The following is a 144,179-nucleotide window of genomic DNA, read 5'->3' on the forward strand; positions in this document are numbered from 1 at the left end:
TCCTTAAATCGTGATTATTTTCATTATTAATTTAAGAATTATTAAAATTAATGTTGTGCTTTAGAATTAACAAATAACTTCAAAAGAAATAAACAATCATTAAATCTATAAATAATTTAAATATAGAAATAATTAAATTTTTAAAATATTATGCTTTCGGGTTCATGCGATTGTTGCAATAATGTTGATTAAAAGCTTTATGCAAGTAAATTTATTATTGTTTTCAGCACTAATTGTTTTCATTTCATTGCAATAACATGGTTTTAGTTTATTAATTTTTCAATTATTATTTATAATTTAATTAAGTATAATAGAATTTTTCTATATGTACACCCAATTTAATGGTTATTGTTCTCAATTTTTTTTTTTTTCAATTGAATACTTCATTGTAATAAATTTCTAATAACCATTTAAGAAAAAAAACTATATAAAATAATAAAATTAAAATAATTTTTCATTTGAAATAAGAATTTTTTTTTCTCTTTAAACACCTCTAGGCTTTAAAATATTCTTAAGAATTAATAAAAATTGTAAAAAGTCTGCACAATACAAAGTTTCCTTCAAGTTTTAATATGTGTTACGTTCCATTTAAGAGTGTATAACACTATAAATCTAAAAATACTTCAACTGTATAACACTCCTATCAATAAATTACGCTAAACTTATATACATAAGTAGATGAAAGAAATCGCAACGCACATTTGTTTCTATAGATGGCTTTTATACATATTTTTGTAAACAAGGAAAAATTAACGTCATATTTAAATATTTAAATTAGTTGTTTGGATGAATAGACGCTGGGTTTGTGCTATTACGGATGTCTTCACGGAGCACTGCCCAGTGAGGTGTCACTTGGAAATCGGACTCCTTCGTAAGCAGATTGTGTGGGGGGCGATGGCAAAACCTCCGTACACATCCTTTGCAACTGTCCGATACTGGTTGTCCGGCATCGCAATTGTTTTGGACAGCATTTCCTAAGCGTTCGGGAACTAGAGCTTTATACTTGGGACGAGGATATTATAAGTGGGAGGTTATAATAAGTCAAAAATGGCTGCGGTGACTCGGAGGGTCCTCCTGCCTTACTCGGTTCCCTTAAAATATACGAATTTACAAAATATTTAAATTTATATAACACAATTCTCCCAATCATTTCGCAAGAGTTTGAATAAAACGCGAGTATTAACTCAATCTTAAACCTTGAATATGATTTGAAAATTTTTTTCATTACATTGAAATTATATACATTGTTGTTAAATTCATGACATGCACATTTTTCTTTCTATGCATATCTTTGACTTACACAAATTAATGTTCGTTATAACTAACTAAAATTATTACTAATAATTTTATAATTTATTATAACAATCATTTAAGTTTTATAAAATAAAATTTTCATGTATAAAAAAAATAAATGAAAAAATCAATTGCTCATAGGAATTGTGTAAAAAAAAATATCATATAAAATAACTTCTGCTCATAGCAATTAATTTGCATAAAATAAAATAAATCTGCCAACAGACTAGAACAAAAACAACAAGTCAAGCAATCAACTTGTATAAAAGAAAAGTAAAGAAAAAAAAATTAACGTTTTCAGACAAAAATCGTGAATTCTTTTCAAATATTTCGTAAACTTTATTGACACACAATATAAAATGGTAACTGCATTGTCTAATCTTATAATAGCAATTCGTTACAGAGAGAGAGAGAAAGAGAAAAAAAACTTAACCTCAAAGTAAAAAAAACTTTTTAGAGGACAAAAATAAAATTTCAAATTTACAAATGAAATGAATTTTTCAGTATAGAATAACGTTATAAACCATTAAGTACGACATGTTAACTAAAATGTCTTAAAATATTAGAGACACACTAAATGACTAAAACTATATACAAATTTGTACAAAGCTATATTGAGATAATTGATATGAAAATTTTATTTTAGGAATCATTGACAAAAATGTGACACTTAATTTAGTGTTCTAAAAGTAGGACAACATAGTTGGATAAGTTTTTTTTTTTACAAATTGTCTGTTTTTTTATGAAATATTTTCTAATTTATTGCATGGTTTCATGTTCACATTTTCAAATTTAAGGAATATAATAGTGATCTTTCGATTATAGTTTGTCTTACAAAAAATAATTAGTGTGTCTTATGTGATACAGGTGCTTTACAAGTGCTATAAGAAAACAGGTGCTTTGGTTTAAATTATTCTTGGTCATGTTGATGTCCTTGTATTTGACAATATAAAATTTTTTTAAAATACATTAAATAAAGATTTCAACAAATTGAATAGCTTACTTGGTCGTTTAGTTATCCAGTTGTTAAGCTTTGCTGGCTGGGTTAAATTTAAACAAATAATAACAACATAAATAATTTCTGGAATGCAGAAATGGTGACGAGTAGTTAAAGTATAGTGCATTATTCTCTAAAGCCTTTTCTTTTGCAAAAAGTTGCAAATAGGGTCTAAAGCTGAAGGAAATTTAAAAAATTTTATGGGTCTTTTGAAAAGGAGTGTGGGAGCTAGCAGATTGTTTCTGAGATTTGAAATGTAATTTGCAGTCAATTGCTGCAATGCGTATATAACGTACTGTCTTGATTTTACGATAATTATTTGAGTATTCACTAGAAATTGTCTCATGGGTTTTTTGAAAAAAATGTTCAAAGTGATGATTCTGTCTGAAAGGCGAAAGGTGAAAGTGGTGAGGCGATTCAACATTTAGTATATGATTGCGGATTATTAGTGCAACCTTTCTTGAGGAAAATGTTCCATGAATATCAAATTTCCTTATATATAATTGTTGTGGTCTCTAATACCTATTTTGCTCCTTGTGAACGAGAAAATAAATTCATAATACTTATCACATTCAATAATATTAATAACAATCAACGTAATATTCGTTATTTTAAACTTTAACTTCAACATTAATTTTAATTTCACTTTATTTTTTTTTGCAGTTGCTTTAAATTAGTGTGGCACTATTGCACCCATAGCTTGTTGTCTTGTAAATATGTTTGCGATTTTAATGTGAATCTGAAAATATTTATAGTTTTTTATATAGTATTTGATTATATTTAGTATTAAAAGAGAAAAAAAAAATGTCAAATTAATTATTTGAAATTATTATGTAGTAAATTTGCATAATTTAAAACCGTTGTTGTTATAGAAGCTACTTACTTTTTCGCTCCTTTTTTTGCTCATTTAAGCGAAACAGTAAAATTTAATTATTTATATTTATTTGTAATTTGTAAATTCATTATTTCTAAGAATTTTTTCTGTGTACATTTTAAAATTTTATTTAGTATTGATGCAATCGTTGCATAAATGTTTAAATTTTGTTTTTTTCTTAGTTAATAAAATATTTGGGCGTAAAGTACTTGAGAGCTTTGAATAACAATTTATGCATAGCGTCTTTAGATCAGACAGAGAAATAATTTTTTTGAAAAGGGGTAAATTAGCAAAGTTCATGACGCTTATGCACTTGTATAGGACAAATTAGAAAGGCTTGTAAACGGATAATTAGCAATTCTTTCGCTTTATTCAGCAGTACAATTCTATATTTATTATACTTTCGGGGGCAATTTTAGTTACTGTATTTATAACATTATGGAATTTTAGTAGGTTTCACTAGGTGAATACTTTATTAAATAATTGCTTAATTGCAAGGATTTTATTCGTTTCGATGTCTTAGATTGGCTTAATTTCACTTTTCGGTATCTATTTTAAAAATTATCACCACCAGTTATTATTATTAAATAACATTTTCCATATTCAGTTGAAATTCATGATTTTTGTAGCTATTTGTAGTGCTCAACCCTGCAGCATCTATATTTACAACTTCAGTTCAATTGCGTTTAAGCTACTTAATTATCATGTTGTCATATAAAAATTCTAATATCAAATTTAAAATTTTATTTAATTTTTTTAATTTTAATTAAATTTTAAGAGCACAATTTTAAGACTTACATAAGAATTTAAGATATTTTTTTTCGCTGCTCTAAATTATTGCAATATTTTATTTTTACCTATGAATGCAGCGATATTTTTGCTCATATTGATTCTTGAGTGTAGCATAGTAATAAATTTTGATATTATAAAATTGTTGCAGCAAAAAAAAAACTTTTAAATGATGATAGGAATGAATATTGTTATGACTAACAAACACGCATCTATAAATTAATTAAGAAAAACTTGGATTTATTAGTGTATAACACACAAAAACTCATTTGTGATCTGATCACAATCAAAAATGAAAAAAAAAAACCAGTATTATAGTATGAATAGGAATAAAGCAAGTCACTTCGTTTTTTAGAACATTTGCAAAAAAAATTGGAACGAAGGTGCATATTTATTTCACTCTGTGTTGTCTCTCTGTCTGGCTGTTTCAAACGACATAGACAGACAAGTGTTTTAATGACAAAATATTTTTCGAGATTCAAAGGAATTTTCCGGTTATACTGTAAGTATTTGGAGTTTAAGATCTTCCCAGCACTTGGTGATTGTTTGATAGGAAGTCGGGAAAGCCTTTAACATGTTCTATATGGTTCAACTAAGATTTTTTCTATAAAAATATATTGGCCTTAAAGCAACTCTATAAAATATTCATAAAAGAATAAAAAATTCGATAGAAGGAAATTTAATTTAAAAGATTATGGCCATTTATTTTCCTTTTTCTTATATAAATCAAAAAATTTCTTAGTTATTGTAAAATTTTATAATATTGCGTAATCACTATGTGTGTGCGTATATTCGCGTATTTTATGTGTTAATATTCATCATATTTTATAACTGTAACCATATTTTCATACTATAAAATATGATAAATAAAAACAATATTCTTCAATTAGTTTTTGACATGTTAAATTACCTTTCTAACATGATTTCTTCTAATTATTTACCTCAGTTAATAATTGTTAGCTCAAAATATTCATACATTCATAGATGCATGTGCAGTAAAAATCAAATAGTGTTAATTGAAAATCTTGGAAATATTATATGTATAATAGATAAGATTTACATACTTCCTTAGGAGGTCCATGAATAAAATAGAATAAACCTGTTTAGAATATTATTATTATAGATTTATGACCAAGTTTTTTTTTTCTGATTATTAAAGTGATTGATTGAATAATTGAAAGATTTTTTTTTTCTCCTAGACTAATTCAATTATATGAGATTCTTATTAAGATTCTAGATTTTTAATTTTCTTTTCATGAAAATTTTTTTTATTTATTTCAAAGTTTTTAGTTGTGAAAGATATAATTATTGCAATACATATAATATATTCGTATTTAACAGGGAAACAGTTAAATGATGAGACTACAGATTAATAATAGTATTCGTATTTGAATATAGTAATTATTTTGAAGACCATATAAGTTATTTGGCAGCATATCAGTTGAAAATTCTTTAACGTAAACGAAACTTTATTAGAAAATCTGCGTAAATCGAATTGGCATAAACTTCAGTTATATATAATACTTGCATTTCATTTAAGAGCAACATCAGCTAATCCGATAACTCATCTAATTTACACATAATTAGCTACTCTTTGACCTCATATAAATTCAATTCAATGTTGGGTGCTTAAATTTTTAGCAAATTTTTTTTTTTGTTAAGGAAATTAATTGACCGCCCTGGAGCACTGAAGAAGTATTTCGGTTCTTTAACAAGAATCAGCTGAAAATTCTGATAGCGTTCTTGTCGAGTCACTGCAGAAATAAGAGGTACCTTAGTAAGCTGGGCCTGTGAAGTGGAGACATTTGCAGATTCTGTGGGGAGGATGGGGTTCCGGCTCGTAAATGGAAAATACTGATGTCCTTTACTCCGAACGCGGTAAAGTTGCGATCTTCCGGCCATCACAAGGTGCTCAAATTTATCAGGAGGTTGGGTTTTGAGCGTGTGTTGTACGGTATGCGCCACGCTCACAATAGATCCTTATACTTGGTCGCAGTGCACTGTTACCCCGATTGTACAATTCGCCAATCTATAACTTTTTTTATTAGTAAATTTTTATGCGAATGAGAAATTTATTAACAATCGTTTCTTAAGAAATTAATTGATTAATGAACATAATTTTTTCGAGAATTATAGTATAAACTTGGCCTTCACAAATCAGTCATAGTTCATCATACAAAAGCCAGAAGAACCTTTGTTGCTTGTGTTTTAAGTATAATACTCGTTTTTCAGTTGTAATATTACAATTTTGTATTTTTCAAAGATTTTGAGTAATATTTAAAGTTTTCTTTTTAAAGAAAGTGTTTATACTGAAAAACTCGGATGAACCCGATTGTTCGTTTGTACTGATTTCAAAACTCGATTAAATTAATGTACAAACGAACTTCTCATTACTTGAGTGTTTATCTATAATTCTAATAGAATGAAATAAATTGTTTGAATTCACCCTTCAATTGAGGAGTCAATTAGACAGGATTTCATATTTCATCATATGAAATTTTTATGAAAACTATATTTTCTAAATACCTAGATAAAAATAGAATATTTATCAAAGAATTCCGGCTGCGTCTAGATTTAAAAAAACTTATTATATTTCAAATAAAATTTTATCCGAAGAAAAACTTCAAAATGATTTTTGAATATAAATCTGTAATAAGTCACTCACTCACTCAAAAAATTAAAAAATATTTTTTCATTTTAGCCTTCATGTAATTAAAAATATTTTTTTTTCTTTTTTGTAGACTAAAGTCAGTCAAATCAATTAAAAAACTTCCTTAGATTTGATATTAAATCAGAATTTTCGCTTTGCAAATAAAATTTCTTGCTTTTGATAGAATTTTCTTCTCAATTAAAAAAAAAAAAGATAGGGCTTTGAAATAAGGAAGAAAAAATAAAAAAATAAACCCTTTTGGAAATTTTCCTTCTGTGTTTCGCTTTCGTTATCTATTTCAGAGAAGATTTTTTGATTTGAAATGAAAAATAATTTCTTTTCTGCCGTCTTTTTATTCTGCAATCATAAAACAAATTAAAAAATCTTTTTTATTTCCTATTTTTTTGTTGCGCGTTTTGTTTTTCTCAATTTTCACTTAAAAATTAATAAAATGAGCAAATAAAAGTGATGGAATAAAAACGCCTTCGTTGTAAATAAAGCCAAAAACAAAATGAAAAAAAAAATAAAAATTTAAGAGAAAGATTTTCTAGTGAAAATGAAAAAAAAAAAAACAATATTTGAACTTTCTTGTAATTTTCGTATTGTTGTTGTAAAAAAAAAAATACAAAAAAAAAACCCTGTAAACTTAAGGGTTAAATTATATTTAATAATCTGACAGCTGACAGTTTGTTTCTGTCCTAATTAAAACACTGTTTTTTTTTAGAGTTTTACTGCACAAAAAGTTTAACGTCCTTTAGTTATCAATTATTTTTTGGTTCGTTGTGTCCAATTGTTTTATCGCCTTGGCAGAAAACCAGCTAATAGATCCAGCTGTTTGTTCCATAAGTGCGCTTCTAATATTTATTAAACGTTATTATATAGGCACTTTTTCTCTGAGATAGTTAATAAACCCAGTTGATTTCTATAACCATGAATTTTTATTTGGCGGACAATGAAATTTACTATGTGGAAAATTTAAGACAAACACGCTGCTCCATTTCAGAAGATGGAAGATAGGGTTAAGTTATTTTTCTCTCCTTTTCATTTTTTATTGTTTAAGTACAAGAATTTCCGTTACTGTTGGTTGATTACTTTTGTGGGTTGAAGAAAAAAGAAAATATGCCAAATTTTATAAGATAACCTGTGAATTCCTTTAAAGGGAAATTCAAAAAAAAAAAAAAACAACAACAACGCTCCTTTCCAGTTGAATTTGTAATTAATAAGGAAGATAAAAATATTGTATTTTTTTTTCTCTTTATTACTCAAATATTTTCAAAAAGAAGGGAAAGAATTTTGAGATTTTTTTATCGGTTTCTTTTTTTTTTCAAATATTTTTGGCAAATAAAGTTCAATATGGCTCCGTCGGTTTAAGTGAATATTGTAAATGCAGTCACGTAGCATCTTGGTAAAATCTTGTTAGCTACGTAATATATGTTTTCATAATTGTTAACAGTCGGGCAGTTGACCCGTGATCTAAATTAATAAATCATAATTTAACTAATTGCAATTTTACTTAAAAATATCGGAGTACACATACTACGACCGGAGCTTGAATAGAACGAAAAATGGAATAACTGAACAAATATTTAAAATTTATTTTAATTCGATCTTATTCGAATTTCGGATATGACTAGCATTTTACTTTAGTGGATGGTTTAAAAACCTTGTATTAATAGCGCTAAATATTTGTGTTATTAAGGTTTATATGAGTCGGTCCTTCCGATTATTGCTGCCAACATCATTGTAGGCATAATTTTTTATTTTATTTTAATTAAATAAAGATTGGAAAACTTTTAAGAGTTGGAATGGAAATGAATTCTGTAATTTTCTGGTAAAGTAAATTTTTGCCTTATTTTTTTTTTCGGTTATGTTTTCCGAGTTTCATTTCTAAAAACTTTTTTTTTTCTTTAACAAGGAAAAAGAATTTAACCTTGAATAAAATTTTGTGGGATCTAAAAAAATTTTTTTTTTACTTCTCTCTCTCTCTCTCTTTTACTGGAGAAAAATTTATTTTCGTTTTTATAGCTATACAAAATATATTTTATTGTGTTTAGCTTAATAATGGCGGTTTTGATTTCAAAATGATGGTGATTAGAAAATGGTGGCAATAATAAAAAGAAATATGCTTGCCAAAGAAGTGTTAAAATAAAATAGGAGAGAAAGAAAGAAAACAAAAAAGGTTTTATGAGAAAAGAAATTTTGCAATCTTTTTCATTTAGCCTAAAAGCATTTTAAGGAAAAACAAATTTTTTTAAAGACCTCTTTTAGTGTTTTGTGAATAATGTCTGTTAAACAAAATTTTTAGGAGATAGAAAATGTTGGTAAAAATTAATAAAATAGATTAAAAGACACTGCCAGTTCCTTTTGATGATAAATATATGCTGGTCAATTTGAAGTTTTAAAAAGAAATATGAAATTCAAGACGAATTCGTAAATATTTCTTAGCACATTAAAGAATTAAAGAATAACAACAGGTCTACTCCGATTCAATTTCAGTGTAATTCAGATCTGTATTTAAAGCTATTCTGACACTCTGACTAACTAAAAATAATGAAAATAATTGACAATTAATTGCTAATGCATATACAAAATTATGATTTACTTACTTGTACTCTTGAGTTGCGTTACAATAATCGACGGAAATCGGTATAATAATTAATTATATGTACACATTTATATTAAGTCTAATCCAAGACAACACTAAAGACAGATCGGAAGTTACATTATATATTCGAAATTGTAAGAGTAGTAATAATTTGCTAAATAAAAGTATTTGGTAAATAAGTAAATATTCATTTGGGAGAAAAAATTCAGAACCATAAGTGTGGTATAGCTGAGGCTATATAGCAACTAAAATGTAATTAACGAGAGTGTATAAAAAAGAGTTTCAAAATGGGATATTCTATAATATGTTGTGGAATTTACGGATTGTTGGATAGCATTGTATTCTATGTAATCCATATAATCCATAAAATCGATCTGAAGACAAGGAATATGAGAGAATATGTATACGGAGCCTGTACAATGTATATTAAACTCAATAGAATTATAATATAAATTTACTAATAGAAAGTTTCTCTATCACCTTTAAGTAACAATAATTTCCAGATTTGAAATTTCTATACTCATTTCATAAGTAATTCATTAAATTTTAAAACTGTTTTGCATACAAAATTAATTTTAATAGGCGTACTTAAGACTGTTATAATTAATTTATATTTTTTTTTATATTAATAAAAATTATAACACAATTTAAATGTTTTATGTCATGCATATTTAAATAATAATATATATAGCCAATTTTAATTAAAATTATTCTAGTCTAGTGCCTTAAAAAATTATTTATTTTTATTTATACTATATTATATTACAACTTGTTACATAACTCAAAACGTTCAATGCTCCCAAAATGATAATAATATCCTTATTAAATATATATATTCATATTTTTTTTTCTCCGAATTTTTTGAACAAAGAATTATAATTATTATTAATAAAGGATAACAAGTAAAAAGTCCTGAAAATTATTTTTAAATTGTTGTTACTTTTGTTGTTGTTTTTTTCTACTACATAATATTTTCTTTTTTTGTTCTTGTGTTCAAAACCAAAAGCAAAAAGGACGCACAAAAAAATAAAAGAACAAAACAATATTCATAAATGAAACAAATCTAATAAAAAAAGGATCAAAGTTTTATCCATAAAAAGCTAAAGAAACAGGACGACTGCAACATTATTAAAAACATAAAATGTGAAAGTGGTAAGAAGAAAAATGGCAGCAAAAGTAATAATAACTGACAAGGGAGACAATAGTGTATTTTTATGTTCTGTCCCTTGTCGATTTTAAAAATAAAATAAAAAAAAAAACTTTGTAGTACGAAAGTGGATTTATTTACCTTCAATACAAAAGGATTAAAATTCCAATTCTCTTTTTTTGTGTACAGTTAGAAGTTAGCCATTTTGTCCAAAAAAAAAAAATCGTATTATTTGAATATTTATAAAGTGTTTTCATAAAAATTTTGCCCTTATTTTCAAAATGATAATTTCAGAAACTCTAGAATAACCAATTAATTACAACTCCATTTGCAATGCTTAGAAATAATGCGGTGGGAAATATATGTAGATGTCAGATATCGAATTTCGATTTAATTCAGTAATATTTCGGTGTGTTCCAATCAAAAACTAATTGAGCGAAAATTTCTTTCCAGTAACGCACTTACATTTATTTCAATTCTCTTCATAAAATTTCCTATTATTCTCTCTTAAAAAATATTTCCTTAAAATTACCATTTCGCATGAAATCGTACTGACTTGTCATTGTTGTAACTGTTTTTTTGTTTAACATTATTGTTGTCACGTTTTTTTTTTTTGTATTTTTCTCCTGATGTCTTTTAATTTTTGCTCAGTCATTTCTATGTCATTTTTATGTCATTCCATTTTAAAATGTACGTCTTAACTGCGAATGAAAGAAATGATTTTAATGTCAAAAACTCATTGCTTTTTGTTACCGTTAAATGAAGTAATTCGATAAAAACCTGGACGTTTGGACAATATTCGTTTTTTTCTATAGAATTTGTAATCAAAATTCTCAGACAGATAAGTTTTATTTTTGCAATATTTGAATATTTTAATATCCTTTTATTTTTATTCCCTTTTTTTGTAACCGCATTTTTCCAAACTGTTTCAATACTCAGCCAAATATGAAAACAAAAAAAAAAAGAACAAAGTTCAGCGTAATATTAAAGGGAGGAAAAACTTTTCTATGCATAATTTATTTATGGTGAAATATTTTTCTCGTTTTTACCGTTAAAATATAAAAATACACATACATATACGTTAGAAAAATATGAGAACCACAAAAAAAAAAATGAAATGGTGGTAGCGAATAACTTTAGACGTCATTTTGTATTCTTTTTATATCTTGTTTTGTTATGAAAATGAAAAAGGAATTTTTTTTTTTGGTGAATGAATAGAAAACCGAATTTTCCCGCCATTTATCTAGAACAGTTTCATTAAATTTATTTTCGCATGAGTTTTGAATTTTAGTTAAATTGAAAAATTTCTTAGATACCCGCAATTTATAGTTTCTCACTTGATTTTGCTTTGTTTTGTGTTAGTTATCGTATATGTGACATGTTTGGTTGAACTTTAATAGTTCTGAATACAAAATGTTAGATGATTTTTATGTCGAACATTATACACTTGTCTTGTTAACTTCTTCCCCACTCTTCTTTATTGGAAGCCTTCGGCTTTTAAGGATTTCATGTGATATTTTCAAATTCATGTAGGAAGTTTATCGTAATAGCTTATCGTATATTTTTGAAAAGTGCGTATCATTTTCTGAAAATAAGAATAAAACGTTCTTTCCGTGTAAAACTCTTTATAAGCACTATGATTTTTAGCATATTGTTATTGCTGCATATGAACTCTAGTAAATCCAAAAGTCCGATATTGTCAAATTTTTAGGACTAAGCATAATTTGTTCGTTTAAAATTTGCTTTTGTATTAATGCCTTTTCGTCTTTATTAATTAAACGAAACACAGTAAAATTTTTAAATTTTTTAATTTTAGAAACAAATTCAAAACATTTTTTTTATCAATTATTCTATTTTAATCACACTGTTATACAACAATCAAGAATTGTTTGAATTCATTTTTCAGACCTTTATAGCTTAATGCAGGTACGCGTAGTGCACGTAAATATGTTCGTGTATGTATGTGAATAAATTTGTACAATAGCCGACCTTTCAAATATTTTAAAATTTTCTCTTTTTTCTTTTTAATTTTTTTTTTACGATAATGGAATAAAAATTATTTTAGAGTGAAAACAAAAGAAGGAAGAAAAAATTTATGAAAATTAAACTGAGAAAAAAAATTGATTTTAACAAAGGAAGCGCATATATAATACATATTATATGTATATGTATGTATGTGGGAAAAAGTAACAGGAAACTAAAGTAAAAAAAGGAAAAACTTTTCTTAAATTCAAATTCCAAAAAATTTTAGTAAAAATTACATACATCGAAATTTTTATTTGATTGGCGGGAATGCTTAAACTTCTTTCATTGCGTACACTTGTTTGGGGCATGATGATTGACATATGGAAATAAAGTTAGTCGTTTCTCTAAACTTTAAGATTAAGCATAATAAAGACCATTTACCGCTTACCTTACAAGACTTTTGAAATTGCAAAAAATTTTAATATCTTATTCGATAATTTTCCTTAACCGTTAGGTAGGGCTCATATAAGTTTAATAAAAATGGCCTGTTTAGTTAAAAAATGTTGTCGAAAATGTTGTGCAGAAATATTTTCCAGTGATTAACAAGTGATCCAATTAAATAAATGAGTAATAAACTGGTCGAAAATGTAACGTTTTTTCATTTCTCAAATAATTATGTGATCTCTTTATTTGCCGTAAGGCTCTTACGGTACTATTACCTCAAGTTAATTTTGGTACATGAAGTCTATTCTATATTTTGGTACACAATTCATATGTAAAATATTTTGGAAAAAAACAACCATTTTGAAAATTAAACTATTGTTGTTTTTTTTAACCAGGCCTTGAATAAATTAATATACAAATTCCATGCAAGTTTCTAATTCAAAATTGATATTTGAAAAGTAGGAGGTTTAAAAACTGCAGAAAATTTTTGTTTAAAAATATTGTGTCCACGACATTGTGTACGCGTTCACAATACGATAACAGTCACCTTTTTTATAAAAATAATAATCTTTTTGTTTCTGTTTTGTATTTTCATTAAAATTGTTTTAACAGTTTTTACAATTTTAACTAGGTTATACAAATTATACATGCATAAATGTACACATATGAACACAAGTTATTTTGCGGTTTCACAGTTATGATGAATATTTTATAAGGGCGCAATTTTTTTTTTAATATTCATATATATGTTTGCCGTAAGGAATTTTCTTCAGTTGTTTATTGTTACATAATACATTCTTACATATAAAAATATGATTGGTTTTTTATTGTTTATGATGGTTAAGAATAAATAAATTCGCGGAAATTTAAAAGTCAACCCTTTTGCAAGTGTTTTTTACTTTTTAAATATGAAAAGCAAAAAAATTACTTTCGTGTAAACAAAAATTTATTTGTCAATGGAAAATAAAACATTGCCAATACTTTCCCTCACCTGAAAATTTGTTATTTTTGATTTGTTATTCATATTTACTTTTGTTCTCTTATTTCAAACTCTTCAAATTTTATGATGAGTTTTTGAATTTTTAATAAAACTGTATAGATCCTTTATACTCTTATGAAGTATCCATTTTTGTAGTCTCTTTAGTTATGAATAATTAAGAATGCAATTGAAATTCGGTTTGATTCAGTTTGATCACAGATTTTCCCGCCTTCGAAGCTGGTTAAACTCAAATAAGAATGTAACAAATTAAAAAAGTAAATTTTCTAACTACTTTTTATTATTTTCTAGCAAAGCTTTGTTCAGTCACCGAGGTAAAAGTAAACATACATACATACAAAATGTTGTTAATGTTTTTTTACCGTTATTCAAATAACATAAAATCCATTACAAACTTATCGGGAAAGTTTGGAAAACCCGACTTTTGTAGCGAAATGTTTATTTAGCATGATTTCTGATTATCGGGAAGTTGTTTTTCATTCGATTTTTCTGTATCTATACGTTGTTTGTTTTTTATATGAGCTGAATTATTTCTCTTATTTTTCCATTGGTCAATTGAATGAATTCGGAAGAATTCGGTGAAATAAAACTGCGCCCTTAAAAGAAAACAGTGATATATCCATGAATAATATTGTCAATCAAATATCTCGTCGATGGCTGTATACGATACACCGCAGCTTCATGCTCCTCCTAGGGGTGAAATAAGAAAAAACTTTCCGTAGAGAGAATTTCATCCATTCCGTCAAATCAAATGTTAGTTCTATTAAATTTAAACAATATCATTTTGGTATCTTATAATTGTTTGGAATAACTGTTCTAAATGTTTCGTGTTTGTGTATGATTGCTTTGTATATTTGTAAAATTTATTTTGGGAATAAACAATAAAATTAATTTAGCAGCCTATGGATATTTACTGAGCTATATAGAAACAAAACAGTGTTGAATTAGAAAAAATGAAATTACATGGCACGTTTTTATAAAAATTGGTTTATTTTGGGCTCAGTAGCAACACAAGAATTCAAGTATGAAATTTTTTTCATCAAAATACAAAATAAATTTCAAATTTTTGCATTTTTTTTTGTTCTTCCTTTTTTATTAATAAATTTTCCTTAGAAAATCAGGATGAAATTTCCTTTTTCCAAAAAAAAATGTTCCTTTTGTTTTTATTTTTGTTTTTTTTTTTTGGCTCTTTTCCGTGTGGTTTACAACAACGTTCTTTGCAATTACTGTTGTGGTATTTTTCTGTCGCGAAACCCTAACCATTGTCCCATATTATTGTCTGCAGAAAAAAAAAGAAAATCAAATCCAATTTTAAAATGGTCGCTCATTTTTTTATGTTATCGCAAACCAAAAAAAAAAAAGGACAATATTCCTGTTTTTAAATTAAATTGAATTTATGTATGTGACATGGTCAAAAAATATTGTTTTAAGTTGTAATTTCAAGTTAACTTGAGATTTCAAATTTTTACGCTTACGAAACTAGATTGTAGAATTCATTTCTGGTCTATGGATGGTGGTTTTTCAAAATTGTCAGAAAAGTTTTTAATTTATTTGACATGTAATGGAAAATTTCACAGGAAAAGGATAATACGAAATCATATGAGTGTCAGTATTTTGATTACAAATAAAATTTTATCCAAATCATGTAGCCATCATACAGAAGACAATGTTTTGCAATTTGTTTGCAACAAAAGTTTGACACTATTTGTTCCTTGCGAATGAAAATGGTGTCATTGATCAGAAAATTTTGTTTGGTTCATTATAGTGTTTTGAATTAAATTTTTGGTAATGACGACAAATTTTCTATAAATTTTGTTCCTAAAGCATCAGATATTTCCGTTTAACAGATAAAATATTAAATTATGGAATTGAATGTCAAGTGAGAGATTTTTGTAACTTTTTTTGAAGTTTCCGAAATTTTGATAAAACCATAATTATGCGAATTTCGAATATATGATCTTCGCAGCTGCTTATGTGGAAAGGTGTAGTGGAAACTCTCTATTTTTGAACTATCTTGTTAGGCATTACGTACTATGTCTAGTATGTCACGAATCATCCGAAAAACGTTGATCTCAATTGTGAAATGTGATATTTTGTTCACCAGTATAAGTCAATGAATTGTTGTAATCCCTAGCTTCACAGAATATAATTGGGCGCTGTTGTAGAAAAAGTCATTGATATTAGTGTGATTAGTCCTTGTTTGTGGTGCCCTACTATATGAGATATTTTTTCTAGCAATACAGCCATTGAAGCACGAACTACATCATTTAACATATGGCTTTTCGATAATTTTTGCCTATAATTTACACAAATCGACAACTAATTTTCACAATGTACTCTAAATTGATCACAAATAGAAGGCAAAATCTATTTCTATCCTCCCAAATTTTTCAATAAGAGGGGATTTTCAATAAGAGGGCATCCGATTTCTTCTAGTGCAATCTTTTTATAACTAACTTAAATTAATTGCAAATTTAATATGATTTCCATTTATGAACGATCCAGCTTTCTTCTATTTTAAAATTCCTCCATGATATAAAAAAACACATAATTCGAATTTAAGATGATTAAAATGACCCTAAGAGTTTCAAAACTGCTTTCTGATCAAAGATCTTTACATAATTTCATTATCATCTTCTTAAAAGCATTATCATATGTTTTACATTTTAACACTTTTTTTTTATTTAATAAAATAAAATATAATGAGACCGAATAGAATGTAAAAAGTAGTAGGATTTAAGTTAAATGTATATATACAATTTGTGGCTAGACAATCATTGGAATAAATTAATGTTAATGTGCTCTAAGGCTCCCTGAACCTTAAACATTTAAAAAAGAGAAAAAAAAAACATATTTTTTTTTCTTGTAGCCGGAGAAATCAAATTCAATTTCAGGCAAAAGTAGAGGATCAAAAGGATTGTATTTATTACTAACTTGTATATAAATGTTAGTACATACACTTGTGTATATATGTATATGTGTTTATTGCTGTCTATGTAAGGTGTTTATCCTTGTTGCAAAACTGAACACTTTTTCGAAATTTCTTTGTAAATTGAATTTTTCTCCATACATATATAAAATATGCTACCTTTTTCTTTACCTAAAGGCATTTTTACATATTGTTATAAACATACGTATGTACGCATATCTACGTATATATGTAGTGTAATACTTTTGGTAGTAACAAAGTAATAAACAATGAAAATATAAGAAAAAAAACAAATTTGTTACCAGACTTTTTTAATTTTTATATTAAAAGAAAAATGAGAAAATGGAGAAAAAAGGATTTTTATTTTCCAATTTTCACATATAAAAAACATAGATTGAATCATATTTAACCGATGTTTATTGAATCCTATACAAATGAACAGGATGATAAAAAAGTCATGGAAACAACAATAAAGATTGTTTAACAGAGGTATTCGTCCTGATTTCAGGAACAAGCACAACCTTAGATGTGATTATAGCTAAAATTATTTCATAGTTTGGTGAATTATACTATGGGAACATTACTATAAAGCTCTTGTTCTAACGAATACCGATAGGAACATTTAGGTAGATATATGCTCACTGTAAATGATTAATAAACAAAATTCTAGCGCATTTCACCAAGATATCCGAAAGTGAATTCGTTAAAACGTATATAAATAAGTTAAATTTGAGCATAAAACTATTTGATAGGATTAACTGGTACTAAAAATTTAAATTAATTCCCAAAATTTCCAATGTATTCAAATATTCGATTGTCAAGAATCTTGTGCCACATTTTGTTTATTACACTCAAATATGCAGATTTTCAATATACCCTTACATTTAGGAATTAATTTCTACATTTGCTCCTATCTTATTCAATTGTAACTCTAGATTCTCTGTAGAACTATAGCATAGAATTATACTTCGATAAAATAGAAGTTGAACTATAATTGGAAACACCTTGTGCACACAATGGTTGCGTATAATGACTTGTAATACATTGTGTACTTATACAATGAATGAAAATCCTTTTTTTTTCACTTCGTTTTTATTTTATTTTTTTGTCAAATCGAAATTGTGGTTTAGGATATAAAAATTTTTTAATTTTCTTTTCTGTTAATTAGTGCAGTATAACGTAGAACCCTGTATCTAAAGCATGGTCTACTCTAAAATAACTAAATTGAAAACTTCTATGCTTTTTATTGTTTTTATGTGCAGAATATAAATTTATTTTAACATTTCATTAACTTTGTCTCGACTTACTAACATAGGAAATTAAGTATTTGCACCAGTGAATATTTTAATAGTGAAATTTAATGAGAAAGAAACAAAATGAAGGGGGTAAATTGCTCTTTTTTCTGTGAATAGAATTGTATAAATTATAATATGTATGGTACGTATATATTTATGCAGAAACTCTCATTTTGAGATTGTAATAAAGAGAAAAGTATTTGCGCTTTCTTCTCATTCTGTCTAAAGGAATTATTACTGATTTTGATTTTTCCTTGTTCCGTGGGACTTTAATAATTTTTGGCACTTTTAAAGGGAATTTATGAAAATCTAGAGTTTTGTTTTTATTTTTGAAACTTTTCAATATTTTAGGCGATTAAACGCATTTTTAATGCATCACAAGCAGTAAAATAACTTTTCAATTAAAACAAGACTGAGCGAAACTCTGAAAGTTGATGTTTTAAAAATTTTCTTATTTATTTGTAAAATTTGGAGTTTAGTACTTTTTAGACAAAATGCAAAATAAGAAAAATTTTATCGAAAAATTTTAAAAGTGGACCGATAAAATGATTGATTATTGTAAGAAAAAGAAATTTTAAACACATTTGTTGCTGCGATATGTTGATGCAACTGTCAAAAAAAGCACTTAAACCATATGTGATCTCCATATCCTCACTCTGGCATTCACATTTTTCAAATCTAAACTCGCAAATAGAAATGCGGCTCAAAGAACCTACACCTTGCTTGTGCCAAAGCTGGATATGAGCACTAAAGATGAGCCAGTGGCAAAAAAATAAAAATTTTTTGAAAATTTAAAATTTATTTAAAAATTATTTGAAATTTTGCACGACCTTGACAAAACCAACCTTCCCCATCTTGGCAAAAAAACAAAAAATTTTTTAAAATTTTTTAAAATTTTGCATGACTTCCTGTATTTTCGATGAGCCACTGTATTCTCGAGACAGCAGTTCCTGCAAAGATCGTTAATAGAGCGTTCCAGTTATTAACTGGAACGCTCTATGTCTCCCCTGTAACTGCTCCTATGTCTCCCCGAAAGAGGACATTAGATCCGATGTGCGACGTAGATCTATAGTTTAAGCTAAATTTTGCGAATACCGCAAATACTGACTTAATTATTTTATTTGGGCATGATATTTTCAAAATGTATATAGTTTTACTATCATCGCTGTTTCCAAAATTCACATAACACACATTTACTGCTAATAGAAAAATCAATTTAAATAATTTCGAAAATTTTTCTTAATTACCTTATACCTACTTACGTTATACTTATTAATTATCAATATTTTATTTCTCCGAGAAATTTATGTATCGTAAAAAAAATTTCCTAAAATATTTCTTACTGACATGGCAGTAATATTGGTATATATTCGTATAATTTACGTAATGGGTTAACAACAGTCACAATCTAAAATTGTAAAATTTTCATGTTCAGTCTGTTGATAATGAAAATTACCTTAAATGGTCATTTAAATGTAATTTTGCCACGCGCTTAAATTAGAAATATTTTGTTCTAAATGTACTTTGTATGCAATCAAAGAAAGTTTTGTAAAAATAAATTGTACAAAAAAAGAGATTTAAGAGTTCGTTCGCTATACGACAAAATCTTACATAAGAAAAAAAAAAAGGTCACTTAAATAAATGGTACATGTACCGAGAATATTGTAATTTCGTAATATGTAGCTATGTAAAACGGTATGTAATCAAAAGATAGTTATCAAAACGAGAGCTCATTAAAGATGTTAGAAGAATGTTTAATATTTTTTATTTCTAAATTTTATGTTCATTTTTTTTTTCGTGTGTTGAAAGTTCTAATTTTCAGTTTTGCCAGAATAAACCGGAATACAAGTATATTTTTGTTTATAACAAAACGAATGAAAAAAAAATTTTTTTGTAATAAGAATTTTTTTAGTATTTCCATTAGTGTTACGGCAAAAGACATGTTATTTTTTTTTTTCCTATAGGTTAAATGAACCATTATTATGTTTTATTTTAGTGTTAAACGTCAGAATATGTAACGATTGTGAATTGTGCAAATAAAAATAGAAAAATAGAAAATACTTTTTTTCTTCTACTGAAATTATTTAAGTAGAACAAGTTTTGAAATTATCTGTAATAGCAAAAACATATTTGTACGTACTTAAGTTTTTATTTTCTTTATGGAATATCTATGGAGTATAGGCATGGGTTTTGTTGTATATGATAATATAGAGCGCATATATATCATTGAGATAATTTGACTTTTTCCGATCATTTAATTCAGAACTTTGTAAAATTTTATATTAAAATTTAGCTGCTACACTGGAAAATATTGTTGCATAATGTCCTCACAAACCGACTTATTGACAAACATAATTTTCATCTTCTATTTGTGTATTTCAAAATTATTGTCACCCCATACATACTAAAACTATCCGACGAAGAAATAGAGAATTAACAATTAGAAGTTAGATAATATTAGGTATCATATTATGTCGCCGTATCTACAAATTTGGAAGTTGTATATGAAGTAAAATATTTTTTTAATTTGGGGGCCATATAACAGATTCAAAAGCTTCAGTAATTTCTATATATTTTGTTTTCGATTATTACATTGCCACATAACTTTCTAGGTATTGCAGTAGGTAATGACTAAACGTTTGATAGGAAATATAAGACTACCCTTTGATTTATTAATAGGCTATAATAATTAACTGGTAAATAAAGTAATTTGATCGATAGTGGCCCTTTTAGTTTCAGTTTTTTCAGATTATTGTTATTTTAAATTTTATCTTCAATTTAGTTATACGTCTAATATTTTTTGGAAAATTTTTTTAATTCACTTAAAATTTCGAAATAAATTCTGATTCTCACTATTCGATATTTATCGCATAATGAAAGTTCATCTTACTATACCTCACAAAGAGAGTAGTTTTAGTCATTTCTCTAACAGGGTCACACGGGCATTTTTAATTTGAAAATTGAAATGCAAATCTCTTCCTATACTTCAAGAACAGTTTAATACGCAACAAGGGTTTTTTAACAAGAGAGCAGAAGTATTTCGTGTCATTTTTATTACAAGTGAAGATAAATCCAAAAACCTGATTTTCTTTTGCTATCTCTTGCTTTAAAATTTCTTCTTAACAATTCTTTAATGCAAGTAAATTTTAATGTGAGAAGTTATGCAAGTCAGCATCTCTTCAATGTTTTGTAAAATCCAATAAAATTAGTTAAATTTTTAAATTCTTTTGTACCTTATTTAAGAATTTGAGTTACGTCACTGAATTTATTATTATTCAATAAACGTACAAAGTTTTTAAAAAAAAAAAAATTGTTATTAATTTTCAAAGATGTTATTTACTTATCTATTTTTGATACAATTTTAAGATATAAACTATCTACTTTGTAGATAAATAGAATATAATTTATTAGGTAGGTACCTGTACACACACATACGATTCACAAATGCAATCTAAAGGAAAATTGAAATTCGAATACTACACTTAATATACCAAGGTATATACACCAACGAAAATGTTTATAGAGAAAAGTAAATAGAGAAGAGCTAGGAAATTGGAAAATATAGTGGAAATTCAAGATTTGTAACTCAATTCTTAGCAATTTATTTTTTGTTTTTTACTTGTTTTTTTCGTAAAAAAAATACTTGGATAAATTATTTTATTTCCTTAATTTGATATCAATAAATATAGAAATGCGTTTGAATGTGTACAATCTCATATACAAATATATATATATATCTAATTCTATGAAGTATATACATAGTTTTGCAAATTGAAATGAAAGAAAATATAAAAATCGTGTAATTTAAAACTTTATTTTTTAAATAAATATGTTCATGTCATATATGTAACTGTAAAATAATGGTGATATATAAATATTTTAATGATAAGATTTAAAATTCTTAAAATTTAATTAAATAAAAATATTCTTATAAGTACTTTAAAATGCTTAATTAAATTTAATTCCAGGAATAAGAAAGTTGTTACATAATTAATAGAATTGATTATAAAATCAATTCTTGATAAATATTGTGTGTTTTATTTTATTTTTATTTTTTTTTTTTCAAAATAATTTAATTATTAAACATAACTTTTTTACTTTTAGTATAATGATTATGTAAGAGTTTATTAACAGGAATTTTCTATTTTAAATTCAAGCATACATGCAAGAAGTAATAGTGCATGCTATGCAAGGTGTCTGAGAGTCAACGATATTGGATGAATCCAAAACAAACTAAAAATAATAAGAGACATTTTGCTTTTATAGGAGTTTTTTTTGAAATATAGGAGTTCAAACTTGATTTACTTAAAAAACAAAAATTCTGGCTTTGACGAGCTGTTCCTCGAAGTCTATGACTCAAATAAAATTAATTGTGAGACCGAATCGAAAGAATAATCAATCGCCTGTAAAACAAGCTCCTAATGGTAACTTTATGTTGTATATGGCTCCGAAGTTATAAGTATTTATTGATATGAAGGAAAAGTCCGGTATCTTTTTTTTTCAACAGGCTGTAGTTCGAAAACAAGTATATCTTCATATCCCCCCTCCCTCCCCATACAATTTTTTTGCTGGAAATTGTTCAAGGAATCATCCCTGAAATTATTTGTCACCTTATATGAAACACCCTGTAAAAATCGATTAATATTTCGCCAAAATGTATGGAAGTAATGATGCGTCGTTAAAAGAGAAAATTTACGGTTTTAAAAATTACACGAATTCCAGAGTTGTAAGAAAAACTGTAAAAATTTCATCACTAAAACCATCATTAAAACTTTATAGCTCGAAAGTAATCATTTTTAAAGCTTCATAGCTGTTACGAGTATTTTCTCTTCATATATACACTCATTCGTATGGACAGGTGCGGAAGGTCTGTCAATTTTCGCACACCCTGTATATTTTTTTTTTTGTAGAATTTTTAATAGGAATTTATAAAATTAAAATATTTATTTTATTATTTATTTTAAGATTTTGTAATTTTTGTTTTAAGTTGGTACTCAACTTGTTTTGAGATAATTGAGACGTTTAAACTCATTTGTAGATTATTAAATTTTTTATAAGAAAAATTATAATTATAATTATCGTTATTATATGTAAAGTTCATGTTTATGTAAAATATTGTCAATTAAAATAAGAAAATATTTCATTAATTTTTTAATATTTTGATAAGAAAATATAATTTAGTTGTGTTTAAAATGAAATATTTTATTGCGATTAAATAATTTGATTGTAATTTCGAAAAATATTTCATTGCAAACTTTCATGTGATGATCGGTGACGAAAATCATCTAAAAGAACTTCTAATTCTGTCAACCTCTGAATGCATTAAAATTTTGCGCCTGAAAATTTTTAAATTGATGATCCACGTTTTTTGAAAATGTAGTTCTCCGTCAGCACTAAAATTTGCTAGAAAAGTGTGTGTTTCAAAAATCAATACTATTTTACCAATATTTTACTTAGGGTTAAAAATACTGCAACTTTTCAATTTTTTTTTGAATTGCTATGTAATCTTAAAATGAATTTTGCTTTGTTTACACATTTTTTTTACACCAGGGTTTCATCAAGTAATATCTCTGAATATCATTTTACATATTATTATATGCGCTTAGGGAATTTTATTTCAGCAATGGAGAGAGCAATTGAAGAGCTCTAAACGATTCTTCTTGGAAAAAAATCTGTAACGGATACAATGTATTCATAAGAGAATTTGTTACCAAGCACATTTAGAATCCCAATAAAATTAGTTATTAAAATATTTAAACTTTAAGAATTTAAAGTGAATTTAGTCTAAATTTTCCATCAAATTTCTGTAAAAACTTACACTAAGTACTTTAAAATATTGAAAATATTACAAAATAAATTCAATTTTCACAGGAAAAAAGAACCCCAAAAACGTTAATTATATTTTTTATTTAATGAGTTTCATTACGTATACGACGTTCTGGAATATTTTTATCTGTTTCCTTGAAAATTTGTACATTATGAGATCCGTATTTTGTGTATTTTTCTTTTGAATTTGCAAATACATAAATAAAAAATCAAAGAATCGCCATATAATTAAAATCACCTCATAAAAATTTTTAATATATTCCAAAAACCAAAGTAAAGAAAAAAAACAAATTCAGATCAATAAATTTCATTTCACCATCTTTGGTTTCCTTTCATTGAATTTTCCATTTTCTTTTTTTTTTTTTTTTTATTGAAAATTTGTACTTAAAATATTGGTGTTTTCCTTCCAAATGATTTTTTTTCTCTTATTTTATTTTACTTTTATTTTTACTAATAAATTTTTTTTTTATTATTTTTGTTACAGGAAACTCGTGATTGTGGAGCACCATGTCACGCAATGTTTTTCCCGGAAAATGAACGTGCTGTCCTCCGCTATTGGGTTGGATCTTGGGCGGCTGTTTGTGTTGCCAGCTGTTTATTTACGGTAAGTAATCAAAGACTAAAGACAAAAAAGAAAAAAAAAATTTTTATTATATTTCTTTTCTCTTATGTTTATAATTTGTGGTAAAGAATGAGGAGTCCATAAAAACAGAGCATCAACATAAAAACAAATTTATATTTGTGTTTATAGTGAATCTATATAAACATACTTACATATATATTTAATATAATGTATATATTTAAAGTACATACTTGACTCTTTTGATTCACTAATGAATAATTTTCATATTAATGAGAAAATTTATGTGTAGGGAGAGTAAAAGTAAAATGAACTAGGGAGCATGTATATATGTACATACAAGAGTACCACATGAATATTTTATATTTTATTATTACTAGAATCTAGATAAAGCTAATATTTTGTTATTCTTTACTATATATAAAGAATTCATTTTTATTGTTTTGCTACATTATTTCTGTACTCATCACATCGCATACATTTATATAACAAACAAACCATTGAATGAACACTTCATAAAAAAAAAACATTGTTTTTGTTTCGGTATATTTTCTTTGAAGGAAAACAGAAAACAAAGAATGCGAAAGATAGAGAAATTATTGGTTGTTGCCAGATTGCTACAATAATAATTTCTTTTTCCTTATTTTTCTCCGAAATTTTAATGATTTTGGAGAGACATTTTAGTTGTTATTTACGTTTTATATAATCAAAAAGTTTGAGAGCCCTGGGAATAATGTAGCTGCATCTGCTGACATTTTAACTTTTTTCAATATTTGACACTTAATTATATTAAGCGAGATATTTAAAAAATATCTCCTAACTCAATTTAAAACAGGATCGTATCTTAATATACTGCTGTAAAGATTTTATAATAATATCTTAAAATTTGAATTGCATTACCTTGTGAAGATTTTCTTCAATATTATTTTAAGTACATACTGCTAAACTCATGCGGTTGTTAGGAAAAATTGACTTCATGCACAAAATCAAGATTTCCGTGCGACAACCGGATTAGAATATGTATTCAATTTTGGCGTTTTATGCCAAAATAAATTGGTCATTATCACATAGAAAATTCGCTGTAATTCTGACAAAGCATCGAAATACCCCAAAATAAATATTTTTCTTCTGTAAACTGGTGAGGCGAAATCATTGAATTAATTAAGTAGTTCCAAATTTTCTAAACTTTAAATATTTTCATAAAAATGTCGATACAATCATATAATACCCACCATGATTTTTGAAATGTTCATTGGTAACACTGTATTTTTTGTTTTATTAAGAAAGAGTGCGTATTAATGTTACGCTTTTACTTTTATTGGCATATTGAAAGAGTTACGACAAAAAAAAAAATTTATTTATTTAAAAAAAAAAAAGTATTGTACACTTCTTCCTTTTCTACTTTTACAAAATTGTGGCGGTGCGTTGTACACCCTATAAAGAGAATGTGTTTATTTTAATGAGGAAACAAATTAATTTCAGTTGTTATAGAAAAATTCAAATTACTTGTTCTGCAATGTATGTAATCTACTATAGGAATTTTTCTACTTAAACGGCCTTATGATTATGAACAATATCTTTGTTATTTGTTACTGTAATTTTTTTCCATATAATTTTCAAATTAGGGAGTTTGTTACATAAAAACTTTGTATATATTGCAAAACCGAACGAGAAATAGGGGAAAAACAAACTTCAAAGAATATTTTTTTTATGCTCGTTCCCTTAAAGCAGAGAAAAATAAAGTTGGGTCAAACCAATGGTTTGTATTGTAGCACTTTTCCCTTAAACAAGTGAAAACACTGCTTTTAAAAACAGTGTATGTATATCCACCACACTATTAAAATTATTTTCATTTATAAACGAAACTATTTCTAGGATTGCATATATTTAGGATGAACGATTTATGCAGTCTTTGAAATAAAGCAAAATTTAATATAAACAGGGGTTAACATAATCCTCGATTTTAAGGGTTAATTGTGTGAGTTAAGAAAAATAATTATATTTTTTAATTTCATGGAATTTACTGTTAACTTTTTGCGTTTATAGAAATTTGAAAAAACTTGCGGTTTCAGAAATATAAGGTGTCAAAAATGCATATTTCACAAATTTCAAGAGGCCATAACTTGAGAGGGGGTGGAGATGGAAAAAAATTTTCTTCTAACGAAATGAACTACTTGTTAATGTCTAAAAGCCCCTAAAATTTCAAGCTTCTACAGGCTGAGGTCTAGAAGAAAAACGACATGAAAAATTTGGAAAAAAAGGACTTTAGATAACGGTAAATTTGAACGGCCATTTTGTTTTTCTAAAGTTTAACTATAGTATACCGCGGTAGGGGAAGCAAGTCACTGCCCTTCTGCGTTTGCAAAATTTCAAAAATGCTTATGGTTTCACTGCAACAAATAAATAAAATAGGCCATTTTTAGTGCTTTGGGGGGGTATAACTTCTAGAGGGGGGGAGATAGGTAAAAATTTTGTTCTACGAAAATAAGTTTCTAGTAAAGATCTATGTACGTATTAAATTTCAGCTTTCTATCTTTAAGAATGTAGAAGTTTTGTAAACAGACACACGGACAGACGGACGGACGGACGGACGGACAGACGGACGGACGGACGGACGGACGGACGGACGGACGGACGGACGGACGGACGGACGGACGGACGGACGGACGGACGGACGGACGGACGGACGGACAGAGTGAAACTAATAAGCACTTTTTTTCAAAAAATTTTTGGAAAAGTGCTAAAAACGATTGAATTTTATGATTTCTCTTGAAAGTAATAATTTTGTTTTTTTTTTTAAAGAGATTTTATCGAAATTTATTAATGGAGGGGGACTTAATCACTTCTCTGTTTTTCGAATTCACTATCATTATTTTTGTACACATCAAACTTTATGTAATAGATTTCACATTGCAAGATTAATTGAAATTTTCAATACAATTTTTTATTCAATAAACTTTTAACAAGTGTAGTGAATATTGTAATAGTTTAATTAATCAACCAGCGTTGAGTTCTTCTGTGAAAATTCTTTTATTCAGATCACTTGTTTCATGTCGAATTTTTCCTTAGGCTTTTGTTCAGTGTTGAGTTTTATTCATATAACTTGAATAAATTTATAGATCACTATAAAAGGGGTAAATGTGGTCCTACAATTTGGTCATCTTCGACTGACACCAGTAGTTGGATTACGATTGATCTTCGTAAACGATTATTTTTGCTATCTAAGCAACTAAAATTATATAAAAATTAAGATTTGTTCTATGAGGAAGGATGATAGAACCCTAACAATCATCCGGGTTTGAGATTAAAATTCCGGTAAATATTTAAGTTATTTATGAAAAATTAAGTTTTTGTATGATTCCATTCCTTTTTACAAACTTTTGATGCACTCTACCGTTTTTTTACCCGTACGAACGTATGTATGTTGGTATAATAGTCTGAAAGATAGATATACTCGTAAGTATATGTTTTTGATCAGCGTCGAATTTTGAGCTAATTTGACCATGTCCGTCCATTCTTCTAAACTGTAATTTAGAAACTAATAGAGCAAGGTTCACCAAATTTTCACATATGACTATTTAAATTGGATGTAATGGGGAGCAGTTGCTGCCTTATAACTTCAAAAGTATTCAACTATATCTCAGAATTTATTGGTGCTATAATATCGAAATTTCGTATAAGCGTAAATTATGGTTCTGCTATTTGCTAAAACTATTTGGAATGCCTTGACTTGCGGTCGTAGTTGCCATACAACTACGAAAGTCATTTTGTTGTATATTATAAAAACTATTGAAATTATACAGTCCTGAAATTTTGCACAAATGAATAAAAAACCAGGAGGGTCGAATGGAACAATGTGGCAATCAACACATAGCACTTAAAATCACTCATTCGTAAGGGTATCACAGAGTTTAAATTACGATTTTAATATTGATTTTAAAATCATTTAACTTGATACATAACGCGATTAAAAATTTTAATACGAAAAATAAAAATTTGATATTTTCAAGATTTTAGTAATTTAAAAACTCATAAATTAAAGTATAACTTAATTTAATTTGCTTTAGAATGAATTTTAAAGCATTTCAAAATAAGTTTGAAGGTTAATAAGGGATTTGAATCCATGTACTTATTTATATTATGGTCTAAAACTTACATTTTCTCCAATAAATTAAGATATTTTTCTACAAAAATACATAAAACTAATATAATGTGCAGTAACCTAAGAACAGTATTAGAACTACAACAAATTCAATCACCATCTATACATTTCTGTTAATAAGAAAATATTTTTCCAAACTAATTCATGACCCTGAATTTTAATATTCAATTGAGACGTGAAATCTGTTTTTCAAATAATACTAATATTGAATTTTTTATGCCCAATTCCTTTCAAATTAAAATATTAATGTTTATTAACATCCTTTATCTCATAGCACGTCCATCTCCGTATATATGAGCAAAATATAAAAAAACACTATAGGAAGGAAAAGATGAAGAAAAATATTAAAATTATATGAATATGATTTACAGAATCTTTTGTATGTTAATTGAAAAAAACAAAAGACCTGAAATTCAAAATGGCAACGCATTAAAATATTTATGAGTTTTTTTTTAATTATACTATTTTCCTATTAATTATTCTAATATATATACTTTTGATATGCTAATTATTGAAAAGGATACAAAAGGATCATAACGGAAATTATTAGTCAATATTTGTTTTTATGCTATTTTTATAAGCTGTGTAAGCTGCACACAGTTTTTCAGTTTACAGAACAACGTAGTAATTATTTTTTGAAATTTATTTTACATAGAATAATAATCAATTAATATTTAATGTATATTATGATAATTTATTTTGAATGAATAATTTATTATTACAAGGATATTGAAATTTTTTATTGATAATATGATAGGCTATTAATTAGCGAGAATTTATTGATTTTTATAATACTATAGAGAATTATTAGATAAAATTTCCATATATACTCGTAAATATATGTTTGAATAATAATCCTAATTTAAAGTTTGATTTTACAGTAGAATCTCTAATTTACGATCACATCAAAATCAATGTTTTTTCATGGCAAATGTACAAGTATCGTGATAAATATTTAATTTTGTTTGTAATTGACGCTATCGGAGATGATTCATTTTAGTTTTGAAATTCTATTACGTGTTCAGTTTCAATTTTATTCAAAAAATTAGACTGGTTGTTTTAATTATTGGAATTTACAATTTCTAGTACTTATTATTTAATATTTAAAATAATATCAGTCACTATGCTGCCAATTTCATGAGTATTTACAAATGCGTAGTAAATTAAAATTTAATTTTAGCATCCATTCAGACTCTCAATTTGTACTCGTATTTTAATTCTAGAATCTTGGTAAATCATTTTTCAAACCTGGATTTCAGATTGTACGGCTTTAACATTACTCACACAATATGTTGTTTTAATTTGATAAAAATTCAGTTACACTTTTCATACATTTTTTTATTCCCATCCAAGACTCATGTTTAATCGTCTAATACACCTAAATATATGCATTAGTTTTTAGAAAGATTTAGTGAAGAGAACTGATTATGCACATTAATTTCGATTTATACTCGTAACAACAATTTTGTACAAAATAGTCTTCAATTTACAAAACGGGTCCCAGTTACTTAATAAACAGTTAAAAATGAAAAAGCAAGTGTTCCGTTCAAAGATTTCAATTATTAAAGTATTTTAATAACTTAATGTGTTTATAATCCCAATTCCTCTTCAACGCCTATGTTTATGCAAAAAAAAAATTTTTTTCAATTTTTAAAAAAATTCAACTTAATTTTATTTTTTTTTTTAATATTGAAAATTAAATTGAAAATAATTGTTTTCCCCCACATTGTACAAGTGAATTTTTATAAAAAAAAATTCGAAAATTAAAAAAATTTTCTTATATTTAATTATAAATTAAAAATTATTCATAATTACTTCCATGGTTTGTGTTTTAAAACGGGGTGTTTTTTTTTTCTGAAAGGACTTAAAAATTTCTTCTTTCATTGCTACATTAACCATGTAATCATGGTTGCTCTGAAAAATTTTCTACAACATTTGAATACTTAAGAATTTCAATTCTCTTTCAAAAAAATACGATTCAGTTTTTCTGGTTTTTTCTTGTTGTTTTTTTGTTTTTTATCTTAAAAAAGTATTTTAATAAAATAATTTCCCTAATTTTCACAGCCATTTTTTTTTTCAGTTTCTTCACTTTTGTTTTTGCTTTTATCCTTTTATTTTTTTTTTACTTTGCATTACAATCATGTATTATTAAAACTCATAAAAGCCATTTTCAATTTTAAAAACTCATCATAATTGTCTCATCCTTTTTATTCCTTTAATTTTGCTGTTTTTTTGTGCATAATAAAAAAATAATCACAGTCACAAATGAATTCATAAATAAAACAAGAAAAACTTTGTGTTTTTTTTTTTGTATTCCTTTTTTTCAACTCTGTTGTATGTGCCGTAATTTCCACCAAAAAAAAACAAACATAAAAAATAAATGAAAATCCTTTTTGAAAATTTTTACTTATTTCGCTTTGTATTTCGCTCATACAACATTTCAAACAAGAACAATTTCAATTTTAATATATGAGAACAAGAGAAAAGCAAAAACAAACAACAAAATAAAAGGATCCAAACCAGCCCATACATAAATGCCGGATTTATGAATATTCATATATGGGTGCTCCTTTGAGTATATGTGAAATTTTCAATGAAATTTTCATTTACATTTTCAATTTACATCACAGTGTATGAGAATTGAGTGTAATTGTACAATTTTTTTTTTTTTATTAATCCTTATATTATGAAGTGTAAATGAGAAGGTATTTTTTGTTATATTACAACAATGTACAACAAGGATCCGTTAAAGGAAATCAAAATTCATAATACACAAGTTGTTAAATCATATTGAAAATTATAATACGAATGAATATGTAGTATATGGATGTGGACAATATATATAGAAAATAAAAGATGTCTCAAACCCATTTTAATGTTTTTGCTTTTTATATTGAAAAAGGATAATAACATGCTGCAATGTGTTTTTGTTGAACATCTATTATAAAATATAAAATAATTTTTATGTTTTTATATTTAAAACGTTTAGGAGGCTTTTCTTGTATATTGGGTATTGTAAAATGTATGAATGAATACAATGAATACAATGAATGCAACTTGATATTTTAAGTGGCGATGTTCATAATTATATAAGTACTTTTAGTTGGTATAAATGAATTAATTTTGAGTTTTATGTGGAATTTATTTTTGATTCCGCTCAATTAATTATTTCTGTTTTGTATGTAGCTCTGAAACTTTTGTAGCGTGATCTGCACACCAGCCTACTGAGCCTTATTGCACCATACGATCGACGCCTAGTTGATGATGTGCCAATCAATGGTTGCATATAGCCATAGTGCTTTTCTAGGACTGATGCTTCAGGAGATACATCACCTTCGTGAAGTAACCAATAAGTTAACCAAACAGAATTGAGCCCGTTTATTTATCCCTGCTTCTGCGTCTGAAAAATACTGAAAAAATTTTAGAGGAAAAGTGATAAACAAAGCTAAGTGCTCGAATAATGCCATTCAATTAATTCTTGTATTATGAAAGAAATAATTAAAATTAATTTGTACTTTATAAAACCATGAAGTTATATTTGAAGTATGAAATGGGAAAATAACTTTTAAATTAAAATACTTTCTTCTGCTTTGAGGCAATTAACTCTTTCTTTCTTTCTAAGTTTTTTACTATTATAACAATAATGTCTTTGTTTGAATTTGAATATAAGTACATTAATGTCCCTAATTTGTTGACTTGAATAACTTCATCATTCAATTTATTATTTCTGTTGATTTTTATAATACTTTATAGTTTCTGAAATCTCACATATAGTCAATACATAAATTTCTTTCCAAAAATTTTAATTTCAAACTTTAACGTGTTTGGGAGGAGGGGGGATAATTATATATAATTAATAATAAGATTTAAAAAAAAAAAAAGTTAATGAAGAAAATTCATTTTTATTTTGCCTAAGTTAAAAATGGAAAAAACTTTTCTTATTGTTTTTTATGATTTTCGCCTTAAGAAAACACACACCATAAATTTAATTATTAACTTTCCACTTTATGGAAAAAGGAAATTTTGTTTATTTTGGAAATATAAGAAATTATAAGGGTGCAAGAAGAAATGAATATAAAGATAATTTTTGAAAAATTTTCCTATCTTTTCTTATTATATATAAATAGAATGAAATATCCAACATCTGCGGGAGTATAGTCAGCACAATTGGCAATTTAATTTCAAATTTCCAAGGTGACAAAACTACTAAAACGAAAATTTTGGATAAATATTGAATTAATGCTTCGAAGGCCAATAAATTAAGGATCAATAATTAAGGGCGATATCACGATCTCTAACAGCAGACCCCGTAGATCAAATTAAATTAAATTTGATTATATTAAGTTGAATAAACAGTTACAGAAATTGATTTCAACTGAATTACATTAGAAAAATGAAGTTCGACCATTATAGACACAGTACAAACAACCGAAAATAGAAACAACTACCGTGGCAATCAGCACCTTATCAAGGAAATTTATCTTTATTAAGGAAAATTAACTAATTAAGCTTTATACTTAGCCTAATCTATCCTTACCTGCTCCATACAGAATGTTAGACAAGTGCATTAAAGCTACTCAATTTATAAACGTAACATAAAGGCCAATACAGAGTGTTATGAATATTTTTAACGGTATTAACCGTTGTTGTTCCAATAATAACCCTGTTAGGATGCAATTTCAAAGAGATAACTCATGAAAAAGTCAACTCAATATTTATGGTGATCACATGCAATGGCAAGTTAGACGAAAAAATGTTCAAAATATGATTTCTTTAGCATAAAAGTTTTGACATTTATCTCATAATTAAAAATGTTGTGTATATTTGACATTTGAAAAATTATTTATAAATTTATGTATTTTGTGTGTGTGTATTATTAAATATCTAAATATATATATTAAAATCCTTAGAATTTTGTAATAAAACAAAAGTCTTTTGTTTAGTCAAAATTCGAAATTATGATTTTCAACTTTTTTGTTCTTATTCTGTAAGAATTAGAGTGAAATACAAAGATTTATCGGAATTGTCTTACTTCTAAAATGAATGAATCTTTTATATTAAGAAACCGGTAAAATAAAATTTTTGTTTTATTTTCAAAAAACAAGAAAAATATTTTTAGAAAAACTAAAACTTCTTATGAGTTTTCATTACTTGAACTTTGGTGGGTGAAGATTAGATAAAGGCATAATTTTTCACTGTATGGCAGACACAGGATGAAATTTCTTTAATTAGAAAAAAAAGAGAAAAAATAAAAAAATTTTTTTTTGTCTTCAAACTTTTCAAAAAACAAAAGATTTTGTATACTTTTTTCATTTGTTCTTTTTTTTAATTTCATTATTAAAACTTTTGAACACTTTGACAAGTTAGAAGAGAGAAAAGAAAAACTTTTCCTCTCTTTTGCAATTCTTTTCTCTTTTTGATTGTTAAAAAGCAAAAAAATGACAATTATAAAAATACATTTTTTTCTTTGTTTGTGAAAGATGAGAGTGAGGGAGAACTGTCTGTCAAATTACGCATTTTTCTATGTCATGGTTGTATGTATGATTGTGTATATGAAACAGTTTAATCGTGTCAGATTTCAACTTTTTAGATAATATGAGTTTCTAATTTGTCTTTATTTTTTTGATGCGCTTGATATTTATCTTTTGGAAATGAAGGAAAGAAATGAGTTGAATTTTTTTTTTAATGTTAAAAAAATAAATAGGGAAATAATTAAATTTCTTTAAAGTTTTTCAAAATCATATTTTCTTTTTATACAAATAGTAGAAACCTACATATTCACATATTTTCAGAATATGCTCTAAAATTATATTAGACTTTTTATTATTTATTTTTGTTTTATATTTCAAATATATTTGAGGAAACAAACATACGTTCATGTTTTATGTTATTCGCTATGAGTGAAATAAATTTCAATTGGTTTAATTATTAAATATAATTTTTGAATAGTTATAAAGTTTTAATATAAAAAGAGAAAAAAATAGAGTTGACCTTGTCAACTCTGTGATACCCGTACGAATTTGTTATCCTATGTGCGAATAACTAATGTTCCATAACTAACTATGGGGCAGAATATGACTTTAAATTTTTATAGTTTCTGAGATATAGCCAAATAAATTTTGAAGTTGTATATCAGCTACCCGAACCGGTACCCCGATCATGTCCAATTTAAATAGGGTTCTGGCACTTACTACAATAAATCATTTGTGAAAATTTGGTGAACTTAGCTCAATTAGTTTTTGAGTTATCGTTCGGACAGACGGACGGACAGACAAAGCTAAATCAACTCAGAATTTGACGCTTATCAAAAACATACACTTGAGTCTATATCTAGCACCGTTATTTCTTAGCGTTACAAACGGTAAGGCAAATTTAGTATACCCTTCGAACATACGTTCGTACGGGTATAAATATACCAAGCTGGGCTTAGAAACTGAGGGTACTTCCAGATTTTTTTGGGAGTGTGTAAAGACCGAAGGGAATCTTCTGAGAGAGTGTGCGCATTTTATTCGAATGAAGAGGAAAATACCTCACTATTTGGTTTGTTGTTTGACGTGGTAAGTGCAGTAGGTCCACCGCAATCCCAATTAGCAAAAATTTGCTACCACTGATTTACTTAAGTCATCCGGTTGTCTTGAGGAATTTATCTATATTCTCGATACTAATCTTCGATATCTCGTTAAACCCGTCACACATGCTCTGTCCCACCTTTGATATTGCGAACTTTTGAATATCAAGGATTGCTTTAGCTGGAGATTGCAATAGTGAATTGCAGTTTTAAAAATAACTAAAAGTTATGCACTATACGGCATATGATATTCTTTGATTTATATTGATTTTGCTATAAAGAACTTAAATAAATTATTTCTCGTTTACAAAATTCGAATATAATTAGGTCAATAAAAAATTTTTTGTTCTAATATTTCAATTATAAATTATTATGCAATACTAATATACTCAATAAAAATTATATATGCAAATTATATATGCACAAAAAAGAAAGCGGCACATGAAATGGAATAGATTCCGAGATCGAACTTTAGTCTTTACAATAGTGAATGTGACTGTAAAATCAAAGATAACTTAGTTCGCTTCAGAAATCTTCTTTAACTCCAGACAGGTTTCAGCTCCACTTATTTGAATTGTTAACATATGATAGAGGACGAAAAATTCATTACTGAAATCGAATTTTAAAATAAAACTTAAGAGAGAATTCACATAAAATTTTACATAAGACTTAGTACGTAAGAGAGAATTCATATGCATCAGATGTGTGTGAGTTTCATGATTGACTTTCGAACCCAAATTATATGATAATATGCCCAAGTAGCAAAATATATTGCAAAAATCTTTCGAATTTAAAGCTACTAAATTTAAATTAATTAATTCAATATTAAAAAATTTCAAATTTAAGAAGATTTTCTTAAAAAAAAAGATTTTCTAAAATTTTTCATTCTACTAAAAAAATTTTCCACTCTTCTCTCTAATTATACCGATTATCCAAAAATTATTCATTAAGTGAAGAATAAATATTATGATTTAAGAGTAAATACTTGAAAATTCTTGAAATAAAGAAAGCATATACGTATAACATTAAAATACATACTTATACACAAAAATACATTAGTATGTTTATATATAATGTATAAACATACACGAATATATTTCCATGTAAAGACATGCATGTGACTTTTACTTTGTATATATAGCAAAGTAAGAAAATCCTTTTCTAACTCTTTGTCATTGTTTCTGTAAAAAGTTTTTTTTTTGTGTCATTTTAAATCCGTTCATAATCTGTAACATGAGAATTAAAATAATTTTCGTTCCTTGAAATGTGTTCAAAAACTTCAACCGCATTAAAATTCAAATTTTTATATTTTGCTGTTGTTTTCTTCCCTGTTGTTTTTCTTCTCTTATACGCGTATGTGTATGTAATATACGTCTGTCTATTCATTTTAAAAGTTGATTATAAAACATATCTTGTGATTTATGAACATCATGTTAGTATTAAAGTATTAGGCACCCACAGAGGTAGAACGACGTACTAAAACGAAAGATGTTGACATCTTGTTCCAAACTTTTAGAAAATATCTAGTATTTAGGCATTTAGTTTGAGTACCTGAAGCTTTTGAAGCATTTTTGTTCTCATTATATTCGAATACTTGCATTTTAAAAGGAAAATCTGATGTATTGCCTTCGAACTTTCAGTATTGTCTTTTATAGTTAAAATTCGGCCAAAATCGGGATTCCGAAATTATTGATAAAATTATTATCAACAAAAACAGTATTATTTATAAAAACATATTTAATTTTCGAAATTATTCCGGAATCCTATTTTCCTCACATTAACTTTCAATACATTGCAGTTCTTAAATTCGGATCACAAAAATATTCTTTTAAGGGTGCCAAACTTGAATATATGTAGACGCACTGCATATAGTGAAATTATAATCTTTACATTAGCAAAGAACAAACAAACAAAAAACAACATACTCTACTATCATTAGTCACTTTAATAGCTTATAAGTAGAATGTTGGATTCAATGTTTGGAGGGTGTACAAAAACAAAAAAAATAAGATTACTATGCCATGATGTTTTATTTTATATCTTGTGTTTTTTTCATTCTCAGCTCTATACACCTAATAATAAGGTGGCGTATCTGATAATAAATTTAAGTAAAAGAACAATGTTTGTATTTTTTGTTTTGTAAATTTATTAATAAATGTAAAGCTATTATTACGTTTTTATGTTGGGTGTCACATAACATTTTATGAAAAAGCAAAAAAATAATCTATACACATATGAAAAAATTACATCGTATTACAAATAGCTTAAAATGTGCCTATAATAAATTCTACAAATTAAAAATATTGTAATTAAGATAGAATAAAATGAGTTGCCTATAAAGAAATCTTACTTTTGAAAGTATTTTGCTAGTTACTAGTATAGTTGATTAATGTGATATTAATGTAGTAATTAAAAACCTTTCGATATAACGGAGTTTTCCTGTAGTTTTGGGTCATTAAATTGGTCTTGTATAGTGCAAAATCATAAAACGAAACTACGTTGATGAAGAAACCAAGAATTCAGTAGCATAGCGTCACACAGCGAAATCTTCTATGTTTCAAATATTTCTGAAGTTAGTCTACATATTTTCGTTAAAAAAATCAGAGAATAACTGATAATTTTTGATTTATTATATTTAGATTTCCAAAAATGCACCAATGCAACCAAAAGCTAACGGAATTAATTTGTTGAGCATAGCCGAAGCCGAACATAGCCGAACTGAGCGCAATTTTTTGAATGCATTCACCGTTACCGTTGTTTATTTTACTCCCTTAAAATAATGTACTTAAATTCATGTCGTTGAGATTGAAAAAAATTTAACGTATAATCAGATATACACATATACGCCCACGTATAGTAACTGTGTTTAGTAACACATGTTTTGTAAAAACAAAAAAAAAATTCTTAAAATTTCTATGTTGTAACAAATTTTCGTATAGCTTCTGTGTATTTCTTTTATTAATTGCTAAAATATTATTAAGTTTTTTTTTAATAAATATCAAAATGTGAACATTAACGGAAAATAGAAACGCTTTTGATGACGTAACGAATAACATCGTTTGTATGTGTTAGAAAATATTAATTAAAGAATGATGCGCTCTATGATTTGCGTTTCGGTGAAGTATATAGTGAATTTTAGTGAATGCGAGTGATATGCATTTTAATTACATATATAGCGAGTGTTCCATGATACTATCACATATTATCGCATTTATTTGATATTCCGTTCGTAACACATGAGTAAGGGAATGAAAGCCATATTTGAAGTTAACTCTTTCGCTGTTTTAAACAGATATATTGAGAAAAGGAGAGCGAATTAGAGTGAAAGAAATTGATTAAGAGATGGCGGGAAAGAGGATTGTCAAAATTACGTCTATACGTTGTATGATTTTAATTTTCCAAAAAAAAATATGAATTTCTTATTCTTGAGGAATTTTTAGTGCAAAAAGACTTTTTAGAATTTTAATAAATTTATTAGTTATCAACTTCTGCATAATGCCATTTTTACCTACTTTTATGTACATCAAAATTTTTAGCGAATTTTTTGCAAATGTTTTAGCGATAAATTGAAACTTATTTATTTTCCTTTTGGTTCTAATTTCTAATAAATTTGGAGTATATTATATGGTTTGGTATTAACAAGTTTGAAATTTCCAAATAATTATATTGAATTCAAGGTGTGTAAACAGATTTTACTATAATTATTAATACAGAAAGGAGCAGTGCCACATACAGTAAATTGGAGCAACTTTAAATCTAATAAAATATGGTTATATAATTTAACGATACAACGTAACTAGCTAGCTTCAGCCTACAAGTACTTTGTGTACAAAGACTAAAACACTTTTATAATTGCAACTCTCAACGGTTACTCCACTCCTATGCAAACAAATTCGTTTTACGTCTATGTGGCATTTTTATCATATTTTGTCATATTAAATTAGAATTTTTATAAAAATTTAAATTTTCTAAAACTAACCCTAAAATTAGCCTCACCAACTTTATTTTATGCATACATTCATACAGTGGTTTTCATATGAGAGCGTATCATTTCATAAAAACTGTATTATAATTAAGTTACACTCAGTTATTATAAAAGCGTACGCGAGATATTAAAAGTTATAGAAAATTAGAATAAAAATTTGTAAAAAAAAAAAAAAGAAACTATTTTTTAAATATTTTTTTTTATTATTTTTATTTTAATTAAGTTATTTTAATAATTTTTTGTATTAAATTTCATTAGCAGAAGCTTCATAAACTGCAGAGAGTATATGAATTGAAATAGATAGTTCAACTTTTACTTCATACATACATTCTGTAAATGCTTACATATACATACCTACTCACATATGGTATATAAAATTGATGTTAAATGTGTGTTACAACATAGATAATGTGCAAATGAATGTTATTACAGATTTAATTAACTTTACCATTTTTAATTGGATGAAATTTAATTAAGATGGTTTCGTTTTTTTTTTTGTTTTTGAAATATTTTGCATATATTAATTGTTTTTTTTTTTTTTAAAGAATTTTATAAAGTTATGTCATAATGTAATCTTATACTCAAAATAAATTATAATAAAGAGGAAGATTTAGATGAAAGAAAATTCTTTGATGCAAGTTGTTCTTTTACATGAATGTAGGTTATGTGCTCTTATTTAAAATTTATTGAAAAATTTCAGACATAAAATTGCTTTAGTAGAATTTTGAACTTAAATTTTGTTTTAAACTAAGTACGGGTGAGGTTCGTCACTTCGATAAATTATTGTTATATTATGAAGGTTTCCAAATTTTATGAAACATACAGATTATTTGTATATCTCGCTTTTTTTTTTCTCTCACTTTTTCTTAAATATTTCCAATATAGGATTACTAATTTTTTCAATTGAATTTTTGCATTGTTTCTGTCAAATTTTCAATTGAAGTTCTCAGCTTCAAAAACAAAATGAATAAATTTTGTATGTATTTTAGAAAAAGCGAGATACGCAATACCGAATAATTATTTTCTTCTCACTTGGGAAGTATAATAGCAAGATACACGATCACATCCATATTTAAGCGATACTGAAACCGATAATAAAAAGTTTTTGAAAATTTATTATTTTAGTTATATTTTAAAATATTAAAATCTTAATAAAATATTGTATTTTTAAGAGAAAATGTTTGCAGTTCCGTTGCAGTTGAACTTTATTCACAATATTGAAATAAATGTGCTTTTAAAATCTCTGTTATCTTTAAATTTTGAACAGCGATCAATATTAAATATCTATTTTGAAATATACATACAAATCCTCTTTTGAGGATTATCGCCCCCAATGGGTTAATATTGTGGAATAAAGTGTTCTATTGTACTGACGACATGTTGCTGCGAAAGTTTTACTTTAATGAGGTTTAACCAAATAAATATATTGCTTTATTTCTGCTGAGAAAGGTTTTATTCTAAGTGAAAACGATTTCATTCAACTAAAAAACTGTTATAAATGCGGTATTGCATAATATTAAATTTTATCACATCATATATTATAATCATAACTAAAAATCATATCATATTTTTAGCTTATTTTTAATAGATATTACTTTGCCGACTTCTTCCTGAAAGAATGTCCTGAGGTTTTAAAATCATATTTAATCTTGTACCTATCATTCAAAGGAATGGAGTTATACTTAAAATTTCAAAGACGAAAAAAAACGAGAAAAAAAGTAGAGTTGACTTTGTCAACTCTGTGATACCCGTACGAATTTGTTGTCCTATGTGCGAATAACTAATGTGCCATAACTAACTATGGGGCAGACTATGACTTTAAGTTGCCGTATTACCATATTAATTTATGCAAAATTTCAGTACTATGTGTTTTTCAAAATACTGGTTGTGCCAAACTACTATTGAAGTTGTATGGCAGCTACCAGAAAGAGCCAAGAAATTTTAGCGAATTTTATCAAGCACATCGGCCCTACTAATATATTCACTTGTGTGAAATCTCAATATCACAGCTTTTATAGTTTCTGAGATATAGCCAAATAACTTTTGAAGTTGTATGGCAGGTACCAGAAGGAGCCAAGTAATTTCAACGACTTTTATGAGACACATTTGCCCTACTAATATATTCGTTCGTGTGAAATTTCAATACCATAGCTTTAATAGTTTCTGAAATATAGTCAAATAACTTTTGAAGTTGTATGGCAGCTACCCGAACCGGTACCCCAATCACGTCCAATTTAAATAGGGTTCTGGCACTTACTACAATAAATCATTTGTGAAAATTTGGTGAACTTAGCTCAATTAGTTTTTGAGTTATCGTTCGGACGGACGGACGGACGGACAGACAAAGCTAAATCAACTCAGAATTTGACGCTGATCAAAAACATACACTTGAGTCTATATCTAACACCGTTATTTCTTAGCGTTACAAACGGTAAGACAAATTTAGTATACCCTTCGAACATACGTTCGTACGGGTATAAACACTTGAGATCGATTTTAAGCCCCTATGACCGGTAGCTATTGAGCTGTAAAAATTGTCTCCATCTAAAAGTTTTATTTACTCATAAATATTTATACAATGATACAGTCCTTTTGGATAAGAAATACCTTGAGATGTTGTATAAATTTGAATATGAATTATTTTATTCGAATCGATTTGCTTCTATAAAATTTCAAAAAGCATTATGGTGTACACATGAGGTGATTAATATTATTCACTAAGACCTTCAATTTGATAACTTTGTCTTTGATTTGCAAAATGAAAATTATATTTTAATTTAATATTTATAAGCAAATTCGAATTCGAAAGCTTGGAAGCCCACTTCTACAAATGAGTAGATTTTTTTTTTATTTAATAATTGAATTTCCAACACACATTTCTATAGAAAGTTCTATAGTTTCCTTAATATAATATTAAGTAAATTGAATTGAAATTCAAAGAAAATATTGTTACTTAATTTTAATTTCATATAACAAATAAGTTTAACAATAAAAAATATTAAAAATTTATGATCGTAAAAAAAATAATTATTTCTGCCGTGATTAAGTCAAAAACGTTCTATACAATGTATTCAAAATAATACACACACTCACTTATACTTTCATTTAAAAATTTTTTTACAATATTTTCTGATCATAAAATTTTTTTATAACTTTACAAATTACGATACAATGCTTTTTATAATAAAAATATTTTAAATATTACATGAACATTAAATTTTATAATCCTTTAATAAGTAGTTCTTCCTATTTAGTTTCCATAATTTCGAGACAAAAAAAGATATTTTACAAATCCACCTAAACTCCACAATTTAACTCTGTAAGGAAAAGCATTATTAAAAAATTTTGAATTGTTGACACTAAAAAATGTCATTATAATATTTCATAATTATTTATTTTGTTTTTTTATATATTTATGCATTATGTAATTGTATGTGTTTATATTAGATTTTTCTTCATCTCTACTTCATCGTTTTTTATGGTTTTATTGTGTACGTCTTGTATAAAGTAGAATGTACAAAAAAATGAAATTCCTCTTATCAATTGTCTTCTTGTATACAAAAGTTATTCGACTTGAAATACTATTTTAATATTTTCCACACTTCATTACCACTACATATAAAAACAGAAATACGAGTACTATATAGTATAAAAAGAAAACAAAATGTTATTTTTTCTCTATTTTAATAGTATATAAGTATAATATGGCTGGCTGGAAACACATGGCACTATATAAGAATAACATAAAAATTTTCCAAAAATTATTTAATATAATAAAAACTATTATGACGGCAGAGATAATTTATTGAATAAAATTGTACTTTTTAGTACATTTAGTTCTTCTTAGTCTCGAATTGGGTTTGTTAATCTTCCCGTCAATTAACCTGTAAGTCGTCTGTCGCTACATTTATATCTCGTTCTACTTCCATTTCGAAATTATATCACAAAATAAAAATTCAATTATATTTGGTATTTTGATATTTGTTCTCCTTCTAAATTTATGCAATAAGGAGAATAATAATGAAAAAAGAGAAAAATTATGTCAAGACAAAATTATTTATTATACCCGTACGAACGTATGTTCGAAGGTTATACCCGTACGAACGTATGTTCGAAGGGTATACTAAATTTGCCTTACCGTTTGTAACGCTAAGAAATAACGGTGTTAGATATAGACTCAAGTGTATGTTTTTGATCAGCGTCAAATTCTGAGTTGATTTAGCTTTGTCTGTCCGTCCGTCCGTCCGTCCGTCCGTCCGTCTGTCCGTCCGTCCGTCCGTCCGTCCGTCCGTCCGTCCGTCCGTCCGTCCGTCCGTCCGTCCGTCCGTCCGTCCGTCCGTCCGAACGATAACTCAAAAACTAATTGAGCTAAATTCACTAAACTTTCACAAATGATTTATTGTAGTAAGTGCCGGAACCCTATTTAAATTGGACGTAATCGGGGTACCGGTTCGGGTAGCTGCCATACAACTTCAAAATTTATTTGGCTATATCTCAAAAACTATAAGAGTTGTGGTATTGAAATTTCACACAAACGAATATATTAGTAGGGCCAATGTGTCTCATAAAAGTCGTTGAAATTGCTTGGCTCCTTCTGGTACCTGCCATACAACTTCAAAAGTTATTTGACTATATTTCAGAAACTATTAAAGCTATGGTATTGAAATTTCACACAAACGAATATATTAGTAGGGCCAATGTGTCTCATAAAAATCGTTGAAATTACTTGGCTCCTTTTGGTACCTGCCATACAATTTCAAAAGTTATTTGGCTATATCTCAGAAACTATAAAAGCTGTAATATTGATATTTTGCACAAACGAATATATTAATAGGGCCGATGTCCTTGATAAAATTGGCTAAAATTTCTTGGCTCTTTCTGGTAGCTGCCATACAACTTCAATAGTAGTTTGACACAACCAGTATTTTGAAAAACGCGTAATACTGAAATTTTGCATAAATTAATATGGTAATACGGCAACTTAAAGTCATAGTCTGACCCATAGTTAGTTATAACACATTAGTTATTCGCACATAGGATAACGAATTCGTACGGGTATCACAGAGTTGACAAGGTCAACTCTATTTTTTTTCTCGTTTTTTACTTTTATTTAATTGTCAAATAGAGTATATGCATAGTTTCCACAACTATGCTTGAGGGAAATGTGCTACTTTACGATACATTGAATTAGTTTGAATTTATTGGTTCCGAAATATGCAAATTCAATGATTTTTAATGGAAAATGGAAATATTTTAAAAATTTAATGAATCATCGCGCATTATTTATTCGGAAGAACGGCTTTGTAAATGATGTTTTGTAAAATTTATATTTCATTTATTTATCAGTTGTGTACAATATACTATGGACCTTACAGAATTGGGCATATCCATTGTATCCTGGAAGCTAAAAATTATCCCGGAAGCGGGAACTTTGCAGAAGTAACTGATTCGTTTAAGAATATTTTTTGTGCTACAGAATTAATTCCACATACTTGTAGTAATTTATTCGACCCATAATTGCAGAATTGGCTTCGTGACTTGGTTCCAAATTTGAAAATTGTAAAATGAAATTACTTTTATTGCAATTATTTTAGATTTTAACTATCGCTCAAAATATGGTTTCAATCAGTGTGTGTAGTTCATCTTTTGTATATAAGAAAATTGATGATCTAAAATATTTGTTTCATAGCCATTGTCATAGCAGCTTAAAATAAAGTCCTGTAATATATTTAATACAAACGTACTACATTATACTAGTTTTAATGTACTACAAGATACGTTATTATAAATCTCTGTTATTTGTGTTTATGTATAGAACATATTAACATAGTCCCCCAAGGGACAATTTTTGAGAGGCTAAAAGGATGAGCAAAATGAATGAATGAAATGATAAAATCTGTTCTTTTTTTTTTCTCTTTTCTTTTATATGATATCCAGTTGGTTGATTTTTATATTACCCCATAAACGAAAACTTATAAAAATAAATATACGCTCATATATTACATAATTTACAGTTGTGAACAAATATTTTATTTATTTTTTTTTTATGTATGTATATGTATGTAATATTACTTACATGTACGGTTTTTATTACATATTATTATTATATGACACAGAAGGAAAATGAAAAACAAAAAAAAAAATTCTATATTGAAACATTGAATATAGAAAAATATTACTGCACATTATGAATTGTTGTCCCCTACATAAAATATACATAATAAGATCTATGTTAAATGTGTGTCTGTAGGCTAGTCGAAATGGCATATTTATTTCTATATATAATAGTTAGTAATCTTCATAGTTATATACAAACACACTATATTGTTCAATATTTTGCCTATATGGTATGAAATATTTATTTTGTTCTGCAGCCCGCCTTTTATGAAATAAATTACAATATAAAACATAATTATGAGTTTTCATATGAATTCTGTTAAGTAATAATCAATTGAGACTGAAAGACTGAAATTAAATAATTTATGTTACACTTAATAAAAACAATAGAAATTGAAATGAGTTTAAGTGCCTTGAAGTAGGCAATTTTCTGTTTTTTTTTTTTTTGTAAAATTAAGTAAATCGATAATTTCATTTATTTTAGCATTAATTGTATAACAGATTAAAACAGTATATATATATTTATTTTGTTATGATATTATTGGGGGTTATTGTTCCAAATTAATTACGGCGTCTGTCATTTTATAAGGAGACTGTAACAAAGCTGCGTTTTGTTTCTGAATTTAATGAACAATTTATGGATTTTTGTTGTGAAGCTACCCCAAAACATCGATATTATCGTACTAAAGAATATTTTCAAAATTTTGCGAAAAATATAAAAAAAAAAGAGTTTAGATGTGTTTATATCGTAATTTTACTCTAATATTTGTATACTTAATGCTTCTTGAATTATAAGTAAAGATGCCAAAAAATGTTCATTTTCCGGAAAATTGAGGTCGATCAACTCAAAAATGAAGATGTGAAACGGAAGTCTTCTCATATTATTTTACTATTCTTCTAAATTTTTTAATTCGAGAGGTTGGTGGACAAAGGGGTTAAACAACATTTTGACGAAAATCGAGCTGCTCGAATAAAACATCATTAAATTTCATATATTTTTAACTGTACTTACTCTTATAGCTAGAAACTTAATAGAAGACGAGATTGGCAGTGCATGTAGGAGTTAAGTTACAAAAAAAAATTAATATTTTTACAATTTGTTAATGAAAAAATGTGTCAGAATGCAAATGTAAGTTAATTCCCTTGTCCACTTACCGCTTTAATTACCCCACTTCAGCAGTATTATATAGAATGCCTCACATAACTTGTATATTCTTTTATCGTACAGCCTTATGAAAGCATGTATTCTATTGTAGAATATTCACAAAATTTTAATGTATGTAAAAATGTATGAGTTTTATTTGTTAAAAGATATTAAAGAGACGATGTTTTCGTATACATGGATAATTGCCAAAGGAAATTTTGTTAAAATTGACTGGATCTGTCGATTTTATGTTTTACAAAAATTTCAATCCAAAGTTTTTGCAACCTTATTTATTCTGTCGATTTATTTAAAAGGATATTTGTATTTTCTTTTATTATTTTTTACAATAATTGTCATTCAACCTTTACCAGAGCCAATTTTCATTGACTCGATTTTGAAATAGTTCTATTTTTTTTTTTTTCTTTCTTTAAGGTCAATGTCCCTTTTTCCATAAAAAATAAACCAGATTACATTTTTCATTTGAAATTTTAGAATAGTTTGTAAAAACTATATAACATTTTAAACATTTAAAACTGTTATACATAATTATATATATATATATATATACGTATTAAATAAAATTCCCTCTTCAATTAAAATTTAAATGACTAGAAAATGTTCTCACATTAAAACCAGATTAGTTCCATTTCATTTAATAATCTCATTTATATTTTTTTAAGCACTTAGTTAAAAGATAACATTAAAAAAAAATTACAATGATAAAAATAATTGTAATAATAATTGTAATAATTGTACAATAACTGTACAATAAAAGTTATAATAAAAATCACTGTTATATAATACGTTATGTAAGTATATGTTAAGGGAATTATGTTTTGTAACAACATACGGTATCGCATTTTGATCTTTTACACAATTTTTTTTTTACTCATTTCTTCTTGTTTAGTTCAAATTTATTCACACGTATGTGTGCGTTTGTGCGAGTATAAATGAAACAATTCTTAACTTTCTACACTTGGTATATAAGTGTCTTGTATAAAAGTTGGGTTTCTTTTATTATGTTTTTCTTTGAAAATATAGACAACAGTAATAAAACAATCGATAATTTGAACAAAAATTTTATTAAATAATTTTTGAATGGAAGAAATTATTAATGTAATCTTTGAGGTAAATATTTGTGAAATACTGGAATAAGGTGAGCAGATGTATAAGTTTTTATATTACTTTTGGTGAATTACTTCTACAATATGACCACTTTGTGTCGGATCAAAAATAAATTTCGATTTTTGTTGAGGTTTGCTTCAAAATTTTTTGTACAAAAATAAACTTCTAACTCGTGCTATCCAACAACAGAGTTACTTCGATTTAAAATGATTTTGTGTCTATGTATACTCTTGTATATTACGTAAAAATTTAATTGTCGAATTCTAAATAATTTTGAAATTCTGAAGAAAAACGTACAATATAGTTGAAAACAGGAAACTGAAACCTTAAACGAATTAAATTTTGCAATTTTTTGAATGTATTAAAATCTTGATCTTGCAATTCAAAGTCTGAAAAACCGGAAAATATTTCACATATGATTGAACATAATTCCGTTCCAAAACTGAAATTCATACGTTTTTTTTATGACAGTTTTAAGTTAAGATTACTCGAACAGCTATAGTTCTAAAATTAGATTGAATAAGGTGTTTCTCTACAATATTGAAAGAAATTTAATAGAAACAGGCTCCTGAAATTCGTATAAAATAATTCCAGTAAAACCGACAAAATACCCTAAATCTAGTCATAATTCGTTTCACACTCAAATAATTGAGCGACAAAATTACCGTTATATAATAAGAGAAATTCGTACATACATATACACATATTATTATTTTCAACTTTTGATTATTTTGTGTATTTCTAAATACTTCCAATGAACCTACGTATTCTGTAGAGAAATCATTCACTCAATGAAGCAGATGCTTATGACGATATTTTTTCGTCTCTCTTTCTGTTTTTTTTTTATAATAAGAGAATGTACATATATCAAAAATAAATAAAATGAGAGCATATAAATTACAAGTGTATAAATATCGAAAATACATATTTATTTAGTTGACCGTTATGTATATCTAGTTTATTATTTAATATAAATGTTTATTTGTATTTTAAATTACATTTACAAATAAAATTCAATGATGCCTGTAATTTTTACCCTCTGGCCATCACCACTCTATTTTATTGCTATAGAAAGAGGAAAAAAAAATATTTTTCATTCTACGCCGCCTCATCTTAAAAATTATTTCTTATTGTTAGAAGCAAAGCACAAAAAAAAATATATATAAATAAAACAAATAAAGAGAAAATAAAAATAATTATTTTGTTTTTATTTTCTTCCCTATATCCTTATAAAAAGAAAATGTCCTGAAAGGACATTTTTGAATTGATAAAATTAAATGGAAAAATTTTTTGTTTTTCTTCTTCTTATTTTGCTCTTTTATAAATTTTTGTTTTTGTTTTTGCTTTCTTAAAATATTCAAGGACTTTCTTTTTCCCGTAGACAGACATCATAATAAGTTGTCTGGAGAATGTTTGTATGTACGTAGGTGTGTTACAATGAATATAAAATAAAAATGGTATAAAGGTAGATCCTATATGATTAGAGTGACATGAACCTGAAAACAGGTAATATAAGGAAGTTTAAATTGAAAATTGAGGTTTTTTGATGCGTGTCCAAAATATATTGATTTTTTTTTATATTTTGATAAGTTTGTTGTAATTTTCTATATAATGCAAAAAGTAAAGGTGGAATAATGTAAAAAGTTACAATAATTTTATTCTAAATTGTGTATTATGAGAGTATAGAAAATAGAAAATCAAGTTTTATGATAAGGTCGGAAGTAAAAGTAATCTTAGTGCGCGCAGCAGCATAATTCAAAACGAGAATTTAATTGAAAACAAATCACATAATATAACAAGGATAGCGAGATTAGTTTAGTTTCGTTGTTGGTTTAAAATCCTGCTTATAAATATTTGCTCATTCTTCCCTTTTAGTTATTTATTTGGTATATAAGACTGGAACGTTTTAAGAACAAAATAATTGTGAATTGTATTTAATCGTATTAAATATTTACGATATGAATATTTAAATCAAGATAACATTGCACAAATGCATCAATAAATGATTTTAACTCTAATATTTATTTTCCATTAAAATTGCATATTTATAGGGGTTCTTAAATTTTTTCAATTATTTTTAATTTTCTACTCAATTATTTTAATCGTTTCCTTTTTTTTGCATTTCTAATTAAAGAATTGATTTTAAAGCAATTAATCTGATTGATTTTATTTAATTAATTTTATTTTTTAAAACTTATGGCAATTTTCTATTATCTTTGCTACAAATGTCAAGCTTCCTGCTGATATTTTTGTTTAATTTACTTGCAAAATCAGTATACTTTCATTGAATATCATTATTGAAAATCTTTTAAGGATTTTTCTGTTTTGTATTATAGTTTTAATATAAAAGAGAAAAAGATTATGTTAGAATAAAATGCAGTTGTAGCATCTAAAAATTTTATTTTCGTTCGGAATGTGCTTTCAATTACAAAATTTATTGAACAATTTAGTCAAATGTTTAATAGTAGCAATTTGAGTTGATCCAATGTACGATTTTATTTTAATAAACTTCGGCTCTCCCTGCTCTTCAAATTAGAAATATAGTAATCAGTAAATTCACAAGACGACTATGAGATCTTATATTTAATAGTGTGTTCATTAATTGTAATCCTTTGCAATGGGTATTAGGATTTTGATTTAATTCGTAAAATACTTAGATATTTAGCAAAAAATTGAGATTAATTTCAATTTATAATAATTTTGTGTCAAAACTTGCACCCATCTGTTGCACATCCCATGGAAAAGAATTCGTTTTTATTCGTTAATCATCCAAAATTTGTAATAAATTTGGATATGTTTCAAAAAATTAAGAAATCCTTAAAACTTGATTAAAGAATTAAAATTGAATGCGATTAAAAGCGTAAATTTTTGTTAACTTATCTACAAGTCTTCCACCTCTTATATTTTAAATGAAATTTTCCAAATTTTATGAAATCTTCCTTCTAAAATTGCATCATAACTACGGTAGGATTTAATGCTAGAAATATTAGGTTGAATATCAAATATAATTATTTCATAAGAATTTTATTTAAATGCCTTCTTGTCTGTCAGATTAATCTAAAATCATCTTATTTTTTTTTATATCATAACTGCTTTTCTTTTTGTCTTTTTCTTTTCTTGTAAATTGTAAATTTATGTAAATCCATTAAAAAACTGTAAGGATGTTTGCGTACATACACACAAACATCCTTGTGATATGATTTAAGATGATAAATAGAAAGTGATAAGAAACAAAGAGCATATTAATGTGACGAAGAATATAAGAGGAATGAGAGGAGATAGAATAAGAAAGATGAAACATTGTGATTACTGAATACTGATATTAAAAAGAGAGAGAGCAAAAGAGAGAAAAAAAAGGCAAGAGAAATACCTCTTAACTCACTTTTATTTCATTTTTTTTTGCTTTTTAAGATTTTCATGTTGTAAAAAATGTGTTTTTCTTTAGAGCTCTTGCTTTTTTTCTTTCTTTTTGATGTTATTGCTGAGCAACAACAAAATTTAAAAGTTCTTTAACTGAGATTATATCTTAAACTAGATTTTGATTACTTAAACTACTCATTTAATAGACTGTTGAAATAATTGAAACAATTAAAAAGTTTTGTAATTGAATAAAAGATGATTGTCAAGAGTTTTGTATTTTTTTTTTAGATGTGGTAGAAAAATAATATGAGCATTTAAAAAAATCTAGATCAAGGCAAAAGGGAGAAAATGAAATTTGATTTCTTTTTTCCATATGATTTTAAAATTTTTCAATTTTTATATAGATTTTTTATAAAAAAAATAATTAATTTTATTTTTTTTTTATTTTTCAGGTTTTAACGTTTTTAATTGATTCGTCGCGTTTTCGATATCCCGAACGGGCGATCGTTTTTTTAGCCGTTTGTTATTTTGTTGTCGGATGTGCTTATGTTGCTGGTTTAGGTGCCGGTGATTCGGTAGCTTGTCGTGAACAATTTCCACCACCAATACGTATCGGTAGATTACAAATGTTATCAACAATAACACAGGTGAGTTTAAAAAATATTTTAATTTAAAATTTAATATTTTGATTGTAATATAAATAAAATCACAGAAGTTTTGTAATATTTTCGAAAGTACTTGTTTTCGAAGAATTTTGCTTGTATTCGAATATTTCTATTGGAATAATTATAGACAATGTGTCTTGTTAATCTAATATTGAAGATGCTTAGAGCATAAAATAAGCTTAGATAGTTCAATATTTAATTGAATTATCTCCGTGGAACCCTTATATATATACATTCATTTATAAGAAGAAAAACTCTTAAGAAAACTGGTAAAAAATTCGGAATACTAGAACTTAAGCATATGTATAGAGAAAAGATTAAGGGTATTAAGTCTTAGCATATTACATGTTCTCTTATTGCATACCACGAACAATACATGGACCTGCTGTATTATCCTCATCCACATATACTTTAGAACAATCCTCCTAATAAGTTCGAGTATATACTCCTATAGGGATTGATTATTGTAGGACCTTTGCTGCAAGAATATAGCCAACCAGAGATTCCGCTCTTTTGTGTATCAGCACTCCACACTCACCGAGAAGGTGCATTGAAGTCTTCTTAATTTTTTTAAATAAGCTGCATGTGACGCACAACTTTTAGGCACAGCTTCCTTAGATGACCACTAAATCAGCAATGCCCCATTAGTAGACCCTTGAGGATTTCCTTTTAGTTTCTTCCCACTTCTTTTATTTTATTGTTCTCATATTTACATTTGCTGTTACCGTGAATTTAGGTTTTCATGTTGAAATTTACTATTCTCGAGTTGAAATTTTCTGTTCCCATGTTGAAATAAAGCTGTTATAGTGGTGAAAATTACGGATTAAATTATCGACCGGTACACTTTAAGTAAAGACCCTATGGTAAATGAGCTTTTATATGCTATAACCTAATATTTTATTAATTTAATAAAAAAATATCCTTCAAAACGAATTGTTCTACATTTGCAAAATTACATAAAACCATTCACGCTGTGCTTTTTTTTTGTTATTTAGTAAAAGAAAAAAATATTATTCTGTTATTCGAGCGGAAACTAGCTGAGAATCAAATAAAATATTTTTGTCTGTATTACGTTAGTCCTATAAGTTTACAGAATATGAGTATGCATATAACGGTTTAATAATTTCTAAACGATCTTTTCTTTTTTTCACTTGAATTTTTTTCTTGCAACATGTACTCTTCCCATTTTTTACTTTTTTTTTATCCGCATATTAAGGATGTAAAACTATTTTTTCGGTTCATGATTTTCTTCATACAGATGCTTTGATACTTTGCAGATTTTATTTTCTATTTCCTCTTCTCTTTATATCATTATCATTATTTCCGGTTTTTTTTCTTTTTAAATTTTTATTAAGGATTAAAATTTTTTCTAATACTGAGTTTTTTCTTCTCTTTCGAAATATCATATAATCCTTGCAAAAGAATATTTTTTTTTTATTTTATATACCTTAGTTTTTCTTATACATCCTGTTTTTTTCTATGAAGATCTTTGGAAGCTGGCAAAGAGTAGTGTAATATAAGCAGTGGTTTTTTAATGTGAAAATGCTTAAGGGTCGTGCTGTTTCAAGTTATTATTAATTTTTTTTATTCTTTTTGGTGTTATGATTTGGTTCAATTCAGTTTTGCGCTATTGGGTATATGGCGGCACACATAAAATTATTATAATTAAAATGTGTAATAAATGTTATTTGTTTCGTTTCTCTGAAATGCTTTTGCTTAATTAATTGTCTCATTAAGTATTTCAATTTTTGAGTAACGTTGTTTTAGCATAAGTTATTCTGTTCCAATTTTCTCTCAATTTTAAATCCAACAAAATTACCTCACTTTTTCTACTGAGTTGTATTTCTTGATTTCCCTGAATATGAATTTCATTTAAACTTGTTGACATCTCTTGATCTGGCGAAATTCCTAACATAAGTAATTTGTATGACAAACTGGTGCGAAAACATTGAACATTATTGACATAGTTTTTTAAGTACTTGCGAGATTTTTTTCTCATTCGTCAGATGTTTTGTAGAATTTACAAAAAAATTAAGCATATTGACACAGATATAATACGAAACTATTACATTCGGTCAATTTTTTGGTGAATTCACCATACATAATAAGCCTACATATTTGTAAATTCACAAATGAAGGTTGAAACACAAGATAAGGAATAAACTTGAAACACAAGATAAGGAATGGCGTCTTTAACAACATTAAAATCTGATTTTTTCATAATTTTCTCTGAATTTCATATATTTAATGAGTGTCATTTGTTGTCTTTGATTGTCAAGAAGTGAATGGTTTCTTACGTTTGATATTTTGTTAAGTAATTAATATATTGACTACAAGTTGGGTAAGAGAAGCCATGATTTCCAATTTACTCAAAAAACTTTATATGCGTTCGTGCACTTGTTATAAGCGACGGACAATAAACGACATTTCCACATAAAAGCCGACTAAAATCGATGAATGGTAATGCAACTCTGACTTTAAGTGAATTTTCTTTTAGAAGAATAGTTTTGTAGTCATATATGTAGTATAGTAAGACATAAGAAGTGGAAAAAAAAGATTAATATAAGAAATTACTGTAACCTAAATTTATATTCATGATTCAGAGTTTTCAATTTGGTTTCCGTTACTACATATTTGTCTGGCTATTTATAAAGATTAACAAAATGTTAGAGAGTAACAGAGAAGAAAGAGCCTGATGGGAGGAAAACAAGCGGATAAAAAAGGCAAAGACGTAAATAATGTAAAAAAAAAAATTGCTTATTTCAAATTTTGGAAATTAAATTTCACGAATGAGAGCTCATAAGGATTTCTCTTTTTGTATAGAAATAGTTTCTAAATGTCGCTTAATATTTTGTTATCCTTAATATTTTTTTTCTTGGGTAGCTAAATTTTATAAATTGTTTTAAAAAAAACGTTTAAAGATCTTTAAAATGTAATATTTAATTATTTTATTTCAAGAAAATTTGCTTGCACAGCTAAAGAAAGACTGTCATTATCATAAAACAGAGTAATTGAAATTAAAACAGAGTAATTTAAAAAATACGGTTAAAATAACAGTATAAGAGTATATTTGAGTTAAAAATTGAGAAAAAGTTTTGAATTTACTTGAAGATTTTTTAAAAGAAAATCTCTTGCAGAAAGTTGAAATATGGGCTAGACTATTTTTTAATTTGTTTAACCGTTAGAGTGCCGATCGTCGATTTTTGTCGAATCGAATGTTCCCGAAAAGTGCCGATCGTCGATAATCGTCGATTGCGCAGGCGTAACTTCCCACACACGCTCCCGCGTATAGTGCGCATTTACCGGCCGTGCTTTTTCTTCACACTTTAAACCTAACTCGTGTTATTCTTTGAAGTAGATATTATTTTGCAAATAATATTTTATTTTATTGATATTCAACGATTCTTATACATAAAATGTCGCGAAGTTTCTCGTCCGAAACTTGTGATAGTTCGAGTGATGATTATACTGACCAAAGTAATGATGTGTAGCTGTGTGGTCTGTAGTCACAAGGATGGTGCAGGACTACGTCGATCAACATGGATCTGCATTCGGTGTAAGATAGGGGTGCACACCGAATGTTCAGGAAAACAAAATTGTTAATTTTTTTTATTTCATGTTTAAAATATTGTGTTCATTATATTGTTTACTTTATTTCAATAACTACTACTAATTCTTCAAAAAAACACAGAAAAAATCAAGAAAATCGGTTAATTATCGATGAAAATTTAGAAGTTTTTTTAAAAAGTCATTTTTTACACGGCATTTTGAGGTAAAGATATTCAAATTTTTTGCACTCAAACGGTTAATACGTGACTCAATAAACATTTAGTTTTATCTGTTCGGTCAATTGAACTGAATGCATAGTCTTCTTCCACTCAGTTAAACCAATATGTTTTAAAAAAAATTCTAATATAACTGATCAAATAATGTAGTTGCTGCCGACAATCAATCTCTCTTGCAATAACAATTAAATTCTTCAATGCATAGTAATTTTACTCTCGCTTCAATACATTGTTTGTATTGCCTTAGGCCTGAAAACAAACACGCGATTCTTAGTTTTGCAATTATTTGTATTGAATTAAAAGTGTTCGCACATGCGACTGAATAATTGCATCAATCAATTTGTTTCCAATTACAATCTTACAAACTGATAGCAATTTTTAGTATACACGCAATCGTATTGTGTTGACGTAACCGTTTTGGTATTAAAGGGTTTTGTGAAATTGCAACACTATTTTTAAGTAGTTTTTCTTTAGAACATAAGCTGGCAATGTAGTTGATTCGTACTTTGTTTCATGAACAAATTGAATTTATTTATTATTATTATTAATGCTTTTGTAGCTGGCATTATTCCGACTCAGATTATTAGATTTGTTCTCAGCCAGTTATAAAAAAAGCGTTGATTTCCAGATTAAAAATTTTTCATTTATAAAAGGACATTTTTACTTGAAAATATTTTATTAAATTTTATTTTTATAAAGCATAAAATTTAAGATTTGCAAGAGGCTTGTCTAGGTACATAAAAACTATAATAATTTTTACAAAGACTAAGACCATTTCTAAGGAACATTATGAAAAAGCTTTAAATAAGAAAAAAAATACAAAACCTCTCTTTTTTAATAATTTTTTTTTCTACAATTTATTACAACACTTTTAAATACAAATTGTTCTAATTCAATTTTTCTTTAAAAATTGTTTTCAAATTTTTATTTAATTTCTTTTTATAGGGTCATCGTCAGTCAACATCCTGTACCGTTTTATTTATGGCATTATATTTTTGTTGTATGGCTGCATTTGCATGGTGGTCATGTTTAGCATTTGCATGGTTCCTTGCAGCTGGCCTTAAATGGGGTCATGAAGCAATTGAAAATAAATCACATTTATTTCATTTGGTTGCATGGGCAATACCAGCTTTACAAACAATATCAGTATTAGCATTAGCTAAAGTTGAAGGTAAGTTTAAGTTTAAGAAAAGAAGTGAAAAAAAAAATTTAATAAAAAATTTTCTTTTTTTTTTTGTTGTTGTTCAGTTCGTGTCCTTTAAGGATATATTTTAATTTTTGTGCTGAAGTTAAGGAATTTTTTATTTTATTTATTTATTTTGTTTTTTTTTAAATTTATTCATTTATTCACAAGAAATTTATTTTGAAAGGAAAAGAGAGAAAACAAGAAAAACAACAAATTATTTCTTGTTTTTAAAAAATAAAATTTTTCTCTTGTGTTTTTTTTTTGTTTTTGTCCATAAGAAAGCGCTTTTGTATGTCGTCTTACAAAATGCACATTCACTTGTACACTTGTATTAAGAATAACAAAAGTAATTTTTCTTGTTTTCGTGTTTGTTTTTATTAAATTTGTATATTTAATAAGATTATAAATATGTTATTGTAATAAAGGAATGTGATTATTAAGGATACTTGAGTATATGAAAAATTAAAGATTTCAGGGACTTTATGTTGAAAAATGTGAAGAATACAAAAAAAACGTGTAGAATATTTAAAATTTATGAAATTATTTTTAAGTATTTTTAAAACGAACATTTTATTTAAATACAGAATGTACTCTAAATTTTACCTGTGTATTATTAAATTTGAAAGTTATTGAAGCATTGGATTTGACGCCAATTCCGGTTCATTTTTAATATTGAATTCTAACGCGATTTAGCTTCTGACTTTTTAGGAAATAAATTTTTTTTAGAAAATAAATTTCTTGAATTCTTTGCTCTGAAACATGTTTTTGTGAAAGTATTCTATCAACATTTTTAATATTTCAATTATTTTTGAGCCTGGAATTGCTTGATTTATTAACAATTTAATATCCTTCGATTTTCTTGAAATAATTTTTAGAAGAGTGAAATTTCGTTTGCATATTTTTTTCCCCAGGGCACAAAGCTCTTTAAGCCCTTCTCACATTTACCCATAGGGTATTTTGTGATTTCCATCCACATCTATAACCAGGCCGCTGGCAAACCGCAGCATAGTAGTCACATCAAACCGCGAGATCTTCCTCGAGGCCACAAAATATTCTGATTTTTGAATCATTTTCTGTACAGAATTGTAAATACTTCTTTATTAAATCCAAAAACTGAAGGAATTTTGAAAACTAAAACTTATAATTTGGCGTATAATTCAAAAATTTCTACAAAAATTTAATAAAAAAATTGATTTTTTTCAATTTTTGAAAAATTGTTCCAAATTTAATGAAAATTTTTTTAAATAAAATTTTCACAACTTTAATATTAAAATCGATTTTATTAAATTTTATTTTGGAAATTATTACAAACCACTTACAACGCACCAAAATATATATTAAAACATGCTTGATCTCCTCATGAACTGTGTGATTATGTTTTAACGAAAAAAAGCCTTAATATTTGCTTAAACAAAACAATATTTCCAAATACTTACATACAATAAAACATGAAAAAAATTTAAAAATCAAGTAAATAAATTGCCATATTTACATAGGGAATTCATGTCTTCTCATGATACTTTTCTCTTCATAGGAGAAACTTTTTTATTTTTTGAATAATCAAAAAAAATAAAAATAGAAAAAAGCAAAGATTTTTATTGGAAATCTTTGGTATTAAATGGAAATTGTAAACCACAAAATTTTGTTTTAAGGATTAAAGTCTTCACGGGACAATTTAAATAATTTTCATTCTTTTGTAATTTTCTTTATGTTCACCCTTCATTGTGGTTTTTCTGGCTTTTACTTTATTACACCAAATACATATATATTGATTTCTTTAAATGTTATTAGTAGTTGGCCTTTGTTTTTTTTGAAATATTGATTGGTCGATAAATTTGGTTCAATAATATTAAGTAAAATTCCAATGTAAAACTATTAAGGCGGGGGGGCTGTATAATTAAGAGGGCAATAATGTTTTTGAAAATATTTAAACCTGGTCACGAAAAATAAGAAATTTGCGACTTGGATTGAAAATTTGTGATTTACAATTTCAGTAAGTGTACACTTCTTTACTATTTTCTGTTCATCCTTTTCTTTAAATTCAAGTATAACTTAAAATTTACACAAGAAATTGTAAATTTTAAAATTTTAAAAAAATATTCAAATATATTATGGGCATTATATGGATGGATTAAATATTTAGTTTTAGTGTTTGTTAATAGGTGGGGCTACTAAATGGCGTGATTGTACTCCAAACGAATGAATCATCGTAAAAGGATATTAAATTTTACTCTAAACAACATATATCATAAAAAATCTCACATATAGCACTCATAAACATAGTCTGGGAGGTGTGATTCCTTATTAATCTTATTTTTTTCAAGTTCATTTCAATTCATCACTATGTCCTCAATAATTTAACATAAATATTCTTATACAGAACCAAATTGCTAATTATGACCTACATTAATTTTTGCATTATAACTTCAACTTGTAAACAAACTGGGTGCACTATTTTGTAAATTCACAATTTATTTACAAAATATTTAAAACACACTCACATATATATTGACATCCTATACATATTTACATAATTAAAATTGAATTTGTGTAACATTTTTTGTTGTTGCTTCGGAAAAATAAACAAAGAAAAAATTTTTCATTTTAAATTTCGCAGTAGGAATTTTTGTTTTTGTTAAAGTGTCTACTCTTTGGGATTTGTTACAAAGTAGAAGAAAAGTACAACTAACAAAATCATGTATAAACAAAAATATTGTAATATTGAAAATGAAAAATCCTTCAATAATCCAAGCAAACAACAAAATGAGAAAAGTTCATATTACATTCAATGTTAAATTTCAATGAATTTTCATAAACACACACACACGTTCTTAAATTTTTTTATATATAAAATTTTTTACACATATACACATTACGTTATACGCAAAAAATTAGCAACGCTTTAAGGCATCTCTTACTCTACATTTTTGTATTCGATTACAAAAATGTTCCAAGTTACGAAAAATCAAAAAATGAGAAAAAATAGAAAAGAAAAAACAAAAAATTAAAAAAGTTTTTTTTCTTTTTCTTTATGGAAAAACTTCTAAGTAATTTTCATTTTAAATCTGTTTTTTCTTTTTCTCATTTTTTGCTTTCTTTAATGAGCAAATATCAGATTTATAAAGCAGGAAATTTAAGAGAATTTAAAGAGAAAGAAGAGAAGAAGGCCCGGAAAGAGAGGAGAGGAAATTTCTTTTCGATATTGATAAAAGTCAAAATGAAAATTTTTTTCTATTTATAGGTGAATATGAAATCAATCGATTACTAGAGCATATTGATTTCAAATCGGGGTATCGAAATAAAATTTATTGAATTAATTTTTATTTTTCGTTTTTTCTCAATTTTTTTAACTTGGTTGTATTATTGCTTTAACAAGGGCAAAACAGGGGGGGGGGGTGGGGATGGGTAGGTTAAAAATGGAATGAGATGGGAAAAAACTGCTTAAGATATTCAAAAATAATATAGAGAAAGTCTGGATAAAATCAAAAGCGGATAATGATCTTAAGGATATTTGGTTTTTATTTTTTTTCATTATTATTATGTTTTTTCTCTTATTTTTCCATGACTATTAAAAAGTATAAATTGATTGAAGTGGAAATAAACAAAAAATTTCAAAATTAAAAAATCAAAAAAAAAACAAATATCAAAATTCTTTTTGAAAAAATTTAATTAGAATTTTTTATTTTAGATTGTGAATTTAAATGAAAAGAAATGAAGGGAATAGTAGGAGTATTAAATGTCTCGAGATTTAATTAAAAATATCTCTTAAAGGCCTCAACTCTTTAATCATTTTAAAATGCTATGTAAATGGTTGTATGTTGATTAAATTTTAAATTGGTTTTTGGATAATTTTGAAATATTGAAATTATTGCTCAGCCTTTTAAGTTTATGATAACTGTAGTATGATGTAGACAGGCTAAGATTATAATTAAATTTTGTATTTTATCTGCGATTACTATACATGTGGTGACGATCACAGAATAAATAAAAATAATTTAATTTTAAAAAATGTTTTTGTTAGTTATAATTGAGCTGCCCACTCGTTTATCCACGCGTCTGTCCACAAAATTTCTGCAATCTGTCAAAGACAGAACACTCAAATTTTATTCGCAAATGGGTTTTTCTAAGAAAACATTTTATTTGTAGATGAAAATTAATGGTTATCTTTCTCTCTCCTCTGCTATACTGTTTTAGAGTTATATTCAAAATTCCAATAATATCCTTTTTTTTTATGGCAACTTATTGAGGCGAAACCAAAAATATTTCTGAAATTTCGCAAATTTAGAAAATGTTAAGACTTGCTTCTCTTATAATTTTAAATTAATATAAGTTTTTCTTAGTTCCATTTCTAATATTATATAGTTTTGCATTTTCTAATTTTGCCGAAACCAGCAGTTTTTCCAAAATTTCTATTAAAGCAAAAAGTTAAGGGTAAATGTCTTTTCAACCAAAAAATATAATTATTTCTCTTTTAATAGCCGCCAAATTCGATTATAATTTTAATGTTTGTTTAAATATTTTGTTTTTACCCTAAAAGTATGCAATTATTTTATTTTTGTTAATTTTGAATTGAAAGACAGAAATCTTAACTTATTGTTATACGGATACAAGATAGTAAGACTTTGTTTTGTGAAAATTGTATTTGAAATTTAGAAACAAATTTGCCAAAAAAACTTATTCAATTGTCGCAGTCAGTAAACGAACAATGGGAAATATAATGACGAATCGGTAATAATTTTAAAAATTATTAAGTTCATCAAACCTTGTCGTGCTACGTACCCTCAATTTTTCTTAATATTTCGAGCATGTATTAATTTTTAAATTATTTTAGAATTTTTTTTCCTACAAAAATATCCTTCTGGACCATTTTAAATTTGTTTTCCTTAAATTTTTTTCAAAAACAAAAAAAAATTTCATAAAAGTCAATTTTAAAAAAGTTTTAAATCATGTTAGACATTATTAGCTTGTCAAATATTAAATTCCAAAAACGTGAATAATCCATCTTTCTCGCTTTTTCATATCTATACGCGTAGGTATGTACACGCACTCTATATTATAGGGTGACGGCATGTAACGTTTGACTTCATGGTGATTTTAAATGATGGCGCGTTCGTATTTCTTTTTCTTCTTTTACATATATTTTATTTATTCTTTGTATTTTTCTTCATTCTTTCAGTTCTAATTTTGTTAACAATTTTCTCAATTCTTACATTTTAATTAAAAAAATTATCTTTAGAAAAAAGAGAAACGTCATGTATTTCATCAAAGTCAATTAATCATTTTTAGAGGTTTACTCTGTTTAATATATTCAAAAAGTCATCATTAAATAAATAAGTAAAGATGGTAAAAGACCGAAATAAACGAGTAAACGAGTAAAGCATAAAAAAATAGTAGACATAAAAGTTCAGGGGGAAGAATAGGGGCACAACATTTTTTTTTTTGTTTTTTGATTATTTTATTATCATTTTTTATTGTATAAATTTTTTTTTGTAATTTAATGTTTTTGTTGTTGTTTTTTTTGAACTTATATCATTCATTTGAATTTATTATCAACATTATTTCATCATAATTCACTTTAAGAGCATCTTCTTATATATTGAAAACGAAATGTCTTTAAGAAGCCAATAAACTGATTTATAAAAGGATTTCGGGTACACTTGTGATAATATTTGCCTCTAATTATAATTTTTTAAGATACAATTTTTCGAAAGCTAGTCTAGAAAGAATTTTGAAATCTTGAGGTCTGAAAACGGAACAAGCTTTGCATATGTGGAAATTTAATTGAGAATTGACGAAATTTCTCAGCGAATTTAATTTTTTTGCAAAATCTATTGGATTTACAGCGGTATTCTCGCACTCATTTGCTTATAAAATATATTTGGTAATCAGAAATTTAGGCAATTTTTAACACATTATGAGCGGGTCGGGTACTAGTACCCGCTTGGGTGGATTGTCACTTATAATCCTATTATAGGCAATATGGATGTAGAAACTTATTCTAGACATTTTTTTATTCTTATATTTTTTTCAAAACCTATTTTTTGAGTAATAGGGACCTCAAACTTTTTATGTATCCGGATGTATACATTGTAAAACAGCCCGCTACGCGATAATGTGTTAACTGTTTTCTTCGCATTATATTTGAAATTTTGAGTTTGCGAACTTTAATTTAATCTGAAAAGATAATATTAAATATTCATAATCGCCCCCCCCCACCCCCCTTGATATTTATTGGGTAAGCGGCACAATTTATTTGCTTCTTCTTCTTGTACTTGCTTCTTGCGAATTGGACCTAATTTGTGAGAGATCTGTCAAATTTCTCAATAAGTTTTGGTTTATTTATGATTTGTCTTGTCAATGTCAAACAAAAAATCAAGTCAACTTTTGAAAAAAGAAAAATATAAGGAGCGTTTCAATTCGTAATACCAATTTAGAACCTTAAACCGAATTCCGATGAGTACACAGAATTTATAGCAAACTACACCACGCAGTTCTGTCAAGAATATTTAACCGAAAAATGGGTATTTCGAAAATAAGAAGAAAAAACAAGTGGAAAAACAAACATCCAAAACGATCTTTGTCGATTCATTAATATAAATTAAGAGCAAAGAATAGAGCAGAAGATTTTTTTTCGTTTTTTTGGGATGATAAAAATAAGAAGAACAAAAAAAAGTGAGCCGTTTTTATATAGAATTTTTTTGTTAGCTTGTTGCTAGACTGAAACAAAAAATAAGTTTTTTTTTTGTCTTTTTAAACAAATCATTTGTTTATATTCAAAGATTTAATTTTATGGCTTTTCTTCTATTTTTCGGTCTTGTTTTGTTGTTGTTATTGCCTTCTATTTTTAGATATTTACTTTTGGACCGATACTACATAAAGAACCCTAATTGTTTATGAGTATTTTGTTGTTTTTTTTTTCCTATTCGGTTCTAATCTTTTCTAATTTAGGTCTATGTACATTAGTGTACATCTAAATATATATTACCAATTTATTTTTTTAGAATATATCCCAAGTTATTACTATAGATTCTATATTGCACGTATTATTTTGTATGTAACTAAATCAACATTTGAAAAATTAAGAAAACTAATAAAGAACCGTAACAGAATTAAAAAAACCGAAAATATAATTACTAGAACTGTCATTCATTATGATATGAAATGAGAGATAAATGATTTTTATATTTTGTTATAGTGGCTGATTAAAGTGTTGCAGTTGATTTAATTGCAGAACGTAGTAAAATAATTCTTGTGATGCAGATTTAAAATTAAAGTAATATGTAAGTGCTATATGAAATTACGGTGGTGGAAAAATTTAAAAAAAATTTTTTTGTCTTGAATTCGCTTTTATTTTTCTCGAAGTCATTGGACTAGTAACATCTAATTGACTGAAGACTTAATATAACATCTAATTGACTGAAGAATCGTTTGCTTCCCAAATAAATATTTCGAGGTAAAGAAGCGGCTTTGTTTCTAGTATCCACACTTCATACATGTTGAAAAAAAATCCACGAAAATCGTACTACAACTGCTTCATTTTTCCAATATTACAGTTGTATAATAAGATCTAAAGCCCATTATAAAGCTACATAATAAAATTTGAGTAGAACTAAAAAGCAGTAAAATAACTACAAAATCTACATGACATGCAATTCTACATCAGTTTCTAAATTTTATTTTTTGAGTAAAATATTAATTTGCTTTTGTTTTTCTTCAAAATTTTCTACACAGAACAAACACATCTCTAAAATTGAAATAAATGAACCGCATCATTAAGATGAGAACTCTCATAAATCAATCATTTATTTTATTAGAATATTAAAGAGAAAAATTGTTGCATATATATAGGCGTATATATGAATAATTTGCTAAAGTTCTATATATCTACTATATTGTAAACTACATTTGTTTTACATTAGGAAAATGAATGGTAATAAATATTAAATAAGTTAATTATAAAGTTGTCGATAATTTTCCTATTTATTTGAGAAAAAAAGGGAAATTCTTGTTGGTTTTTTTTCTCTTGTTGTTAAACAAATCAAGGTACCAAAAAAGGTTTGTTTTTTTTTAATTAAGAGAATGAATTGGAAATTTTGTTGATTTGTATTGAACCAATTTATTAATGAATGTTACACACCAAAAATTCTAATTAATTAACATTTTTATGTAAAATATTTTGTTATAGTATATAGGGCGTGTGAAAATTTAAATTAAAAAAAATTATTTAATTTTATTATAATACCTTTTGCACCTTTATTTGTATAATTTTTTTTATTTTCTTGAAAATTTTGATGAAAATGTAAGACTAATTTTACGGCCTAGTTGTTTTTAAGATACAAAAGAAATGAGAATTTTAATAAGCAATTTAAAGGATTAGTGGCTCAAAATAATAGGGAAGACCCTGTTCTATATTTTAAATTTATTTTAATAATAAATTATTAATTGAAAGCTTGGGTTGAGCTCATATAGAAAACTTGTAATTTAGTGAGTTTTTTGTTATATTTTTAATGAACTTCCAAAAAAAAAGGAAAGAAAAGAAAAGCCAACATTGAATTAGCATGACCCTTCCAAGAGCATTTTTTCGAATAATTTTTGTTCAACAATTTGTATTCTAATACCCTATGATGTGATCAAGATATCGCCTGTTCCATGCAGCGTTACCATATTGAATTTACAGAAAATCGGAAAATTTCGCCAAAAAATCTGAAAAATCTCGCAATTTCGGTAAGAAATCTGGTCATCTGGCAGACCTTTGAAAAATCTGAAAAATATATGTTAAATCTGATAATATGCGAACACGGATTGCATGTATGCTGTTCAATTATCGTTTTGAAGGAGACAATTTTCTTTATGGCAGTAACTTTATTAAAATTGAATATTTCGTAAAGTTTTTCAATAGTAGTAGATTCCATTTGATGTTCCAATTTCTCAATAGATGGATTCACTGAGTTCACACATTCAAATCATCAAATTTTTTGAATATATTGGTTAAAAATTTTATATATATTTTTTGGTGAAATTTGATATTTTTTATTTTTGTTTCAATGTTTTTTAACCCGTAACACTTCAAAAATGTAGACTGCTTTCAATAATTGAAAGTAATAAATTATGCTAATAAAATTTATTGTAATTTTGTAAAAAGAAAATATATTCCAATATTTTTAATATAATAAATTCATATATGTGTAGCTGTGTACCTTGATTGTAGGAGTTACAAATTATCATTCCAATTTTATAATAAAAATCTTAAATAAATGAGTTTTTTATGATAATTTTTGAACTATATTTTTTTTATATTGCTTGTTTTTTTTTATACTTAATTTACATAATCGGTAAATATTTATAATCTCACCACCATAACAGAGAAATTGGCTAATTCTGTGATTTTTTCATGAATTCAAAAATTTATACAAAAATTTTGATAATTTAATAAAAAAAAAATTATGCAATTTTCATATTGAAAAATTGAAATTTCAGCTGTAGGTCTATATTTGTATTTCCGAATTTGTTAGCAATAATTTGCAAAATACAATAAGGGTAATTTATTAAAATACATAAATTAGATTTCTAAACTGGACTCAGTATTTAATACAGCGCATGCTCGTCACTCAGGCAGAGGGATAGGGGGCACAATAGAACCTTATACGTAGTCTCGGTGCTTTGTTGTCCAAGTTACAAAATTTGAATTAATATTTTCTTAAATCGTATAATTTATAATTGCCAAAAATTTCTAATATAAAATTTATCATTAACCTTAAGTATGCAGTAATATTTAATATTAAATTTGAAAAAGTAAATTTTTATTAAATCTAACAATAACTTAATGTGCAGTGGTGACGAACCTGATTTATAAGAGGTTCGCCACCATTCATATGACTGTAGATCTTACTCTCACGTAGAGAGTATACCTCTTTTCCGGTTAACACTATTACCGTTTAGCCTCTATGCCAACTTGCTATGAGAAGATTGATATTTTTAATTTGTATGATGCAAAGTACGACGTGTACGACTTTGAACTTTGCTACTATTACTACTCGGTACCAATCTACTATTTCTACAGCTCCATGCAAAGCTCAACAGTAATATTATTTTTGATATAATCTCTAACACTTTTTTTTTTAAAAATGCGCATTTCTTATTTTGTGAATTAATAAAATGTTCAAATTATTATGCGATTAAGATGTAAGTAAGTGTTTGAAGATGCAAATTAATTGTTTTTTTATTTTTTTAATTTACTTTTTGATTTATGACGGCTGGCCTTTTAAATGAGATTTTTTTCTTTCCATAGACACCTTAATTTTGTGACAGGCGCGATAAAAAAGCTGGAAATCATTTAAATTACTCTATAATATATTTTATTGATAAAATTGAATTAATTTGAATTAATTTATTTAAAAAAAATATGCGTTATTATGGTTGTAAGAAAATGGTTTTAACATTAAAAATATTTTAAATATGAATCGTGAAACGTGTAAATCCTAAGAATTGATTTTAATGTAATTTAATGGAATTTAGAATTACTTATTCCGCTGTTTGTGTAATTCAACCAAAGCGGTGTATTATTTGATTAATTTTCCAAAATATTAAAATAGTGAACTTTATGTTAAAATTATGGATTATTAAAATTGATTTTATTGTTCTCAAAATCGAAGAGATTCGACTTTAAACTGATTTATTAAGGGCCTTAAGTGTATTTAAAAATTCTGTGCTATTTTATAAAAAAAATCTTTAATGTTTCAAATTTGTTTGCTCATATTTTTCACTAGCTATTAAGGGTATTGAAATTTTGTAGAAACGAATGTTCTATAATTGGATTAAGGTATATATTTAACTGGCATTTGAGACTGGAAACAAATGTTGAAAATCAACGGTTTGGTTCGTATTTGTCTGATAGGAATCAAAAAGTGAAAATTAATAATGTGATGTCTCTAACGCAGTAAACGTTACAATGGGTGCACTACAGGATAGTATTTTTGGAGTTTTTAACAATAATGACGAAATAGAAATAAAAATAGATAACTAAAAAATTGTCATTGGAAAAGAAATTAATTAATATCTAGGTGTAATATAGATAATAAGCTAGAATTCAGGAGTCAACATGAATATATTAGTGAAGCAATTTTCAAAAAAAATATTTGTTTTTCCAAATTCGTTCAAGAACTTCCGTAGTATGTGCAGTAAAAATATACAACACTGTGATAAAGCCTCATTTTGGGTATTGTTCGCCGATTTTGTTTTTATTTAATAATCAAATTTCAAAAGTGCAATGAGAATAATTTTTCGTGTAAATCCTTAGGTATCACTCAATTTTATGCAAGAGTGACTCCAGTGACTGAAAATTTAAAAAAAAATTTTACTTCACTAAATAAACACCAAATATATTTAAATTGATCTAAATAGTATGACGACGCGAGCTCGTTATTAAATTGAACTTTTCTTCTTTTATTTTTCTGGATTTGATTATCAAGAAATTTAATAGGAGAACGATATTTCCAGTGGAATTACTAGTAGGAAATATTTTGATAATTAAAACCAAATAAATTTAAACTAAAGAAAAATGTATAAGTAACTACAAATTCTCCTAATTTAATCAGTTATGATCGAAATTACTAAATCAAATTTCAAATGCTAAAATCTAAAAGAGTTTTGATTTTTATAATCGAAACAAAATTTAAATTTAGAAAAGTAAAATTATTAAATTTAACAACCTATATGCAAATCAATCATATTTTGTTTTGTAGATTTAAGACCATTAAAATCAACCAAAAGAATCTTTGTTGTTTAACAAAATTTATTCGTATACACGGGTTACATGGCATGTATAAATTTCATATATGCTTAGATTCAAAATTAAATATTATTTCTTACTTCTTTTAATAATGATTTTTAAAAAATTTTTCGTTTATTAGCATAACAAAGCTCTTTTTTCCTTAATAAATTCCGATATAGTCTCTCATTCTCTCTCTGCTAATGTGTACTTATATCGTTATATACCGTACACACATAACAATATTAAAATTTGATATTGCCATGTTTGCTACTTAAAATTCATAACAGTCAGTGTAGGAAGTAGGTGCAGCATTAACAATATTTTCTACCTTTATTTACGTTCTTCTTATACTTTTTTTTTTCTTTTTTTTTTTTTTTTAACCTTTATTATTTTTCGTTTGATTCTTCAATGGGCTTATACCGTAACCGTACCTCTTTAATTTTTGGATGGTTTTCTTTTCATAATGGTAAAAATATTGTAAAGCATTGTTATTTTTTTACTTTTTCTCTATATGTGCTTTTTTTAATGAAAATTTGCATATGGAAATTTTTATTTTTTAAAAAAAAAAATTTACATACATACAACTACATATTTGTTTATATTTGTAGTTACATACATATATAAGGAAAGAAGCAACATAATGAAAACTTTTTACATCAACAATCACGCTCATTTAATTCGTTCATTCATCTAATCGTTGATTTTCGTTTATCAAAAACGAAAAAAATTATAAAGAAAGTAGAAAAGAGCAACAAAAAAAGCGTATAGAATACAACGGTTGATTTTTAAATGGTAATCAACATTATAACAGTTGATAAATGAATTTTTATAGAGTGTTCCATTAAATTGTTGTTCGGGTTGAATAAATATTCAAAGAACTAAACAATTTAATGTGGACGGGAGCTGTTTTATAATTTGTTTCAACTTTTCGGGTAAATTATCTCCCACGACTTGCCAACTCTAATTTAAATCAACGTATTTTCAAAGAAAATGATCGTTGCCTTATCATTTCCAATTGTCACGCTTGTATTTGTAGCCACTTTTTTTGTAAAAAGTGTAGAAACTCGAAAAAATTTTAAAAGTCAATAGTGTTTCCAAATCATACTGTACACCTTGTGTGAATATGCAAATGTAATTTTAGTATTGTACCTTATAAATTATTTTTTAAAATTTCGTGTGGTTTTAGATGATTAAAATGAATGTTTTGTTGATGTTGTGTTTTTTTTTTTAAATTTAACTTTATAGTAAAGACGAGCTTTTGCAAAGCAACTTCTTATAAAACAATTTACAATCATCAAAAGTTCCATGTTTTTCATTTGTTTTATTGCATATTAATTTGATGTATATAGTAGCTTAAGTACCATTAAAATTAACTGTTTAATAATGTTTATTTTAATGGAACGTTTTAATTATATGGAGAAGCATTCATTATTAATTAAAAATTTTATGATTGCATTTTATGTGTATGTATGTACTGTTATAAATTTTATTTGAAATTATGCAGTCAATCAAAAAAATTTTATTTTTTGGGCAGTTGGCAATTCTACATAAGTGCATTGAAATTTTTTTATTGCACGGCACATGAAATTCAGTAAGATTAAAATTTAAAAAATTAGATTATTTAAAAATTGTAAAAATAATTTGGAAGTTGTCCGAAACATAGTTTGTGTGAATTTACCTGTTTTGTTGCCGATCATTAAAATTTCATCAGGAATATTGATTTGAGGTCATTATTCGGTAAAGTTATTAGTGTAACAATAGACTGCAATTTATTTCTTTTATAAAATTTTCGACAAATAAGATATTGCGCCTAAATTTATGTAATATTTTTTTAAATATTTGTAATATACAATAATATTAATATTTTAAGGTGGAGATTTTTGTTTAATTTGAAATTAATATGAATTGAGTATTTAATCTTAAAAGTAGGAATAACAAAATTAAATCCAAGTGTTAACGAAGAAAAAGTCAAAATTTGGGACAGTTCCTTGAAAATTTCTAGAACATCAGAATTGTTAATTAATTATAATAGCGATTTTAGTGTAATAAAAACAAACTCATCCCATTTTGTATTATGTATTCGTATTTATTCGTTTTGATTCGGATTTCTTCGCTTTTTCGTGATTATTCACGTTTTCTTGTACTTTTTCATATTTTAATGAATAAAGAGTAGCTTTAGCAAATTTACTCTAAGTTTTAATGTATCAATTACTCCCCGTAAATGAAGAGTAATGTACATAATATTATATGGGTATGCTGTAAGAGTAATAAAGGCCAACAAAGGCAATTAAATAGCATTTTATATCATTCGATCTCATTCGTATTTTTTCAAATTTATTCGTGTTATTTAATACTAATCACTTTTGTAAATAATATTGTTAATGCGTCTCTTATAATTTTGTTAACAATTATTGTTATAGTTTGTGTATTACGATTTTTTTTTTAAATAAATTTAAAGACCTTAATTAGGTTTCTATAATTCATGAAAAAAAAAGAAATCAAAATGAAAAATTCATTAAATTCATCAGCGGTTATTGTTGTCACTTAATTTAATGAAAATTTTATGAAAATTACGGAAGTGTAACGTAATATTCTTGAATACGAACTATACGATCAATGAAATTCACGTTGATCGTATATTACAACGACTTAGTGTCGCCACTTTTCTTATAGTACCTGAATACGCTTACATATTTGTTGCATACGTTTACAGTATTGTTAACTTTTATAGCAAAAGTATATTGTGTTATGGTAAAAAGTTATAAAACAACGGTAACTATTGTATGGCGCTACTATAGTTAAAGAAATTGTTTTTTATTTTTTATTTACCATTTATTTTTACACCTTTTTTTTTTTTGGTGGCAATTGTTTGATTAATTTTGGTATTTTTCATTTATTTTCTCTATTAAAATTATTTTTTTGTTGTCTAAGAAAACATGTTCGAAAAAACCTTAAACCTTTCAAAATATAAATTTCAATTTTTTGTATTTTTTGTTTTTATATTTTTCTATTGGTACTCTGGCATTAATGTTGATAATGGGCTAACAACAAATATTTATTTTGATAAAGTTTGAAATAAAAAGCAAAAAAAAAAAAAAAACAAATGGTGGAATAAAAATGTCAAAATATGAATGCTGTGTGGTGTTGAAAATGATGAATGGACCCATGTAGAAAAAAAAACAACAATAAAAAATAAAATGAAAATAATTTATGAATGATTGTTGAGAAAAATACAAAAAAATATTCAAATGTTTTTGAAGTAAACATAAAAAAAAAATATGGAAAAATGTTTTTTTTTTCTTTTTCAAAATTTTTTCTATTCTTTTTATGGAAATAAAATGTAAATTTAAAGAATTTTTAACATAAAAGTTCTCTTAATATTTTTTTCTTTTTCGAAAATAGAAAGGTGTTAGAAGTTATTAAGGAATTGAGACAATGATAATCTTTATATTTGAATTTAAACACCTTCAAAATCTTCAAAATTAAAGAATTTCTAGAATTATGTTGGTTTACACTATTGCTCTATAACAAACTGTTTGTTCTATTAAAAATAAACAAATATGTATTTGTTGAAAAATATTCTCTAGGGCGAAGTTTATAGTTCAAAATTTGATTTACTATAGAAATTTACTATATTGTGAAGTAAGTTTCTAATAAAAGAGTAATAACTTGAAAATGTTGTTATTGTAGAGTAAGATTTGCTAGTGTTAAAATTCTTTTATTATAGTACTTTAATTTTCTGCTATTTGAATTTTTCAACTTATTAATGCGTTCTTTATTTACTGTAATTGGACGTTGATTACTAATTCTAAGTGTAAAACTATATTAATACATAATATTTCTATAAGTAATTGAATTAAAATATTAAATTATTTCTTTAAGAATTTGATCTCGAATTCAAAGAAGCCAGACTTAAGGCTGGTTATACATATAAATATACAAGAATTACTATTGTAGAAATTATGATAAGATTACAACATCTTTCCAATAAGATTTCGGCATTTTTTTAAATGTATACTGTCAGCCTTATAATATGTTTTTAAATATTTCATTGCTCCGTCACAATATTAATTGCTAAATGAAATGACTGACATGACATATTAAATCTTAAATTAAATTTTGAATTTATTATGAGTTAGAAATTATCAAAAGTTTTTTCATCTCAATTTAAATTTGAAATTAAATTTGAACTCTTTTTTAGCAATTTTCCAAAAAAAAAAGTGGGAAAGAAGGGCATATTGATTTTGTGCGCATATATGTATTTGTACTATTTTATTTGCATCGTTTTTTCAATTCACTCAGAAAAATACCCACAGATAATGGCGAGTTAATATGAAAGGATTTTAAGGGAGCTAATATGAGATTTAATGGCGAGTTAATATGAGATCTGAATGATATTTGTGTGATTGGTTTAGATTTTGAACGCAATTAAATCAGTCATTTTCAGTTGGTGCCGTAATACACGCATATTGGTAATATATATTTGTTGAAAAAGTTAAAATTTTAGCTATACAGGCTGGACAGAATACCCTGTTATTAAAATATTTAATTGAATAAATTTTTAAATAACAGAAAACAGATGAAATTTCTTCTATTAACAAAAATACACTTAAATTGTACACTTTGAAAAATTTTTAATGTTGTTTACGTCATTCCCCAATTAAACTTCCTTCGCTCATCATTAATTTTTTTAAAGTATGTTTGCATGTTTAATATTAAAAAATAACGATTTATATTACTGTCATGTTTTTTAGAGAACGTTGTAAATTTTAATAAATTCATTTATTCTCTTCCAAAATGAATACACGAAATTGTGAGTTTATTAAACAAAATTTTTGTCTTTTTATTGCAATGCTTTTATTTCGTTTAGGGTGTACATATGCGCTTGAATAATTAAGATAATCAATGAATGCATATAGAGACACAACTATTACAGCTTTCGTATGCAAATGAAAAAGAAGGAATTTACATGTCATTTACAATTTAGAATTTTTACAAAATTTTTGTAAAATGACACATGAAACATTAGCTGTTATGCTTTGAAACAGAAAATTGTTAGGTTTAGAAATGATTCCGAATGATTGTAATTGCTTTTATTGCAAAATATAAATGTAAAAAATTAAAAAAAAAAGTCGAAATTTTTTTTTTTGAATAATCAAAGCTTTTGCTAAAAGACCATAAAAAATATCATTAAAGGTTTGACTTTATTTTTAAAATTAGTAAAATTTAAGGCACGTTTTTTTTTTAAATAATCTGCACGTCTTCTAGTTTTAGTCCTAAAAAAATGGCATTCATGCAATACAAACAATTCGAATTTATTTCAAATGAATTCTCATGATTAATTTTTTTTGTAAAAAAAAATTGCAATCCACACACACATGCCTGCATATGGTTTGGTAATAAAAAAAGGGAGAAAAATTAAATCGGCAGGCAGTGAATAAAAATCGAGACCGAATTTTTTTTTTAAATGCAGTCTAGTTTAATGTCCAAATTAATTTTCTAAAAACTATAAAAGAATTAAAAAATTGAATTTTTACCATAAAAGTTTTATTTCTTTTGTTGTTGTTCTTGTTTTTTCTCTTTTTTAAAGAAAACTGATGACATTTAAATCGTGACAATTTAATATGCGTGATATCGTCTTTTAATTTTTTTTTGATTTTTTCATTCGTGCCGGCTAAAAAATGTTTTGTTTTTCGATATATTTCTGCATACTTCATTGTTATGAGGAATATAACATGCTCTTGCCGCTATTATTGTATTTTAATGTCTACCCTATAATCCTGACTATAAAATGATAATAAGAAACCCAAAAAAAAAACATAAAGTGCCCCTTAACAATTTCTAAATTATTGGAAATATGCATTAAGAATCTTATTATATTATTTCTGTATTTGTGTATATATGAGTAAATTAAGTTTTCTTTTTTTGCGTAAACCTTATAAAATTTCAGTATTCATGACCAAGTTTTGCACTCTTATATTTCGAATTAAAAAATTTTTATGGATATTTTTTTGATAGTTGATATAAACTACATAATATTCTCGTTTGCACAATAAAATAGATTTGTTACGAGAGAGCGAATAATATTCTCGAGAGCTAATTACTAGCTTATCAAACATTGTTCATACATTTTGTTTGATACGATTAAAATTTAATACAAGTTTGAACATTGTAAGTATCAGTGGATTGTTTGATTGAACAAAAGAGAAAAGAATACCAATTATTTCTTATCAAACAAAATATGTGATAAATTTTTAATTTTAAATAAAGACCACCGCATTCGTTATAACATTCGATTGTGCGAAATTTCGATAATGTAGTTTTGACAGTATCTAAGGAAAGGTCAAATAAATTTTGGAAATTGTTTGACAAATATCATAAAAATTTATGCAATTTCAAATATTTTTATCGGTTGTGATGGCCTTTACTAAGTTTGACTGTGCAAAATTGCGATACTATGGCATCAATATAGTTTTAGATCTATATAGCTAAATAACCTTTTAATTTGTATGACAGTTAGTCGAACAATTTGTTATTACATAAACCACCTGCTAAAATCTATTGAATCATGACATTTTGATGAAACAAGGCTTTGGTGTTGAAAATGTCATCAAAGTTTTATTTTTCTTCTAGTCTACTATTGCGTGAAATAGTATGGGATGTGATTCCATTTAGGATTTCACAGAGTCATAACCTGTCTAACGGGACAATTCTGTACTTTTATTTTTTATTAGCCATAATTCCTTGAACCCTAATAAGGCTAAAACAATTTATTGTAAATTTCCTACTATTTACAATTCTACAACAAATGAGGCGCAATATCATAGAATTTACTAAAATCTATAAAAAGGCCGAGAAATTGAAAATATTATTTCAATAACCTTCTTCATACGAGTATGCTTATGTGAATGTGTATATGTACAATCAGACCATTCGTACAGCATATACGTTAGGCATGAGAAATGAAATTAAATATGCGCAACTGTGATTTTTTGAAAAAGAATAATATATAAAACTTAATTTTATAGGCAGACATGGGATCCTACCCACCACAACTATATATAAACCAGACGTGACGAATTATTTTGATAACGAGAAACAGAAAATAAAAAAATAAAAGTTAAAAGAAAAGAAACTTTTTTTCTTTCTTTATAAAAAAATTGGTCTAGATGATTGTGTATTGGTTATGACACTCTAAAAAAAAAACTTTTATTGACTATTATGGTGTTAGTGGTTATAATAATATTATGGTAGTAGTAAACAATAGTATGGTTAAGGCATTTATAAGTGACACGGTTATTGACTTAAAAGGTTAATTTTATTTATTAGGTTTTTTTTATTTTATAATTTGGTTTTGTTTTTAGTACTTTTCAAAAACAAAAATTGGAGTAAAGTGCTTTTTAATTTCACCTGGCCTTTCGTGTCTGTTCATAAAACTTCCCAAATAGTTCCTTAGAGTCCTAAAACTGCCATTTATTGGAAATTTATCGTTTAGAAACCACAAACATCTTTTGAATTGCGTAAACGCACAAAAGTTTTTTACAAACTTATCTTAACTCACTTATTTAACCGGTGTGGCGAATTCCATCATTTATGTTTCTTTCAATTATCCTAAGTATATGCAATAATTTTATATACTTATGTAAATTAAATTAATGACTAATATATTGGTATATAAATGAAAGTACATAATTTAAATAATGTAGTAGATTGTTTTTAAAAACAGTATTTTCGCTTGTATTTTCAAGGGAAAACTGCTACTTTACAAACCATTGGTTTGATCCAAATTTAATGATCTCGATTCGTTTATTCTGGATTTTATTTTAGTTCAAAAAATTACTTTTGTATAATCTTTTTCTATAGTTCGGATTTTTTTGTGAAAAAAAAGCAATTCAATTCACTTTTTAAAAGATTATTGTTTAAATATTAAGGTTCATTTAATATTTTGTGTATTTAAAACTGCGGACCTAAAATGTTACGGAAAAATTTTTATTAACGTTTCTATTGTTATAATTTTGCAAAAAAACAAAAGCATAATTTCTGTAGAATTTTATAAATGAAAACAAATCTAAAGAGTTCAGGTTTAAGTTGAAAAAAAAAAAATTTGTTGAGGTTTGTTTTCTTTTTGGAATCAAATTAGAACAATGGGTAATTTTCATATTTAAACGATTCGTGGTTAGCGAAATTAAAGTGCGTTTTTTATTATTATTTTGTTAATATTTTCTCAAAATAATTTGTTTTTCGGAAAATTTCGATTATGTGACCAAATTTTAAAATTTCATTTGAATAAATTACTTTTTATTATTTTTTAATTGTTATTTGAAAAATTAAGCTCAAAAAAGGTTTTTGTTTGAAAAATTAATAAAAGTTTGGGGAATATTAAATAATTTAAAGTCCGAGATCTCTACTTAGTAAATGCTTATAAAGAATTCTCAAATAATTTGTGTGTTTAATTACCGTTGCTGTCCGTTATTTCACATAAATATTTTCACAGTTACAAAGGATTTTTCTTTGTAAACTACATGTCTACACTTCCTTGTGGTGTATCACTGTTGTCACATGTACAAAATTCTAGAGCTCGTAACTTAAAAATTACGTAATTTATTGTTGCTTTCCTTCCGATAGACAGCAGTATTAAGTTTCTCAATAGGTAATATAGGTTGACAATGTCCTCATGGCGTTTTTTAAAATTTTATTTTATTGAAGAATAATAAATTTTTTTTCAATTTTAGTGCCGGAACATTTACATTTGTCGGTTACGGGCTACTAGTATATTAAATAATTATGACAATTTCATATTAAGGAAGGCCTAAATCTTATGGGCGGAGGCTCACGTATGCAGGTCGTCAAAGCGATGTGTCCTAGTAAGGAAGAGAAGAGGGTGAAGTCGTTGTTCGGATATAGTAGGGCTAATATCAGTATACTAGTAGAAGTCCCTACGACGGATGTCTGTTGGGGATGTCAGAATATTGCGGAGGTGATGGATGTGGAACATAATTTTTATGCCGCTTCGTTTCTGATGTGGAAGGGGGATCGCATCCTGAGGGTTTTCTTATATGATCGTCTAGAGGTTCTGACGTGGGATTCCTTGGCACGTCTTTTGAGACTCTCCAAGGAGGTTAATTGGTTCCGTTAAGTGGTTTTTTCGGATTGTACTGCTTGGGGGTGTTTGGTGTTAATTTGATTGTTGTCGAAGGACTTTCTGGTTGGCCTATAGCATGGGCTTTGCGTCTGTTGCCAAGCGGATCCTCTCGATTACTACTACTACTTTTATTCATAATAAGAAAGAAAACGGCTACTTATTCTGAAAAATATTAGAAATTAATAAGATTTTTCTTTTAATTTCATAATTTTCTCAAAATAATTTTTCATTAAGATTAAGTGTATTTTTTTCTATATACAAGTCTTCGGTATTCAACGTGTACATCCTTTCTTTTTTCAATAAAATAATTTACGTTTCAATATTCATTGTTTTGTTTTAGCATTTTTTTTGTAAAGTCATTAGCCTTTTAACACTTACTATTAAAACGAGAAATAAGAAATATAAAATCAAAATGTTTAAAAATTAATTAATATCCTTCAAAAAATTTTTAAGAAGTATTTATCACATTTTAAAAAAAAAAAATTCAAAAATGCCCACGTTAATAAAATAAAAATTCCTTTAAGGCAAATGAAAATTAAAGAATTAAAAAAATTTGAAAAAAATTAAAATTTAAACAAAAAAAAAAAATTAGGAATTTTATTTTTTTTTTTTCAAAAAAAAAAAAAACCATTTTATTACCACCATTAACTCACTCCACACTTTATAAATCAAAGTAAAAGTAAGAGAACACAACAATTTCCAATAAATTGAAAGTAAAAATTTTTTCTTATTTTATGCACGTTTGGTATATAGAAAACCGTGATAAATCGATAAAATGAAATATTTATGAGGTCCCTTTTGAAGCGAAAACCCATCTTCAATACCTTTTTTTTTCTTTAAATATTAAACATTGTGAACCTATTAATTTTCTTCAATGCATTTATTATTTAATAAAATATTTTTTGTATATGTACACATAATGCAGCATTTTATTGCAATTATACGCCAGCCCAACATGTAAAAGGATGTATTCATATAGAATTTTATTAAATAACACTATACATACATATACGTAGCTGTATAAAGCATTTATTATGTAAGCATACTTAAAAAATTTCGCCCTAAATGTGTTTTTTTTTTACTGCCCGTAATATTTGTATATTGAAAATTTAAAAGAGCGCAAATCGTTTTAAAAATGGTTTTCGGCTAAATTTACATTCACATATACTCGTAAAAATTCTTAAAAAAGGAAATGTGTTTTTAGGGGCGATTCAAGAGAATTCAAAAGAGGGAGAAAAATTATAGTGTTTAAAAGTTAAAAAAAAAAAAAAAAACAACTGTCCATCACTTACCATTTCGGAAAGAAAACAAAACAAAAGAGTTTATTTTTTTTTTGTTTATTTCAGTCAGTTCTCGTATAATCTGACAGGAACCGTGTAATTATATTAGCAAAATGGTGATTTTCGCTTCTTATATTTTATCCATTTCATTGATTTATTTTTGATTTGTAGAAGATAACGCATTATCCAAGTATATATTGTAAGTGCATTTATTTTTATGTACCTATTCATGTTCTTTTTTTATAATATAATTGGTAGGATTCAAGGTTTGATGCACCTTTGGGGTTTCAAAGTAAAAAGTAGAATAAAATAATCATATATACCAATTGTAAATAATTTTGTAATACAAAGAAATTTTTTAGCTGTTTTTTAAATTTTAATATAGAATCAACTCCAAACAACATGTGCAGATAACAAACTGTTCTGGGTTTGAGCTTGTATTTTTAATAATTTGTAAGTACATAATATACTTTTGTTTCAATTGAAAGGTGAAAAAGTTATTTTTCAATAAAAGGTTATTGAACTTTCAATAAGTTATTCACTGGGATCGATAGAGAAGAATAAAAATTTTTGGTGATTAAAAAATAATGCCGGACAATAGAGTGGATTAATTTAAAACTAGACCTATAGCTTAAGTATTGTACAACTGTTCAAATAAATTTTTTCTATTTCGAAATTGTTGACAAATTTTAATTCTTCATTTTTTCATTTTTTTTTTGGAATGCAAAACTTGATTTGTGTGTTTGTGTATATGAAATTCTTGCACTCTATTTGATTTAGTATCGTAACTCTTGACTTTTTTAAAATTACTGAAACTCTCCCACCTGATGACATACACCTTTTTGCGGCTTCAAGAGGATTTACTTTAAAATTCGGGAATCTGAAATTCGATGTGCGTATCGGAAATTTGCACATCACATCTTATTTGTTTTTTGTATCAATACAAAGTACTGTCATTCACTGACATTATGGATTCCGTATTAATCAAATTTTTAAATTGTGGCATCGAATTCGGCAGATTAATTAATTTCTCAAATAGGGATGCTGCAGTGTTAAAAGTTTGAGTATTGTTTTTATATTATGAAATAAATTTGAGATTTAACTTGTCACCAACAGAACCAACAGAAAATCGCAAAAAAATAGTCAAAAATTAGTATTTCATAGCTGAAAAACATAAAATCAGTCAAATGCCCTAGGAAATTGTAATACTGCATTCTGAACATTTATGAAAAGCTTGAGGCGATCCTTACCTTTTTGCTGTGCATTCAACACGGATTTTAAGTAATACGGAATAGAATGTTTTGTTAAAATTTCTTCTTGAATAAAATTTAAGGCGATACTGTGCAGTTTTTAGAACAATGTGTAAGGAGCACTTAACTTTAAAAATCAAATGGCCTACAAAACCGCGTAAACAGCAATATTTTATGTTTTGTTTTAATAAATAAACCTTAGAAAATTTTCTACCCAATATGAATTTTCGCTTTTGAGGAAAGTTTTACTAATTAGAATCAAATTCAAAGAAGAATCGCTTATTTCTTCTTCTTCTTCTTTAGTAGCTTTACAGCCCGATGTGAGCCTTAGCTTGATTGACTATCCGCCTCCATTCTGCTCGGTCCGTTACTGCGTTATTTAGGTTGTTAACTTGTAATTTGTTTAAATCGTTTATCACATCGTCTTTCCATCTTAACCTCGGTCTGCCCCTAGATCTGTTGAGTAGGGGCCTTGCGTCATAAATTCTTTTTGGAGCTCTATCAGAGTTCATTCTGAATAAGTGTCCCGCCCAGCGCAGTCTTTGGGATTTTATATATCCAATGTCCTCATTGCCAATTAATTCCATCAGTTCCTGGTTCGTTCTAATTTCGTATTCGTCATTTTCGTTTCTTTTCGGCCCAAATATTTTTCGCAACATTTTTCGTTCAAAAATTCTTAGACCATTTATATCACTTTGTGATAATGTCCAAGTTTCGGAACTATAACTTAGAATTGGTCTCAGGATTGTTTTATATATCTGTAATTTACATTGTCTTGATAGTAATCTTGATCCCAATATATGAGAAATTGTATAGTATGCTCTATTGGCCGTCAATATTTTATGCTTTATGTCTTTGTGGATATCATTATTTGAATTTATTTGTGCACCCAGATATATAAAATTATTCACACCTTCGAAATTGTAGTCATTAATAGTAATATTTTGCGCCACTCTTCTTGTATTTAATCTCGATACTATCATGTACTTTGTTTTATTTTCATTTATTTTTAATCCAATTCTTCGAGTCTGTTGATCAAGCCTTGTAAATATTTCAATTAAATCACGTTTACTTCTTGACATTATGGCGATATCATCAGCGTAAGCATAAATCTGGTAGGGCCTCGTAAATAAATTACCTTCGATATTAGGTCCTTGAGCGCGTAGTGTAAGATCAGGTTAAATATGATGGTTGATATTTCGTCTCCTTATTATTCGGTTGATATTCGATAATCGCTTATTTATAAACTAAAAATTTAGTTTTAACCAATATTTAATTTAACCAGTGACCTTCCTAAATTGGTGCATATGTTGATATACAGCATTCTACTTACTTACTCGAATACTTAAATTTGCTTGAGTCATTTTGATTTGTTCTTTTCCATTTATGTAATACAAAAAGAATCAAGCCCAGAACAAATTACGGTTGAATGATCCAAATCAAGATCATCTTTTATTTTTCCATTATTATTATGGTATCTGGCATATATAATTTTATTAAGAGAATATCATCAACATCAACATCAACATCAACATCATCTTCACCATCATCATCATTCTCAACACCATTACTGGAATATAGAAAATTTAAAAGCCGGTGGCAGAATGAACAAATGTTTGTATGTATATACATACAATAAATTGCATACATATATTATACACTTAGTATATTAATATTATTTTTTAATAAAAAAAGGGAAAAAAAGGAAGAAAGAGAAAAAAAAAAAAAGAAAACATTTTTAAAAAAATGGGAACATTAAATTTTAAAATTTATTAGGACGAGCCGTCATTTCTTTGCAATTTCTGTTTTAATACAAAATATTTGTGTTGTCACTTAAAAAACACTCCTCTTCCCTTCGCTTGACTTTTGTATTCTTCTAGCATACTCGCATTAAAAAGCATTCAAATGAAATTTATTCATGGCAACTATTTTGATAGTTGGCTTTCAGTCGCATTAACTTGCTTCTGCACACCCATGTTCAAATATATTATTTGAACTAAGAAAATTCAAAATAATAAAATTAATGGAAAAAACAAAATGCCTCTTTTATTGTTCTGTCTGATGCACATTATTATAATTTTGTTTGGTTGACGCATTATTGTTGATGCAAAGCTGCTACTCTACCACTACACTGATTAATTCTCGCATTCATAAACACATAAATATTTTAGTTTTTCTACCATACAAAAGAATTATTCACAATGTAAAAAGAAAAAAAAAAATAAGAATTTTGTTTTGTTCTCATTTTATTCACAACATCTTTCTAAAAATGAAGCCAGCCTAGCAAAGTAGAAAGTTTAAACACGCGAAACAAGAATAAATGATGAGATCTGCATTTTAGTACATTCCCAAAAAAGAAAAAAAATTGGGACAAAATGTACTTATTTGTCTAAACTCTACTCGTTTGTCTGTTTATTAACAAATTTTTGGCTATGCTTGATTGAGAAAGAAGTTTTATAAACAAGTGCATAACACTGAAAATTTGATTATTTCGTAAACTTTCGGCTTATTTCCGCCTTTTTCCCCGTTTATTGCTGTCAAAATTTTAAAAATGTTTTATTTTGACAACTTATGGCCTACAAATTTGCAAGAGCTGCTAAATCATTGCTGACAGATGCAATTTTAAGCACTCTGACCTCATTGACCAGATAAAGAAAAAGAAAGTTCTTTTTTAATGACATTTATTTTATTGAGAACATAATTTTAAACGTCAATGCTATCCAGCGCAGACCTTGGCTATCAATGGTTCGAAGCATAAATTTTATAGAATATAACTGTTTGATCGAATCTTCAGACTTACACAGATTTTTTAAATTTGGCCAATCGAAAAACGTAGTAAATCTGTGAGTGACGTGAAAGCATGTAGGCAAAAAATTGCTAATACGTAAAAATAATTTCAAATTAACCCCTCCTACCTTCAATAAATTTTTTTACATATATTTTTTATTATAAACGTCAAATTTTTTGAAATCTGAAATTTTAAATTTTAATGACTAAATTTTCAAATTCCTTAATTTTTTGGAGTAAAATTTGCTATTTCAAAAAAAAATCAATGGCTTGAATCGGGTTAATTCTTTTTTTTACAAAGGTTTAGGTTGTTCTTGTGTTCTTAGTTTGATGCTGTGTTTTGTATAACCGACAGTGATTTTAAAACTAAAAAAAAAAACATTTTAGTATTGTGTTTTTGTTTTCTTTCATTTGTTAAACAAAACTACAAAAGAAAAAATAAAATAAAAAATAAAATTCAACATTTGCATTTAACTTTGACTGCTTTTGTCTTAAAATGCAGGCTGCATCACCTTTTATACTTTTTATTTTGCATACAATGCAAATTTTTTTTTTGTTTAACAATCGACTAGTGATGTCAGATCTCACCAGATTTGTTTCGATTTGCCTTTAATGATTTGTATGATTTGCTTGCTCTCAATTGGTGAATAAATAACTTTGAGAGACAGACAGTTGGTATTTTGCTTAGTTCGTGTTATGAGATAAGGAGATGGCAGAAAATATAACTAAAATTTTTTAAACAATTTTCGTCACAGTCATCGTTATAGTCATAGTCAACGTAACCTCACTAACAACGGCTTCTAAAGGTTCACCGTCGAACTTTCTACGTTTACCCATTATCACATTATGGCCATTCAAAAATGTTACACATACGGGCAAACATAAAACAGTGAGGTTGTTATTGTAATTTATTTTGGTAGGATTTTAATTTTACATCGAAAAAATGAATTCACCTACTTTAATACATTCAAGAAAAGCAGAGAAACAGCGCCACATTTTTCGATTTCCTACAGAACAACATAATCAGCTCATTTAATAAATTGTGATGTTTAATTATTAAAATTTTCCAAGTTTTTCTAGAAAGCAAAGAGAATTTTGATCACTAATCTTGTACTCATTTCAAATTTTTATTTTTTTTTAATTTTTAATTACTTAAAATTGTTATTATTTATTATTACAGAATGTTAGAGAGCCTATTAGAGGATTCTATATGGTTACATACATAATTTTAATCCACTTTATTTTAGCTTAACATTTTTCAAACATAATTGTTTAAGAAACCTACGCTAAATTCAAGTAAATTGTGATTGCCATGCTATGAAAATTTTCTTTTATAATAATCTTAATAAGAGTTGAGCTCTTTGACTTGGTAACATTTTTCTATGTACATACATATAGTTGAATGACGAGTAAATTGTGATTAAGTTAAAAAAATGAAAATTATTATGATTCCATAGTTAAAACAAGAACAATATACTCGTAAGAAACACAAAGATTCATACATTTCAAGGGCTGCTGCTATACGCGCTTTAATTCGCGTTCTTTTGTAATTCCTGCTTGTGATTATTATTATTTTTATGTTTTTTTGTTATAAAGTTAATTTTTAAATTTCTTAAAGTAGCCACAAAATGATTTAATTTTTTTTTTTGTTCGCTTTACTTTATAGCTTGATTTTTTTTTTTTTTTGTTTAATCTTTACTTATAACAATAATGTCATTGTGCTGCGCTACCATTCTACTCTATACCATAAACAATCTTGTAAAGAAGCGTTATTATTATTGTTCAAAAGAAGTACAAAAACAACAAAGCATTTTACTTTTATTTTTAATTCTCGTTCTTGTAATTTTGTCGGAATTCCTCCCAACTTGATGTTTTCCATCTCACATCCATAAACTTGTATTTTTCTCTTAAAACATAAAAAATATTGAGTAAAATTGTAAGAGAATTTGAAAGTAGCACATTTCGTTAGGTGACTGGCCGAATTCGGCGGCTGTAAATTAGGTGAATTAAAATAAAAAATTTTATTTTTTCATTAAAGGATAACTACACCGTTAGTGTTTTATGGAATTTGGGAAAAGAATTCGGTTTTAGAAATTGCGGTTTCAAAGTAGAAGCTAAAAATGAAAATTTTTCTAATTTGAAAAGAGAAGGAAGTAGTATTAGAATGGTATTATGGCCACATTAGAAGAAGCAAATCACTATTTTTCCATATCTGCGAAATTTGGAAAATGTCAATTTGAAATGTTAAAAATGTCGTTTCCGACATTTGCCGAAAAGAGAACACAGGTAAAATTTTTGTTTCAGATTTCTATCCCAAAGACTGTAAAAACTTTGTTTAATAGAGAGACAGAAAAATAGACGGGCAGTAAGAAGAACTGTGGTACTAATGTGCACATTTCTATTCTAAGTATCCAATTTTGTTTTGCAAGAAAAGTGCTAAGAAGAAGACCTAAAGAAGGCAAATTTTAAAATTTTATGATTTTGCTTTTTTTTTGTATTTTTAAGCCATGAAAAGCGTAAAGAATTTCATTCTTATCTAATGTTGCAAAATATTTTTAAGAAATATTACAAAAAAAAACAAACACAATAAGTAAAATTGAAATACTGGAAAGTAAAAACAAAGCAATCGCGAAAAATCATGAAAACTGGTTTATATAAAGTTTAAGATAATTGCTTCATATATGGCGCAAAAAATATACGCGAATGCAATCTATATCAGCGTCTTAATCGTTTTATATGATAAAGAAAATTCAACAATGCCATCAAATTTTCCCTATAATACTATTTTTCTTAGTTTATGATTTTTGTTTTGCCTATTCTCTTATTGCACAAGTAGTGAAAATAAACGAAATTTTTATCACTCTTATTGATATTATGTGTATGTGTGTGTAGGCAATGTAGTATAAACAGAAGCGGCAATAAACTTTCTATAATATTAATTTTAACTATGAGTTTAAGATTTTTTTTCTACAACTTCTATATGATGACATAATAAATTACATTTTCAGTTCGTGTAAGCTATTTGCGATTAATATTGTGGTTTAGAAAATATGTTAAAATGGAATTTTATTATAAGAGGAAATAAATTAAAGTAAGCAAGTGTGGAAACATAAATTTTATATTGATTTGCAATTTTCATTGTCACTTTTTAAAGGTGTCAATTAAAAATTATTTCGATTTTTTTTAGAAATTTATAGTTCAACTATAAGTTTATTGGGGAAATATAAATAAAATTTTATTTTGGGTTCAACACCCTCAATGCTTTATGAATTATTTTCACATAAATAGAAAAGATTGTGCCACAATCACAAAGGCAAAAATATAAACTGTGAGTTAGGCAACATAATAACAATTTTTAAGTGAAAAGAACGTAAAATTTATCTCAATAATAACTCTCGATTCGTAAATTGAAATCGTTATAGTCATTCAAACTTAAAATTAAAAGGCCATCCGGGCTTCTCGCCCCTTGCACCCGCCCACTCAATTTTTTTCTAAAAACCTTCATGGAATGACAACCCTGGACGCGTTTACACTAGAATCGAACCACTTTATTATTGTATTTGTAAAATTCCCAAAAGTATGCAATTTTTCCATTTTTTATTTTAAAATTTATTTAGTAAAATAATATTGCAATCATTTTAATTGCTCATTAGAATTGTTATAGTTCACTCAAGTCATTCAAATTTTGCAAATAATTATGAAAAATAATATAATAAAAGCAATTAATTATGTAAAGCAGTGTTGAATGTCATGTGATCATGTCATGTATGACGGAAACATTTCATTATTGTAAAATTTTGATGCCACTTCATTAATAATTCAATTAGAAAAATGAAAATTATAGATTAAACTCGTAGATTATTGTGATGTAATTGAAAATTTTACTTTTTAAATATTTTATAATTTTATATTTCCTCAATTTTCAATATAAATTGCAGTGCACATGTTAATTGAAATAGAATATACACAAAAGTAGAATATATATTTATGGTATATTGTAGAATATATAAATTCGAAAAATCAGAATTGTAAAGATGAATAACAATTCTTACTTGAAAAATTTTAAATGTGAAAAAGTTTTAGAATGAAAATTATTTCTTTTTTTCTCAAAATAAATCAAAGATTCTAAGAAAATCAATTGAATTGGCAATAAAATAGTATTTGTAATTTGCAGGTAATATTCACAGCCTAATCGTATATCTCATTTTTTTTACTCACTTTTTATTCACTTTAGAAATCTGAATACTTCGATATTTCACTTTTTCAATAAGATTACTAATTTCTTCAATTGGATTTTTGCATTCTGAAATTTTTGTTTGAATGTCTGACTTTCGAAAACAAAGTGAATAGATTTTGTATATACATTTTAGGAAAAAGACGAGATACACAGCACCGAATAATTCTTCTCACTTTATACGAATATGCGATAGTTACTCATTTTCTTCTCACTTGCACAGTAAAATTGCGAGTTAGACGATCATTTCCTTAATATTACTAGTACTGTTCAAAACTTAAGTATTGCATTTTTATTATCTAGTTCAATTTGGATTACATCCTATTGGCGAATACATCCCATCTTTTGTTAAGGTGAAAAAACTGAAAATCATGATAATTTCTGATAATTTTATCATAACCGTGTAATTATTCTAATTGATAACCTCTTGTAAAAATATTTTTCAAAGCAAAATTTTTAATATGTAGGAAATCAGTTGTAGCCTAACCCTTAAATTATTATGTGAAATGGAGGATTGCGTTGAAACAGTAATTATCATACAAATTTATGTGAGTGGCTTTGTTCAAATATTTTCTGTTTGAAAGAGAGACAAAATAACAGTTGCGAATTTTCATTAAAATGATTGAGGAATTAATATAATCCTTCTTATTAAAGAATAACTTCATCTAAGCTTTATTAAACTTTTAAAAATTTAAAAACAGTTTTTAATTCTCCATAGAAAATAATTTTAATTTCAAAATTTTAAAACTTTAAAAGAAAAAATACGATTGCATGTTTATTTAATAAATTCTAAATGACTATAAAATTAAAGATGATTTTTAAAAGTACCATATATTGACCGACCGCATTGCAATACAATAAGGGAGGCTATGTGATGGCACTAAATTTCGGATGTCGAGTTTTTGATATGGGAACACACTTTTCCATAGTATAGAGAAGTAGACAAATTTACATTTTTCAAAGATTGTTAACTGAAACTTTACCAGCATCCTTAAAATTTTGAAGAGTTCTTTAAAATGCAGTCGGATTTGTGCTGATCCCATCTGATTTTTTCATATCCTTATTATTATAGAATCCATTGAATATAAAATTCCAATTGTATAAAATTGCATTTATGTACAATTTTTAAAGTCATGAAAATTTAAAATTCCCAATTGAAACCATACTCATACAAATATTCAATTTATATATTATAATTAATTTTGAATTATTTATAAAGTAAAATTTTGAAATTGCATTGTTATATAACAACGAAATATATATATATATATATTTTGTAAAATCATTTCATAACAATATAGATGCACACACATGCACACAACATTTTCTTTATAGTCCTTTGTATTCTCGTTTAAAAATAAACGAGAAATTTAAGAATGCCCCTTATGTGCACGAAGTATTTATAAAATATTTATTTATTTATTTTAATATATAGGTTTTAGTCTGTACAAATATTTGTTATAATAATATACAGAATTATTGTATATATACATATATACTTATATATAATGTATATATGTGGCATATTTTACGTGATTCTAAAGATTTCCTTTCTTATGTTAAAGTAAAGGTATACATTATACAACAATTGAAAACAAGAAAAAAAGCTTTGAAATTTTACTTAACATTTTAATATTACATATAGGATGCTATTCTGATCTCATTTACACATACCAGTACAATGAAATTGCAAAGAATTTACAAAAGTAATGCTTAACCTTATCATAGGAAGGGTGCTTGTTGGATTTCTATGAAATGCAAAGCACTAAAATCAATTCTATAAATTGAAAATTTTCTTCAATTCAAATATTTTAATGCAATTCTTGAGTGAGCTGATGACTAACATAATTTCACTGGAATAAATCATTAGGTGTGCACGAATTCCAAAGTTAAGTTTGTAATATTTCAAATATTTAAGCTTGTTGAAGAATTCAGGCAGAATATATTATAGGTGCATGTTACACAAATTAATAATAAAGAAGCTGCTATGTCGTTCTGCTTTTCTACAATTTGCAAGTCGAAATTTTTGTATTAATTCCCTTACAATGGAATGCTAAATGTTTTTATTCTACACTGACGGAAATTTCAATTTTATAACCAACATTCCAGTCAACAATTTTTTTTTTCAAAACTACTACGTTTTTTTATGTAGTAGGACTGTAAGTCTTATATACAAACTGTGAGTCTTAAACAAAATTTTTTGACAAAATATGATGAAGGTATTAATTGTTTTTGTTTTATAGTGAAATTCAGACCAGTGGGTTAAAATAGTGCCAATAGCTAATTCTGACCGCATTACGGTAGAATTACGGTATTGCAGCCCTAAATCTATACAATAATGCAAAATCCATACAAGTTCCAGCATAATTTTCATGGTATTATAAATGAATTCACAAAATATCTCATATTTTAACATCATCTCGTCATTTCATTATAAAAATTTGTTCACAAACAACACAATATTAAAATTTTCAAAAAAAAAAATGTACAAATTTTATTCATCCAGACATCATAATTTACGTGTTTTCTGGTTTTTTTTTTTCCATACGAAACTAAAATCCTTAAAATACCTCGAAGGTATTAAGGTGAATAAAAAATGGAAAAATGTACACAAAAAAAAGGAGAAGCGAAAAACAAAGATTGTTGCATACACTTATGCCCTCGTAAAAAAAAAATATAGGACTTTTATTTTTAAAGCACTCTTAACTTTAGTTTTGTTCTGCAGAAAAAAAAAATGAAAGTTTCATAGTATGCCGTTAACATTTTTGTATGGGGGTGTTCTTGACAACGCACGTGAGTACCATTTTCCATTCATATATACCGTGATTTTTTATAGTGCACAATGAATGTTATATGAGAAAAAAAATTCACCCGATTTCAAAAGGACACCCACATTTTTTCATTCTCTTTATTTTTTGCATTAATGAGGGAAACTTGTAAATATTTCCGTTAGAAATATCTTCCTCTCCTATTTTTTTTTTGCTTTTTGTCCTTATAAAAGTTTTCGGTATGAAGTTGGAGTACTGAATGAAGTTATTATTTTCAAAATGTCACAGTTGACACAAAAAATAAAGAAAACTATAGGAAAAAAAAATTCATGTCCTTTAAAGTTTATTTTTGGTTTTTTTGTTTGCTTTTTTTTACTGCTTTTTCTCTAGGATAACTGTACTTTGGAGAACTTATTTGCTTTTCGTTGTTGAATTTGTTTTACATTTTTTTTTACATTTTGGTTCTATTCTAAGAGAATATATATATATATATATATATATATATACATTGTTAAAAATAGAAGTGATAAATTCTTAGTCTAAACACTTGAAAAAGTACTTGTTTGGGATATGAGGTGGTTTTTCTCTTTACAATATTTTAGATTTGCTTGGATACTATTTAAATATTTTCTTATATGAAAATTTTAAAGAATAATTAAGTATTGACATAAAAGTGTAACTATTATTTTGTATTTAGGGTATGTATAGGTGTATATATGTATATTTAGTGTTTTTTAAGAAAATATCTATACAGTATTTAAGACTGTACTGGTTCAATTATATATTCCCGCTTCAATTATATATTCAGAAATGACTGAAATGGGAATTTATACGTAAGGAAAATTCATCAGTGTGTATTTAACCATAATATAAAGGAAGTAGAAAAATGTATACATCGCAAAGGAATGTAGATTAATTGTAAGTTTTTTTTTTAGAAATAAAAGAAAAAAAAATCTTAAAAATAAAACCACTAATAAAGACAAACAATAAAGGTTCGGTTTGAAATATTAAAAATTTTATTTGATTCATACATGTTGAGTTCATACCATGCAACATGTTTGAAATCTAATAAATTAGAAATTTTAGTTTGATGAAATTGTAGAAGGTTTTTTTAACATAAAATAAATTGCATAAGAGTGAATATGTTGAGCCGATTTGACTTGAATAGTTCTATGAACATACACCAAGTGTCTAACTACTTACATCAAGCTAACAACAAAATATATTATAAAATGAAAAACCAAGTCAAGAGTTCCCTTTGAGCTGCTAATGTTCTATGTTTTCTCGGCTTCGACAATTTAGCTCATCCCTAATTTTCTATAGGAACACGACTTCGAAATTTTTATCATGATTTTTGAATTTCATTTAAATCCGCCTTGGGATGACCTAAAATTGTAATATTGTAAATTAATTCTTAGGCAACAAAACCTAAATAAAATTATTTTAATTTAATTTTCGCTATAAATGTGTTTACGATTTTTCATTTTCCTAAACCCTTAAATGAGTTTATATCCAAAAATGAAATAATTTTGATAAAATTGAATTAATAAGGGAAACTTGTAAATTTTTAATAGTTTTAAATATAATAATTAATATTAAACGGAAAGAAATTATGCGTAATGAGAGAAAACAAAAAATCAAATGAAATTTTTCGGAAAATTTTTTTTCAAATTATTTATGCTATTAATTTATAAAACAATGTAAGTAAACTAATTTAAATATTAAAATTCTTATTATAATTCTCTCAGAACTTTTTTAATGCGCTCTTCATTTTAATAAATGTAAATTAAGACTTTTTGTTTTTGTTATGCTATTGGAGAAATTCAAATTGAATACTTTAATTGTCAGAATTTATTTTACGGTATAATTTAATAAAATAAAATAATTTAAATTGGTATTTTTCGGGAGAGGAATAATCGAAGAGAGTTAATTTTCTCATTAATTTTAATGATTGAAAAAATTTTATTTAAATTTTTTTTTATTTTGTGCGTGTAGTAGTTTTGCTTTGTGAAATTCGGTGTTTGATGAAATATTCTGATATTTCGTTAAAAATCAGCCTTTCAGAAACTCTTTGTTTGAAGACGCTACTTTTTTTCGGAACAGAAGTTATAATCAAAAAACTTAGATAAGTAGAAATTTCGTGAAAATTCGTTAAAATCACTGTATCTTTCAAACCCTTGAGATTTCACACCTAGTCGCGAACAGAAGTTTTACCCATTTTCGATCATCTAACCATGTACCATTACATGTTGTTGTATACCTTTCTCAATCACCCTGTATAATGCGTTTGAATACCAGGATATTGTATGTGTGGTCTAAATTGATCCATTAGTCCGAGTTTAGAATAATCTGCTTTTTGAATGAATTAGTTCCTTTAATAGTAGGATTTGATTTTTAATTTGGTAAAAGTGCTGAGGTGTATGCGTAGGAATATATTAATTTGACCAATCCACACCACGACAGCACGTGTATGGCAATTTTTTGTATAGTAGCTGCTGCAATGCTTCGAAAACAATTAACAGAATCTCAGACATACTTAAACTATATTGATTAAGTTTAGCAGGAATTATTTTATTGACAAAAGGAAACTACTAAAAACAAAGCAATAGTCGAAGTAATAAAATTTCTGATGGCACTTCTTATGCAGTCCCATATTAGCCATTCATATAAGAATACTGGTTATCATAGAGTTAACAAGGTCAACTCTGTCTGATGCTCTCAATTTTTTACCAATTTGTTTAAAAAGTTTTTGATTTGTTGCACGCAATATTTATGTTCTACATTCAAATATACATATACATATGCATATATAAATATATTAAGTACAATAAACTGTTTTAACAGCACATGTTCACCACATTTAATACAACAATATTTATAGTTTTAAATAAAATTTTTCTCGTTAACATGATTTTATTTTTAAAATCTTCATAAAATAATAATTTAAATTCAATATAAAAGTTAAAAGTTAATTTTTATCAACTTATTTTCTACTCGTTTTTTTTTTATTAAATCGAAATTTATTCTTGATTTAATTTATCGTCATATAAATAACAATTATGTTAAAATTTATTCAACTCCAATAATTTATTTTTTTTGTATTGCTATACAATATTTATAATCGCAGTCAGATTTCGTTTTTTTATTGTAAACAAATGTTTGGCAACAATATTTTAATAAAAATATAATGAAATTCGCTATCGTATATTGTTATTCACAATGTGAGATTAATATTAAAAGAAAAAAAACATTCACTGTTTGAATATTAATCGATTTTAAAAACATTGTTTTTTTATTATGCCCATTAATAACTACATACAGCTGTACATGTGTGCTTGTTTAATGTTGTGCTACGTGTGCTAGAGTAGCGGTTTTATTATAAAATATTATAAAAATTTTAATATTATAATATTAATTGAATTAAAGTATGTAAATTTTTTAAATGTGAAAAATTACAAAATAGTTCGGAAATTAATGGAACTTAGTAGTTGGTCATCTCAGATTTTAGCGTCTAGAATTTGGCAAATATTTCAAAAAGAATTTGATTTATGCATTCTAGTTTATGTAAAAAATAAAGTAATTTTATAAATTTTTTAGATTTATGAGTAAGTAAACTGACTAGGCGTTCTACAGAAATCGAAAACTAATCTCATGCCTTTTATGTACGCGTCATTTTATGTAAATCGTTCAGTATATGAACCAAATTCTTCTTTTGTAGGTCTATGGCCTTAATTATATTGTTTGACAATCGATTCTTGATTTAAAAGTTACTATCAATTTCGATTTTATTCTAGACTTCTCTATACAAAACTTACACTTAATATTTTACTGGCTTCTATACATATGTATATATTTTTATAATGTCAGAAGCCCAGTGCTAATGTCTGATGGAGGTGATTGTGCCGCAAAAATATTGAGAGAAACTCTGGAAATATCACTACCTTTGAAATCTACAACAATAATGAATGTTATTAATTAAAATAAATGTAATATGACCAATTTTTATTTGTTATACAATTATTACGAATTTATAAAATATGCGCATATATATGTGCCGGAGCCTCCGTTAAAATTTTTTAAACTCTTTGTGTTCCTTATAATTTTAAATTTTATTTTGAATGACTTTTAATGTTTCATCCTTATAAATTTGTTTCCTTTAACCTAATATAACATTTTAGTGGTTCAAAACGCGTAAATTATGTGGCAATTTTTGACATCATTAACACATAAACGCGCACATTTATATGGAGTGATGTAGGTGTTAAACGTTAAAAATATTTAGAAAGTGTTATTGAAGTTTACAAGATGCGTACATAAAAATTCCATTTTAAAATTACTTATTGAATTATCCATGCAAATATTCTTTGATTTTAGTTTCTATAATTTTGATATGATATTATTTAAATTATCTGCTTATGTCGGATCGTATTAATTCAATATGTGCACATGTAGATCAAAAATTTCAAATTCTGGATGGTGTTAAGTTTTCACAATTCGCTATTGATTTTGTTGCAAAATTTTAACAAATTTTACGGAACAAAATAATATTTGCGTTTTTCATATTCCATAATATTTTTCAATAGTCTCTATCAACTACATTCAACATCTTATATGCGAAAAATAAACAAACGCCTAAAAATATGCTCCCACATTTAGAATAACATCTTTACTATATAAAATCGTGGCAGACACTTGATATACATACTTTGTTTGAGATTATATATTGTCAAACAACAAACACTTCAACTATTCTTATATAGCCCTACGTAGTTAAACATTTGTAAAATCAATAACATTCCAAATATTATGAGACGCAAAATAGTTTTAAAATCTTTTTTGGTACTCATATGCATCACTAAAATTTTTGAAGAAAAAAAAAACATTGTTAATGAAGAAGAACGACACTATTTTACCAAACTTGTGTACACAAAACAAAAAAAAGGAGAAAAATACCAGCACACATAATAATATTATCTTTTACAGTCCTCTTATATTGTGACCCTTTTAACATTTTTGAACATTCTTCATAAAAGAAATATGTAAGCACAAAACGCACATACATACATACACAGAGTACGTACAATATTATGTTCTATATTTTGTGTTTTACATGTACTTATTCAAGCTAAAATCATAAATTTGGATTCCATTTCTAAAAGCTCTTAAAAGACTTTTAAATAATATTTCGGGAAAAGATAAAAAATTTTTCATTACAATTTATTTTACAATTTCATATTTTGATATATGATTAAAATTACATTGGATATATGGAACAAGATGGTTAATACTTACAAATTACCGGTTAGGGTAATAATTAATTATTCCTTTAAATTGTGGTCCGAACAACGTGCCTATTTGTTAAATTTTCTGAAACTAAATTCAAATATTTTAATTTCAAATTTTTATTTAATGAATATTGAATAATATCAAAATTAATTAAATTTTATTTTTTATTTTCAGGTGAGTGATACGATTTAACATTATTTTTTACATTTAAATCAAAGGTAATTTCGATAATATTTGGTAAGCGATACAATCAATTTTAATTTAAATTAAAAGACAATAACATGATATGACAGACGAACAATAGAACGGAACAGACTAGATTCCCATTTTGTTTTTTGAAAAATTAATACAAAAGGAGATCTTATATAAATTAAATGATATAAGGAGAGGTTTTATATGAATATTCGAAGCAAACACTAAACTTAGCAATTGTTTCAGTCTAATAAAATTCTGTCAAGATTACACCATAGTGTCCCAGAACTGTCAGAAATTTATCACATATGATGTAGAGTCTTTAACTTCTACATCTACACGCTGTAAATCTACAAGCTCTTGCTCTACAAATTCCAAATCCTAGACAAAATGTTAGCCACATATATAACATTTCGGTATATATTTTTGAACAAGGTTTACACGTAAAAGAAAATGAAGCACAAATACTACTTTAATCTCAACTCAATACTTTACATAATGTGACTTATTCCATTTTGTAAGTATACTACAAAATTTTATTATATACCTACTTATATATGCTCATATATTCATATTACAATATGTCATCATTGTCGTTGTTCATTTTCAAAAAATTATTATTACCTTTACACGTTCATTGTCACAATTATTATGAAGTGACCTGTAGGGTTATCAAAATTTATTCATAGTATCTTTTTCTAAAGAAAAAATTTTTTTTTTTTTAAACCAGAACTTTTTATGTATTTTTATGTTTTATTTTTTTTCTCGTTTTCTTGTTTTATTCTTTTACATTTTGTGGTCATTTACTATTGTTGTTAATGTTAAGTACTCTTTTATAATAATTGTATAGTCTGTTATCACTTTAACAGTATTACATGTTTGGTTTGGATTAATGCTATTCTATTCTCTTTCTCTAAATATTTTAACACTTGATAACACATCTCAACGAAATTACAATATTAATCGTTTGGAGTCTCTAATAACCCCAGTAAAATAATTCAAAATGAAAAGAACATTAAAATTTTTTATACTAGCTATCCGAGCTAGTAATCAGAATTAATATAGAATATTTATATACATGCGAATATCATCGCCATCGGTGAAATAGCGTAAATTCCTACTTTACCGCTGACGGTCTTTTTTGGCAATGTCTGCTTCCAGGTGTGTCTGACATTAAACGATTTTGCTGTTCCGCTCTTGTTCTGGGTTAGTAACAGAAATCGTCCGCCGTTGCCGCTCACCGCTTCTGTTTTCACAATTAAGCTACTAAATTTATCAACATCTAAATACAAAGACCGATAATGATTGAGTGGGGATGCATTTGATGATCTCATATATATTTTTTTAATTTACTATGAAGTTGACCCCATACGCCTTATTAGGGGTTAAAGTATATTCACATTATACGGTGAATTTGCTTTGTTTCTGTATTCTACATAATATTATGCATTCTTGCCTTCTACACATGTAAAGTTTTACAACTTTTTAATTTGGATGTTTGTGATAATTAAAAACCATTCTTTTATACGTTCTTAATTTTGTAAAATTCATAATTTTTATGATTGTGTTTGTGTACAACACATAATGAGTATTGTACTTCGTAGAATATTGAGAAAAAGTGATTAAACTCTTAAAGAATTTTAAAAGTAATTAAAATGTTTTTTGGTAACAAAATATTTTACAAACATTTAAATGGTTAAATGGTATGTGTTAACATAAACGCTTACTCTTTGAAAGACTAAAATAATTTGGAAGAATAACAGATTTATGAATTTATGAATGATTCTATCTGTCTTTTTTATTTTGTAAATTTTTGTAGACTAAAGGGCTAAAATTATAATTTAAATTAAAAATTTTAATGAGATCAAGATCTATACTAGAATTGCTATCTAAAAATTGAAGTTGAGCAAAATGATGATTTTAATATTTAGTATAAAGAAATATCAATTTCCTTTCGTTACCAACGTTAATTGGGCTTTGAATATTGGAACTAATCTTATTTTAAATAGAAATGATTTTAGTCATAAGTGTGCGTACATGCATACAAACAATTTAATCGTGTCATTTAACTTTCTAAGTACATGTGAACAATTATAAGCATTTAACGATTAAGATTCCCTCACATTTTCTGCTCCCCAAAACCCTTCTTCTGGTTATCAGACTACCCCGCTACCCACTTGGCTACTCAGTACCTTGAATTTATCTTTAAAATCCTTTATATTATTCATATTTCGTATAATTCTTCAAAAACCATTTTATTTTACATTATGTATTTATGGCTACTTCCTTGGTGTGAAAAAATACGGGTACTCTAGAAGGGTTAGACACGTGGGACAAAAGGCATTAGATAGGGCTTTGCGAATAGGGTCCCAGAAAAAGTATAAAATTTTTGATCTGCACTGCAACTATTTTTTATAAGATTTTTTTTCATTCGATAATGGAATCCAAAATTTTTTGTCAATAGATTTTCCTCCAAAAGTTTTGTTTGCAATTTAAAATGCAGCTTTCAACTAAAATAATTTCCAGTTCTTTTAAATATTTTAAAATATTTTTATTATTTTAACACTCCTTATCAAAAATTTATATTTCCTATCTCTCCTCCTTAAGCAATTGCTATTTGCATTCCAAAGTCTCTACACAATGACCGGAATAGCGCATACTCAAAAGGCAAATTTAAAAAATATTGTGTGTCAAATTTCAATATATTTTTTTTTTTTGAATCGTAAAAATTTTTAAAATTATTTTTCAATAATAATAAAATATTTTTGGTTAAATTACAAATGCTTTTTAATTAAGTCATAAATATGAATGCAATATCAACTCCAACTCATCATATTTTAAGTAACATACGAAACATAATATTTAATAACTGAATTCCCTAAAAATGTTTTAATTAAATGTTATCCAAATTACCCCATGAATATGATCCTTTTTTTTATATGGAAATTACGAAAAAAGAATAACGTAAAATTATTTTTTAAAATCTTTTTCACAGATTCAAATGATCTTTGAGGAGCAACTTAATTTCTTTGTATATCAATTTCAAATCAGTTGCAAAACATAAACTGAATGTCTCGTTGAATGTCAAATTTTTTTTTTTTTTTTTTGTTATCAAACTTTATTTTATTCGGTATATAAAAATAAATTACAATAAAATATTGTTATTATAACAATTTCATTTTTGTTTATTAAATTTTAAAAATTGGATTCATTTTTGTACATCTACATATAGGAACCTTTTTTTTTATGTCATTTTCCTCTCAACTCAATTAAACTATATTAAACATCTGAATATAAAAAAAATATTTTTTTTTTTTAATATTGAATTGAAATTGGTGTATTTTTGAGGTTTCTGATGGTGGGGTTAGATGATGTTTTAGGCTTCCTCTTCGATTTTTTGTTTCAATTGATTTGTTTGATTGAGTTTGATTCGGTTTGATTGAATTTATTTGATTGATTTGTAGTTGGGAATGGTTTGATTATATGCAAAGTTATTGTTTTCAAATTTTTTTAATTTACAAGTTTGCAAGTTCCTTTGTGGCAATGAGGTAAATAACAATAAATTTCATTATTTAATATACGATCAAAAACAGTATTTTAGAGTTACATATTTGTTAGAATAATTTTCCGTTCATTGTTATTGACAAATGACGATAAAATTAAGGGCTCAGGCAGACATGCAATTTTTAGTTTTGCAATTGTTGCTTGATTGTAAAGTCGTTGCGCGCATATCTAACAAACTAAACTATTACATCAATTCAAATTGAACGCATTAAATAAAAATTGCAATCAGTTTGTAAAATATTATCAATTGTTTGATCGCTTTATTGCATGTGATCATACAGTTGCATGAATTTAAACCTATGGAATACAAATAAGCAATCAAACAGGTGCAAAACCAAATATTGCAGTTTGAACACAATAATAGCTCTAATAAAATGATTAATTGAAATTCAAAAATATATGTTTGATTGCAATTTGGAACTCAATAGTATTTATTGATCACGTTGTACGTTAACATACGGTCACTAATAATTTATCATATTTTTAGTTTTTCAATTAAAATTTTAAATATTTCTGCCGTCCTGCGACAGCTCGTGATAGCTCTTTTCCCATATGAAATTTTATTATACTTTTAACGTCAATATTTTGCTGCTTACCGTTTGTTTATTTTTAAAAGGAAAACCTTGTCAACTTATGTTGTCATTTTTTATTCTAACATATTTTATAATTGAAATAAAAATTATGTAAATACTGTGTAAACTAAAAATGACAAATAATTTTGACGATTTCATAATTTTTATTGCTTAATTGATGTTCTTTTATTGATTAATTTGAATTTTTCTTACCGGAAATTGTTGAAATGGTTAGTAAAATTTTTTCAAGACAAATTCTTAATAATTTTATTTTAATATGAAACCCAGTCTACATATCCAATTTTGACATTTTTTAGGATTATTTCAAAATACGAAAAATGTGGCAACATTACAATCAATAAAAGCAATATTTTGTTACCACCATTTCATTTTGAACAACAAAGAAATAAAGAAAGCATACATACATACGTACTTTTACATGAATAGAAAATAAATAATGGCTGCCGGCAGCCGGTACTACATATATGAAGAGAATATTTTTAAAAATATGTGTAGGTGTTATTTAATTTCTTTAAATATCGAATACGTGATTAGAAATGTAATGAGTCATTATAGATCAGCGTTTATGTCAATTTATGTCATATGAAACAATAGACACATCTATTTTTTTTGTAGTATTCATAATACATCAATATTAATTTCTGAATGCATTATTGCAAAATGATGAAAATAAAATTGTGCACATTAAAATGCAATATAAAAACTAAAGTGTTTTTTAAGTGATTTTATAAGTGATCATAAATTATTTTTATTCTATTGTGAATAATTTTGATGTCTTTTGAATAAATTCTTTAATTTTAATTTGCAAAGTTTTCTATGTAGATTAGAAGTCTAGTATTATTAATATAACTTCGAACAAAAATGTGCTCCAAATTTTAGAATACTATTTTGTTTCAGCTGCAGAACAGTCAGGTTCACTAAATTTCAGTATGAGTACTTGTTCGAGCACGCTCTCAATATCGAAGAAAAAAATTTTCTTCTACTACATATGCCATCCTAGTGTAATACTAGTGTGTTATCATCAATAGAACATTTCATTTTCTCAATATTCCGAGTTTTCTACAACAATTCTCATATGAAACTTTTAATATGTAATATGCATTCAAATCTGAACCCGAAATTTTAATTAAAATTTTTTAAAATTTAATTAGGTCTATTTTTAAGTGTAGGTACCCTAAAATTTTTTTGGTCAATTACAATTGGAAAGTGAGAGAGTCATGAAAGAATTTCGCTAATATTTTACAAAAGAACAGGGAAAATTTTTTTAGACAAATCTTTAAATATTATAATACGTATATTCACCAATGCTCTCACTGTCTTCCTATCATCCGTGAGTTTATAATTCTCCAAAATATTTTTTGGTATTAGACTTCTGAAAATAAATTAGATTTCTTCAGAGCCTTTCATTTCATTCGATATGTGAGAAACTCTTCAAATTTAGCATTCGAGAGAGCATATTTTCTAATTTAGGAATCTTCTAGGTTCGTGTACGAAATTTAAATGAGAGAGAGAGTAAGTGACATAAGTAATATTTTTGTGTTTAATGGTAGCCATAAATAATAATTTTTCGCTCTTGAAATGATCAGAGGCGTTTCGGTAGATTGTGAGCTTCCTCTAAATTTAATTCGGCCTTTAATAAGACATGATCAACAAATTAAAATTGTATGGGTTTATGTTTTTGCTCGTATCATATATGGACATAATACATAAGGAAAAAGCCGTTAAGGCATAAAAAATCATAACAATTTCTTAATTTTGTTCATTTTATTAAATTGGTTTTTGTTAATTTTTTTTGTTCGCCTTGTGCTCTCAAAAATGAATTCAAATGAAACATGGTTGGCTTTACTGATGAAAAAATCAAATTGTACTCTAAATTGAATTTCCAACAAGATGCAAAAAAAAAAAAAAATTAAAAAATAACCAATTTTTTTTTTTTTGTATTTTTAATCTCAATAATCGTGAATTTACGAATCTGGTAACAAAAAAATGAAAAACAAAAAATAATTTTTTTTTTATATAACCAATTTTGTTATGTCTGCGATTCTCAATTTTATTTTCAATTGTATAGGTACACTAGAACTTTATAAAAAAAAACAAAAACATAATGAAATTAAGAGAACAAATAAAAAAAAAGGCCAAAAAATGAAAATTCACAATCAACAACAAACAAATTCAATTTTATACAATCTGATATCGTCGTAATCATACCATACCACCAATAAACCGTTGTTCTTAAATAATAAATTTTAATGACAGAATATGGATTTTTATAGAGTTAAAGTTGAAAAAATATTTTTGACAAAAAAACAAAATCATATACAAAATATCAGATGAGCTATAAAATGCGACATAATCATTTCTTCATTTCACGGGCTTAAAAAATCCACACCTTAAATTACCTGTAAAAAAAAAGGAAACCGTAAAAAAATCAAAAAAGAAATAAGTTGCATACGAAAATCACTATAAATTCTTTATAAAAAAAAAGAAAAGTAATAAGAAAGGCATTTAAAATATCGAACACAAGAAACTCTTTTATAGCTCAGAAAAAAAAAAAATACCAAATTTCCAATTCAATTTTTGTGTAAAGAAAAGATCTTTTTCATTGTCATAAAAATCATGGAATTTCTTCTTTTTCTTCAAAGTCTTTACATTATAAAGTGTTTAGGTTTGCATGTACATATATGTAGTGTGTGTTATTACTTAATATTGGTATGAAAATAATGGGGACCAACCTCTTTTTCTTACTTACATTTTTTTTGTTTTCGAGTACACAATATTATCATTTAATTTGATATATACCTAACCTTATACATTGAGGCATTCAATACGATTAATACCAAAAAATTACATAAATTATGTTCGAAAATACTTAATTTAAATCTACAGTAGAATATTTATTTTTGGAAGTTCTGATCCGAGAATATAGAGCTTTTTAAAATGTTCTAATACAAGTTTCGAATATAATTTGAAAATTTTATTGATTATTACTAAATAAATCCCTTGATATTTGCGGGAATGATTTGAAGACTTATTTTTTTAAATCAACGTCAAGGAACTTTGGATCAGCATATTAAAGAATTTCGGTTACAAAAAATAAAGGTCTAACGTAAAATCAATCTGTAGTGAATGTCACATCTTTCATAAAACCGCCAAATCTTTAAAATAAACTTAGAATTAAAATTTTCGTGAGCATTGGTTCCCCTGAACTTGAGATACAGTAGTTGCACAAACAGATAAACCGCAAATTCTTTAACGTCAAAATTTTGATTTTAGTCTGCAAACTGTCTGACGTATAAAACTTTTACGGACAGAAATCTAGTAAACTTTTTACCCGTAATTGACTTTGAATTTTGATCATCCGTAAACGTCAAAACAAAAAAAAATTTTTTTTTAGATTTAAAATAATTTTATACTTACATATTAAAAATTAACAATAAAAATATTTTTTATATTATTTTTAACGTAATGATCACTCAACACATCAAATTTATTTACTGAATTACTACGTCAGACTGTCTGCATGTAAAAAAAAAAATCTACAATTTTGACGCTTAATTGACTTTTTTTAAACGTTTAAGAATTTAAACTTTGACTGAGAGTAAAAACGTAGTAGAGTATCCGTAAACTCAGACAACTCAGATTTTGTAAAATTTGACGTTTAAGAATTTACCAAAACAGATAGGCAGACAAAGATCTCTCTAGGAATTGTTTATTTCTAGCATCGAGAAACGTTTTTCCGCCGAAAATTCTATGTGCGAAATTTGATGCGGTCACTGTCTCATGCAATGCGGTCGGTAAAAATTCTGAAGCATGATTTGCAGATTAAAATGCCGGTTTCATAAAATTTGAACATTCTTATACAGTTTTTAAAGATGATCATTGTAATTTTAATTTTTATTCGAAATTGTACTGTACAATTTTATTTTGTTCTATACGTGTAATTTCGAAATCAATGACGCTTGATAGAATAGTGTAACTTACGCCAAAGAAAAAACACTTAAATTTAATGCGGTCAATAATCGAAAAAGAGAGAAAAAAAAATTTATTTTTTTTGTTTTTCTTTTTCTTTTGCTATTTTATGAAATGGTTAAGCTTAACGGTTATTGAAATCGGTTAACAAACTTAAATTGAAAGATTTGTAGTGTTCTTTAAATTTTCTGTTTTTGCTCTTTAATTTGTATGGAGGCGTATTAAAAAGTTAAGAATAATGAGGTTACAATTTTAAAATATCGTAAAATTATTTGAAAATTTTAAGTTTTGGAATGTTCAAGACTTAGAATAATTTTGGAGTGATTGAAGTTCTTCCGAAATTGAATTCGAATGTTATTAACATAACCGACGAACTGAAAGTTTGGAAAATTCCTAAATGATTTATGTAACAGTGTATAATTTACAAAATATTTCCGAATAATTGGTTTCCAGAATTTAAAAATTAACTACATAAATTTTGGAAGAGAAAATGTTAGTAATGAATATATTTCTCCTCGTCAATAATGCAGAATATAGAACAAAAATTTTAGGTCGCATCGTAGATTTTATGTATAACAATCTACAATCACGTCTACAATTTATAAGGGACACTATACATAACTATTTGTCTGTCTAGATAAATGATTCTATCATATTTGTTGCAAATTGTTTCTTATGACAAGATATGGTTAGAGAAAGCATAAAGATTTACTAATGACTATAACTACCCCAAAATTCCCTAAGAATTAATCAAATCTGTTTAAATCGTATTTTTTTTTTCATAAGATCACATTACAAAACTTTTCGCCATAATAATATAGTGGTACGCTATGGCCTAAACATTATTGATTAAATTTTATTCTCTTATTTTCTTTAATAAGTAGCACAACATTGTTCAGTAATTTATTTTCTTGACATTTTTCCTTAATGTCTCATTTTTCTTCAGTGTTCATGAACCCATAATTTTTCCCTATATATATTACATTAACCCTCATGTTATGCTAGGTCCTCTATTGTAAATTGTAACTACATTATATGTACATGTGTACACAAAATAAAGATTGTTATTTTCGTATGTTTTAAAATTAATCGCCCATATTATCTTTGGTTTTTTTTTTTTATTATTGTATGTAATACAAGTAAATCGCGTATAAAAGTGGTATGATTTTAGCTATGCTTTTCATTTAGATATTCTATATACATACATACATATATATTCATTCATATACACAATTTTGATATATTATTACCTAACATTATTTTTATTATCATTTTGTTAAAAGTTAGAAAGAACTTTGAATTAATTTAATAACCAACATTTACAGCTTCAGAGTACTACATACATACATGTGGAAATTTAATAAAAATATGATTATTATGAAAAATTTAGTTTTCAAAAATTATTTTGAATTTATTATATCAAATATAATAAGTCGATAATTTATAAATACAATTCAGTTTTAATTAGAATTGACAAAATATATAATGTTGTTGAATTTGATTTCTACGATGGCTTGATATGTTTCCACGTCCACAGTTGAATTTAGAAGAAAGCAAAAATTGAAAAACAGGAACAGGAAAATTATATCATGTACGAAATGTCAAGAAAAAATTATAGTGTTGCTGTTGTTTTATAAAAATTTATCCCATTCGGCCATCCTAAAGTATCTTCAGCCCCTGGAGATATTTTTAAAGAAAGTATTTCAATTTTCTGAATCATTTTCGGCTAACATATCGTAATCAATTTCGAAATTACACCAAGGTTTTATTTTATCTACGCTGACATCTGTATAATTTGGTCCTTCATGGTCACCTTCTTTTTGTACTTTATATCTGTTGAAGTCTTTAATTCCAATTATACGATAAGGTCCCAGAAATTTTGGTCGTATTTTTAGACCAGTGCCAAACTGAACCCTTTCTATTGCGACCAACTCGTCTAATTTATACTTTCTGGGTTCTTTTCGTTTTTTGTTGAAATTATTTCTATTTTCTAACTGAATATTTTGAATATCCTTTTTAGCTTGTTCACGTTGTTCATGACGTTTATCTTCAAATAATTTAATTGATTCTTGTTCTATTATTTCCATAATTTTAAATTCATTTTGAACCTTCATTTTACAGCCTGTAAGCAGTTGAAACGGGGTAGTTTTTATAGCACGTTGATAAGTTGAATTAATCATCTGTTGAACTGGCTTTACATAATTATACCATTTTTCAGCATTATCTAAAGCAAGTTTTGTAAGTGTAGCTATAACAATTGAGTGAGCTCGTTCTATTTGACCATTTCCACGTGGTGTACCAACTGTGATAAAATGTAAGGTAATGCTACGTTCCTTACAATAATCCTGAAAAAGATTTGACGTAAAAGCTCCACCTTTGTCTGTAATAATTTTTTCAGGGTAACCAAACGTCTCTGCTATTATTTCTAGTTTTTGTATTGCTTCTTCGCCATTTAATGTTTTTGTAGGAAAGAGCCATAAAAATTTTGAAAAAGCATCAATAATTGAAAATAAATATTTGTAGTGCTTTTTTGTTGTTGTCATGGGTCCAAGGTGGTCGATGTGAAATGTTTCGAGTGGACGTTCTCCCTTTGGAATTGGTTGCAAAAAACCCTCGGCTTTGCCAGATTTGCGTTCAGACAAAATACACCTGACACAGTTCGTAATAAATTTTGTAATTCTTTGGTTAAGATCTGAAATATAAAAATCCTTTTCGATTATGTCCTTCATTTTTTTATGATGGAAATGACCCCTCTCATGTACTTCTTTTATTATTTGTGTTTTCATCGCATCTGGCACTACAAATAAAATATTATTATTATAATTTTTGCATAAGATATTGTTATGTAATATATAATCTTTATAAGGTTTATGTTGTAAAATTTCGATAATTGAGAGCAAATTTTCGTCACTACGCTGAGCCTCAGCTAATTTTTTTAGAAAACCCGTTTCTTGATAGATGCACATAACAACTGGATTTCTACTCAGTGCATCTACATGCTTCATTTTCGCGCCTGCTCTGTGCTCTATGACATAATCAAACTCTTCTAATAAAAGGGCCCATCTGGCAACCCTAGTCGCTAAATCTTTTTTTTTCATAGTACATTCGAATGCTTTGCAATCGGTAACTAATTTAAATTTTTGACCTAATAAGTAGATTCTAAATTTCTTTAAAGCTTCGACAATTGCTAGAATTTCTAACTCGTATGAGCTATATTTTCTTTCTGCATCTGTAGTTTTTTTGCTTGAATAATATACAGGATGCAACGAACCATCTTCAACGTCTTTTTGAAATAATACTGCACCATAACCTTCTTGAGATGCATCTGTATGCAACTCAGTATATGCACCATATTTAAATATTTTAAGAACTGGTTTGTTAGCCAAAGCTTGTTTTATATCATTAAAAGCTGCTACTTCCACGTCACCGATTCTAAAATGGATATTTTGTTTTAATAATTCACTTAGTGGTCTAGCTCTAACAGCAAAATTTGGTATAAATTTTCTAAAATAATTTGCAAGACCGAGAAAACTTTGCATCTGTTTAATGGTTGTCGGGATTGCAAAATTCATGACAGCTTTAGTCTTTAAAGTTGATGGTGAAATTGAACCATTATGAATGCGATGTCCTAAATATTCAATATCGCTTTGTAAAAACTGGCATTTTTTCCACTTTATTTTGAGTCCATTTTCTGCACATACTGTTAATACCAATTCTAGTCGATTTATACCTTCTTCTACGGTTTGTGATGGTATTATAATATCATCTATGTACACCACGATTATACCATCCTTAATTAAATTTCTTAAAATAAAGTTAATAAATTTTTGAAAGACGCTGGGCGAGTTACATAGCCCGAAAGGAACTTTCATGAATTCAAATTGCCCACAATGTGCTACGAAGGATGTATATTTTCTACTATTTTCTTCGATAGTGACATGAAAGAAGCCATTTTCTAAATCTAACGATGTGAAATATTTATATGGTTGAAGCTTGTCTATCTGTTCCTCTATATTAGGAAGTGGGTATCGATCCTTTATTATTTTTTTATTTATTCCACGGTAATCTACACATAGCCGATATGAATTATCCTTTTTTTTGACGAGGACTATTTGACTGGCATAATCGGACGAGCTTTCACGAATAATTTTTTCATTAGTCCATTGCTTAATTTGTTGTTCGATAATTTTCATTTCGTGTGGTGGAAATCTACGAGGTGGTCTATAAACAGGTTCTTCATCGGTAGTGACGATTTTCATACGTATCGGTGAGTCCTGTGAAAGTTTAGGTGAATAATTTTTAATTAACGATATTACCTTGTTGGTTTCGTCTTTTTGTAAATTATTTAATCCACGTAAATCATCATATTCTTTAGTTTCAGAATCAATGTTAATTTTTGCTAAAAAACAAGATAAATTTTCGTCATTAAGTTTATTATTGCAATTTTGTTGTACAGGAACATTCTTTTTTATATTTATAATACCATTACTTATGTTAATATTTGCTTTATTTAATAAATTCATGCCGATAATCATATCTGTTTGTAAATAATTATCGTCAACTGAATGTACTTCAATATTATCGTAAATATCGCCATTAACATCAATAGTAACGTAACATGAACCTTTTGTACTAACATTTGTGCCCAAACCATTTATAATAATAGGTGAGTTCCTAAAATTAGAATTAACATTAATTAATTTAAAATAACATTGTTTCAAAACACATATGTCGCTTCCGGTATCAATTAAACATTCGAAATCTATATTATTAATTTTAGCCTGGATACACATATTGCTTTTCATCGTTTTCGTCATATTCGTAGAAGTTTTTGCTGAGAAAGAATTCTTATTTGTGTCGTAATTTTTATTAATAGGTTCTTTGCAATCTACTTTTTTATGACCGTACTTATTGCAACCAAAGCACTTAGGTCCTTTATCTTTGTGTGGACAATTGTGAAATTCATGGTCATTAGAACCACAATTAAAGCAATAGCGTGCAACTTTTTTGTAGCTATTATTATCATTTTTAGATTTCATATTAGGTTTTTTATCAGCAATATGTCTAGAGATTTCGCTTTTAGAGATTTTTTCATATACTAATAATTTTTCTTTCAATTCACTTATAGTATTAGCACCAAATAAAATCATTTTATTACCTGATAAATCTTTGATTCCATCTATTATATAACTCACCACGGAAGATTCGTCTATGTTAGTTTGCGAGGCTATATCAACCATACAATATAAATATTCACGAAAAGATTCTTCATTTTTCTTTTTTCTTTCACGTAATTTAGCATGTACTTCTGCACTAGTAATTGTTGATTGAAATTCTTTTATCAAAGCATCTTTTAATTCATTGTAGCGTAATGGCTTAGCTTCACAATCTATAAACAGTTTCGCAGCACCTGCTAATGATCTTTTGCAAAAAATAAACTTCTGTAAATCGTTCCACTTAAAAACATTTGAATATTGCTCAAATTCGTTTAACCAGATTCTAACATTCATAGTTTCAGTACCAGAATATTTTTTAATGATACTTTCTACATCATTAAAATTCATTTTTGGATTATCGTGCTCATAAGAACGAGAATAATTACCTACAACATCACCCAAATTACCATCAATAGTTGTGTCGCTTCTTTGAAGAGTTCTACGGCGTCTTCCACTCATTGTAAAATGCTAATTATTGAGTATGAAATTAAATTTATGAATTTTTCTACGTCCACGTTTTTTTTTTTTCAATTTCTCAATACAATAAGCAACTCTATATTACAAAATGTAAATCTCAACTATTTAAGTAATAATCACCAAAACTTTCACAGGTCGTAATATTATAAACAATTTATATTTTAGGTATAACAGCTACCTGTTTTTATTATGTAGAGAGTAATAAAAATGTGATAACACAGAATTAGTTATCGTAAAATTTTCGAAATTAATTGTTCTGAACTAGCTTCTGATTTTGTTTTTCTGTTTTGATAATTTGCTTTTATATTCTATATTGGCGAAAGCTTTGCAGTTTCATTAAATGCGTTTTTGTTTTTTGTATTTTAAATTATATTTCAATGTGCTTTTATAAATTTTTCATAATTTTGTCCATCCCGGACGAGCCCCCATGTGGAAATTTAATAAAAATATGATTATTATGAAAAATTTAGTTTTCAAAAATTATTTTGAATTTATTATATCAAATATAATAAGTCGATAATTTATAAATACAATTCAGTTTTAATTAGAATTGACAAAATATATAATGTTGTTGAATTTGATTTCTACGATGGCTTGATATGTTTCCACGTCCACAGTTGAATTTAGAAGAAAGCAAAAATTGAAAAACAGGAACAGGAAAATTATATCATGTACGAAATGTCAAGAAAAAATTATAGTGTTGCTGTTGTTTTATAAAAATTTATCCCATTTACATACATAAAAAAAAAGTTTTAGCTATAAATCATTTAGATTTTATACATTTGTAAACACAGAGAAAATAAAACTCAAAAATAGAAATGGCAAAGGCCTCTTAATATATCAAAAAAGTCGATGAAAACAAAAATGCTAAATTTGTTAACAAATAAAAGAAATTTTCAGATAGCAGAAATTTAAAAAAAAAATAATTATAAATAAGTTGCAGTTGTTCCCGGACACAAAAATGTCGAAGTAGCATTGTTCGGGATAAAGACAAATTAGGCTCTGCGAGTGCCCTACTCTGATACGAACAAGGAGATGCTTTTTAAGAGGATCTAATTCGACAGATTGGAGTTCTCGGAGGTGTCTGTTGATGATCTACTAAACTTTGTGAAGGAACTTCAATGGATTTTAGTGGGGAAAGGTCTCCTGAGGAGGGATGACGATGAACCTTTTACTGGCGTAATGCTGGATGGTAATGCTTTAGGGTACTGCCTACCCTCTCTAACTAACTAACTAACTGTTGAGAAAAATGGAATAATTCATTCACATTTAAAAAAATTTATTCATTGAATTAAAATAATGTTCTTAAAAAATTTTCAGCAACTATATACTCGTATGATGCTATATTAAAAACCTACCAAAAACTTGATGTAAGATATGAGATTCAATGTACTTATGGAATACATTTATGATGAATATTTACTTTTAATAATAATAAATTTATTGGCGTATATCGCATATATACTCGTTATACATACTGCATATAGTGCGTAAATAATTTGTACATGTATGTAGTCATTATATGAAGATTCAAATTACATAAACATCTTATATTTAGGCTAAGAAAGGCTACATTAAAGTATGCATTCATTATATTCCGTACTTGAGAAAAAAAAAATTAAAGAAAAACTTGAATTTTCCATTAATTTATTACGGTACATGAATATTGCGTTGGTTGTTTTTTAAGTTGATTTTAGGATATTACGATATTATGTATATAATTTCTTCTCATATAAACCTACATACATACATATATGTATGTAAAAAACATGTACATATTTATATTGGTATTTATAGTCTAACAAAAAAAAAGAATACACTCACTAAATTGCGTGAAGAAATAAATTTTAAATTGTATAGATAAGTAAACGTTAATTACTAATCCATATTTAAGACTTTTTTATATTTTATAGCAATATTCTATATAAATATTGAGTGTATAAAATTGAGCAAGCTATTATAAAGTTATACAATCTGTTAATTATGGTTGTTTGACCTTTAAACGCATAGAAGATGCATCATATGTAACGCAGTATTTCATATAGTATTTTGCTCAAACTACAGGTTGACCCTGTATATGGTTTGAATTCTTGATAACTTTTTTATTTAAATGAAAATATTAAGTGTTTTTTTTGGTTAATACAAATAGCAAATTTTTTTGGTTTAAATATGAAAAATTATATCCGGCAAGTGGTGGCCATTAGCTGCTTCGCAAATTCGTACTCTTTCCAGTACATTTTCCATCACTTTTCGCGAAATGGCAGGCGTAATGGCTCTGATCTCATCACGAATATTGTTTTTTAGCTCATTTATGGTCTGTGGCTTATTTACGTACACCTTTTCTGTTAAATAACCCCAAAGAAAACAGTCTGGTGCAGTTAAATCTGGTGAACGCGGAGGCCAACTAAAAACACTTCTGCGCGAAATAATGCGATCACCAAAAATGTCCCGTAAAATAGCCAGTGTCTCCCTTGCAGTATGAGCAGTGGCTCCATCTTGCTGAAACTACAACTGTGGATGGTTTTGCACTGCTGGCCTCAAAAAGTTTTCCAGCATAGTTCTATACAGAGCGCCATTAACGGTAACTGCGTCGCCATTTCCATCTGCAAAGAAATAAGGGCCAATTATCCTTTCGGACGATATAACGCACCAAACAGTATATTTAAGTGGGTGTAATTGGCGCTGATGTACTGCTCGTGGGTTCTCCGTCGCCCATATTCTGCAGTTTTGCTTATTAACAAAACCATTTAATTGGAAGTGAGCTTCATCGCTCATTATCAAATTGTGTATGAAATTTGGATTTTCTTCTGCTGTTTGTTGGAAAGAAATGGCATAATCAAGCCTTTGTTGATAGTCTATCTGCTTCAACTCTTGCACAAGCTGAATTTTATATGGGAACGTGCGTATTGAGGCCAAAATTCTCTGAAGGGATCTTCGTGATAGTCCTGGCTGTGTCGAACGTCTCCTTGTTGATGTTCCTGGTTTCTCATCTACACTGTTGACTACACTTTCAACATTTTCCTCCGTTTGGAGCGTACGCGGTCTTCCACGAATTTGTACGTTTCTTACTGATCCATTTTCTTCAAAATGTCTTACCAGGCGGTTTATTCTTGCTGCAGAGGGCAGATTCCGCACATTGAAATATCGCCGATATGCTCGCCGAGTTAAAGTAACTGATTTTTGTTCGCTGCTGCGTTGTGTACTGCTCCATTATAAATTTGCCAAGGCCTTGTTTACAAGATTCTGAAAAAAAAAAAATTAATAAATAAAAAAGTTATCAAGAATTCAAAACATATCGTTCTTTTAGCGCCTCCCTGTATAATGCTAACGTAAAATTTTCATAAATTAAAGCAATTGGTATATATACATTTGTATATAAAATGTGTATAGGCGACATCCTAGCATTTATATATGAAAATAACAAGATAAGGGTATTGAGAAATTTTATTATAAACGAAAATGTAAAATAAATAAGAATGAATTCAGTTGAGTTGCTCAACTATGAGGCAACTATTCTGATCATTTGTAAATTTATCATACTATTTATTAGTGAAAGTTATATGACTTCTGTTTTGAGACGTTTAAACGTTTGATGTGACTCCCAATTCAAATGGCTCAATAATATTTGCCGAGGTAGTTAGCCTTTCGCTCACTTTTTCAGTAATATAATTATGGAGATAATTAGCGTGTTCTCATGACTCAAGAGTTCTGAATGACTTAGTTAGTTGGGTCCGTCACAATTACCTTAAAATTGTTCAGTACTTAATACAGTTCACCAATAATTTTTGAAATGAAAAATAAGTGCTGCACTAATGAGAGTTTTTCTTCTTTTATGAACACTGACTGAATAGCTTATTTGAGCAATTTTCTATTATTGAAATGGAGAAATTATAAAAATATTTGTATATAAAATTAATAATACCGTAAATAATACTTACGGTAATACTTCTATTTTATTCGTTTCTGAATTACAGAATTTGCCGATATACTTTGGCATTTATTTTTCACCATTGTATACAAATTAAGTGCTGATTTTAACTTAAATATTTTTTTTTTTTGAATAAGTTTGTTATGTTTGTATAAGATAAAATATTCCGGATTTTAATGTTATATTCTTAACATTGTTGCATAAAGCGGTAACACCACTATTATTATCTTTTAAGCTAATATTTTTATGATAAAAAGGAAATACTGTCTCCGATTCTATTACCCCTTACAATTACCTGTAGATATTATTTTATTAATAGCTTAGAATTCATAAATTTATAGAGTACGTGTGGATATTTTTTTTTAAATTTACGATTTAATGAAATTTTTATGATTTTTTAAGTATAATACGTTTAAGTATCAGAACTATGATGTGGAGGAAAATTGTTCAAGGAAGAGCTTGAACTCGATATTGAATTTTAAGATTAAATATCAATAATGCATGTGAGTGAATAATTTAATTGCAGATGAGGGTAAAGAGTTTTTGACGTGACTTAAGGTTCAATTAAAATAGTAAGATAATTATTTAAATTTGATTGAACTTCAAATATTAAGGTCAGATATTTTGCCAAACGGAGAATTTTTATAAACTATTTTAAAAATATTTGTTGGGTTATATGTGGCGGTATATTATAGGTACCTACATTTTTTTCTCTATTTAGTCTTTATTCGGAGTTGTTTTTAGTTGGAGAGTTTTGTACTGAAATTTTAAACTTTTGAAATTCCATGGAATATTTTTTACTATTCTTTGAATAGAAGTTTGTGAATGTAGTAAATGTTGTAATCTTAAGAGAAAAATGAGATTTTAACATTTACTCTCTTAATTCTCTCTAAATCTATGTCTTCATCTGTTGTGTGCTTCAGTATTAAATTGAATGCTGAGTGAAATTCGACACTAAATTTCTAATATACAGGATGATTCACCAACAAGTTAGGAGCCGTATACCACCGTGTAGAGAATCGGAAATTAGTAAAATTTTTGTTCGGAACATAGTGTTAAATCAAAATCGTTTTGGAGCCATGTAGAATAAACTTCAAAATTTTTGGATATTTTTCGAAACTCACATTACATATGCATTTCATTAATAATTACTTTGTACAAAAAATTGAAGAAATTAAAAATTTTCATAAATTTAAAAAATAAATGTAAAATTTTTAATGATAGAACAAAATCTTACAACAATTTTAATTGAAGATTATATTAAAGAAAATTAATTCTCAACAAAAAAAAAACTAACCTAAAAAATTCAATGTTCCTCGACTGTATATAGTTTTAATTAATTTGTTATTACCTTAACTAATGCAAAAACTCATAATAAGTACTTGTACTTAATTCTAGTTTCATTAAAAATCATCAACATTATAATTGCAACTTAAATTTAATAATCGTTATAGCTCTTAATAATAAATTTCTTAGAGGCATGCAAACAAATTTCTGCACCAGAAAAATATCCCAATAATCGCTTCTCTTTATGAACAATTTCAAAATAATATTATGGTAGTCTAAGTATTTATTAATATAATATAAGAGTCTCTGCATGTACTAAGAACATTAATTTTTTTTTTATAAATCATCATACTTACTCTACTAAAATAAAAAAATTAAATTCTATATAGTGATGGAATGCTTTAACGTAATTAAATGAATTTCTTCAAGTATAAAAATTTAAAATTAATGTGTTAAATTTAATGGTCTCCATTGAATTGTATGTATAGCTATATATAGAAAGCGTATAGAAAGCGTAAAAAAATAAATTAAAAATTCAACTAAAGTCTTGAGTAAGAAGCAATTTTTTTCAATCGCCGTATTCTATCTAATCTAAAGGTTCACTCTTATTTTTTATTATAGTCTGTATTTGCTTTGTGTTAATCATGTTTTGTAATATGAAAGGTATTGTGTTCGCATCTAATTTAAATATAAAAAATTTTATTGGATGGGAAAATTAAAAATTTTTTAATCAGAGCTCCGTCTGCTGATACGCTAATTACCTCGTGTATTGTACCTTTTTTTTTTTGTAAATGTGGAAAATCAATTAGACTAGCTTGCTTTTGCCTGGCTATTTACCAAATACAAACGATTTGTTTGTGCAATTGTAGCAAAAGTTTTGGAAGCATGTATGATTCGGCGATTAATTAAAATAAATTTTCAGAATGAATCGACTTTTATTCGAATTCGACTTTTACAAAAAGTCGAAGAAGAAATTGGTAAACAAACTAAATTTTTTCTGAGTGTATCTGAAATATGTATTTTGTATTCAACTTACTGGAGTGGACTTGATGATCTGTTAAAGGTATATAGAAATCAAAAGTATACACAATGTTGTCGGTCCTGTGTTGATCGTATAAATTTTTTTCTTTCAAAGTCAGAAAAACCTTTTCATTTTTATTTTCACAGTGCAGAATTTAATGAGCCTTTTATTTTTTTTTTGTTACATTTTGGTTCATGCACTTTTTGCCTTTGTATACCTTCCTATCATACTTAAACATCAGTTTAATTTTTTTTTTTGTGTTTCATCTAATTTGCATGTATTTAAAGTTTCGTATAGCAAATTCATTTCATTATCGCATGCATTTGATTTTTTGTTTCTAGTTCTTCTTATTAGTTTTGTAAAAAATGGTATCAAAGTAAACAAAGTATAAATTGGGAATTCATTTTACATGTATACATATAGAATAAACTTTAAAATGGTAAACTTTGGTTCTATTTATAAGCCCTATGTTTAGTTTTGAATTTAAATTTAAAAGTGGTATCTTCCTTTAAAGACAGATATTTGTGAATTTTGAAGATAATTGAGATTTTCCATTGGACATGCCAAATTCTCCATCTCTATAACTATGAATTTTGAATAGTTCTAAAATTCTGGCAGTCCTTGTTCCACATAACTTTTTTAATTGAGTAAAAGAGGGGCGTTTAGATATCAGCGTACCTAATAATCAGTGATATGCTTTTAGGGATAAATAATACAATAAAATTTTCTCGCACTCGTTAAGAGTAGTTTTAAAAACGGAATGGAGGGAGAGTGTTTGTTTCAAATGAATGCTGCACTCTCAATATTATGGAAAGAAATCAAAATATCTATATACTAGTCGGTCATACTGGTTTTATTCCTTGAAATTTTTTTTTATTTTTTATTTATTTTAACTTTCACTACATTTAATCCTTTCAATTGTTTTTTTGACTTGCATCGGCGTAGATTATTGCGACTACCTATTTACTTACGTATTTACATATTTTACTATTTGCATATTATCATATATATATACATATATTTAAATTTATTCAGAATAATATTATTTGGCGTGTTCATAGAGTTAGTCGCATCAAAAACCAAACATTTTCCGACTTATACACATGGCGTACAAATAAATAATGATATAGAAAGAGAATGCAGAGGATGCAAATGCAACAATTCTTTTTGTTTCGAAGATTTTCCTTTAGTTTCTATATGCATTCTTAATATGCATTTTGTTTTGTATAAAGAAAAGGGGGAATTATGCTGTAGGAATAGAATTAAGTTAAAAAATGTTAAGGAAAAACAAAAAAAACTCTCTTGTTCATTAAAAAACAAAAAAAAACAACCCAAAAAATCGTCGTTGTCTTACAATTTACAATTATTTTTTAACATGTGTACACATACAATTGTACACAGGTATAGAATTGTATCGCATCTCTTTGCAATTTGTATGTTTGTGGCCGTGTTTCTGTTCTACTGTTGTTACCGCTTTTGCTTGTCATCAATGCATTGAAAAATAGGTTTGTTTTTTTTATTTTAATTTTATTTTTTCAGTTTTCACTACTCCAATCAACAAAGTTAACCACAACCATATACGTTTTTTTTAAAATGTGCATATAAATGCAGGTCTAGCTTATGTTTTTGTATTGAGCATTGAAATTTTTTGGTCATTCAAATGAACAAAAAAATTTATAAATTTTGTATACCAGAAGAACACAAAAACTGTGATATAGAAGAGGACTGTTAAAGGCTATATTTGGCAGAAATGTTAAAATAATCAAAATCATTACAGAAAAAAAGGAAATTTTATTTTTTTTCTTCGCTCCTTTTTTGTATAGCTTTAGTGTGTTAGGCCATTTTGTTTAAAAAAAATAAAAAAAAATAAAAGCCTTATAGCATTTTGCAATCATTTAAAGTGTGCCTAAGTTAACTTGTGTTGTAGACTTAAAACATTATACATGAATTTGAATTTGAATTTGTCGTCTATTAAAAAAAAAAATTTGAGGTTAATGAACTGATTAAAGTTTTTTTTTTATATCTCTCTCTTTTTATTTTTACAAAGTAATCGTTTTATCCTGTCGAAAATGATGTTAAGTGTGTGATAATATTGACAAGTACCTAACTAAAAAATAAAATCGTTTTCATAATGATGAAGAAGAAGAAGAAACAAATTCGAAATAATGAGGAAATTTTGGGCTTTTGATCCGGATAGAAAAATAACGTTTACACAAAATGAGATTTGCATTTTAAAAATATTTTCGGTATCTAAGTATACATATATGGCATTGTTTTACAATAGGAAATTTTGGGTCTTTATATATAATATTAAATTTAGGGAATTTGGGTTCTTATATAAAATATTTAATAAAATAGTTTAAATAAATTGAAGATTTAAGGAAATAAATGTATAAATTTTAGAGAAAAATTCGGGGAAAAATTAATTTAATTGAGAAAAACTATTAAACTATAAAAAATAGTTCGGAACTAGAATCATGTGGCATTATAAAAATGCATAATAACCTTAAAAGAAATCAATAGAGTTGATGTTTCTTAAAAGTTTCCGAAAATGTACAGATATTAATATGATAGATAAAGTGACAAAGTGTCTACCAAATTACAGATTTGACGTTATCATAAAGGTAAGACAACGTGAACTATAAATAGTACTATTTTAATTATTAACCAAAGACACACCGTCGCCCCTTTAGGATAATTTCCTTTTACGATAATTTATTGATTGTGTTAAAACACAGAATATTTGAAACAAATTTATGTGATACCAAAATTAAATTTAATGTTCTCACATATTAGAAATAATATAAAATCAATTCCAAATTGTTTCAAATAAATAAAAATTAAAACAAAAAAAATATTTAAGGGCGTAGAGTACGGAAACTTCCAATTCAATATAATATGTAAAATTTCTATGATAGAGAGAGTAACGTAAGGAGCGTAAACATTCCCTGTAAATTAAAATTGTTTTATCCTTAGGGAAATTTACAAAAAAAAAAAAAAACAACAACAAATTAAAAATGGATAGCGAAAATAAATTTTAAAATTTCCTTTATGAAATTTTTCACTCTTCCTATCAAGAAAAACAATCACGAACGAGTAAAGAACATTAAAAATTAGAAAAATCAATCGTCAAGGAGCGTATCAAAAGGGAAAAAAACAAAAAAAGAAAAAAGAAAAAATATTTTCCTTAGTAAATTTTGAACCTTTTTCGTTTACATAGTAGAGTAATTTAATTTTAATAGTACGTAGGATCACTGTAGTGCTGCGCGAATACTAACTACTCGTTATTTTAATACACATTACTTCGAGAATTCAAAGAAATTGGTTCCTCGTAGATCAAGAAGCTGGTTCCTCGTACTGAATCCTCGTACTAGTTACTCAATACTGGCATATAATCTTTCATCTTGTCACATCATGTACCTAGTATTTACTAGTATTGTTTTTGTTATATATAGTTAATATGACAGAATATGACAGATTCGTATTAGAATTGAATCAATTGACTTTCGATGTCCTCTTATTAAAGAAGTTCTGATATCTTGGGAACCATAGCTCCTATTGGCTTAATTCAATAACCGTACTCCCGAATCCTGAAATAGAAATTAAAAGAAACAACAAAAATTTAGAAAAGTCCCAAAAAGTGGCACAATTTATTTGGGATCTATTTTTGGGGCAAAGCTTCTTTATCAATTATTCAGGAAGATATTTTTTAAATTTCATATCTGTCCTACTTCTGGTTCACAAGATGTAAAACTTCATTACAGAGCCTTAAAAAAATTTTACGGCTCTATAATTACTAAAAAGTAACGAGTAAAAAGTAACGGGTATTGATTAACAGTGAAGTAACAAATTTTCATGAATACTACAAAGTAATTGAATTGCTCATCCCTAAGCCACTGTTTATTCGTCTGTTATTTTGATAGTGTTAACTATTTTCCTACAGGATATTGTTAACTTACTTTGCTTCCAGGGCTATGAAACAATCTTGCTACAAATAATGGGCCGGTCGATCTTTAACCCTCATGTATTCTAGTTTTTTTTTTGGATATTCCAAACGAAATAAAAAGTTTGTAACATTCCTTCAAAATTATTTTATATTTGCAATAAATAAAGTACAAAACACATACATACATAAGATCATATACAAATAAACTCACATTATGTTATCGCTTACTTAATTCAAGTGCTACACGTTGTACGTGCGCCAATACTCGAGAACAAAACGTGGTTCACTTATTAGAACAAAAAAAAAGAGGAAAGAAATAAATAAATGAAAAAAGAAGAGCACAAATAAGAGGAGACATGAAAGAAATTAATCTAAAGGGAAAAAGGAATTTATTAGGACTCTTAAATACTGAAAGGCGTTTAATGATTGAAAAAAAGAAGAAAATAAAATAAGAGATGTAAAAATTCTGTAAAAAGAACGCGCCAAGAGAATTCTTGCATTTTTCCTTATTTTTTTTTTTGTTTTATTTGTGTTTGTGTTAAAAATTGCTTGCCTCAAGCAATAAAATTCCCTCTTCAAATATTTTTATGTTATTATTGTTTTTATGTTGAAGTAAATTTAGAGATGCTTGTACGACATGTAAAACTTTTTTTTTGTTTTGTTAGATTTGAATTCGGTAATTTGCATTTGGAGACGTGCCTGCGTAAATTATGTACTATGTACATTATATCATTGATTAGAATTGATAGGGGAAGCATAATAAATAATATGGTGTTTATTTAGTTGCGGATATAAAAATGTGAGAATTAAGTATGCTTCCTGATGATTTGACTGAATGTATGTACATAAAAAATATATTGGAGGCTGAGGTGAAATTTATATTTGTTTTTATTTAAAAAAAAATGTTGAATTATTCATAGCTGGCACATAATATTCTTCGAAATTTTAAATTTGTGAAGAGTAAGTAAATATAGAAATATTTTGTTTTTTTTCATTTTCATTGGAAATAAAAATTTTCTTAATTAATTTTGTGATGAACAGCTTTTTTATATACATACATATATACATATTTATTAATGTTAGATTTCGAAATTTGACTCAAATTAATATCAAATAGATTTGATTGAGCAAAATTATTTTCCTAGAATATTGAAAAATCATTTAAAAATCTGTATAGGTATTATTTGTATAATATCTGTCAACTCACAAAATCCTCTTAGGAATCTTCTATAAAAATTTCAATCAAAATATATGCTGCATTTATTATTTTTATGCTCGGACCGGACTGAATTCCTTATATTATTGAATTTTTGTGTTTATTAGTAATGGCTGTATTTCGTATTATCAAAAACAAAGTTTCGAAATTGCCTTTAAATCGAATATAAATCTTAAACTAAACTGCCAATTCTCTACATCGATATTCCATATTAAATGTTGAAAAATTAGGTATATGCCAATTTAAATATTACTGACTACTGTTGAGGCATACCCAGAACACTCATTGAAATTTTGCAAAAAAGAATGTGGAATATTTGGAATATGCAAGATTTGTTTTTTTCTGAGCTGTATTGGAAACGCTTTTTATATAATTTGAATCGCGAAAGCGTGGCAAAATTTTTTTAAAACACATACAACATGGAACGCCAAAATCTGAGTTTGTTTATAATACGAATTACAACCAAAGTATTCTCTACGTAGGATATCCTTTCTCATTATTCAATTTTTTGGTGTTATTTCATTCTTGAATTGACAAACAAATCCATTTTCTTTTGTGCTCTTTTATTGCATTGTTTGCCTTTGATTAAGATTTGCACTGCTTTTCTAGCATGCATTTTCTTTTCATAAAGTGAAATACACTGCCATATAATGCTACCTTTTCGCTCATATAAATTGAAATACTCATCGTTAAAAGTCTATAGTTTCATAAGATTATAAAATTTATAGATTGAATCATGGAACAAAATATTCACTTCGTGTATTTACATAACACTACAAATATTTGAGTTCATTTATTATATTGGATATTGCTTCCTTCTAATTTGATGTAAATATAAGAAATCCATTTATGTACTTTCTTTATTGCCATAAACATTAAAAGATTATTATTATTCTTAGAAAACATGTTATTTACAGTAACACTCCTATATAAGAGAACATGATCGGTATTTAAATTATGATTTTTTGTAATTGACCAGACTGTACTGTATTGTCAGAATTAAAAAACATTTATTGATAGACAAGTATTGATTGCCTGGAGAATTAAATTTATGTGTGAAAATTATTTAAGATTTCCTTTACTTACTTGTAGCTTTTTCCGGTCTGGTAGTTAGGAAATCTTTGTATATAGACAATGACAATTTCATGTTGGTGGCACTTTTTGGAAAATTTAGTAATATTGAAATATTTTACACGTTATAGATTACTTGGAAAGTATTCAAATAAATTTGGGCTTAATTTGACAAAAATGTAAATTTGTTATGCTTTTCTAGAAAACTAATGAACCCTGTCCCCTAATAGAAGCTTAAAACGTATCCATATTTATGGAATTAAAAACATTAAATACTTAAGAGCTTGACACAAAACAATTAAGGAGTTGCGAGTATCAGGAAGCTGTTATTACAACAGGTTATAAAATAAAATTAAACAGAAATCGACATCTGGTGGCAATCTTTGGAGATACTTCCTTTAATTTTTAATAAAATGGCTATGGCAGAATTTTTTCTCCATTTGTCGAACAATAATATCTAATCTCCGTTCCAACTAACCTATGAATCACCCGTAATACAATAATAATTTATTCAATTTCATTGAATTTTAAATTCAAAATTTTTATTAATTTTTAATTAAATATTTTCCGTTATTCTCCATAAAATTTTGCTATTTAAAATTTAATTTTAAAAAATACTTAAAAAAATTGTTTTTTTTTATTTATAAAAAAAAATCAATTTTTTCAATTTGATTGAAAAGTTTTCAAAACCAAATTAGGTTCCATTATCGCAAAATAATACTTAAATTGAACAATACATTCCACTTAACTTTGAAATACAGATAAAATTTTTGCAGATATCCTCAACAATCCGTTATTTCCTGCTATCATTGTTATATGGATGGCATTTACAAGGATAACCATTCAATGGAAATTTTTCTTTCATGTTTTTTCTACTCTCTTCGTAACGAATTTATATTTGTAAAAGTATTGAATTAAATCAGAATAAAGGGCTAAGTGAACGTCAAGTTGTTTTAATAATAATAGAAAAGGATACACAGGACAAAAAAATTTATGTGTATAACGAGAAATAATGTAAAAGAAGAGTGCAAATTGAGATTGAATTACTTGATAAAAAATAAAGTAAAAAGAAAAACAATAATAAAGCAAAATAGTTTTTTCATGTTTTCAATAGTTTGACTGCAAATTGGCTTCACTTGATCCTTTTTTTTTCATATTTTAAATATTGTAAACTGAACTAAGATATCTGATGTACTTATTTTTCATTTTTTTTTTGAAAAACTAAAATAAAGCAAAGTGTTGTACTTATTTATTTAAAGTTTCACCCCCAATAGCAATTATTATGGTAGAGGATATTTGAAAAATTATGTTTTTAATATTCAATTTCAAAGGGAGGTTTTAGGTAACAGTTTAGTACAAGGACGTGTCGGTAATCTGAAAGTTTTAATTAATTAATTGCTACTGGCTTTATTTGTTAAAGATTCTTGGTTAATGACAACGTTTAGTTAGTCTTTCCGTCATTTTGTCTTTAATTAAGAAGTAAATCCAAAATCATATCTGTATTAGCTTGGTTAAGTGTAAACAAGGTTGTCAGATCAACTATCATGGCAAAAAGTAATTATGATGAATAATTTGAGAGACGACATTTCAACATTTTATTTCACTTTAATTAACTTGGCTCTTGTAGTTTCAATACCTTGAAATACGTAAATTTCTTAAAGCAACGCCATTTATTGATGATACCACCCAGAAGATTTTTATCCCAACATCTTTTCCATAATCTCTTGATAGCTTTTATTATAAAAAGAATAATGAACAGGAGCATTAAAAAAATATAATAATAACAACAGTTTTAAGGGGCTTACTTTATTGTCCCTCAGATTCTAAGGGTATTGTTGCTCCAGTTTAATATTAAAAACCACTATGAATTCTGATGTTTATGCCATAGATCAATTTAAACGCAAATTCGTTAATATAATTCAAGGACGAAACTACCACAATACGGAACTAAAAATTGTTTAAATGTCATTCTCCCCCCTTAATACACTCCTGTGAAAATTTCGATTAACACTTTTGAAGAGTTCAGGTGTTTATTTATGATTTTAAGTTTATTTTATTGATTTCTTATTTTTTTGTTTCTTTAGAACTTTTCCAATAAATAAACCACCAACAAACAAATAATCAACATTATTATAACAGTAGGGGAAAATATTTTAGTTTTTGATTAGGAAATTTTTCTTACCATATTATTTTATTGTTGTGCCGGAAGAAGTTAAGTGCCCCTTTTTTTCTTTTTTAACATGTATGAAATTACATAATTCTTTAGTAAGGTATAGAAAAATTTCATAATTACTTAACTTGAGAAAAAAAATAAAAAACTGTGCTAAAGGAAGGAAGAATTTTGTTAATACCAAGAATTTAGGAAGGAAAACTTAACCTATGAATAAGGTTGAGGGTGAACGTCGTTTCTTATTTCGAATTCTTTACAATTTTATTATAAATGGGTAGAAGCAGTCATTAATGTGTGCATATAAGCGTGTTGACAAACACATTTTTACTAAACAGTTATTATTATGAAATAAAATGTAGTATGTATGTATGTACGTGTAAAGTAAATTTTATGACTTAGAAATTTTTTCAATTTTCAAGGACATAGAATCATTTTATAACATTTTTCATATAAAATTAAAGTATATGGAGAAAAAGGATACCTAATTGAAAATTACACTAAAAAATTTACTAACTAGACTTTCAAAATGACGGTAATTTTTGGTTATTGTTATAGTGTACGAGACATTATGCATTTATTGCATGGTACGTTATGCACTTCGTTCAATTAATATTTTCATTCACTTTTATGATTTCAAAAAATTGAAAATAATTTAATCCGATTAGTTAAAATAGAAATGAAAATGTTAAATTGTAAAATTTTTCGAACACGTATGGGAAAAAATAATTTTTTGAAATTTGTTTTGTTTAAAATAATTTTGTATTTGAGTGTATTTCTATTGAGAGAATGGGGTAAGCAGACTAACTTCTCTGAATACGATGGATTCAATGAATTTGAATATCATGAATCAGAACTCAGTTGACTTTTTGTCTTTGTAATGATTTACGACAATTCTACAAGTTTTGAGACCATTGCAAATGTGGAAATGATGTTGAATATTGAAAGAATTTTATTCTACAATTGAATAATTTGGCACATACAAAAGTTTGGTTGGCAGAAATAGAAAACTACAACATAACAAATTTTCGAAAAAAGAACAAAACCGTTGTAGGAACAAATTTCCACAAAATAACCGAGGTGCTTAGATAATCAACTTATATAATCGAAATTCACTTATACTAATTGGTGTCCGGTTGATCTATCGTACCCACCACGTCAACCAACCAAAAAAGTTATTTTCGTGATAAACTCATTAAAAAAAACTGTTTTGTACACCATATTTTTGTTTCTTACTGATTTTGCTCGGTGAAACTGTCATAAAATTTCAAATTTTGGTCAGAATTCCTTAACTTAAAACCCCTCCGTATGTGAGAACGTTATCTGACCATTGGTGCAATGGTTATGGCACCGGCCCTTTAACCGAAGGGTCTCGAGTTCAAACCCTGGTCAGGTCACTATAAAAATTATATTCAATATTATATAACTTAATATGCAATACTAATAAAAATTATACAAGTAGTTTTCAAATATTCATAATATTCGATACTAAAGACTAAGAAAAATAAACAGTAAATATTAATAACCTCAAATAATTAATATAAATAAAAACTACGGCAGGCTAGTCACCTACCTAGTTAAACTCATGTATCATGTAATTCATGATTTCTCATGCACTAGCCCTATGCTCCTTCTAGGAGTGAAGGAGGAAAAAAAAAAAAAAAAAAAAGTTAGTAAAAATTAATTGAACAAGATTTCGATCAGGGAATGGCTATGTGTTCAAATAATATTTGAGTTCGACTGTATTTAAGAAAAATTTTATTTTTGAAATTTTGAGTACTTTTAATTGTAAAATTCTGATGAAACTATATAATTTTAATAATATTGTCTAAAACCCCCAGTCATTTAAAAGCCACCCAATTAGGAAAGTTAGCTAATTAAATATGAAATTTAATATTTTTATTGTATTTATTACAAAATGTTGTAATGAAATTTACTGAATTTGTATAACAAATTAATTTTTGTTCAAAATTAGTATGAATTTTACAAAATTTACAAAAGGTTTTTACTTGTGCACCACACACGGACAGTCATACAAAATTTTCTATTATGATTTATGCATCACTGATACAACAACCCATTTTAATCCTTTAATCTTCTTAAAAATATATTTTTTTTAATATTTTATAATTACGGAATTTTCTTATGACAAAAAATTAATTATTATTCTTTTTCCTTTATAACTAATTTTTACTTGGCATGTGAAAATAAAACAAAAAAGAAAAATTTTCTTTAAATTAAGGTTTTTTAAACCTTTTTCTATCTTTTGTTTTCTTATTATCCTTCATTAGTTTTCTTTATCTTATTTACAAATATTTAGTTTTGTTTTTTGTAAGTGTGACTGTAAATTTCTTAAAAATCTAAAATTCTCTTGCTGCTGTTGCCAAAAAAAAATTATGACTTGAATTGTAATTTATACTTGAGCAAAATGTTAACGAATTTGTTCCAAATACGAGTAGTACCAGGTGTGAGACATAGAGAAAATTTCATACACATAAATGCAAAAAGTGGTAGGGGGAACAACGTGAGTGTAAAAAATGATAATAAAAAAATGTTACCAAAAACAAATTATTAAAATTAACAATGTAAGAGTGTATAAGGATTATTGTTTTTTTTTGTTTTTTTTTGGAAAAAGGAATAGAATAGCACATTTTCATTTCAAGGATATTATATTACCGTTGGTAAACAACGAAATTTCATAAAAGTATTTTTTTTTTTTCGTTTATTTTGCAAGTAAAATAAAAAAAAATAACAAATTATAGAGAAAAAGAATGAACAAAATATGAAAGAGAAGAGAAGTTTTTGTTTTTGTTTAGAGTAGATTTTCAAAAACTATTTCGGAAAAAAATGTGCTTAATTAAATTCAATCATGTATCCATTCATGTATGCTATAAAATTAAAATAGAATAAAAATTTGAAATTTCCTTCTTCTCTTTCTTAAAAAAAACTGTAATCATTACCCCTCCTCCAACTCTTTCTCTCTCTCTCACTCCCTCTCTTATACTCCCGTTTCTTTCGTGTCATTTTTCAATTTTAATTTAGTCAAAAGCGACTTCTCCGTTAAAAGTGATTATATAATTCTTTTTCACATTATTGCATTCAAATTTCTCCTGAACATATGAAATATTATATAAGTATAAGTGAATATTCAATAGAACATGGTTTCGATTATCTATCCCTAAAATTGCAGTATAAGTATTAGTTTTGCTAGGAGGACAAATTTAAATTTTTACAAATTTAGGTTTTTTACAAATCACATTGAATTTGATCGTCTCTGCTTTTCAGTTCAATTTTAATAATTCTCCACGTTACAACAGCAATACAACCACGGTAACACTATTCTTTTTTTTATTTTTCGAAAAGCTTTCGCATATTTGAATGTATACAAAAGAAATTTGCGTCACAAAAGCATACATGAATGTTACCTTGAAATAAAAAAAAATGTATGTAATTTTTAAATACCTTAACATATAAGTTGTCTTTTTTGTATTTTTTTTTTTTTAATATAAGAGAGAGTAATGAATGTAATAAGTGTACTAATGAACCGAAATTATATGAAAAACAAATAAACAAAACCGTGTTGTAAAACGCAAATGAATGAAATGAAAAAAGACGGCGACAAGGATTGCATACTACCGCAACGAAAACAACTTAAAGAAACACTAACTGATCCATTACAAAATGTACCATAAAAGTATTAACATGAAAAACGCTTTACCGTTATAAATACACACATACATTCATATATATATATAACAGTATTTTATGCTTTCATATTACCTGATTAACACACATAACTGTTACTGTACATAATGGGTGGACTTGTTTTTATTAAAAGAATTTAACTGTAATATATGGTTATTTGGTTGTTGTTCGAACCATGTAATTTGTTACCGTTATTTTATATCCTTGAAGGATTTTTTTTCGGGTGTTATTTTCATTTTCATTCATATTGCACTTACATAGAAAATAAAAAATATTTTATTTTTTGTTTTACTGTTTACTCATTTCGTATAGGGTGAAGTGAAGTATAAAGGGATGATATTTTAAGCCTAAAAGGTGTAAAAAAATAAAACAGAAAAATAATAACAAAAACAAAAAGAATGAAATGAATGAAAGTAGGGAGAAACAATCAAAATATTTAGTTTGGTCACGAAAAAGCTAATTGACGTTAATACAGGGCATATGTCAAGCTTTATATGTTTTTTGCTTTATTTCTCATTTCTCTTGATTTTCAAATAAGAAATGAAAAAAAAGTTATGTATATTTACAGTAGAAAAATAGAAACTGAAATTTTAAGCTCTGTTAAGATTAAAGTAGTAGGAAAAAGATAGAATTGATTATGGTCTGCAGTTATTGGATTTTTTTCAATCAAAAATTACACTAGCAAAAATTTGTTAAGGTTATTTGGTGTTACACAATATTGTTAATGATTTTGCTACTTAAGAAATTTAAATAGAAAACTCTTGATTCAAGTTTGAACGAAATTTTTTTGTTCCGGAAAGATATTATGAAGCTTTCAGATGGAAGAGCCTTTTTATTATTTATAGAAAATTCATTTTTTTTATTAAAATAAACTGTTCCTGAAAGTGTCCACTACTTTTTTGAATGATTATTTTAATCAAGAATTTATAATAATTAAGGATTACTGTACTTAAAAATTTTTCTGAAGTTTGAATTCTATAATTATTCTAATTTTCAATAATTTTCAATAATTTCTATGTATTTTGTTCAAAGCTTCCATATTTCTTGGAACGGCAGTTATAAACAAAAAAATAAAACTTGGGAGCATACGAAACCTTTTTGCCAAAATTCTTAAAATACCGCACCATTTCAAAAATTGCTAAGATTCGGATTTAATTTCTGAATAAAAGTTCTAATCATTTTTGAAATTTTAACCAATGGTATAGATTCTTGCGTGCCTTTCTGAATCACCCTGCATATACAAATCGGTTTAAACTTGTATCTCACAGAGCACTATAGTTATAATAAGCTTGCATATACACAACCAATTTTTTGACTCTTAATTATTTCCTATGAATACCGAATTACGAATTTAAATTTTCATTAAATATAACTCTGAGATCCTCTTATAATAGCGAACCATTTCTAATATTCGGTTTTCATTTTTTTTCTAATTTCATTTAGAAAAGAGTCATTTAGATTTCTTATTAAATAGTAATAGTAACACATACGGGGGCTGTCCCAGAATTAAGTAGCCTAACCAAGAAAACACAAAAATTTTACAAAATTTATTTTTATTTCTCAACATAGTCTCCTTTTAAGGCGGTACACTCTTGCCAGCGGTGTTGAATTGCTTCGATACCATTTTTATAGTAAGAACTGGGAAACTCTGCAAAATAGCCATCAACACCAGACTCTACCTCTTCATTTCCTTCAAACATCCTCACGATGTTGTTTGTGGTCGATTGTGAGTAAGCGCAGCACCGGTCTTGCGCAAAGCTTTTTCATGACCAAATTTTCGGTCAATATCCGATGTACAGCACTTTTTGATAAGCTATAATGATACTATATCAGCTAACTCACGCACTTTTAATCGACGGTCGTCTAGTATAATTTTGTGGATTTTTTTAATTATTTCTAACGTGTTGACCACATTTAGTCGACCAGTGCGATGTTCATCTTCACAGCTCGTACGACCACGTTTAAACTGCGCTACCCAATTTTTAATTATTGCATATGAGGGACCAGACTCCACTAGTGTAGAATCTAGTTCACTTTTGATACCGTCTGGACTAAGACCTTTCAAATAAAAATATTGAATGACATAACGATGACCAATTTTATCCATATTAAAAATTTACTGAAAAGCTTCACTATTAATATTCGGTAATCTGAAAAGAAAAAAAAAATAAAAGTGTGACAGTTAATCTTTAAAATGATAGGGCTTTCTGCCAGGTTTATTTTTTTTTTAAAATTTTTGTGTTTTCTTGGTTAGGCTACATAATTCTGGGACAGCCCTCGTAGCTTAAAGCTAAGCTGTTATGGTTATGCCCTTTGATTATTCCTTCCTGTTGGTCACAAATATTTTTAACCTTTTCGATCCGACTGATACACATATGTACCAGTAAAGTTCAAACATCCTTAAAAGTTAAAAATGCATTGTATTTGGTTTTTGTTGTACCATTTTGTTTTTACAAAATTCGGCACACTAAATTTTAATGCGACTTTTTTCATCATAGACAGTTTGTTGTATATAAAGGTAATAGATTCCACATGTTAAACACATGTGCAAATTACACTATTCGAAAGCCGAGTCGAAATGGTTAATTGAATTTAAAATTTTTTTTTGAAATTTTAGATTTCTACTTAAAATCTAGTTTTATTTGAGTCGTTCAACTTACTCTTGTTTCAAGTATTTTCCATTTTTTAATTTTAGAACTGAAAATTTATGAGAAAATCAAAAAATTACTCATTCGCACGCTTCAAAATTATCACATTTGTAAAACAAATAATTTAAAACATTTTATTATTTCTTCGAATTATTTAAAAAAATTATGAAAAACACATAAAGAATAAAATATAAAATTTTTCTTAAAATGTTCACAGTTTTCCTTTGAAAGATTTTCTATTTTATTCAAGAATTATTCTTAAACATTTTTAAACACTATGCTAACGAGTTAATTATTTATTGTACCAATAAAAATTCCAATATTGGAGTAGCATAACAAAGATTTCCATGATTTTCTCTAATAAATATTATGTAAAATTTCTAATAAAGGTATTTAAAAGATTTGTGAATTTTTCTAATATTTTCCTGCTTTTCATTGCGCTTTCATTTACTTAATAATTGCATTATTGTGCTCATAATTATTCCAAAAGCAAAAAATTCATTTTCACATATAAAATGAAGCACAAAATTTACTTACAATAATATTTATTATATTGTCGGTATATAATTTTGCAAATTCTTAAAAAATTAATATTTAACAAGCACGAAAACTGTCTTCAGTTTTTAAAATAATTATGATAATTTTCAAATTACAAACAAAATCTTTCCATTTTTTCTCTTTAAACATTGTGACAACAAACAAGTTGAGAAAAGTTTTTCCATTTTATTAGAGTTCTTCATTTTCCACTTGTTTTCTAAATTGAATGCAATTGCATATTAGACTTTATACTTGAGATCATTAAGAAAACACAAAAGGAGCAGGAAAATTTAAACTGGTTTTAACCACATTTTATTTTTTCTTTGCTTTTATAATTTTTGCAATTTGATCTTCAAAATATTGAAATTTAAAGTGAATTTTAAAATTTAAGAAAGAGAGAGAATAAAAACGAGATTGAAAAATTTAAAGAAAATCACCTGCTCATAAATTTCAATAAAACCGTAAGTATTCAGGTTTAGTTTTGCTTTGCTTCAAAGCAATCTTATGTAATAATTTGTTTTTCCATACCTGATTAAAATCAATGGTTTTTCAATGGAAATTTTAAACATTTAACGAAGAAAAAAACTTGTATTTCAAAAATTTTGTTAAAAATTTCATTTAATTCAAAAAAATTTCGGTAAATACGTAATTTTTAAGATTATGTAGCTTTTTTTACATAAAAATCGTAAATTCTGATTATATTGATCATTTTTCCGGTTTCATGTTGAAAATTGTTTGAAAATCTTGGAGCTGAGTTCTGGAATATGTAGATATTTGTAATAATTGTAGTATTAGATTCTGTTAGAGCTAATATAGAGAATTACTAGGATAAGTGGTTCCGTTTTTCTTAAATTGAAGAAAATTAAAGTGTAGCAAATTTCCTATTTTATTAAATTTTTAAATTACGTTTAGTATTTTCGATAAAACTTATATGCTGTAAATTTGAAACATTCTTTATATTTACAGTAAATTTAGGTACTGTTGAAATTACCAAAATTCAAATTTTCGAATTTCAATTATGATCATTGCGTATTTCAATAAAAATTAATTTCAATTAAGTACGTCATTGGCAAATATTTGTTTTTCATATAACAGCAAAAAGTTGAATATTGGAACGAACTTTTAAAAGAAAATTATTGATATATGAACGATACGCCTAAAACCATGCAATATCAATAATATTTTAAATTACTTTAATTAAATATCAATTCATAATACTTACAATTTACCTCATTTTCACCAATTTATAATAATACGAGTATTATGACTTAAAAGCCGCATGTTGGTTAAAGCCGCATATTTGCCTGAATTCGGTCAAATTGAGCTGAATTTAAGCAGTTTGGAACAAATTAGGTGTAAATTGCATATAACTGAACAGTAGTTTTGTTTTTTTAATAATTTTAAGTTAATAAAATAATTGTAAGTTAATTCAAATAACACTAACCTCATATCAAAAATTGAAAACTTAGTCAATCGTGTATTTTGACTTAGACATAATCTATCTCTCGTTTTAACTCATTTGATTACAACGAAGTGTGTGAATGGTCATATATTCGTATAATGTAGTTTGTTTTCGATCGACGAGAATTTTTTTTTATATTAAGATTTCACTTTTTCAAAAATCTATTCAAAATTTATCCAGAATTTATTGACTTTGTCTTGGTGACAAATTCGGTTAGCAATTTAAAGAAAAATCGAAAGGAATCTTATTGGAAAAGTAACAAAGCTAATTTAAATAAGATAAGATTTCTGATTGGAAAGTGATAAAAAAAAAGTGACTAAAAAAGCGAGATATGGAATCAAACGAGAAGTCTATTTAAAGTAGATTAGGGCAACTTGTTAATGCCATAATTGTTCTACCCCCAAGACCATTCAAGTAAAATCAAGTTCATTCTAATTCCTATATCGTCCACACTTTAAACAATTGAATGGCATATATTTCAGTTTTTCATTTAACTTAAGAATTTTTTAAAATTCTAATTTTTTTTTATATGTTTTTTCTTCTTATAATTTAATTTTGATTATTCTCATTCATTTTGCATTTTTTAAAATAAATCTTTTCTCTATAATATTCTAAAAATTTCTTCAATGTGAGTACAATCGAATATATAAAGGAAATAGACCCAATTTAGAAGAAATTTAAGTAAAATTTTCAATACAGGTTCTCTGTTTGTATATAAGCAGTTGTTGATCCTATGAACTGGAAACATAAGTATTCTTAAAACATTGTAAGAAAGATGTTCAAAATTAAATTGGCTTATAATTACTGTTATTTTGACTTGTTCTCCATTAAAATACCAAAATGTCATTTAAGATTTAAAGTTATTAAATGAACATTTATTTTCAAATTGAATATACAAAACTGTTATACATATAATTGAATATACATATAATATTCTGAAGTAATTATGCTTGTTTTTCTAAACTTCAATCAGAAAAGTAATAATTTAATTGTAGTTGTTGTCAGGTTAAAGAGGAGGAAAAAGGAAAAATCAATTACACATATTATAGTTCAATATGTAATTTTTAAGAGAGTATTGCTAATGGTAAGTTAATTATAGTATAACAATATAGAATTTTTGGTATAACAAAACCAGAGTTCAACAGAAAGTCATTCTATAAAAATGTTCTTAGAATAATTGTTTTATTGTAATTGAAGCATTTTTTACTTTTTGTAAATTGAAATTGAAATTGGACAAGTAAGGAATGTTTTTAAATTTGTGTTAAATAAGTTAGTACCCAATTATGTTGTATAACATTTTAAAATTAAATTATTGATTTTGTTGAACGAAACTCTTAAAATTTAAGATTTCATAATTTTAATTTCTTTTACATATAGCGCCTATTTAGTATACAATATTGATAGTACAAAGTTTGGAACTTAAAGAGCAATCGTTTTTAATCTAGTGTTTTGTAGTTCGACAGGACTAATCGCTATGATTTCGGTTATTTTTTCATAAGGATAAACTCAGCAGAAATACGGCATTGCCGGTGTTGAATTGAAGAAAGTTTATTCATTTTGGGGAACGTTTCGTTCTAAATTTTCTTAAGAACATTTATTGCTCTTAAAAATTAATTCAAATTTCGCGTGAGGACATCAGTAAAGTTCTTTGGAAGTAATAAAAACGGAGCTTCTTGGCCTGAATATCTCTTTAGAAAACCGTGGAAACCAACCTTATCTAACCTACTATATATTATATAAAAATAAGTAAAGTGAATGTGCAATATGTGTGCAATTTGAAAATTCAAAAGCGCATATATTTAATTCAAAAGAAAAAAAATTTGGATCAAAAACGCGTACTATGCCTTACGTTATATTTAAGTTAAGACAAATGATACCATCATCATTTGGAGCAATTTTGGAATTTTACTTAGCTGACAGATTATTTAGAATTAAACAAGACGCTGAAGAGACGCTCCTCGCTGTACTTGCTTTACACGAGTGATCTACCACAAATAGAAAATGTTACGGTAGCCACATTTGCTGACGATACTGCAATATTGGCAATAAGATCGAACATTGACGATTCGACAAAAAATTTACAGGAGGCAAGTAACATAATAAGCCAATGGACTAAAGATTGGAAAATGAAGTTGAATGAAGCAAAATCGGTTCACATAAATTTCACCAAACGAAAAATAGTGGATCCACCACAAATTAACTTAAATGGAACGAACGTAGCAATCCATAACTCAGCAAAATACCTAGGAATGACTTTAGATGTTAAGCTAAGGTGGAAAGAGCATATAAAGAAGAAATACATAGAAAATGAATATGGGGAGAATTATTGGCTCCTAGGTCGTAAGTCCAATTTGGCAATTTATGATAAATTATTAGTTTGTAGCCAAATCTTTAAACCAATATGGCTTTATGGCATTCAACTTGGGTTGTGCCAAGAAAACTCACATTAACAAAATTCAAACCTTCCAGAGTAAAGTTCTACGGGGCATGGTAAATCCGTCATGATGTATTCATAACAGTGACATCCACAGGAACTTAAGGATTCCTTTGGTTGTAGATGAAATTAGGAGCTGTGCTACAAATCATAAGACTCGTCTAGAACAGCATGTAAATATTGAAGCAGCTCGGCTGCTAGACAATGGCGTTATGACAGAAAGACTTAAACGAACAAGACCTTTCGATTTAACACAAAATACCAATTCTTTTACATACCAATTCGAGGTACCAATATTTTCACCTAGTAGAAAAAAAAAACCCATATATTTACCTCAAAAACTTTATTCTGAAACACACAGATGAAAATATATGAAATTTTTGACAATTAATTTTAAGAAGTTTTTTGCAATATAACCGAAGATCTATGGATTTAAAAATTTTACAATTCTCTGAATTGAGTTCAACAATTTTTATTCTAATTGTGATTAGTTTTCCTTTTCATATTGATTTAGATGTTTACATTGAGTTTTTCTATGATTTTCATGCATGTTAACCAAACAGGCTTATTAAACTACATTCCAGTTAACTTTAAAGAAAGTTAAAGTTTAAAAGAAAATTTAATAAAATTGTAAGAGCTTGTTGTTATTTAATAACTAACATTAAATAATGTTGTTAATTTTAATGAGCACCAGAAAAAAAAAACAAGGATATTCAAATGTAAAACTTGATTAATTTAATGTATTTAATGTCGCCGTTAATATTGACTTAATTGATATATGTATGTATTCAAGAAGCATGTATAAAAGTATGGGTTTATATAATGAAGATATTGTTTTGTAATTACCTTAAACTAGGCGACAAGATGATAATTTAAAGTATAAGATAGCTTGGTGAAAGCGAAATATATACAGGAAATTTTTTCTGTTATATTTCATTAATTACTGTTATAAATTTTTAATTTTCTTATAAACTGTTATAAATCATGTGGGCTGTTCTTAATAGATTAGTTTTGTTCTAATTTTATGTAAAAGATGAATTAGGAAAATCATACCTAAATCGGTTTTTACCAATATATTACTGTAATTTGGAATTGAAGGTAAAAATTCAGCTTTGGAAGTTTACAATTAAAGGCATATAACAGTTTCTTTTTTAGGAATTTCATAATTTTCTTTTGTTCGTCTTAATATTTTTGGATTTTTTGACTTCAAATAACCTGGTTAGTGTATAAGATTTTAACTTTTTGTAAAATGGTATACTGATCCTATGCGCCTGCACTGTAACTAAACCATAAAAACAACATAATCCAATATATTCGTATGATGATAATGGTGATCTTTTTAGACACAGTCCGAGAAGTTTTAAGCGAACATAAAATCTGATTTAAATGACGTATTTCAGTTTTAATGCGTGCTTATATTCTCAAATTAAAAAGTGCTCGAATTGATGATGGTTTAGGGAACTTTTTAAAAATATTTCTGTTAAAATTTATAATTTTTCAGTTAATACTTAATTATAATTTCCACGTAATTTTTGTTTTAATTTTAATTTACAGGTGAATAGCTTGATATCGGTAATTTATAAATTTTGTTATTTATTAAAGTCCTTCGTCAGAACCCAAAAACGTTTTCCAAGAACACTTTTTTAAAATGCAACTCATAAATCCGATGGATTTTATTAAATATATTTTTTTTTTGAATTTTCATTTGAAATATTCATTAAAAGTTTTAAAATTTTAATCGCGTTCATTTATAAAATTTTCATGTAATGTTGAAATTTTAATGATTTTAATCAGGATTTTAATATTTTCAATAAATTTTTCATAATTATTGTTATTATTTTACTCAATTTTAATAAATTTTTTTCAACCAATTCATATGCAAATCTGTTATATTCAAAGATCTTTATAGATATATAATGAAAAACAATTTTTGATAGTTAAAGAAATGTGGTGAATTAAAAAAAAATAAATTAAAATTTATTTTTTTTTATTCACAAATTAAAAAATCGTTAGGTGGTTTTTTTTTCTGTTTTAAAAAGAGACAAAAAATAACCAAAAAAAATTGTGTTTGTTAAAAGCATTTTTTAAGAGGTATTCCAAGCCCGTTCGTTAATTTATAACATCAAAAAAGAAATTAAACTAAATCGAATTTTACTGTAATTAGAATTAGTTTGAGATTGAAATTGAAAATCGTGTCAAAATCTACTTAGAGAAACGAGAATTAAGCTTTAGAATTTTTCTAAAAAAATTAACCAGAGTATAAAACCTATATAGTCTTCGTATTCAAGTGTCCTAGAACTAGCAGCGTTCCGAAATTTTCAATTTATTTCTATAAAGAATGAAAACCATATATAAAGTAAATTCAAGATAGATTGTAAGATTTATGACAAAAAGGCTCCTGAGGTCGAGATTGTAATATTCTATTGATGCAGAATTCAGCTTATGAATGCCATTTGCTGAATTGTGTATCGAAATGGTATTATTACATTTCCGATGCCAGAATGACTTTGTTATAACTTTTTTACAACGTTATTCCGATTTCAAAGAAGTACACATTAAAAATTGGTGTGCAGTTCATTGTGGATGACACAACAAAAATCATACATATATGAAAAGTACAAACTCTCCCAAAATTTTATTATTTTTATGTCTTGGCCTTAATTTTCACGGTTTACCATAGAAATTTTTCTAACTGTCTCAGATATTTTACCACTTTTGTTCTATATCATAAATCATAATGTTTTTTCACTCGAGTTCTCATTTAACATTAAGTAATTAAAATTTTCTTATTCTCATTTCTGCTTCCCTTCATGGGTAAACAATTATTTTGACTCAAAAATGAAGAGAGAGAGAGAGTTCAATTAAAACAAGAAATTTAATTAAAATATTTTGAAGAACGGGAAATACCCTCAATTTTAGGTTACTTCTACCTTTAAGCTGTATTTTTTTTTTGTTAGAAATATCTGTAGTGCTATCCTAGTACCCTAATATTGAGAGGTTCCAATTACAATTTATTATAGATTATTATCGAATTGAGCATTTTTTCTGCTATATTTTCAATTAACTTTATTAAAAAACAGAGCAATTTTGTTTTTTTTTTTTTAATAACTGGTAGCTCCTAGCTTTTTATTAAAATTTCATGATTTTAAATTACGTATTCAAAAAAAATGAAATTCAAAATTAAAATTTTCATCATTACCGAGGTGTTAATACCCAATATATCTGATTTTATTTATTAAATTTGATTTATTATTTTCAAATTGGTAAAATAAAAACCAGTATTTAATTAATCAAAAATAATCAGTTGAAAAAAAAAATATATTTAAGCTTGTTATAATTTTTTGTGGTTCCTTGATGGTTGGAAAATCACAACAATTGAAGTTTTTTTTTCCGTGGAACCGAAATTATTATTATTCAAAAGAATAATTGGTACTAGGGTTTATCGAAGGGAAAGTTTTTGTCACAATTGATTTTATCAAAGTAATTTTTCTAGATTAATAAATTGGGCTTAACCGAGCTTTTTCAATGGCGCTGAGTCAATAATATTGAAATTTTTGTTCCAATTTATAAGATATGTAGGCATCTTTAATTATTTTTTAAAACTCTATTTGTATTTTTTGCTAACATATTTACTTATGCCTGCTAGCATTTGAATACATAAATATAAAAAAATACTTGCACTTTTGATTTTTCTTATAAGATGTAGTAAGCATTGTCCAATGTATATAACAAAACATTTTCTCAGTCTTACAATGCAGAGAAAATCAAATAAAATTAATATGTAAGAAAATAATTAAATGAAATTCGTATGTCCAGTGTTCGGCAGTAATGTGTTTTTCCATGCTAGGGAATCGTAATTAAACTATTTTTCAGGAGATGTCTGGGTTTTTATGAAGAATGAGACAACTTTTTGAATATGTCGGGTCTCTTGACCTATTTTTCGCTATATTTAAGAGAATAGTCAATGTTCAGAAATATCTAGAAGTATACTTCTTATAACTTATATTATAGACTAACTTATATAGTCTGACAGTTCAAAACAAAAATCCTTAACTTTTGGAAGAAGTCAGGCAAAATTCAAATTTTTTTCACATATAAAGAGAAATAATCAACCGAAATTTCATAACAATATATGAGTTTGGGATATTTTTGGAAACATCACGGCTACGAAACCGAAGGAGGATCCAAATTTACATTTTTTGACATAGGAACTAATTGACGAAACTAAAGATTAGAGAAGTAATTTTTTACAAAATTCTGAAATTAATGTTTCTGATTTCAAAATTGGTACTTAACCTCACTTGACCGTTTTTAGTAAGTGTCAAGACTGAATATAAAATGCTTTGATTGTAATTTTTTTTTTAATAGACTCAAAAAAATAAATTCAAATTTCTATTTATGCGATTTGGCAACAATTTATTAAAATTTTTCAGATTTCAATTTTTCCGATATTTTGAAATTTTTTTGTTTTTGTACAAATTTTTTGTTAAAAAACATCAACCTACCCGTATTTGCAAAAAGTGATAAAAATTCAATAAAATATAACATTTAAATTGTTTTAAGTGGATTAAAATTAAAATTGGAAAAAATTTTTTTTTACAATTTCCTATTTCCAACTTTCACTTGCGATATTTTTAATATCTATGTAAATTAAATACTTCATGAAATATAATTTTTAAAAGCACATCATCTTATGTTTTTCAATACACACATACACGGTAGAAGTTGATTTTTCACTTTATATATACCTACATACATACATACATAAATATTATTTCTATTTAATTTTAACTAACAATTATTTATTATATTAAGAAATTATCTTGTATCTTCATAATACTTAATCTATACTAGAATCTATGTCATGCATCAATTACAAGATTAATATTGTTATGTGGGTATATTTAGATATCATATATTTACTAGTTATATAGGGTGTTTCAGCAATGTGTATAATATTTGTATACGAATGTGTATAATATTTGTGTTTAGAGCAGTGGTTCTCAACTTTTTTGCACTCGTGAACATTCAAAATAATAAATTTGCTTGCATGGCTTCACATTTAAAACAGAATGCTTTTTATCACAAATTTTCATATAATTATGAAATTTCTTCAAAAAAAATTTAGCATAAAAAATTTTAATGAATTTCGTGGAGAAGTTTTATTGAGTGCGATTCTTTCCAGTGTAAATATGATAATTTTCTTATATCTGGCTCCATAATAAAGAGTAAAATTTTTGTAAGCTTTGAAACGAGTTGATAACATGGAGTTATTAAATGTAACTATCTGCTAGGGTTCTCTTTAGCATCTATCGCAAAACTTTTATTCAAAATGATTTTTTTATAACGATTTAGTTGCATTTCCGCTACAAAACAGTTTGCAGCGCTTATTTGCTTCAAAGATTGTTTCAATAACGCTTGATCCTGCTCACAACCTAAACCAATGTGGATCAGTAACTAAGATAAGCGAAAACTTGCGCATACTTGTTCCTTAGCACTATGGCCCCAATCAATTTTGTTTTCTATGTGAGTGTTCTTGCAACAATAATCTACCCGCATATACAAATACTAATTGTCATGAAAATATATTTTTTCTTTTATAAGATTTTTATAAAAGTTATGTACTGTACATGTACTTTGTACTGTGCATGTTATGTACTTTCGGTATGCATTCCAATTTCAGAAGAAATTTAAATTCCTTTTCTTTCTTTTTCCTCTTCTGTATGAAATCTCTTATTAGTGGAACACCCTGTGTATAATGTACAATGTACCTACACTTATTTTTCACGTTACATGTATAAATTTTCTTAATAAGAAAAAAACCCATGCAGGTACCTGTACTCTAAAAATACATATTTATGCGATTATATGCAATGTTATGTATCATTTGCTTTCATAAGACTATGGCTATATAACATTTTTAATATTCAAATTATATGCACACTTGTTATATGTGTATGTCGAATTGATGATGACCTAAATTTGCATAATTTTAGCATTTCTACTTTGTAAAATATAAAATTGAAAATTTTAAAATTGAAATTTTTAACAAAATTTCCATATATACATACATACATGCATGAAGTAGATACATTATGTATATAAAATGTTATATATAGATATGGAAGATGCTAAGTGGTGTATAAATACCAAAAATGTTATTACTAAATTTAATTTTATAAAAATAAAATTGAATTAAGAACTAAAAAATTAAATTTATATTTCATGACTACATACATATATATATGAAGATATATGTACATAAGAATAATACCGGAAATAAAATTGAGAGGAAGGAAGAATTTTCAAGATGATTTCAAATTGTTGCATAAAAAATTTTTTAAAATTTTTGGAAAGATTTATTTTTTTAATGGTTTCTTTTTTGTGTGGAAGTTTTTTTTTTAATGAATTTATTTTAAAATTTTTAATTTTACTTTTTGAGGTGGTGTGTATAACAATATTTTGAGTCTATAATACTTATATACAAATTTCTTAAGCATTTAATTGAATCGAAAACTTTATTTCTTAAAATATAGGTGGAATTATGTGTGGTGATTAATATAAGAGAATAGCAACAGAAAATTTTCAAACTAATCGAAAGAAAGTTTAAAAAATTGTAAAATTCGAATAGATATACAGCTATGGTCAAAATAATAGAAACACCTAATATTTTTGTTCATAACAATCCCAAATCATTAGGTTGCCGCCACCATGTTTTACGGTTTTGAGCGTGAACCTGGGGTTTAATTCAGTATTTGGTTTAACGAATGTAGGAACATCTGGCCCAAATAAATTAATTTTTGTTTCGTCCGAACAGAGGATATTGCGCCACTTCTTTACACCCTCTGGCCCACTGCACTCCGCATGAGTTTTAACAAAAGTTTTTCTATCTTTAATATTGTATTTACTGACATAGGGAACTTTTCGAGCTTCGCTACCAAATAAATTATTTTTGTTCAATATTTTGCGTATGGTTCTACCACTCACATTAGCCTGACATTCTTTTAAAATTGCTTTTGAAGATTTGAATGGGTCTTTTTTACATATCATTACAATTTTTCTGTTCAGTTTTTCACTTGTTTATTGCTTTCTTCCTCGTGCTTCAGGACTTTTATTACTTTTTAAAGCGTTAAAAACTAAATGTACTCAACGTTCAATAATTGTGGCAATTTCTTTTACACTTTTTCCTTGGTTTCTTAAGTTTTTAATTATTTATTTTTCCTTAACACTAGAATGATTCGATCGACCCATAATTCTGCAATATTTTCCCAATTTTTTAAAAAATTAAATTATTTGATTATTAAAATTTAGATATTGTTCAATATTTGCTTAAATAATTTAAAAAAAATTAGTTTTATTCATCAATAAAGCTACCTTCGCCGGGTGTTTCTATTATTTTGACCAGATGAAATACGGTATTTTTACTTTCAAATGCTGAATTCCGCAGATTACAGTTTTTTAGTGACAATAAATATATTTTGACCATAGCTGTATGTACATGAATGATAACTGTTCACAAGTGTGCTGTCCGTCTCTCTCTAAAATGGAAGAATGTATAAAGAAAGTTGATTAGATGATTTTCAGTTTCAATTTAGCTCAATTTCCTAATAAGAAAAATTTACGTTGTTGGCCGATTTTTAATTGCAAGACCTATAGACTACAAGACTTTATGGCTCATGTGAATGCTGAATATCCAAATCATGTTCGTATTTTGATTAAGACGTATAGAGTTTTTAAAAATACAACTTGTAGATTTTGTTTAGAAGTTTGGTTTTGTTTGAAATCTGATTAATTTCTGGCAAAGTGATTGATTTGGTCTCATTTTTGGCGTTTTTTTATAGTTGAATGTTTTTGATCGAATTTTACCTGTTTTTGTAAATTGCTTTAGAAAATATGAAGTTAACTTACCTTACACAGTGTTCGCACTGATTTCGAAAATTTTAAATTAAACAGGTTAATCGACGCACTCAGTATTTGTTGTCATATCTCTGGAACGAAGGGGTAGGAAATATTCGCGCCCTGTTATTAATAAAGCACAATAAAATTTATTTATACTTCATTATCTTTATTTATAATAAGTATCTTGATATCGTAAATTTCGTACTTAAATTTCTATTTTCTTGTTTAAACGGATTGAGGTGTTGGAAATTTCATCTATTTTGGAGAGTGAAGAAATCGGGGCTTTTCTCATATATCAATAAAACCGATTAAAATGGCTGCTTTAATTTTCAATAATTACAAAATGTGGGAGGGGGCTTACATAATGAGCTTCTAAAATAGGATATGAAATTAAATATTCTTTTCAATATAATTTTTTTTAGGTCAACCTTATATTGAATAATCTACTATAATTATTCTTGCTTTGATTTTACTTACTATTTTTCGTATAAGTATACAGTGTAATTGATTTATTTATGATATAGCCTGATCAGCATTACATAATTGGATAAAATAATATTTGTTAAATTTTCATAATATTTTAAACACTTCTATAATTCCAAAATAATTTCTACATGAATTGCTAAAGGAATTTTCAATATAAATAACCAAAAATTTTGCTACTAGCATAATTTTGTATATGTATAGGTATTATCCTTGCAAAATATATAAAATTCTTATATGATATTAACAACATTCCCAAACTCATATATTTTAATAAAAGATATGTTAGAATATCTTATGCGATATGGCAAATGAATTAAAATTCCTGTAAATTAAAATTCATTCTTTTGTAAAATTTTCTCATGAATTTTTTGTGTGAGAAAATTATTATCAAGGAATCACTCATAATCTTACAATATTGGAATTTAAATTCATTCACATAAAATTATTATATTCAGTACTCTTCTTCTGTGTGTGGATGTATATGTGTGTAATATCTGGTTTGCTGAAAGCCGTTAACATAACATAAATAAATTAAGTAATATGCTGTGTAAGGATTCAAGGAAAATTTTTGATCATTATTACTTGCATATATTTTATTGTTCAAATAAGTTTGTTATGTTTGTGTAATTATGTGCCTTTTACTATATAATTAAAATTTAATATGCTGGTGATGGCATCTGCAATTTCTTCTTTGATCTTTTCAAATTTCAAATTTCTTCTGCATATATGAACGCACGTATATGAAAAACAAAAGAAGACGAAAAATAATGATATTTAATTTGTAAGACGGATTAGTGATGAGGCTTAAATAAGTAGTGTCATAAAGTTTTTGGTTTGACATGCAAAAAGTTAAGAATACTTACTTATGAAGGGTAGCAAATTGAAGAAAATATGGTGTATAAAAAAATTATGTATAAGATTGAGATTTTTGTTGTTGCTTTTCATTGGTGTATGAAAATCCTTTGACTACAACATATTTTGTATGCTTTCTTTGTACTTAATTTCGTATTATTGTGGAAAGGTATTGTGACTAATTAAGAATCTTACTTAATATAACGTAAAGAGAGTGTGTCTTCTTTAAGAAATTTTAGTTGAACTCTATAAGAAATAACCATAATCCGTAATTAATGTGCGGTACAATTGAAACTTTAAAATCTGTCTATTATTCCTATTATTTTCAAGAAGAGTTCTAAGCATATTGTTATAGTTAAAATGCTTTTTTAATTCACAGAAATCAGGTCGTGCTTATTATTATTTAAGTCAAAGAAATTTTTGATTATTTAAATTATTTAGCTACTAAGTTCTCTGGCATGAATGAATATTGTTTTGATCCAAGTATTTTGACTGGCATACCAC

The 144,179-nt window shown here is 26.5% G+C and overlaps 1 protein-coding gene across 1 annotated transcript; it reads left to right on the top strand.

Moving 5' to 3' along the window:
* The first annotated feature begins 22,639 nt into the window (after positions 1-22,639).
* LOC129611586 (frizzled-like) lies at positions 22,640-77,028 on the top strand. The gene is made up of 5 exons (XM_055524794.1): positions 22,640-22,771; positions 24,296-24,415; positions 51,305-51,499; positions 56,248-56,473; positions 76,991-77,028. The coding sequence occupies exons 1-5, from the start codon at positions 22,640-22,642 to the stop codon at positions 77,026-77,028; spliced, it is 711 nt and encodes a 236-aa protein (XP_055380769.1).
* The last annotated feature ends 67,151 nt before the right edge of the window (positions 77,029-144,179 follow it).

Source organism: Condylostylus longicornis, unplaced genomic scaffold, assembly GCF_029603195.1.
Source record: "Condylostylus longicornis isolate FDR11 unplaced genomic scaffold, ASM2960319v2 ptg000053l, whole genome shotgun sequence".
Taxonomy (NCBI): domain Eukaryota; kingdom Metazoa; phylum Arthropoda; class Insecta; order Diptera; family Dolichopodidae; genus Condylostylus; species Condylostylus longicornis.

Coding starts and splice junctions, on each gene's coding strand:
- LOC129611586 (XM_055524794.1), top strand. CDS start 22,640: ATGTATGGAAGTAATGATGCGTCGTTAAAAGAGAAAATTTACGGTTTT. Junction 51,500..56,247: donor TGTTATCAACAATAACACAG/GTGAGTTTAAAA, acceptor TTCTTTTTATAG/GGTCATCGTCAGTCAACATC. Junction 56,474..76,990: donor AGCATTAGCTAAAGTTGAAG/GTAAGTTTAAGT, acceptor TTTCAATTTTAG/TGCCGGAACATTTACATTTG.